At 52.1% G+C, this 141,016-nt stretch overlaps 2 protein-coding genes across 7 annotated transcripts in view; one reads left to right on the top strand and one right to left on the bottom strand.

The window, feature by feature from the left end:
• Window positions 1–60,729, top strand: part of ARHGAP26 (Rho GTPase activating protein 26) — a 101,729-nt gene extending 41,000 nt beyond the window's left edge. Inside the window, exons 12-24 of one of the 5 annotated variants that reach the window (XM_064388100.1) lie at window positions 9,404–9,440; window positions 14,285–14,350; window positions 15,067–15,141; window positions 15,250–15,303; window positions 19,513–19,600; window positions 20,670–20,728; window positions 21,398–21,503; window positions 33,538–33,697; window positions 35,067–35,205; window positions 38,784–38,937; window positions 55,293–55,403; window positions 57,501–57,592; window positions 59,382–60,729. In XM_064388100.1, the coding sequence (XP_064244170.1) occupies window positions 9,404–9,440; window positions 14,285–14,350; window positions 15,067–15,141; window positions 15,250–15,303; window positions 19,513–19,600; window positions 20,670–20,728; window positions 21,398–21,503; window positions 33,538–33,697; window positions 35,067–35,205; window positions 38,784–38,937; window positions 55,293–55,403; window positions 57,501–57,592; window positions 59,382–59,470 (1,230 nt within the window). In that variant the 3' untranslated portion in view covers window positions 59,471–60,729. Of the gene's footprint in view, window positions 1–9,403; window positions 9,441–14,284; window positions 14,351–15,066; window positions 15,142–15,249; window positions 15,304–19,512; window positions 19,601–20,669; window positions 20,729–21,397; window positions 21,504–33,537; window positions 33,698–35,066; window positions 35,206–38,783; window positions 38,938–52,602; window positions 54,217–55,292; window positions 55,404–57,500; window positions 57,593–59,381 lie in introns of those variants that run through there. The other 4 variants (XM_064388101.1, XM_064388102.1, XM_064388103.1 and 1 more) reach the window with 4 other exon arrangements.
• Window positions 60,730–67,899: 7,170 nt separating this feature from the next.
• Window positions 67,900–133,254, bottom strand: NR3C1 (nuclear receptor subfamily 3 group C member 1). 2 transcript variants are annotated; one of them, XM_064388108.1, is made up of 9 exons: window positions 132,962–133,254; window positions 130,023–131,211; window positions 95,478–95,641; window positions 91,454–91,570; window positions 85,733–86,011; window positions 83,121–83,265; window positions 75,973–76,103; window positions 72,903–73,060; window positions 67,900–72,046 (listed from the first exon to the last, which is right to left on the bottom strand). In XM_064388108.1, exons 2-9 carry the CDS (start codon window positions 131,195–131,197, stop codon window positions 71,894–71,896), a joined length of 2,322 nt encoding a protein of 773 aa, XP_064244178.1. In that variant the 5' UTR covers window positions 131,198–131,211; window positions 132,962–133,254; the 3' UTR covers window positions 67,900–71,893. The 2 variants fall into 2 exon arrangements, with proteins under 2 accessions (XP_064244178.1, XP_064244179.1); XM_064388109.1 differs by lacking the exon at window positions 132,962–133,254 and adding an exon at window positions 132,430–132,688.
• Window positions 133,255–141,016: the final 7,762 nt, after the last annotated feature.

Below are 141,016 nucleotides of genomic sequence, written 5' to 3'. Positions count from 1 at the left end.
TGTCTGTAATGCATTCCTGGCTCTTCCTTGGGGCCTGTGCTGCAGGAGTTGGCTGTGGAAGTTTGGCTTTGCCTGGACACTGGGCTGGCTGGTCCCAGGACACCGGTTGGGTTTTGCTCTCCCTTTGGGAGATGTTGCCTCTGGTGGGGACCCAGTGACAGCCATTTATCTCCTGTCACTGCTGATAACCCCAAGAGGAGCTCACAGGGCTCAGGCTGGGGATATGAGCGTGGGTCCAGGTCCACAGGACATGGCACAACACACATCTCCTACGTGGGACAGCCAGCAGCTCTGCTGCAGGTGTGTTCTTGGGTTTTGGGTTCAGGCTGGGGGGCAGCTGGTGCTGAGGGCTGGCTTGGGTCTGTGGGGTGCCTGGGCAATGGGGATAATCGAACCTGGATTGCAGCACAGGTGTGGAACAGGATGGAGCAGCTGCTTGCAGCAACTTGTTTGTGAGCCTGGGCCCAGAGAGGTGAACCAGCCCCAGGGCAGGGAGCAGGGTGCTTGCATCCAGGGATTTCGTGTCATGGTTTGGTGGGAACTTGCTGTCCACCTTCAGCCCTGCTGGCAGTCTCAGCAGGGAGGCACAGGCCCTCAGCTGGAGTGACAGACCAAAGAGAGCAGACTCACTTTCCTTTCCTCTCTTTATCACCTCTGCTTTGAGTCAGTTGATCAGGCAATTCAACAAACATGTAGAAATTCAGGGAATAGCTCCATGTTGGGAGAACAAATTTCCCTGCCAATTTAAATAGACTATTAGAGTATTGTTTCCTACTTTAAATTAAAAATTAAAGTAAATGGTTCATGCTTCAATGGCTCGCAAAGCCAGCCTCTTCCATTATTTCCTCCTTTATTTTAAGCAGTGATTTACTGTCCTGCTGCAGCCCCACCACCTTCCTGCACCCAGGGGTTTTTCTTCTCCCAGCTGCAGCCCCAGAAGAAGCTCTTTGGACTCTGTTGGTTTGATAATTTTATTTCTGTGTTCACTCTGGGTTTGTCATTCCTGGCAGAGCCGTGTGTGGAGCTGGGCTCTGCAGGAGCAGGAGCAGGATTGGGGTCAGGGGCAGGACTGGGGTCAGGGGCAGGACTGGGGTCAGGGGCAGGACTGGGACCAGGGGCAGGACTGGGACCAGGGGCAGGACTGGGACCAGGGGCAGGACTGGGATCAGGGGCAGGACTGGATCAGGAACAGGACTGGGGTCAGGAGCAGGCAGGCTGCAGGCTCAGGCCGTGGCAGGGTGGATGTGTCCCATGCTGTCTCTCAACCAGTGTTTGTTGGATGGTGGAAGTGGTGGTGGGGAGTGCTGGCAGCCCCTGGGGTGGGTGCAGGCAGGGCTGAGGGTTTCCCAGGGATGTTATGAGTGTTGTGGAATTTCAGGTTCCGTCTGGAGAGGGATAAATGTGCTGTGCTGCTGCAGTTTTGGAGAGGGACACCAGGAGCCTTTAAAGCCTCATTGGGCTGGCTCCCAAGGCCAGGAAGGAACCTTGTGCCACATCCCGGGATTGCTCCAAGAAACCTCTGAAGCCACCCTGGGCTTAGAGAAGTCTCTCTGGGAGAGGAGGGATGGGACTGTGTCCCCTTTCTGCTGCCTCAGGGTCTGTGCTGCCCCACACATGTCCCCAGGTGCAAAAGGGGGATTGAAAGGGGTCTCACCTCAGGGATGTCCCAGTCCTTAAAGCTCCAGGCAGTGGTGATTGAGCCAGTCCTGGCACAAAGCCACCACCCTTGTTCGGAGCACCCAGGCAGTGTCAAACCTCTTTCACAGAGGAGGAGTGCCAGGCACGGCTGTGTTACAGTTATTTTAAAAATAAAGATGACACTGTCATTTAAAATTAGGCTGGTTTTGATGTGTTGAGAGCCCGTGGTCGTCAGCAGACGTTGGGAGGAGGAAGGGCGTGTGTGCTGCCTGGGGCTGGCCGGGCTCCAGGCAGAGCTGCCGGAGGAGGATGTGCAAGCTGTTGCTCAAGCATCCTAGAAAACTTGGGGGAAGCTTAGAGCAGTAGAAGTTTTCACTTTTAATCAGTTATTTGAGTGATCCCAACATGTCTGCTTCGCTGGGCCTGCTTAAAAACTCAGCTCTGGGAAACTTTAGGCGCTTTAGTTATTCCAGAAATGTATTTTGTTGGAGCAGTTGACCTTTAGCTGTGTTGTTCCGAGGCTGCGCGTCTGACACGCTCTGCTCCCCTCGCTCCCACACAGCCCCCAGAGTGGCTGCTGCTGCATTCCCTGCTCTGGGTGAGCCCTGGGAAGCTGACAGTTTGACCCAGGTAATTTTTCCCCCAGTTCTGACCCAGGTGATTGTTTCCTTGGGTGACAAACACAGTTATATAACTGCGCTGAGCTAAGCAGCCCAGCTGGCTGGCGGGGAGCCCGGCTGGCCTCGGCTCCGGAGGCCCTTGGGAATGCCTGCACTTGTAATAAAATGTGGGCTTGTTTTTAATTACAACCATCCTTCAGCTCGGCTACAGGAGAGAGACAGAAGAGCAAGACCCATCTAGGGGATTCAAGCCCCCCAGGTGCTTCATTTTTGATAGATTTTTCTGTCTTCTGATCAGGGTGTAAGTTTGAAGCTGAAATTTATGTTGGAAGGAAGGAGCAGGAGAGAGAAAGGGGGACACGAGGTGGGAGATGACTCCGACTGCGATGAGCAGTAGGTTGGGAGGAAAGGAAGGAAGGAAGGAAGGAAGGAGCTGCCAGGGTCCCTGGCCACCCTCTTCCAAATGAACAGCTTCGTCTGCATGACATAAACCAGCATTTCACAGTGGGTTTCTGCTGCCCTGCCAAGTTCTCCACTTGGGGAAGTAAGGCATAATTTTCCCTCCCCTCCTGCTGCAGAGAGGTTTGCAGGGATGTGGGCTGGGAGAGATCATACTCCTATCTATATCCTTCTGGCTCCCAGAGCAGGGAAGGTTATTTCTAACCACAACACAGTGTAGTCTAGCTCTGAAAATCCTGCTTGTAGTACAAAAACCTGGCTCTCAGACAGAAATAGAACAGGGTTGATAAGGCAGAGCCAGAAACAAGAGCTGATTTCATCAAGGTTGCCAGGTGTCCTGCTTTTAACAAGGAAATAGGCTTTTTGTACATGAGCTTTGCTGGGATGCTGCTCCAGGGCTGTGTCCCAGAGAAGCAGCTCCGCAGTGCTGAGCTCAGGGGCACGTCTGGAGGGTCCACCTCCCTCTTCTCTTCTTCCTTCTCTCCATTCTTGCTCTGACCCCTTCCCTCTTGCTGCAGGGACAGGGTGCAGGGTGCCCTCCCTGCCCCAGGCTTGTGCCATCTCTGGGATCTGTGGGTGCCAGAGCTCCAGCCCCTCTCTGGCCATCCCTGTGCCCATGGAAGGCCCTGCAGGACAGGCTGGGGACTGTGGGGACACAACCAGGCACATCCCTGGTGTCCTGGTGAGGAAGGCATCAAGAGGAAAGGCTTGTTCCTTCTGTTGCAGGGCAGTTGAGGTGTGGAGAGGGGTGTGTGGGATCCCCAGCCTTCCCTGCTCGGGCAGGGCTCTCTGTGAGCTCTGGGGTGCTGGGGGTGCTGCAGGCACCCAGCAGCAGCTGAGTCAGTCAGGGTGGCTGGACTCCAGCTGGAGCACTGCTCGTCAGCCCATTTGCCCTTATAAAAGGGTTGCAAAACACTCATGTGGAATGTCTGTGCTCCTCCTGCCCATGGCTCCCCAGGCCGTCCCAGCGTGGCTGGGAAGCCACTTGGGCTACCAGTTCTGAGGGAATGTCATATCTATTTATACCCCTTGGGCTTGTGCATCTCTTGAGCTGAAAGTTGAAAGACTCATTCCTGGCTGTTTTGAGGATTTCTGAATATGAATCACAAGGAAATTGCATAACACTGCAGCATTTCCTCCCATTGCTCTGGACCTTGCAAACACCCCGCTCCCCCAGGGAGACCAGGGAACTCTGGCAGGACTGGCCCATTCTGAGAGTCCAAATGGAAAATCTGGCTTGGAGGGGAGGTCCCAGCACCAGTGAAGGGAGTGTGAGGTGGAATCTTCCACGCCAGGGCATGGAGTTGAAATCCTCCTTCGATGGAGATCCCCTCTCTGCTGCTGGCTGCTGGCTCCTGTCTCCAGTGCTTTCCTTAAATCCCTCTTTGCTCTGAGCAGCTGGGCAATCCTTTCCTCTAGATTTTAGCCATTGGGCAGAATTTCATGGCAGTGTTGGAGTTTGAAGGATTTTGGGAACTGTGCTGAACGCTGTGCAGCCTCCAAGGGGTGCAGCTTAGGTTGGGCCATTTTGGATTTTAAACTTGAAAGGAAAGTGAATGAAACTTAAAATGAAGCAAGTGCCATAGGAAATCATAGCCCATGTCTTGTGAGGTTAATGGGCAACAGCCTGACCCCTGAAATGAGGAAATAAAAATGAAATTACTCAACATCATCTTTTTGTAGTTCCCCTTCCAACCCCCAGCTACTTCCTTTTCCTTTTCTTTTCCCACAGCCCATTGTCATCCCAAACCACTCACGGGTGTTTGCTCTTTTCACATCATGTGTGCAGTTTGTTTAGGGTCAGGTTGGAAAACTGATGGGTGGAATTCTTCCTGATTTATCTGTGCACGAGCAGAAAGTGCATCAGATGATGAAGAGTGGCTGTGGGACTCTTTTAGGCTCTGGATGGTGTGTGAGGGGTGTTTCAGGCTCTGGATGGTGGCTGAGGGGTGCTTCAGGCTCTGGATGGTGGCTGAGGGGTGTTCCAGGCTCTGGATGGTGTCTGAGGGGTGTTTCAGGCTCTGGATGGTGTCTGAGGGGTGTTTCAGGCTCTGGATGGTGTCTGAGGGGTGTTTCAGGCTCTGGATGGTGGCTCTTGGTGGCTCTGGGACTATTTTAGGCTCTCAATGATGGCCATCAGTGCTTGTGGAGGTGGTTTAGGCTCCAGATGGTGGCTGTCAGTGGCTGTAGGAGTATTTGAAGCTCCAGATGGTGTCTTTCAAAGGATTTCTGATGAGGAAAATCCACAGCTGACGTTTGCACGGTCCACAGCTCCAGTGTGGGGTGTGTGGTAGTGGCAGGACTGAATTTAGAGGGGGCAGGAGCAGGTGCAGCACCTGCATTGCTGCTCTGCCCAGCCTTTGGTCCATGAGCAGCTGGGGACACGGGTCCAGGGGCAAACACTGGGTGTGGGGGAGTGACCCCCAGCTCATCCCTGGGCTCCAGGGGAGCAGGGAGCTGCCTCCTGGGCTGTGTGTTCCTCTACCACACCCTCGAACATCTCAGAGCTCTTAATCATCCCTATAAAACCATTTCCTCTGCAAAACAAAGCATGTATTTGGTGAAATGTCTCAGCAAAGGAAATAACTGGTTCTTTGATGAATTATCTTAAATATCAAGTTCGTAATTGAGCATAGTGCAAGTGTCAAAGTAGTCATGAGTTGTAACTGCTCTCATAAAATTTATCTTTCTGGATTACTTACAGATGCATCTTGGAATTTTTCAATAATAGCTTGCAAAGGCCTTCTTTAAGCTTCCAGAGAGCAATTATCCTGCAGGAATGAAGCAGCAGCAGCTCCTGCTAAAAAAATTATACAATCTGGTTTTGTTCAGGATATTTTACCATCTACAGTAGGAGTTTAGAAAACTAAATACAAGACATCAAGGTCTGTAAGTTTTGTACTCTCTCAATGTATATTTTTTCTATACACATCACTTCTGAAGCTGCCTGGGAGGATATTTTGGCTCTGGAAATACAATCAAATGGGAATAATTAGTGAGAGCGAGATGTAAAAGCATGGCAGTGCTGCAGGGCAGGGATTTGTCTCCACGTTAGTCACTATCCCAATTCTGGGAGTTTTATAACCCAGCCTGTTCCCACACGTGTCCATGGGCCACAGGCCCTTCACCTCCCAGCAACGTTTCTTCCCTCTGATTTCCCACCCTTTGTCAGTGACTAATACTGCAAAGTGAAAGAAGCTTTTTATTTCACGAGAAACTCTCTGGGTTTAGGGCTGTTTTCTCCAGAGTGTGTTAACAGCAGGAAAAACAGCGTGTGGGCATCAAAATACCCTCACTGAATGGTGTTGTATTGTCTGGCCCGTGCTGGGCGATGTGTGTGTCTGCAGAGCTCCTGCCTGCCTGTCCTGGGCACAGCTCCTGCCTGTCCTGGGCACAGCTCCTGCCTGCCTGTCCCGGGCACAGCTCCTGCCTGTCCTGGGCACAGCTCCTGCCTGTCCCGGGCACAGCTCCTGCCTGTCCTGTCCTGGGCACAGCTCCTGCCTGTCCTGGGCACAGCTCCTGCCTGTCCTGTCCTGGGCACAGCTCCTGCCTGTCCTGGGCACAGCTCCTGCCTGTCCTGTCCTGGGCACAGCTCCTGCCTGTCCTGGGCACAGCTCCTGCCTGTCCCGGGCACAGCTCCTGCCTGCCCTGTCCCAGGCACAGCCCCCACGGGCTGTGTGCTGGATGCTGTCTCCCTGGGAGGTGGCACTGTGCTGTCCCTTGGTGTCCCCTGGCCCAGGGCTGTGTGTGAGGCAGCCCCAGCCAGCCTGGGCATGGCAGTGCTGCAGATACAGCTGAGAGAGAGGGTGAGGGTGGGGGAAATCAAACCCAGCACTTGGCAGTTGTGTGGAAGAGGGGTCAGAAGAGCTTTTCCAAGGTGCTCCCAGGCCATGTCTCCTGGGACAGAGGTGCTGCAGCCCTGGGCTCAGTGCCATGTGTGTGGTGTGGGGAACAGCAAGAACCTCTGTAAAGTTCTGCCCCCTTTCCCAGGGGAGGTTGGTCCATGAGCTGACTCATGTGTATGAGGCTTAATCTTCAAGTGCATCTTCTGCTTTAAGCCCTGCCTGTTACCAGAGCTCTTCTGGAAGGAGTGGAATATCAATATATCATGCCTAGGGCCAGGCTGGGCAGGAGCAGCCTTTGCCAAGGCACGAGCCCAAGGGTTGCCAGCAGAGCAGGGGTGACCCTTGGGCCACTGCAGGAGCCTCGCTCCTGGACCTCTTACACAGCAGCCCTTTCCTCAAACTTGGAAAGGTTCTCTTACCCAGAGAAATCTCCCTCTAAAAGATTTGAGGCAGAATAGGAGAAGTATTTCTTGGAAAAGGAAGGGATATTGCAGACTTGGGGCTTGGCTGAAACCCTTCTGGTGTAGAGTTGTGTTAGTGGATTAACACAGACAATGGATGAAAGGTTTGTCCTTGATGACATGGGTGTAGGGTGGCAGTGTCTCTGTGTTTTATGGTTGCTGTTGACCTTTTTGTGAAACTTCCCTCTTGCTGTGTGCACACTTTGCAATTAATGGCAAAGGCATATTGTGTTTCCTTGTCTGCCCTTTTCCCTTGTTTTAAGAGCAGCCTCTGGTGATAACAAGCTCTGTTGTTTCATGGATCCAGACTGGAAGAGCAAAAGTGCAGGCAGAGGATGTCCCTGGAGCCGCTGTGCTAGGAGTTGGAATGGCTTTGGTTGGAAGGACCTTAAAACTCATCCCATTCTACCCTGCCATGGGCAGGGACACCTCCCACTATCCCAGGGTGCTCCCAGCCTGGTCCTGTGCTGTGTTTAGTGTTACCTGTGCGTGGGGGTCAGCCAGGGCACGAAATCTGTGTGTGATCCCAAGGAAGGGCCGTGTGTCTCCAGGCCTCTGAGTAACAGCTGAGGCCCCAGCCCCTGCAGTGAGCCCTCAACAGAGGCACTGCAGTTGGAGGGGAACTTCCTTAGGGAAGGCTGCCTGTGGTGGGGCACTGCTGTCAGGGGAGCCTGCGGCTGTTTTCCTTCCCCCTTTCCACTTATTTAATTTTCTTGATATCAACACTGTTCCTAGAGGAAAACTCACTTGCTGACAGCAGCTGCTTTTGCTGCTGAATCATCCCCCACTTGCCAGATGTGCCTGATGGATTTTCTCTGCAAACAACCATCTCTGCTTGGTCTCGTGCTACACAGCCAGGTGTCCTGGGAGGGGGAGAGGGAAGGTGCTCCTGGCAGGGCTCAGTGCCTGCCCACAGCCCAGTTTTGAGCTGCTCCACTGCATTTGTGCCCCCTGAGCACGTGCTGGGTGTGGAGCTGATCCAAGGTGTCCTGCCGTGCTCCGGCTGGTGCCCAGCTCAGGGATGGCCTGTGTTTGGGTGACCTCCAGGGAAGGGATGTGTTTATGTGCCCTGCTGGTGGCATGCCCTGTGGCACACAGCCTTGCTGGGTGTTTTTGCTAGTGGTGGCTGTTGGGGCAGCACGGTGAGCTCTGCTGGGCCTGGCTCTGATCCTGAGAGCATCACAGGCAGCTTCCCAGCCTCTCCCTGCAGCTGGAGCTCCTGGGCACAGCACAGAGCACCCGGGCTCCCTGCTGCTGCCAGGGGCTGGGGTGCCTGCAGCAGAGCCCTGCCTGCAGCCTCTCCCCCGTTGCTGGGGCTGTTGCTATCAACATGGCCTTTGGAAGCTCGCCCTGCCCGCTGGCTATTTCGGGAGGCAGCATGTGATGCTGCAGGCAGCTCCCCTTGCGAGGGCTCCCAGCCCTGTTCCCCACTGCTCCTCCAGCCTCGTGTCCTGCTCGGTGGAGGGTGACCCCTCAGTCACAGCCAGGATGCTGCTGGGATGTGTGTGTGTGTGTGCTCCTGGTGGCACTCTGTATTTCTCCAGCTCAAGAGGGTAAAATGGTTTAGAATAATCCTTCAGTGCTCAACCTGTCTGAGGGCTGATCTTCTTACAGCTGCTGTTGGTATTATCCTGGGCTTTTAAAGTGCCCTCACATCGTGATTAAAACCTTCTGCCAGTGTTTTCCCTTTTTGTTGTATCCGCTGAAATGTCACTTTACTCTCCAGCAGCCAAGCAGTGGTGGGGTGGTGGTTGGGGTGGGAGGAGGAGGGTGGGTGTTGGAAGGCTGGAGAGGCCTGGGATGGATCCTGGAGGTGGCTGTGCTGTGAGCAGTGCTGGATGCATCCAGTGCCTCATCCTGCTGCATTCTTGTGCTCCCTAAATCGGTGACATTTCTTTTCCTCTGCTCCTCTTTGCCTGACTCGTTTGCTCAGGCTGTACCTGAGGAGGGTGGTAGCTGCTCCCTGCCCCAGCTGCACCTGCCAGAGGTTCCTGCAATGCCCATAAGGGAATTGCCTGCTTTGCTCTAAGTTTATACCCTCTGGATGTGTCTGTCAGGAGAGGAGTCAGAATCATGGAACAGTTTGGGTTGGAAGGGACCTTTAAAAATCATCTAGTCCAACCCCACCTTCACTTTGTTTAGAAACCTCTAATTTCTGTTTGTACTTGGTCCATCCCATTCTTTCATTTTAAGAGCTGTCCTAGTCAGAATTTTAACACAACTGCAGAGCTGGGCCAGCCCCACATTTGTGTGCAGGAGGTCGTGGTGGTGTTTGGGGACTTGGGGAGGTCCTGGCAGCAGACACACTGGTGGCACCAGCTGTGCCAGCAGCCCCAGCTGGAGCCAGGGTTTCATAAGGCTTTGTGCTTGTGTTTTCCAGGTGTACAACTCGAACAAGGACAGCCAGAGTGAAGGCAGTGAGTATTTCTTGTCAAGCCTGACCCCTGAGGGGTGGCTGAGCTGTGGGAGGGGTCAGCAGGAGATGCTGGTGACCCTGGGCTGGGGGGTGACAGGGCCCAGTGTGGGGACCCCAGGGAGGCCCCAGGGAGAGCTGAGTGTGGCACCCAGCAGGGCATGGGGCAGAAACCTGCTGGTGGGAGCTGGGGCTGTGGAGGGCAGTGCCAGGCAGTCCCTGCATCCCTCAGGGTGTGTCCCCTCCTGCCCACACCGTGTCCCCACCCCAGTGGCACTGCAGGGGTCTGGTGGCCTCAGGACCTGCTCCTGAGGTTCAGCAGAGGGATCAGGTGACACCTGGGACCAGCTCTTCTCTCTGAGCCAGAATGTGCAGGGTGAATGTGTCTTTCCAAAGGGGAATTGGAATAGAAATACAGGAGTCAGGAGGTCCTGCCTTGTGAAGATTGTCAACAAGAGCCCTTAAAAATAAAAATCTTTTTATTGTAGTTCAGGCAATCAAAGCCCTGGGTCAAGAAAGCACTTGTTTTTCTTCCTAGAGGAGCAGTTGCACCTGGTCCTGCCTCTTATGTCCTGTGTTTTAAAACCCCTAATTGAGCCATTTCCCAGCAGGTTGGATTTGCCATAATTGCAATAGTCCAGCCCCAGTCCCTTCCCTGCTTCCCTCAGAGGCAGGGTCAGGCAGGGCCAGGCCTGGCTTGGTGCTCAGTGCTTGGTTCCTTTTGGTGCTGCCTCAGCCACGACATTTTCATCTGCAGCCCGAGCATTTTTCTCTCAGTAATTGGTATAATTTGCAGCTAATGTTCTTCACACCCATTTCAGCCCTTGCACAAAGCAGTCTCTTCCCCCTCTGTGGTTTCTCCTTCCCTTTGATCCTCTCTGGCAGTGGCTGCACATCCATCTTTTCCTGTGTGTATCACCTGGCTCTGCCTCCCAGGTGATCCCAGCAGAGCTCAGCTGTGCTGAGCTGGGCAGGGCAGCGTGGCCAGTGCCCCTGGGCAGGAGCCCTGCTGGAGCAGCTCCTCTGGTCTCTTTTTCCCAGAGGGCAGAAGGAGTTTGTGGGGTGCAGAGCCCGGGGCGGCTCAGCTCCGTGCTGCCCAGCCATGAGCTGTCAGTGCTCCGTGTCCTGCACACAGCCCTGCCAGCTCTGAGCCTGCTGGTTTGGCTCAGCAGACCATTTTGATGGTCTCTCTTAAAGAGGAGAATGGTCCTCCCTGTCTGTCCCTGTCTGTCCTTCCTGTTCTGGGAGCAGGCTGGGACCCCTGCCTGAAGCTGCTTCTGAGCCCTCTGCTTGGGCTGGGGCTGCTGCTGCTGTGGGCAGAGGGCTGGCTGCTTCAGCCCCATTAAATCCGTGTTTCAGAGCTCTGCCTGCCTCCCCAGGCTCCCTAAAATCGATTCAGCAACTGGCTGGCTGCCAGCAGCCCTTGGTCCAGGGCCTTCCTATAACGCCTGCAAGGAGTGTGGTGATGGAGTGGGTCTGGATGCAGCTCCTGGCCCCGGGGCTCTCTCTGCTCTGCTTCCTGCCTGCACTCCTGGGAGGCTGGAGGCACCTCCCAGTGCTGTGGTGGCACTTTCAGGACGCTGTAATTCTGCAGAGCTGCTGGGTTTTCTGTCCTGCTGTGTGGCCAGATGGCCGTGGGGCTGTGGGTGATTTATCTTGGTGTGCTTGCAGGGGGAGGAGGCTGAGCAGAGGGGCTGAGTGGTGTCACTGAGCCATGAGAGCCAGGGGAATTTTGATGCTCTAGTTTGCTAACCAGAAGGACTTGCCCTGCTCCATGGAAACAAATCCTCCAGGCCATTTGTGCTTATTGCATGGAACAGCACAAAATTCCTCCTTTCCCTTCCTTCCCACCATTTCACTCTCCATCTTCCACTTCCACTCTTGAGTCCCTTTGGCTGCCCTGTCTGCTGTGCCCTTTTCTGGGTGCTCTGGCCCTTCCCAGCAGTCACAGTCATGGAATCACAGAATATTTTGGGTTGGAAGGGCTTTAAAGCTCCTCTCTTCCCCTCCCTGCCATGGCAGGGACACCTTCCACTGTGCCAGGCTGCTCCAAGCCCTGTCCAGCCTGGCCTTGGGCACTGCCAGGGATCCAGCCCCAGCTGCTCTGGGCACCTGTGCCAGGGCCTGCCCACCCTCACTGTAAAAACCTCTTCCATTTCTCTAACCTAATCTGACCCCCAATCTTGGCAGCTCACTGGTAGTTAGAGCCCTGAAAACTCATTTCTGGTAAGACTTGAAAGCTCATTCCTCTGGTCTCTGCCTCATGATTTCCCCCCTCCCCAGTGGTTCTTATTTCCAAAATGCCTTTGGAGGAATTCGAGCCAGAGATGGCTGCATGGCACAGGAACGTGTGCTGGGGAGGCACAGGAGCTGCTGTGACCTTGCAGTGCCCTGCCACACAGCTGGAGCCAGGCAGGCTGGCAGGGCTGGTCAGCCCCCTGCCCCCTTCCCTTGGCACTGGTATGTCACATCAGTGTAAAGGGAGGGAATTAATGGATTAAATAGGAATAATCTGCCAGGCAAGAATAGAAGGGGATGAGAGCAATTCAGCAGCACTTGGAATGTGATGCTGTTGAAGGTCAGATGCGTGTGGGGTTGGGCAGCAGCTCTGTCCAGGTGCTGTGTGTCCCCTGTGCTGGTGTGAGATGCTCCTGGATGGATCCCAGGCTGGGCATGCAGCTCCTTGGGCACTGGTGCTGCTGCTGGAGGTGGTGGCCTGGAGCTGAGCCTCACACCCTGCCCTGAGCAGGGAGGGCCTCAAGGGAGGCTCTTCCACTTGGCCTCAGCCAGGCAGGGACAGTTCAGAGTGGAAGTGAGGGAGAATTTACTCTCTGGAAGGGCTGTCCAGCCTTGGCACAGCTGCCCAGGGCAGGGTCCCCATTCCTGGAGGGGTTTCACAGCCATGTGGATGTGGCTCTTGGGGACCTTGGCAGTGCTGGGGGAATGGTTGGACTTGATCACCCTGGGGGGCTTTTCAAAGCCAGATGATTCCATGGATCTGTCATCTGGACAGCAGCAGATCCAGATCTGCCTTTGATCTGCACCATGGCTGAGCTGAATCATGGTAAAGGACTGAGATGAAGAGCAGATGCTCTGAGAGAGGGGAAATCAAGCTTTTACAATGCTCGTTAGAAGTTAAGTTTAAGGATGAATAAAGGCACTTTGGAAATTTAATCAGCTATTATTTCTGGATATAACTACTGCAAATAAATCCCCGGCCTTTCCTGATCCAGAGCTTGACAGTGAGTGGAAGAGCTTGTTCATCTGCTTAGGGGGATTATGCCAGGTCACTTCATGCAGAGGCACTGCTGGGTCTCCTCCTGCTGCAGGGAGGTGGGATCCCAGCCTGCCTGGCCGTGGGGTGCTGGGCCCTGCAGGGTTGTGGAATCATGGAATTATGGAACAGGTTGGGCTGGAAAGGGCCTTAAAGCTGATCCAGTTCCACCCCCTGCTGTGGGCAGGGACATCTTCCACTGTCCCAGGTTGCTCCCAGCCCTGTCCAACCTGGCCATGGGGGCCCCAAACATGCAGGGGGCTAAGGGAATGGTCTGTGGATGGGTTGGCACCTCCAGTGGGAGGCAGAGAGCCTGAAGCAGTGATCAGCACCACACAGGGATGCCCACAGGTCAGGGTCACACCGTGCCAAGGCTGGTCAGACCTGCTGAACTGGGTTTGCTGCAGTAAAGAGTTTCCACACTGTGGTTTTGAGCTTCTCAGATGCCCTTGTGTTTATCAGTGGCTGGGAATGGCAGCTGTGCCCTGCTGCTGATGGCACCTTGGGTTTATGCTGAATCCATGCTGGGAGCCCTGAGGGTGCCCAGCAAAGGGCCCTACAGCTTCTGGATTGTCCTCACGTCCTGTGGCACAGGCATCCTGCAGCTCGTGTGCTTGTGTTGGCTCAGCACTTGGGCCTGCTTGCCCAGAAAAACATAATGGAGCTGTTTTCCTTTGCACTGCTGTGGGTCCTCGTGCCATTCCCCAGACAAAGCCCACCCCCAGCAGAGGACTCAAAGCAAGGGATTAGGCAGGGCTGGGAGCTGGCACTGCCCAGGGAGCAGGGGAATGCAAAGGAGGGGAGCTGCACGTGCCTTGCAGAGGGCACTGCCAGCCCTGCCTGCCCTGCCCTGCACGAGCTGTGTGTCTCACATCACGGCATTCCCTGGGGCCTGGAGCCCAGGCTGGCTTTGCCCACCCTTCCCCGAGGGGCTCCTGCCCTGTGGAAGGTTTTCCAAACCTTTCTCGAGGGAGGAACTAATTTTCCATAACAGATATCTGGCTCTGGGCTGTGTTTTCCAGGCAGTGGTGGCAAGCTCTCTGTGGGGTGAATTTTTCCAGCAGGTGTTGGGGTCCCTTTATTAGTAATTCCCTGAACCTGGAAGTGAAAACCTGCATTGGCACAGGTGAATTGAGTTGTACATCCCATTAACTCTCATGTTTTAGCTCTCACTCCCGGGCAGAGGCAAGACACCTTGTGTGCCATTTTCAGGGATTTGTTGTGTTAAAACGTCCAATTTAATTTCTTTCCAAGCAACCCATTGTCAGCTTTCCAGAAAAATTTGGGTTATCTCACCTTGATCCTAAATGAATTTTGTCCATCTGCATGGGTAGATTCCTGGCAGAGCCCAGGGCAGGCCTGGTTCACAGGGATGTGGAGGCTGGAATGATGATCAGTGCCTGGCTTACAGCTGGTGCCAACTGCTGCACTTGTGTTTTTCTACCTCATTTATCTCCTCCTGGGCTGGGCAGCGGTGCAATGCTGGGGTGGCAGAGATTCAGGAGGAGCCTGGTGCCCCCTGAGAGGGCCTGTCCTGGCAGCTGCTCACCCTGCTCTCTGCCCTTCCCCTGCAGCTGCCCAGCTGGACAGCATCGGCTTCAGCATCATCAAGAAGTGCATCCACGCCGTGGAAACGAGAGGTAGGGCAGCCTGGGGCTGGGGCTGGGCCTGCTCTGGGGCAGCTGTTGGCAGTGCAGCAGTTGCTTTGCTGCCCTTTTCATGGGCAGAATGATTCATGAGCCCTCAGACCCACATCAGATGAGCCCATAACGTGCTGGGGCCGATGTGAGGAGCGTTTGCCCCACGGCTGGGCCAGCAGGGACTCAGACATGGGGCAGGGTTAGCCAGTAACCCTGGGTGTGCAAGGGGGGACAGGACCCAAGGGGGTGTTCACTTCAGCATCCTTCCTGCAGGAGTGCTGCCAAGCACAGCCTCTCCTGTGGGGTTCTGTCCCCAAAAGCTCTTGTGAGTCTCCTTGTGCACAGGTGGGATTGTCCCAGCCCTGCAGGGGAGGTCAGGTGCAAAAGGCTCAGACCTCAGCCTGAAGAACTTGAGACAGTAAAATTTTCCCAGATTGTCCTGGTTAAGTGCAGATCATGCATGGGGCTGCCATGGCTGTGGGAAGGAGGAAAAGTGTCCTTAGATCCTTGTTCCTGAGCTAAGCGGGGGTAACACTTCTAATGAAATAGGACAGGATATGTGAAAACCTTGATATCACCCCCAAATTTTACCATCTTCTATGGCTTTGTATTTGATAGGTGAGAAGGTTTGCTTTGCTATTTGAGAAGGCAAAGAAGTGAAAGAAATCTTAGCAGCTCTTGTGGCCTCCTGCTAACGAGTTCCTTGTTCTCCCCAGGGATCAATGAGCAGGGGCTGTACCGCATCGTGGGGGTGAACTCCAGGGTTCAGAAGCTGCTCAGCATATTGATGGGTGAGTCTGGAGTTCTGCTCAGAAAGTACACCGTGCTGCTTTGAAGCCTTGCCAGGCAGGAGCAGAGGCTCTTGCTGGGGTCCCTAATGGTGGTGACTGTGCCCTTAGGACCATGTGCTGGCCGAGGCTGGGAGGCCCTGGGCCCCGTGGGCAGGTCTGAAGGTAGGACTGGCTTCACCAGGTCCTGCTGCAGTCACTGCTGTCCTGCTCACACATGCTCTGAGCTCTGGCAGCCTTCCCAAACGCAAACCAAAATCTTCAAAGAAATAGCTGAAAGCTTTGGCTTTTCATCTCCTACGTGCCCCCTTGTTCCCAGCACCCTTTGAAATGATTTTCTCCTGGATGTTGCATGATGCTGCCTGTGGCTGTTCTTGCTTTCCCCACAGACTTTCTTGTGCCTGTTTATCTCAGTCTTGCCCAGAGTTTTCCAGCATGTTTCCCTTGTGACTGAGGCATTGGATCCTGCAGTTCTGGGTGCTCCGAGCTGCTGGGTCTTGGCACAGCAGAGGTTTGCTCTGGCTGGGGGGACAGAACCATTTCAGCCCTGACCTCACAGGCAGCATTTCCATCCCACAGCTGCAGCCCTGGACCAGTCTGTCCATCTGTCCAGACATGCCTGAGACACAACAGAGGGAGAGAGAGCAGAGCTGGGCTGGAGCAGGGCAGCTGCCCTTGGCCAGGCCTGTGTGATGCTGCTCAGGCTTGGCAAAACCACAGCTGAAATAGCTGTAGGAACAGGGAAACAAATGCTTACTAATTTGTTAGTGCTGTGTTGAATGTGTTTGTTACTCCTTGGGAAAATGCGTGGCATTTCTGGTCATCTTCTTTCCCTTCACTTACTATCTTTCCTTTCCTACAGGATTTCCTTTTCCTTGTCCTCACAAAACTCCAGTGCTCTTTTCTCTGCATATTTCTTCTTGCAAAAGGTTTTCATCTGTTGTGTTTCAACATCTTTTCCTCCTCCTATTCCAATTCCTCCTTCTTTTCCCACCATTAAGGTGCTCAGTGAGCAAGGCCCACGTGGCTGTTGGAGCTGTCAGTGTTAACCTGTGGAAAACAGATAACCCAGGTGACTGGAGTAGAAGGGCACAGCTCCAAAGCGGGTGCAGGGCACCTCTTTGCTGTGGCCTTTGCAAAGTTCACTGCAGTCACGAGATGGGGCTGGGGCTGTTATTAGAGGAGTTTGGCACGGGCTGGGATGTGAAGGTGCCCTGAGGTCCCAGGGCTGTGGGCAGCCAGCACTGTCCTGTGGCACACTCGGTGGGCACGGGGACAGCGCCGGTCCAGGAGCACTGCTGATACCAACAGGCTGGCTTGCTGCCCTGGGGCAGGTCCTGGTGCTCCACAGCCAGGCCTTTGGGTGCTCTCCTCACCACAGCCCACAGGTGGCAGGGCCACAGACCCCGTTCTGTCACAGAGGTGTCAGTGCTGCTGTCAGTCCCCAGGCTGTGACAGATGGCAGAACTGGCCTGGGTGAAGAGCTCTGTGGAGCTGGGAGGGATTCATTCTTGGACAGCATCCAGCATCCATTATCTCCCCAGCCACTGAAGCCACTCAGCTGTCGCCCTGTGTCTCATAAGGAGGTGATAAATGGCTGGTGCTTTTCCTTTGTCCTGGTGTGTCCTCCTTGGGTGGTGGTGCTGGAAGCCCTGCAGGAGGCGAGGCAGGGCTGCAGTGGGGCCCCTTTTGGGAATCCCCCATGCTGTCCATCCTTGGGGTGCTTTGCAAACCCGTGACTCTGTAACTTCCCCAAATAGTGGGGGATTAAATCTCCATCACCCGCGGTGTTCGGGCTGTGTGTGAAGTCAGTGTCCCACCAAACGTGTCCCTTGTCAAACCCATCTGTTCTCGCTGCCCTCGGGCTCCTGCTGAATGGAGGAGCCAAACTGTGCTCCCACTGTCAGGTTTCCCTTATATTTAGAAATGAATGTGGGCAGCGTTACTGCTTCACATACAGTTGAAATGGCAAAAAGATCGAGTTTCCCTGAGCTGCTGTCAGAGGCACTGCTGGGGAGGGCTTTGGCAGGGTGTCCTGCAGGAGGTGGTGCCCAGGGCACTGGCAGCAGGCTGGGGGGCAGCCCCAGCCCCTGGGGTGGGCTTCAGGGCAGATCTTGTTGGGGGTGAAGCAGTGAGGGGTGCTCCCAGGGCTGCTGGGGGGCACATCATCTCCCCAGCATTCACTGGTACCGTGTGCCATCCAAATGAGGACAAAACCCAACAGATAACCAAGCTCTCATCAGTGGGAGCTCCCACGAGAGGGTTTATTGTGGCACTGGGGCCCCAGCAGGTGTGAACCCTGCAGAAGGTGAGTTACAGCATCTGGTCTGCTCTTTGCCCTGTGGGCCATAAGGGCTGGGAGTGGGGCTCCTTCCAGCCACCCCTGCCACCCCTGAGGCTGTTTGGGAAGTCTCTCCATGATAACCACCCTGGGGTGGTGAGCTGCTTCCCCGTGTTCTTCCCCTCACCCTGGAGAGATTTGTGAGAGAAGTCAGATGAGGGACTGGCAGCAAAAAGCAGCTCAGGGTTAGTGCTGTGGCTGTGGGAGCTCTTCCAGCCCTGGTTCCTGTGGAAGTGTGTCCTTGTGGGAGGCAGGGCTGGCACAGCACTGCTGCCTGGGGGGACAGATGCTGCAGCTGCAAGCCAAGGCAGCAGCTTCTTGCAGACTCATAAATGTGAAGGTCAAGGGGAGCTGATTAACTGCTCTGAGCCTTTTCATGGGACTGACTGTGGAATTTCACCTCCTGTTCCATGATCCTGCCTGGAAACTGCTGGGTGAGCCTTTGCAAAGACACACCCTCTGGTGCTGGTTGTTCTACTTTGGTTTAAAAGTTTCTTGTCAAAAAAAGATGGAACTTCTGGGAGGTTTTGTTAACTTTGTTTTTTTTTTTTACTATGCCAAACTTATCTTGACTCCTTATCTTAAAATTCTCTCCTTGTAAAGGCAGTGCTGTAGGAAGTTTCCTGGGCATTGAGTCAGGAGGATGGAGGTCATTTGTGTGATTGCTGGGACACACATGATCTTTGTGTGAATATGCATTTCTTATGTATTTACTTTTCCAAGCGCCTCTTGATGTTTTTTTTTAAATTAAAATAAACCCTTTGCCCTGAGGGAAAGCTGAACTCTATTCACAGCATTCTTTTAAGTAGGTTAAAATTGCCTAATGCTTACATGGGGCTTTAAAACTCAAAAATGCATTAATTGTTGCTGTGAAGAGGCAAAAATCCCCTGAGCTGAGCAGTGGGAGCAGATGGTGTTAGCAGCTGTGTCACCCTGGCCTTGGGGACAGTGGGAGCCCTGGCAGCCAGGCTCCCCAGGGACACTTGGCACTGGTGGGACTCACACCAGGGACCCCCACAGGGGCTTCCCGGGGTTCTGCTGGGAGCAGGAGCCTGGCCGAGTTTCCAGGATGGAGTTAGCAATTGGAGCAGCATCCAGGCAGGAGTGATCAGCACAGGGGGCACTTCCATGCTGGGCTTTCTGTGGCCTCGGTTGGGTGCTCCTGGCCTCAGTTGGGTGCTCCTGGCCTCAGTTGGGTGCTCCTGGCCTCGGTTTGGTGTTCCTGGCCTTGGATGGGTTCTTCTGGCCTTGTTTGGGTGCTCCTGGCCTTGTTTGGGTGCTCCTGGCCTTGGTTTGGTGCTCCTGGCCTGGGTTGGGTGCTCTTGGACTGGGTTTGATGTTCCTGGCCTTGGTTTGATGTTCCTGGCCTCAGTTTGTGTTCCTGGCCTTGTCTGGGTGCTCCTGGCCTCAGTTGGGTGCTCCTGGCCTTTGGTTTGGTGTTCCTGGCCTTGTCTGGGTGCTCCTGGCCTTTGGTTTGGTGTTCCTGGCCTTGTCTGGGTGCTCCTGGCCTCAGTGTGGTGTTCCTGGCCCCAGCTTGGAGCTGTCACCATCTGGGTCTGAGTGGGGTGCCTGAGCCCACTTCCATGGCCTGGTGGTGGCTCTGCAGGGACTCTGCAGGTGGCTCTGCAGGTGGCTCTGCAGGTGGCTGTGGCTGTGATTCCCAGCCAGGGGCTGCATGGGGAGGTGGCTGCAGGATGATGATGATGATGATGATGCTGGCCATGGTGGGGAGGAGGGTCCCTGGGCCCTTGTGTCCTGCCTGGCTGTCACTGCTGTCACTGAGCACCTCGGGCTGCTGTCCTGGCATGCTCCAAGCCACACTGCCCTGTCCTTGCTCGGGATGGAGGGTTCCCTTTTCCTTCCCTTGTCCCATGCCACTGAGTGTGGCCTGTCCTGGGTGATGAGCCCCACACCCCTGCAGACGTGTCCTGAGCTGGGAATAGCAAATAAAATGGGCTGTGATGGTCTCCCCACAGCTGAGCTGGAATTGTCTTCATTTCCTCCAGTTACTGGTTTTTTGTCTTTTTCCATAGATCCCAAGACAGCCACAGAGACAGAGACAGAGATCTGTGCAGAGTGGGAGATCAAGACCATTACTAGTGCACTGAAAACATACCTGAGGTAAGGAGAAAAGCCTCACCTGCCTTCAGGAGGGGTTTGGTGCTGGCCTGGGATTTTACTGCCTGTTACTGCAGACCTTAACAACAGCTCTTTTATAGAAACAGAGCAGAAACTGCTCTTAGGGAATTTATTCTGGCTTTCCCCTGGCTTTCCAGTATGATTGAGTAGGATCTGGGGAACACACTCAGCTCTGACAGATGCACATATTATACAGACATGATTTTAAAAGCTCTCGCTTGCATCCCCTGCCTTGATTTAAGCTTTTCCCTGAGCTTTTCCCGGTGGACTTCCACCTTCTGGGCACGTGGCAGAAGGGGAGGGCAGTGCTGTGTGAGGGCAGGGGCTGAAGAGCTTTCCCAGACCTGGTGCTGAGCTTTATTGCAGTTCTGATTTCTGTGTGTCAGGTGAGCCAGTATCATCCTGGGGATTTTCCCAACAGGACTGGGTGTTGGCAGCCAGCAGCATCTCATTATCCACAACGTGCTCCTACCTGTTGTGACCACAGCTCCTTGCTGTCAGAGGCTGTTGTGTGCTGGGTTGTGTTTGAGGGAGCACAAGAGAGAGCCTAAATCCAATTAGGGTGATAAGTGTAATTAGCCTGGTGGATCTCAGCCTAGAAAATCACAGAATTTTGCATGATTGGCAACCTTTGCTCCAGAGTCTGAACTGTTGGCTAAGCAAAGAGGAATGTGGGCAGCACCAGTGTGTCCCTCTGAAGGGATGCAGCAGTGGGAGGGGACAAAGGGAATGGGGATTGGGAAAGTTTTACAACCAGGCTTGTTTATCTTTTCAATTTATTTTCAAACTTACTTGGAAATCGTGGGCTCAGCAATGCACTGAAGCTGCGTTACTGAAGGAATGCTAAAATTAAAGATTAATTTAGCGGTGAATAAATCAAAGGTCCTTGCATAGATCTTACTCCTTCTGATGGGGGGAATTAATTAGAGTTGGTGTTGCTTAATTCTGCCCTTTTCAAAATGGAGCTGAGTTTGTTGTAGGGGCAAAGCTTTCTCAGTGTGGATTGTGTTCCTCAGATGTGTTTTGTGCCTGTTTCCTTTTCATCTTCCAGAATGCTCCCAGGGCCCCTGATGATGTACCAGTTTCAAAGGAGCTTCATCAAAGCAGCGAGTGAGTTTGTTGGTGTTCATGGCCCTGCTCCCCCAGAGGAGCCTCACTGCCCGTGGCTGCATTCCCCCTGCCCAGCACTGGGCTGTGTCCTGGCCAGCAGAGCAGGGCTGGAGCGGGGCAGGATGGGGCTGGGAGGTGCCCAGAGGAGGAGGGGGTCAGCTCCTGTATGGGACCACGGGCTGCTGCTGAACTGCACCACGGTGTTTGAGGGGCTCCCTGCTGCTTCACACGTCTGGGCTGTGTTTCCTTCACTGCCCAGGGGAAGGGGCTTTGCTGGGAGCAGGGGATTTTCTGTTGGCAGCCGTGCAGCCTGTGGGTATGGGAGTGGGATGTCAGGGGGCCCTGCGTCCCACGGCCATGGCAGTGCTGGCCTCCTCCAGCAGCTCCCACTTAGCACCATGAACCCAAGCAGCCTGTGGAGCACCAGCCTGGCCTGCACTGGGCACACTGACCATGGAATGTGCCCACATTCCCATCCCTGGCATCGCTCTGGCTGCAGCCAGCCCTGCCCTGCTCACCGTGCTGTTCAGTGGCGTCTGCTCTCAGCTCACTGCAGTGCCTGCTGTGGCATGGAGCAGCTCCCTGGGATGTCTGTCAGGGACAGCGTTAGGCCTCTTCCCATAACAACGCCCTAATGGGGAGATAAATCATCTTCTATTCCCCATGCAGAGCTGGAGAATCAGGAGTCCAGGGTGTCGGAGATCCACAGCCTCGTTCATCGGCTCCCGGAGAAAAACAGGCAGATGCTGCACTTGCTCATGAACCATTTGGCAAAGTACGTTTATGACTGATGTGTTTTTCTCTCCTTTTTCCATTTCCTCTCAAAGTTAATAGTGGTGGAAAAGTTTCCTTGTGTGTGTGTGTGGTGTTGAGTCATTTCTGGTTGGCAACTGGAAACGCGTGTGAGTGAACCGAGGGCCGAGAGAGCGAGGGGGCTGAGGGAGGGAGGGATGAGCAGGGGAGGGATGAGGGAGGGAGGGATGAGAAGGGGAGGGATGAGGAGGGGAGGGATGAGGAGGGGAGGGATGAGGGAGGGAGGGATGGATGAGGGACAGGAGCTGCCCAACCAGCCCCAGCCCCTCAGCAGCACCAGGAGCCCATTCACTCCTGGGAACCTTGTGTTGCTTTTGATGGCCTGGAATGGGTTTGGCTGTCCAGGCTGTCCAGGAGGCAGAGCAGGGGTGAAGCTCCTCACATGATTTCAGAGCAAACCTGCCACTGAAGGACTAAAAGTGATTTCTTTGCGCAACAAATGGCTGCTCTGGGGCGTATTTTCTGCCTTTATGCACCCTGATGAATCAATATTTTTGTGTTGCCTTGAAACTTTGCGAGGGCGAAGGAATGGGATAATTTTTTTTCTTTTGGTGGTAGAGCTGACCTGTAATTTCCCATCTTCTTCCTGCTCCTGCAGGTTCCCATGGAAACCTTTGATTAGTGTTTTAGAAGTGAAAGCATCATCAGGTGTTTGTGGCAGCCTCAAGGCTGCAGCGTTGGACCTGCCCTTGCTGTTTGCACCAGGAGCAGCAGGGCTGAGGCAGGACTGGGAAAGCTGGGGAATGACTTAATGGGATAACTGCTTAGGAGGAGATCTGGAAGAATCCAAGTTATCTGTTTAAAAGGAAAAATAACAGATGAGACTTGAAATAGGCTTAAACACAACTCCAGATGCTTTCTTGTCGCCAGGTCATGTGTCTGCTCCACGGGGTCCCTGGCAAGGCTGTTAGAAACCAAGTGGCTGGTTTAGCTCTTGGTTTCAAACCTTCTGCATTTACAGCCTGAAGCCAGGGCCCTGTGGTTCCAGGTGCACCCATCAGCCAGATGGGATTGCCCAGAGAAGCTGTGTCTGCCCCTGGATCCCTGGAAGTGTCTGAGGCCAGGATGAATGGGGCTTGGAGCACCCTGGGATAGTGGGAGGTGTCCCTGTCCATGGCAAAGAGTGGAACTGGGTGAGCTTTAAGGTCCCTTCCCACCCAAAGTATTCGGGGATTCTGTGATTTCATACGTGCAGGGAATCTGTAATTGTTTCAGTGTTTTCCATCTAAAGGAAAAACCTGGTGATGGAGTAGAGATGTGGAGTCAGGTTTGCAGTGGGGTTTGTGCTGCTTTAGTGGGGAAGGAATTCAAACAAAACAAACAGTGTGTGTGGTGGTGTGTGCTATTTTAAGAAGAGAAACAGCTCATAGTGTTATTTAATAGGAAAAAAATTATCTCAGAGAAGGGCAGGAAGCTGAGGAGCGAGAGGCTGCTGAGCTCTCCAGCCCTGGTGCCATTCCTGGGGGAGATCCTGAGGCACAGCCAGCCCCAGGTGAGGGCTCACAGCATCCCTGTGGGGCTGGCCCTGCAGCTCCTGCTCTGATCAGGAGCAGCATTCTGACCCAGGAGCATTGCCCTGATCCAGGAGCAGTGCCCAGTGCCCTGACCCAGGAGCAGTGCCCAGTGCCCTGACCCAGGAGCAGTGCCCTGACCCAGAAGCAGTGCCCAGTGCCCTGACCCAGGAGCAGTGCCCTGACCCAGAAGCAGTGCCCAGTGCCCTGATCCAGGAGCAGTGCCCAGTGCCCTGACCCAGGAGCAGTGCCCTGACCCAGAAGCAGTGCCCAGTGCCCTGACCCAGGAGCAGTGCCCAGTGCCCTGATCCAGGAGCAGTGCCCAGTGCCCTGACCCAGGAGCAGTGCCCTGACCCAGGAGCAGTGCCCAGTGCCCTGACCCAGGAGCAGTGCCCTGACCCAGGAGCAGTGCCCAGTGCCCTAACCCAGGAGCAGTGCCCATTGCCCTGACCCAGGAGCAGTGCCCAGTGCCCTGACCCAGGAGCAGTGCCCAGTGCCCTGACCCAGGAGCAGTGCCCAATGCCCTGACCCAGGAGCAGTGCCCATTGCCCTGACCCAGGAGCAGTGCCCATTGCCCTGACCCAGGAGCAGTGCCCAGTGCCCTGACCCAGGAGCAGTGCCCAGTGCCCTGATCCCACGAGGCGTGCCCACGGAGCAGCCAGGCCAGGCCTTGTGTCCATCACTCTCTAAAAGAGCTGCTTGAGGCTGCAGTGCCACTGAGCCAGATGAAAGACAAGAGTGGAGAGAAGCCTTCACATCTGCAGCAGATGTTTGGAGGGAGGGCCTGGCTGCCCCGGGGGGATGCTGCAGACGGGTGGGACCAGCTGGTCTGGTGCTGCTGAGGGCAGGGCACCACAGCCAGCAGGGGCAAAGCCAAGGGCCTCTGGCTGCCCTGCCAAGCTGGGCTGCACTGCTTGGAGGGCTTTGTCTCATCTGTTTCTGTCTGGGTTTTTTATTTTAAGTAACGTATGAATAATCAAGATTTGCATGTTTATCAGATGAGCTAAAAAAGTATTTCTCACAGTCTTGCTGTGGAGATTTCTGACAGTAAAACCAGAACTTGGGCTGAGTCGGTCAAGTAGAGAAAGAGCCTGTTTTGGGTGGTTTCTGATCTGTGTTTTTGGGGTGTACGTGCTCTGCTGCACTGATGAGGGATGTGGGGCTCCTCATGTGATGAAGCTGCAGTTTTTATTGGCAGTAATAAAACTGGTAAGAAAGCTGAAATGTTCAAAACCAGCAATTATTGACCCCAGTATCAGGCAGGATACGTGCCTTGGAGGTGGCTCAGCAGTGCCCTTCCCCATGTGGTGGGTCCCATGGCAGCTGGGGGCCACAGAACTGGGGTGCAGTGAGAGGGGCACAGAGGAGGGACAGGACAAATCTAGGAACAGGCACAGACAGGGTAGAGGGCAAGGAGCATTTTGACAGACAATTATCTCAATTTCTCCCTCTTACTGCCTCTCCAAGCCCATTTGTGCTGCCTTCTGCCTCATGTCCACATGTCTGGGCAGTTGTTCACTGTGGCCCAGAGAGCAGGAGCTGTCCCCATCCCTGTTTGTTGTAGCCTTCCAGCCTGAACCACTCTGGGATTCTGTGATTAAACCCATTTGTTTTAATGCCAAATAAGTCAAAGTGAAACAAGGTGCCTGTGGTGCTGCTGGGCTGTTGGTTGCTGTGCCAGGGAGTGCTGCTGGAGTGGAGCTGCTTGCAGAAAATTGCCATTTTTGTTGGAGGTGCTGCAATATCATCCCTGTCTCCTTCTTTTGCAATGTACTTTCTCACCCAGGAGTCAATGCTGTGGAGGTGCAGAGCAGGGGGATTTCACTCTGATTATATTTCAAGCATTTAGGGAATTATTTTTCATGCATGGCCATAATTTGACACCTGAGCTTTGCTCTGTTCTTGTGGCAGCGAGTCCAGGATCTCCAGCACAGATGGTGCCAGGCTCACACCCCTTCTGTGGGGCTCCCAGACCCTTCTGTGGGTTGGCATCAGTGCCCCACACCAGCCCTGATCCCCTGCCCTTGTGCCAAGGCCAGGCCGTGGAGGGGCTGCACTGAGCTCCGTGTACGTGTGTTTAGCAGAATTAATTATCTCTAATCACTCCCAGCTGTGGCCTGGCCACCACGGGCTGGTTCCCCTTGGTTTTGCTGTGGCGGTGTTTTCTAGTTTACGTGTTTTAACCGAGATGACAGCGATTGTTATCTCCTGCATCAATTGTTTGCTGTTTATCAGGGCCATGGTTTCCACGGGCTCTGCAGGGCAGCTGCTCATGGGGATCCAGCAAAACCCTCGCTGGGGCAGGGGCTGGACACAGAGCCTGGCACGTCCCAGAGGGCTCTCTGCTCAACCAGGGATTGCTGGCAAAGCAGGAGAAGAAAAAATTCCTCCAGGTCTTCTGCCTAAAAATACAGCCAGGCTCGTTCTGCTCGGCGTGGGGCAGCTCCGCGCCGTGCCCGGGCCCACGGAGCCCTGCAGGAGCTGCTGTGGAGCTCAGCACGCTGCCCCTGTGCCCAGCAGCTCCAGGACCCCACCGGCACCTGTGCAGGGCCAGGGGTGGCAGCTCCCCCAGGAATGTGCTTTTCCTGGCGTTGTTCTGCCGGTTTCCCCCGAAGGTGCAGCCGGCAAGGAGGCTGACGCCTCTTGGCACAGCAGGGCTGATTTCATCCCCGTGGCAGCTGTTTATGCTGCTGTCTGGTAACTATTCATTTGCTTGATTTATGTATTGCTTCCAGTAAGTCATTCTTGTCCAGGACATTCTGGAAATTTCCACTAGCCACTGAGGCCTCTGAGGTGCCCCGCTCCCGTGTGCTGCTCGCCTGATTTGGCTGCCAGGAGCAAACGGGGAGCTGCTGTGGCTGGGCCAGGCAATGGTCCTCCTTGCTGCCTTTGGGAATGCCATTTTTATGCCCAGTGCCTGTTTCTGCTCCTTTTGGGTCATGGCGGTGCTGGATCCAGGCAAAGCCTGGAGTTCAAGTGACCCAAAGGATCTGGGTGCTGCTATGGGTAGTAAAAGGGAGGTGACATGGAAGGAGACTCCCTGCAGGCACATGCTGCCTTGCAGGACAGGGAGAATCCTGCCTGGGGCTTGCCTGTCCTGGGTCAGGTTCATGCTGTGCTCTTTTACCCCTTTTCCTTTTTCCCTGGCTGTCATGAGTTGGGTAAGGTCCCTTCCAACCCAACCCATTCTGTTGTTGCATGATTCCATGATTTGTGCTCTGGAGCTGGAGGTACCAGAGCCTTGTGGGGAGCAGCAGCACCTTTGGTTTCCCCTTTGCTCTCCTCTCCCTCAGGTGTTTTGGTGGAGGAGCCAGTGATGCTTCCGCAGAGGCGAGACAGCCCTGCAGGACTCTGTGCCTGCCCTTGCCAGCTCCCTCTCACTCCTCTGCTTTTGTTTTTAATATAAGATTCTGCAGAATTATAAACCACCACAAAAAGCCCTGTAGGTGTACGCTGGGTTTTTTGGGCTTGGCTTCCTGTAATGTGTAAATTAGCTAAAGGTTTTGTTCTGCTTCTGCAAGTGAACTTTTAACCCGCTGTGTCTGGATTGTCCCTGGAGCAGCTGTGTGGGTGCTGGTAGCTTTTCCTTCCATGCTTCTCTGAAAGCTCCTTATATTTCATGCAGGCTCTGCAGTTTTTAGCTGGAGGGGAATGTGCCCCAGAGCCTGCAGTCCCTTGTCAGGGTCTTTTGCACCCACATCCTGCACCAGGCTGGAGTCTGGAGGTAGGATAATGGGGTCTTGCACTAAAGCTGGCATCACCGACCTGGCATGATGATTCAGCAGCTCGTAACAAAGCACCTGCTGGGCTTGCTGGGGAGTTTCTGTGGTTGAACATCTCTGCTGAGCTCCTCCTGGATCTCCAGGAGCAGCACTAGGCATTTTGCATTTCTCAAGTGTGAATTCTTGTGGGCTTGTGTCTGAACTTGGTGTTGTTGGGTAGAGGTTGTTGATAGCACATAATATCTAAACTGTTTATCACGGTGAAACTGAAACTGGATATGGAAAGAGATTGAATTGAGAGTGAGCAAAGATTTCCAATAACTGATTGGAGTCTCCCTGGTGGTGTCTGCACCGTCCCTGCAGACAGAGTGGGATGGAGATGCTTCATGAGCACATCCCTTGATCACTCAGTATGAACAGACCCAGCACTGAACCAAACTCAGATAGAGACATTTTAGTCAGACAGTCTTTCAGCAGAAGAAAGGAGACTGGAAATCACCATTGCCAAGATAACTTTGAGCTGCAGTTTTTGCCAGGATGCTTGAGTGATCCCTGGCCTGCAGAACCACAGAAAGGTTGGGGTTAGGAGGGACATTTAAAGGCCATCTCGTTCAGCCCATGTGTGTGTGGCAGGGGACTCAGCACTGGGGCAGTGAGGGCTGTTTCCAGTCACTGGGCAAAACCTTGTCCCACTAGCAAAGGTGAGAGAAGCATTTTTCCTGCTGTTGTTCACATCCTTAATTCTGAAAGCTCCTTGTTCCTTTATTCCCTTTCTTCCAACATTAGCTTCTAGCAATTCAGTATTTTGGAGGGATGGGCTCCAGCCTTGCGTTTGTGATGTGAAAGAGCTCCAAAATACCTGTAAGGGAAAACAAAGGTCAACCCCCCTCTGCTCTTCCCTTGGCCGCTGCACTCGTGTGCAGGTGTGGGTGTGCACCGGGCACCTCCTGCACGTGGCCCTGTGAGCTGGCTCCAGCTCGGAGTGGTTCCCTGTGGGGATGTGGGAGCTGCTCTTGCTCCCCCCAGTGCCTTGCTGCCGGGAGGCTCTCTGGGAGCCCGTTTACTTTGGCTCTTTTCCATGCAGCAGGTTGTAGACTCCGGCGCGGCGCTTGCCGTGGCGGCGGAGCTTTCAAAGGGCTCCTTGTTCACCCAGACCTGCTGTGTCAGGCTCTGCTTGCCCTGCTGGCCAGGGGCTTTGTTGTTGCAGTGTGGCAGCACCAGTGAGGGCTGGGTTTGCAGGAGGACCTGTCCTGCAGCAGGGCTTTGCCGAGGCTCTGGGGCTGGCACTGGGGTGCCGGTGGCACGGTCTGCAGCCATGGCAGGCCCTGCTCCAGCCCCATCCCCAGGGGTGTTTGAGCGTGAGGCCCCTTTGCTGGCTGTGTTTGTGCAGGTGGAAACCATGGTGACATTTCACATCAGCTCTGGCCGTGCCTGTGGTTTTCTCCAGGGTGTCAGTGGAAACCTGCAGTGCTGCCATGCCGGGCACAGGGAATTGCCAGCCCGGTGCCACTCAGCCCTGGGCTGAGGGTTGGTGAGCAGGGCTGGGGTCGCTCTGAGATCCCCCCTCAAGCTCAGCTTGCCCAAAGCCGCAGAGGATGGCTTTGGAAAGCCCTGTGGCTCAGTCTGGAAGCTGAGCTGCAGCAGCGTTGAGCTCCCTGCGTGTTTCCCTGCAAGTCGCAGCACGTTTGGTATTCACGCTGATCTGGCTCACTGATACTGAACCTCACATTTGGCCTCGGTGCCTTCACAGTGCAACATGAGCCCTTTTTTTTTTCCCTGGGAGCGAACCCAAGCATCCAGCTGTGGCCAGATCCACCCAGGAGAAAAAGCAAGTCTTGTTGGAGCAAGTCAGAGCGGCCGGAATCAGTGCAGGCACAGGTCTGGTCCCAGCTGAGCAGGGAACCCGAGAGCAGCACGGCTTTTGCATTCAGCAAGTTTCCCCTTGTCTTCTCTGGGAGGTTTGTCATTCCCTGGTTATCTGTCCTCCTGGATCTGCTGGCCTCCATGTGCACTGCTCAGGCTTGGCTCTCCTCTCTGGAGCAGCAGGGCTGGGAGGCTGCGGAGCTGTGAGCCCACAGCCAGCAGGGTTTGTCTGTGTTCCCCATGTTCCCAACTCCCACTGGCTGAGCCCAGCTTGCTCCTGCTGCTCTGGACTCCTCTGGCCCTTGCAGGGCTCCCTGCATCCAGAGCAGCCTGAGGAAGGCAGGATGTCCAGATGAGCAGGCAGGGTGAAGGGATGGTGGTGAGGTGTGGGAGTGTGGTGCCTCTGTGCATGTGTGCTCCAGCTTGGGAATCATGCAGCCTTTAAAGTTGGAAAAACCCACTGAGATCTTCATCACCAGCCATCCCTCAGCACTGCCAAGGCCACCACTAGCCCATGTCCCCGGGTGCCACATCCACATGGCTTTTGAACACAAGATGAAGCCGAGCTGGGTGTGCTTGCCTGCTTCTCCATGGCTGTGTGCCAGCAGCCTCTGCAGACCAGTGTCCCTGCCACCTCCTCCCATGCACATGTGCCTTTTAGGAACGATTTAGGAATGTGTGATTGACTGATCTAGCTGCCTGGCACACCAGTGGGTGCTGCTGCAGCTGGAATTGCATCACTGGTGTCACCAGCTCCGTGCTGTGTGCCAGTCACAACATTCCTGCCATAAACACCTGCTGCACTCCCAGCCATCAGACACATTCCCGAGGCTGGGAAACCCACCACGGGTTTGATGAGAAGTGAGTAATCCCCAGGGAGCTGCAGGGCTGCCATCTCTGGGGACAGGCTGCACCAGCCCCTTGGACAGAGGGCCAGCTGAGCAGTGGCCAGCCCGGCCCCTCTGCCCTCTCCACCTCTGTGCCCATCCTGAACAGCCCAATTAGACTCACTGATGTGCAGGGATGACTTAAATGCACCCAGGAACGTTTCCCAGAACTCTCCAGCCACTGTGCTGCCTCTACTCCCTCTGCTCTTTACCTTCCCTGTATGTCCAGAGTCAAAGATGTTCAATTTCCATCAAACTACCCAGAGCAGCCTAGATAATTTTGGGGATAATTTTTTTTTTGCTGGCCTCTGTGTGGTTGGCTTTTCACATTAAACAGAAGCTCTAGTGGTGGTGGCAGACAGGGGATGGATTTTCACCTGTAGCAGGAGGAATGAGCTGCATTATTTTCTATCCTATGAGGATTTGCTAGGCCAGCCACTACAAGCACTTTGACTGCAAATGGTTGTCCCAGGCATGGAAATAGAAACACTCCAGACTTTCCTTTTGTTCCCTTCAGATGGTTGTTTGCTCAGGGGTTTTGTTCTGAATCAGGGAAGATATTTGAACTAATAATGGCACTTTTGGCTGAGATTCAGATACATGCATTCTATATATAAAAGATGTGCTTATATATAAAATAAACACACCGTAGTTTATACATACATATAAATACATATATAAAATACATGTAGGAAGCAATTCCAGACACAGGAGGCAGGAGTTCTGTGGGAGCAGAGCCAGGAGCCCCTGTGGCACCCACTGGAGCTGTGACCACACTGGAATATTTACTGTTCCCTGCTTCCCCTGCCCTGAACCTTGGCTACCAATTACCCTGTATTAAATTGTGTTTGGTCGTGCCAGTGATTATACAGTATCCAGGCAACCCGGGCATAATACAATTTAACACCCAACATGGATTTACTCCGCTGCTGTTCTCCTTTGTTTTGCTGGAAGGGAGTGAGAAGTGAGTGGTGTCCAGGGACACCCTGGGAGTGGCCTGGGGGACACTGCTCCCTGGGCTGGGCTGTCCCCAGAAAAAGGACCAGCCCAGAGTGCCAAAGCCACTGACAGCCTGGCCCAGTGTGAGCAGGAGTGAAGAGAAGAGGTTCTGCACATTCCTCCGTTAGTTGGTGCTTTCTCCTGTGCTGGAAGTGGCTCCTGTAGAGTGGGGAGCAGAAAAAGCACCCATAGAAATCCCAAAGCCACTGACAGCCTGGCCCAGTGTGAGCAGGAGTGAAGTGGTTCTGCACATTCCTCTGTTAGTTGGTGCTTTCTCCTGTGCTGGAAGTGGCTCCTGTAGAGCGGGGAGCAGAAAAAGCACCCATAGAAATCAGTGGCAGTGCAGTTCTCTCAGAGTGCATCAAGGGCCAGAAAGAAACAGCAGGTTAAAAGGAAAATCCACTGACTGCTTGGAAAACTTCTAAAGAGCAGCTCAGGAATGGCACTGACAGTCCCTGCAGAACAGCCCCAGCATTAAGCCCACTTTGGGCTGAGAACACCCGTCTTTAGAAACCGCGGCGTTATTTCCTCGTACAAAGGATGATGAAGAGGTGTAATTTAGAGTGAATTATCCTGCGGGTAATGGATGGGGAATTTGAAGGATGTGAAAGGTGAATCATGTTTTGGAGCACGGCTGTGGTGACCTGGTACAGGGATGGCTATTGCTGGAAAAGTACCCGGGGTGCAGAGCAGGAGTTCGTGTGGCCCTGAGGTTTATTGCAGAAGGGAGCTGGATTGCACAGCTGGATTGCACAGCTGGATTGCACACTGCAGCACAGCTCCCACGCTTCCAGAGGCAGGGCAAGCACCCCCAGCAGGGTGTGGTGGTGGAGCTGAGGCTGGGTGAGTGGGCAGTGCCTGGGCAGGCCCCTGGCTGCTGCTGTGGCACCATGTCCTGCCTGGGAAGCCATTAATAGCCCAGTCTGAAATAATTGCCAGGACCACGCTCAGCTGCCTCCCTGTAATGAGCTGATGACAGTGCAATTTATTAGAGTGATGTAGGACATGGTAACGGTAATGAGAAATGGAGGCACCTAATTTTGTGCGACTTAGATCAATTCAGTTGTTTTTTTATAAATGAACATTGTTTTACTAACCACAGAAGATCATTAAAATTATTATTTTATTAACGCTTCTGAAATCCATTTGGACTGCAGCTGCGTTTTTCCATATCCAATTAGGAGCATGTGAATGTGTGTCTGAAATGCAATTTTGCAATGCAAAAATGTCATTGGGATTTGTGAGTGATGTGGGTGGGGGGTGGGTTTGAATCCCCATGTAAGTATTATTTAGTATATAAGTATTATTTAGTATATAAGTATTATTTAGTATATATTGTTTCTTACTGGACCTGTTCTGCCTTGCTTGCTGCTCCATGAGGTTGTGACTCCCTAAGGAGAGTTTGTGTCCCCTCCCAACTCCGTGGTGCTGGCATGGCCATGAGCAGCTCGGCGAGCTCTTGGCTGTGGTGAGGATGAGGATGGGGATGGAGAGGTGCCCAGGCAGTGAGTAGGGCTGATGCTGCTGCTGGGGCCCTGAGTCCCTGAGCCCCACCTGTGATGCACTCCTGTCTGCTGCCTGAGGAGCTGTGTGTAGGGATGAGCTCTTTGCTGGTTCAGGTGAGATTTGGATGGAAAAGGATGGAAAGCATCTTTTCTTTTTGGCCAGCCTGGGCTTGCAGAGTGCTGAGATATGCTGAGCTTGCACACGAATGCCTTGGCCCCAAGGTCAATGGTAGAAACAGCAATATAATGTAAGGGTCAGTCCAGCAAGTGAGGCTGAGCCTCACTGCATGCTGGCCTGCTGCGTTTGTCCAGGGAAGCAGGAGAGAAAGTGAAGGAAAAGACACTAAAACTCCCTCAGGCTAAACTGAGTGAGCACACAGCCTGCAGCCGCCGCATTTCCTGGTTGAAGAGGTCAGGAGCAAACCACAAGAAAGACTCCTGGGGCTGCAGGGCTGCACTGCAGGTCACGGGCAACACGGGCACACACGTGTCCCCGTGTGACTCAGCAGTGTCCCCGTGTGACTCAGCAGTGTCCCTGTGTGACTCAGCAGTGCCCAGGGGCACACAGGTGTCCCCGTGTCACTCAGCAATGTCCCAGGTGTCCCCATGTGTCCCAGCAGTGCCCAGGGGGCACACAGGTGTCCCTGTGTGTCCCAGCAGTGCCCAGGGTGCCCAGTGAGCTCTGTCCCTCCTGGAGAGCTGGGCACCTGCAGCCAGCGTGGCCGAGGGGTGCTGCCTGTGTCCCTGCTGCTGTGTCCCCTCGGGGGGAGACAGAGCAGGGGACATGTCCCGTTAGGGCTGCTGGGGCTTTGCTCCTCTCAGACCAGGTGCCAGCTGGAGCTGCTCCAGGGTAACCCCTCAAACACCATAAGCAGGGTGCCACCTCCTCAGCGTGAGCTGCTTCACTTTGCTGAGCTGCTCTGTGCCCTCTTGGGAGCTGAAGGAGATGGAGGTGGTGAGGAGGAAGGCTTGGGTGTCCCTGGGTCCCCATTTGTGGGGGTCCCTGTGCCATGGAGAAGGGAGCACATGGGGATCAGGGGGCAAAGCCCCATCTTGGCCTCCCAGGCAGCCTGGCTGGGCCACATGGGGCTGACCTCTGGTGCTGGAATGGCTGGGAAGGAATTGGCCTTTGGAACATATGAGGTCACTCATTGAGTTGGAGAGCAGCATGTGTCAGAGGTCCAACAATTTGTTTTCAGAAGGGTTTGAAGCATTAATGATTCAAGATGTTTTCCTGGGAGTGGTTTGCAGCGTGAGGCTCAGTGGCTGGCGCGGGGTTGAGGTTTTATGGGATTAGTCAGTTCATGGAGGCTGAAAGGTCCCCAGGAACACAACAGTTAAATTTGTACTTTTCCACATGGCTGAGCCTTCAAGGAGCTCACCAGGAGCGTGAAAAATGTAAACAGCATTGTAAGCCTTGTGCCAGCCACGAGGCAGGGAAGGCAGGGAGGGGGTTCCCTGTGGATTAGTTCCATCACCTACTTCATTTTCTTTCTCTTTTTTTCCCAGGGTTGCAGATAATCACAAGCAGAACCTGATGACTGTTGCTAATCTGGGTGTGGTGTTTGGGCCGACGCTGCTTCGACCTCAGGAGGAAACGGTGGCTGCCATCATGGACATCAAATTCCAGAACATTGTGATTGAAATTTTAATAGAGAACCACGAGAAGGTAATGGCTTCCCTTGCTTCTTTCATGTCAGTGCTTTATGGAAAGGATTTGGTCTCTGTTTGCCCGTGGCAGCCCCCTCTCCATGGCCAGTGGCACCACCATGGTGGGGCTGTGCTGGGCAGGGGGCAGCTGGCACCTCGTTCTTGGGCCGTGGCTGTGTGACCAGTGCTGCTGGTGGCCAGCCTTGTTTATGGCCATCCCAGTGTGTCAGCATGGCCGTGTCTCCATCACAGAAATTCTCTTTCTCTCCCTTCCCACTGTTCAGTGGGAATTTGTCCCTGGTTTCAAGGGAGATGAGGGCTAAAGCAAACCAGTGAGATGCACACCTCGGCTGGCTCCTGCTTTGCTGACTAAATCCAGGTTTATCCAAGTACTGGCTTTATCCACAGTGTTGATCTGAATCCTGATGTATTTGTGTTTGTTGGCCATGGATTTTGGGGTCTGCCATTGCAGCAGTGGTGGCTTGGTGGGACCGAGGTCCTGGCCATCCTTCCCTGGCTGCATGTGCTTTTTAAAAAATACCATTTCCTTCTAAATGCAGCCAGTTCCCTGATTATGATCTTTTGTTACTCTGATTTTGATTGGAAAGGAGTAACGGATTTGTGCATTTGGGCAGCAAAGGCAGAACTAGAAAGCAGCTTGCCCTGGCTGGGGGGGCATCATGGCTCTGAGTCCACATCCAGCTCTGTCTTGAGCAGAGAGCTGTGCCAGCGTGTGCTTTTCCTGTTGGGAAAGCCTGGCTGTGCCAGTTGTCTGTCTGGCAGGGGCAGGAGAGCAGGAAGGACACTGAGGAATGGGTTTAATGGACTCTCAGCAATGGGGAGGGACTTTGAGAGAGATGGTCTGGAGGGGTCACTGCCCTTCTCTGAGCCTGTGGGGTCTGGAAGAGGAGCAGTACACAACCAAATATCAGCAACCAGCAAGGCTGCTGCCCTTTGGGCTCATGCAGTTTTAAAATTTCATCCCCTTGAGAAAAATGTGATTACTCAGTTTTCTGACAGCTGTAGCTGGAAGTTGCAAAGCCTTTCCCAAGCTGGTCTGCAGCCGTGGGAGCGTGGGCGCTGGGGTCACGCCGTGGGGGCACAGGGGGACACTGCTGGGCTGCATCATCACCTGCACCCCCAGAAAGTCAGCAGAGTGCCAGAGCGTCAGGCTTCTTCACAGCCTGCAGTGCCTCTTGGGTGACAAAAAGAGGAGTGCAGGCAGAGAGGAGACGTGGGATTCAGGAATCTGCCCCCGGAACACTGCCCTGTTGAGTGCACGCCTTGCTCAGAGGCTGCGCTGGGGAGCGGTGCAGCCCAGGCAGGTGGGCAGCTGTCCTGTTGCGCGGGGTGATGCCAGAGAACGAGTTGTTTATTGTTTCTTACAGATATTCAACACGGTGCCAGAGGCGCCGGCGCCGAACTCGCAGCTGCTGCTATCGCGCAAGAAGAGCGCGGAGTCGAAGCCTCCCTCGTGCAGCGAGCGGCCGCTGACGCTCTTCCACACGGCCCAGCCCAGCGAGAGGCGTGAGTGCCCTCCAGCCCCAGCTGCGCCCCAGCCCTGCCTCTCAGACTGCCATTCCCCTGCCATTCCCGTGCCATTCCCCTGCCATTCCCCTGCCATTCCCGTGCCATTCCCGTGCGGGTTTCCTGCTCTCAGTGGAAGGGATGTTCCATAGCAGGGTCAGGCTTCGGTTTCCTCTGCTGTCGCGTTGGTGGGACTGGAATCTCTGCTGGCATCCAAGCCCTTAAGTGGGGCTCGACATGAGGCTGCCTTAGCACGGGATAAAGTGTTGCCGTCCCCTCCCCACCTGGCGGGCCCCTGCGTGTCCCCTTCTCATGTTCCTGGGCCCGTCATCGCTGCCATCAGCTGCCACACCTGTGGCAAGGGCGGCCACCACGGGCTGGCCCTTCTGGGATGCCCTCGGGCACTTTGCCTTTTACAGACAGGAAAACTCGGCCAGGAGGTTTGGCATTTTCCTGAGGATTATGTACCATGGCAGTTTAAAAATGTTGGAGCTCATCTTTCCATTTCTGTCACTAATTGATGCTCCAGATATTTGGGTGAAAGAGCCAAGGCCCCAGCCCTGCTCATGGGGTGGCAGAAATGTGTCTGCTCAGGCTGTTGTTTCATGTTACAGGGTAAACCCAGCTCCCAGCTCTCTGGTTCTCCCTGCCCATGTGCTCCTGGAGCCAGCTGCACACAGGGAGCTCTCCCAGTTTGGTAAAAAAGCAGGAGAGGCTCCTGGTGAGCAGGACAGCACAAGTGGAGCGAGGAGCAGGGGAGGGCTGGGGACAGCCAGCTCCCCAGGGTGCACAGAGTGGCTGCTGTGGACTTTGCTGACTCCCAAAACACGTGGGTCTGTCTGATTAGGTTACTGTTAAGTAGCAGGCAGTCTCCTCTCGGAGGCGTCGGAGGGATCCGCGTGGGTTTGAGGAAGCAGGGGTGGCCCAGAGCGTGCTCTGGAAATGCTGTGGGACGGCTCTCGCTGAAGCCTCAAATATCAAACGCTGCTTTTGAAAACTTTCAGCCCCACTAATTTGTCTGCTGCTAACTAAGCAGTGGCTTGTCAGCCTCCAGGCTCTCCAGGCTCCGTGTCCACCCTCCCCGTGCCTGGGAGAGGAACTGAGCTCCTTTCTTTATTTCTGCATTTATTTATTCCCATGTGAAGCAACATTTTCTTGGTGTTCCTCCTGACAGTCTATAACCTCCTGTGTCTTTGGGAAACCACTGCTGTTTTATTTGCCTTCCCTGCTGCTCATCATGAGAAGTATGTGAGGTTTCCTTTCTTCTTTTTTAATTCTTCCTTTCCTTTCTTACTGGTCTGGAGGCAGACCAAGGCTCTGAAGTCAGGGTGAAGCACAAGGGCTTAGGCAGCAGCTCAAGCCCAGTTGAGCAGCACAGAAATTGAAAGTTGAAATTGAAGCTAGAAATGTTCTAAATGGGAGCAGGGTGCACATTGTTTAAGACTAGGAGCAGTTTGACATGAAAAGAGGTGGAATAGAACAGTGGATTTTCCATCACTTGAAACCTGTTCATCAAAGTCCAATATCTTTCTAACTTTTTCACTAGCATTCATCGCACCAAGCTGTGTCTAAGTCAAAAATTATCATGTTCAAGACACAGGAAGCAGGTTAGATAATCATGATTAATCTATGATTATAGTGATTATTTTGTTGTTAAACATTTACATTTTTATCCACATCTGACCCAGGGAGCAGCTCTTGTGACACAAGTGTCACCAGCACAGCAAACAGCATTTTGTTCCTTATCAGCTCTTTTGTCATCCCCTCTCTGGTCCCTGGGGTCACTGTCACCAAAGTGCCCTGGATCAGCTACCAGGGTTCCTGGAGACAAAGGCTCTGGTGAGGCTCCAGTGGCTCTGCCTGCCTGACTTCCCACCAGAGAAAGGAAGTTTGGGTAAGGGCTGAAAGGCTCTTTTCTCTGCATGCTGGAAACGCTCTTGAGCTGATGGGCAGCTCTGCTCCTGCTGAGCTGTAAAATCAAATCTCCCAGCAAAGAATCCTTCACGTGAGCTTTCAAAAACATGAAGTTTCAGCCTTTTAAAAAGGAAGAAATAAAAAGAAGCAGGAGTTTCAGATTCTGCCATTGAGCCCTGCTCCCCCTGAGCTGAGGCACTTCCAGTTCTGTGGCTGACAGGGACTCCACTCTTGGCTTGTGGCTGCTGAGGAGATTAGAGGGACAATCCACGCTGAGCTGCCAAGCTTATGGAGCTTATTCCCAGCCTTCAGCCTTGGGCAGAAGTTTGCAGATGATAAGCTGGTGTCGGTCCCTGCTCCAGGGGCTCAGGCCAGCTCCTCAGGGCTCAGCACAGGCAGTCCCTGGACCTGGCCAGCTCTGTACAGGTGGCCTCTCGTGGGCTGCCTAAAACTTGCTCTGGCAGATGCTAAACCAGAGGGATTTGAGGGTTTTAGGTCCTTAGACAGCTTAATTTCTTTATTTTTTCATCTGCTGGCTGTCACATCTGCCTGTCAGTATTTGTGGAGGTCAGTACTCTGCCTTTCTTCACTTTTCCCTCTTTGTCTTCTGCATGGATCATCTTTTTCATCCCGAGGTGCTGGTGCCCTGAGGGTTGAACATTTGCAGGGCTGGGGACAAAGAAATGTCTGTGCTGCTGGTTCCCATGGTGGCTCATTGCAGATGAGGATTAATGAAATCCAGTCTCAGGAGCACGTTGACATGTTTCAGCATCTCACATCCTTGGAAGATCAGCTCACCCTGAGCTAAACCAAGGCCTGTCCTGCTGCCCTGCAGGTGCTGATTCTGCCCAGGTGCCTGGGAATGCAGCAGCTCCAGAGCTGATGTGGCATTTCCCTTTGGAGTGGTGGCAGAGCTGCACCAACACCCCAAGACTACCCTCCTGCCAGGCTGTTTCACAGGCAGTTCCTTCTGCTGTGTGCTCAGGATTAACCTTCCACACAACCCAGGAGTTCCTCTTGCACTCTTTTACCCCCCTTTACATGTGCACAGGATACAAATTAATATTGCACGTTCTCCTCACTCAAAAAGAGGTGGAATTGAAAGGGATTGAGAGCAAGGGTCCCCTGTCACTACATGCTTTTGGGTTGTAGTTTGACCGTGTTATTGTGCACTGGAAAAATAATTTTGGAAAGAGGTGTCCTTGCAGTAGGACTCTGTGTTTTCCAGCTGGTGCCTGCCTTTCAGGAAAGCAGCATCCCAGAAACAGCCACTCTCTGCCCAGGGCTGCTCTCGTGCCATCAGCGTTGCTAATTGCTTCTCACAACTGCAATTACTGCTCCAAGGGCAAAGGCACCTCCTGGAAATGAGTTAATGGGATTTTGGGTGGCCTGGCAGAGCTGAGGAGGGGCCTGTGCTGTGGTGGCTCTTTGAGATGCACAGTGTTGCCATGCTCACTGCATCTGAAACCCAAAAGAGCCAAAGAGTACGTGGGATTTCTTGTGGTTTAATGTATGATGTGTCTGTGACTGCCTGAGCTCTGGGGAGATGTTCCTGTTTGCACTGGCCCAGGCTTTCCTGGGAATGCTCAATGCCTTCACAGCCATTTGCTCTTCACTTTGTCTGCACTGGCAGCTGATGATTCTTGGGTTTTGGTGTTTTTTAGAGGAGAACAGGAACAGCATCATCAACTCCAGCCTGGAATCCGTCGTCTCTTCAAATGTAAACAGCTTCCTCAACTCCAACAGTGCTCCCCAGCCCAGCCTGAACTCGAGTGATCTTGAACTAGAAGTAATTAAGCCAAACAGGCCAAATTCCCTGTAAGTACAATGGTAATTAGTGTTTTATAGACTCTCCATCCTTAATCCTTAATCAGAATAGTTTCTTATTCTCAACCTCAGCAGTCTGCTGAAGAATACAATGTAGCATTTTAATTTTTAATGGGCACCAAACATTTGCCTCCATTTTTAACTCGGTCTAAGCAGTGGGATTAGTTGCTGTGGGTTACATCTGCCATGGGTTCCGTCTGATGGCTTTGCCCATGTGGAATATTTTTGAGCAGAGCTCCCCAGTGCTGCCCGGCCCATCTGGTGATAACTCAACACACACAAAGGACTTTTCTTCTGAGTTCAATCCTGTGACTGTTGTCAGTACAGTTGATCTCCGGCCAAATCTGTGCTGTTGCTTCTGCTATTGCTTCCTTCATCTGGAAAGTTCAAGGGAAAAAGCAGTGACCTTAGCCGTGCCTCCCTGGGGACGGCCGGGTTATTTATGAAGTCCCTGAGCTTGTGGAGCCCTGGCCCTGGCGGCTCCGCTGGGGGAATTTCCTTCCTGCCAGCCCGGCCAGCCCCGCAGCACTTTCCCACAGAGCCTCCCCTCCCCACCACGTGAGCATCTGCTCAGATCTGCAGGAGATGCAGCCCCTTCCCTGGAGCTCCGGGCATGCCCTGCACATCCCTGGGGTGGGTGGTGGGAGCACTGCTCCCTTCCCAGAGCAGGGACACTGTCCCTGTCACCTGTCCCAGAGCAGGGACACCGTCCTTGTCACCCCTCCCAGGGCAGGGACACTGTCCTTGTCACCCTTCCCAGAGCAGGGACACCGTCCTTGTCACCCCTCCCAGAGCAGGGACACTGTCCTTGTCACCTGTCCCAGAGCAGGGACACCGTCCTTGTCACCCCTCCCAGAGCAGGGACACTGTCCTTGTCACCCCTCCCAGAGCAGGGACACTGTCCTTGTCACCCCTCCCAGAGCAGGGACACTGTCCTTGTCACCTGTCCCAGAGCAGGGACACCGTCCTTGTCACCCCTCCCAGAGCAGGGACACCGTCCTTGTCACCCGTCCCAGAGCAGGGACACTGTCCTTGTCACCTGTCCCAGAGCAGGGACACTGTCCTTGTCACCTTTCCCAGAGCAGGGACACCGTCCCTGTCACCCCTCCCAGAGCAGGGACACCGTCCTTGCCACCCCTCCCAGAGCAGGGACACCGTCCTTGTCACCCCTCCCAGAGCAGGGACACCGTCCTTGTCACCCCTCCCAGAGCAGGGACACCATCCTTGTCACCCCTCCCAGAGCAGGGACACTGTCCTTGTCACCCCTCCCATGGCCCCTGTCACTCCCAGACCCCGCTGGGCCCTGGTGAGCTGTTGCCTTGGGGCTGGTTTGGGTTTGAGGTGCAGCTCTCACTCTGGCATTCGGGATGGCTCCAGGCCCTGCTGGGCTCTCCCAGGCAGGAAGGTAAGTGTGGAACAGACACGGCCTTCATCCAGCTTCACCATCTGCTCTGCTTCCATCATCCTCCTCCTGCCACTGAACCCCGAGCTGCAGCAGCCCCACAGCAGCCTCTCCTCGTGGGCAAGGTTGGGACACCCAGCCCTGCTCCATGGGGAACATCCCACAGCAGGAGAGCCCTGGGGGCAGGACAGACCACCCAAAGGTAGGACACCTCCAAATCAAGGCTGTGCTGTACTTGTGCTACATGCAGAGTAAGGATGCTTCTCTCTCTCGTGCCTGGCTGGAGCTCTGGAGTCAGTCACATCCCATTCCCCAGCAGGATGGCTTTTTTTTATCCTTCAAGAGGGAAAAAATGGTGTGTCTTACCACAGAATGAGGTTTGTGAGCCTGGGTCTTGCTGAGACTTTACAAGGATTGGTTGCCAAATTCACACTTTTTAGATTCCAAGAGTTGCCTCTTCCTGATGATTTCTTTCTCAACGGGGGTTGCAGAGGAGTTCAGCAGAATGACTGAGTTGAAGCTGTGTGGGGCTCTGGGGAGCGGAGGCACCGTGCTGCTCCCGAGGGATTCGGTGAGCTGGCTGGCTCTGAACCAGCTGCTTGTGCCAGTTACAGAGCCTTTATTTGTGAGGTGAAACAGGGCTGAGCACGACAGCACTGGCAGCTCGTGGCTCTGACAGTGCTGGTGGCATTTGGTGCTTTTCCACGAGCCCAGTGATGATGAGATAATTTCTGCACGTGCAGGAGCATACAGGGTTTTGGTCTGTGTTGAGCTGAAGTTTGAAATGTGGTTCCTAAGGGGGCTAATACCACAGGGCAAATATTCCATGTGACCCCAAATATTTAAATCAAATGTCTTTAATCCAAGAAGTGAAGCAGCTAAGTTGATTTTATCCTAAGTGTGCATGGCTGTCACTCCCTTGGCTTGCCCTGGAGCAGTGCCTGTGTGTTTGAGAGCTCCATGGCGTTCTGCCCTTGGTGCTTTGGGTTGGCCGTGGTGAGGATGAGGAGGGTGAGCAGTGCCCTGCCCTGTGCACAGGCTGGGCTGGGGCAGGGTGTGTGAATGGTGCCAGTGTCCGGCGGCTCCGCGGGGCTGCCCAAATCGTGGCTCCATAAAGACACTTCTGTTTGTGCAGGCAGCTGAGAAATGTGGGCTCTGCAGGCAGCCACGCTCTCTGCCCCAGGCTGGGGCAGCTGGTGCTGCCTTGCTGGGCTTCTGGGGCTCCCCTGGAATTACCTGCCCACATTTAGGATCTGTGGCCATGGGAGGGTCTGGAGGTGCCTTGGGGTTCGTGCTCCTTCAAACGCTGCCAGATCCTCTGCTGGTCCTGTGGCACCTATCCCTGAGTTCTGCTTCAGGGCTTTGGGGTTTTTCTTGTGTTCTTCACAATTTTGTGTAATTTGTAGCTGTGGACCAGGGCTGCTGTGCTGGGGAGCTGTTCAGGAGGGGCTGTCTCCTGGCAAACCCCACGAGCCCATCGGGAGCCTGTGCTCGCCCAAACTGGGAAGCTGCAGGGAAAGGAGCTGGGTCATTCTGAGGATATTTTGATTCAGAATATCCTGCTGATATTGCTGTGGAAATAACTCCTGTGGATTTCAGAGGGAGGCTCCTTGGAGTGCAGACATTGAGGCCTGCAGGCCTGGGGTGTTCCTTGTGTCCCATTTGCAGCCGTGAGCACCGATGTGTCCAAGGTGGCCTTTAAAAGTGCCAGCTGTAAATTGTGAGCACCATCTGTGAAATGAGAGATGTTTGTTTGAGCTTCTGTTTACAAAAGCCCTTGGCTCCCTGCTAAATGCTCGTGTATCCCCCAGGTCTGCTGTGCCAGGAGCTGTGCCAGTTCCTAAATGCCCCTGGTGAGCGAGTGTCGCTCCCTCCCAGCTGCTGCAGCACTGCCTGTGCTGGGCTGGGGTCCCTCCACCTCGGTGCTGCTGCCCCTGTCCCCCTCCCCAGGGAAATGGGCTCCTTCTGATGTGCTTTCCCTGGAGCACAGTCCAAGTCTCCAATCCAGAGGGAAATGGCTTTGCTGCCGGGCTCAGGCTCTTCCTTCCCAGCCACCAATCGGGCTTTTACGATGGGAATGCATTTATTTATTAGGGCTGGGTTTATTTTTATGGAAAAACTGCTCTGGGCAGGAGTTGTACTGGGTGAGTCAGCAGGACTGCTGTCCCGTGCCAGGAGCTGTGGCTGCCCAGGCACCAGGGCCACCAGGGCAGGGATGGTGCCCAGAGCAGTGCTGGTTTCTGAGTCCCAGCAGGTTTCTGTGTCCCCTTGGTCTGTGTGTCCTGCTGGGTGTCTTTATCTGCCCCTGCAGAAAGCATCTTCCTTAGAAAACAGCCAAGCATGGAGCAGGAAGCCGTGCCTCTGGCAGAGATGTGTCCTTCAGCTGGGGAAGGGGAAGGACAAGGGAATGGCTGCATACTGGTAGGAGAGGCTAGATGGGGTACTGGGGGGGATTGCTCCCTGGCAGGGTGGGCAGCCCTGGCACAGGGTGGCTGCCTCATCCCTGAGAGTGTCCAGGGCTGGACAGGGCTTGGGGTGACCTGGGCAGTGGGAGCTGTCCCTGCCTGTGTCAGGGAGCACTGGGTGCTTCCAGCCGAGGAGACAGAACCAGTTTAGCACCCCTCCCATGTTCATCTGTGCCTCCAGGCCTGCCAGTGTTCCCAGTGCTGGTGCCCATCCCAGCCTCAGGCCCAGGGCACTGGGGGAGATGGAGCCAGGCTGAGCCCCCCACACTGCCAGCCCTGGCCCAGGCTGATGCTGCCCCTCCTTCACCCTAGGGACTTGGCATTTAGAGAAATAATAACCTTGGGAAACTCAGATTTAGTCAGTGCATGTCTATTTGCATTTAATTTCATTTTCTCACTGACCAAGTATGGCTATTTCTTGCCCTCTGTGGGTATGGAAAGAAATGAGGAGCAGATCTAAGGTCTGGTGGTCATGAAAAAATAACCCAGTTGCTCCAAGGAAGAGTGGTTATTCCCACATAAATAAATCTTCATTAGGCATCCCAGTTAAAATTGAACATTTCTCTTTCCATGCCTGAAAATGAGAGAAATTTCAACTCTAACTTTCTCTATCAGGGACTTGTCCAAGTGGCTGGGAGGAGCTGTGGGGCACGGGGACAGGGGACAGTGCACCAGAGCCGTGGGGCTGGGGTGATGCTGCACCTTCCTCCCACTGCTCTGCTCCTGAAGGCCCTCCCCATCCCAAATCCAAGGGCAGCATCCCAGAATCATGGAAGCACTGCTTTGGCTTGGAGTGACCTTCGAGCTCCTTCATCCCACGGGCAGGGACACCTTCCACTGTCCCAGTTTGCTCCAACCCTGCCCAGCCTGGCCTTGGGCACTGCCAGGGATGGGACAGCAGATCAAACAGGACAGGGTAGGATTTCTTTGGAAAAATGTTCTCTTAAAAATGCAGGTGACTTTGGCAGTTATCAGCTGGGACACATGAAGGCAAAAGCACGTGAGGTGAAGCAAACAGACCTTTGCCTGCTGCTGGTGCCTGTCCTGGGGAGCTGGGCAGAGCTGCAGGAGAGCCCGGGCTGTGCCTGCCCATCTGCCCTCACACAGGGGCTGTGCTGAGCCAGAAATGAGTCCTTAACCTGCCTGACCTGCAGTTCCTGTCCCTGTGCTCCCAGGCCCTCGTTCTGCTGCGCTTTCATGGCTCTCTGCTCCGTGGCTCCTGTTGTTTATATTCCTGAAGAATAATGGCAATTAGAGGTGCAGAGGCACAGGAGCAGGTCCCACCCTCATCCTGCCTTCCCGGCAGCCACTTTGGGAATGTCCCTCTCAAACGGCATCTCTGGGACTTCTGTTTAAGAAATTTACTCATAAATCAGCTGCTGCTGTCCCTGAGGAGCCTGGATTCTCACCCGCTCTCCTCCCACCCTGATATTCAGCCCCACTTTAATTTGGAAAAGGGCCAGGAAAATGCACTGGTGTTTTGTTTTGCTGTGTGTCGGTATAAAAACAGTGACTTGTGCCCAGAGGAGTCCAAATCAGGAGGAATTTCCCCATGGAAAGGGTGCTCAGGCACTGGAACTGCCCAGGGAGGGTTGGATCCCCATCCCTGGAGTGTCCCAGGAAGGGCTGGAGGTGGCACTGGGGCTCTGGGCTGGGGACAGGGTGGGGAAGGGGCACAGCTGGGACTTGATGCTCTTGGAGGTCACTTCCAGCCTAAATGATCTGGGATTCTGTGTGCTCCTCCTGGGTGGGAGAGCTGGTGCCCAGAGGGTGCCAGGGGTGTTGTGGCAGGATGGAGCTGCCAGCCTGCTCCAGAGGCTCCCGGCTTGCACTGGACCCTCAGGGCCCCGAGTGCTTCTCGCTGTAGCAAGGACATTTCTATTTCTCACTGATCCCATTTTCTGCTTCTCTGTTCAGGTGAAATTGCCAGGCTGTGCTGGCACAGGGGCTGTGCCAGGGCTGGGAGCTGCTGGGGTGGGGAGCGTGGAACTGCGAGGAAATAGGAACTGATTAATGGCGAGGCTTTGGGCAAAACAAAGCTGTTTCTTCTTCCTTCCACTGCATTGTGGCCGCCTGGCCGGGAGCCACCCCGGCCCTGGAGCAAGCCAAGAGCTGGGAGAGGCGAGCTGGGGCCAGCAGAGCAGGGCTGGGCTCCCTGGGGACCCTCTGCTGCCGTGTCCCCTGCTGTCCTTCCTTGGGGGGCTGGCCCCAGCACCCCGTGTGTGCTGGGCACCCGTGGGTGCCTGCAGGGAATTGGGAATAGCCCTGCAGGGAGCCCAGCTGGAAACTGGGGCTGGGGGAAGTGTCTCCCTCCATCTGCTCCCTGCAGCCACTCACGGCTCAGCCCAGACCCCAAAACTCTGCTCCTCTGCCTGATCTGGGTTTGGATGGCCAAGGCCAGCCCCGAGGGGCGGATCTGCGGGCTGCCAAACAATAAATGGCATTTTTGGGGGATTAGGTAAAATCTTGTAATCAGAGCAGCTCCAGAGCAGCCTTATCTGAATGGCTCTTTAGGAGGAGCAGAGCAGTTCCCAGCTGTGGTCCCAGGCTGGCACAGGGGGTCTTACACCCAGTGTCTGTGGCTCCAGCACAGTGGGCTGGTGCAAGAGGTGCCCTGGGTGGCCCCAGCCCTGATCCCCAACCCAGGCTTTTGCTGGCTTTTCCATGCAGAAACAGGCTACTCCTTTATTTCATCTCCCCTCCCCTCAATACCTCCTCGTGTGGCTGCTCAGGGTTTGCATCTTCTGTGCCTCAGACCGGGTTGGTTGTGCTCAGGAGGAGCAGATTGCTGCCAGGCTAGAACAGAACCCGCCTATCTCCCAGTCCTCTGACTTGAGAAAAGCTCCTAAAATTCCCAGTCTGCTGCTTGGCTGATTCCAGATGACATAACTTTCAAACTATCTTGTGACTTATTTATTTTTTTTGGTGCAGACTGTTGTGAGGGTGTCTCTGTGTTTGTTTCTTTTAGAGCAGTTTTAGCTTGGGAGTCCTAGATCATGCCTGTGGTGAGAAAGCTCCATAAACCAGAGTGATTCAGGGCTCTGGCAAATGTCCCTAAACCTGGCTCATGGAAAACACAAGCAGCAAACTCTGTAGACTCCACAGATAAATATACTTGAGGCTTAGCTGCTGATGGCCATATAATCTTTAAATTTATATCTGTGTCTCTATATATACATGTATATGTACAGATTCCATAGAGAAGGTTGAACTTTATGATCTTGGAGGTCTTTTCCAACCTTAATGATTCCGTGAATTCCTTCCCTTGTTGTGCTTCAGTAACCCAGGGTTTCTTTTCTGAGCATCTGTATCCTTCCAGGAGGAGTTTTAGGACGTGTGGGAAGGAGGGATGCAGGAGCAGGGCTGCGTCTGGGCAGGGCAGAGGGAGGGGGGGATTTCCCTGGGAGGTGGGATGTTTCAGGCTCTTTGGGTAAGAGGAGCCCCCAGCAGTGGGATCCTGCCTGCCCCACGTGTCTGTGCTGGCAGGGAAAGGTGGGATGTGTTCTCCTGCTGTGTGGGCTTCCCAGGGCCTGGAGTTTGGCACAACAGCTCTGCAAGGCTTTAGCTCCTTCGCTTTTCAGTCAGCTCTTGGGCTAGAAACTTTCCACAAATTGAACTTGAAAGTGAAGGCAAATATTGTCATCAAAGGAGTCTCCAGGCCTGTGGCAGCCCGTGTGAGCCAGTGGCATGTGTCAGGGCATTTCCTCCTCTCACACAAAGGGGATTTGTCAGGCTCAGAGCTCTGCTAAGGGAGCAGGAACGAGCTCTGAATCCTCTGCCTTGCCTGCCCAGGGCTGCTCTGGGCTCTGGTGGCACAGGGGGGTGTGGGTGGCTGCAGATGGGCAGGCAGGTGGACAGACAGAGGGACAGATGAACGGCTCTGTGCTCCAGGCCTCCTGCAGCTCCTGCAGCCTGACTCCCACCACCCCCAGCTCTCCCAGGGCTGCCCCTCAGGAGACTCTCAGATGTTTCTGCCTTTGCAGAGCACTGTTCTGTTTGGGTGATGCTCTGGGAACATCTAAGGGTGCTTCTCACAAGCTGAATTAATTTAGACTTCCTTGCAAGAGTTCTAAAAATGCACCTTAAACTTCAGCAGCGCATGATGCGTAAGAGGCAGCTTTCTGGAAAGCCTTGGGAAAAAAAGAGATCTTGCACTTGCTTTCCTAATTCCTGTAATTAGTGTGGAGATGGCTGCATAGCAGCATCTTCTTCAAAGAAACTGCCTCAGACAAATATTGGCTAATGGAAATTTTACTTTCAAATGGAGCAGGATTTGAAATCCATCCCAGTCACTGTGGGGGATGGATGCAGGAATCAAAGATGCTCCACCAAAGCCTTCCTGGGGCAGTCACAGGCACTCTGTGTGCTGAGCTGCTGTGTGGAGCTCAGGCTCATCATCCTGCTGGCCAGGCTCTCTTTTTTCTCTTTCTCCTCCCCTGCCTGCCTTCCCCCCTTTGCTTTTGGGGTCCCAGCTTGCTCAGCCCCCACGTCCAGCTCTGCTGCCAGCCCCTCTGCTCAGTCAGTGTCTGAGTTTGCTTTGGGCAGGATCTCAAGTGTGAGCCCAGCCAAGCCTTCCACTGAGCCTGCTGAAAGCAGAGTGATGGTGCATTAGGTCTTCCTGCCACCTATAAATGTCACCTCAGGTGAAATATAGCAGAGAAACGGCCAAGTGCCTTCTTTGCTTCCTCTTTTTGCAGGGAGATTGAGTTCAGAACCAGGGACGTGGCCCAGATGTCCCTTGCAAAGGTCTTTGCCAGCTCTGGGGGTGTTTTTGAGGCAGTGCTGGGCTCCAGCCCCACCACACAGTGCTGGCAGTGCTGAAAGCATCCCAGAGCTCCCCCGTGGCCCAGCAGCTCCAGCTGCCAGCCCTGGAGGGAGCAGGGTGGCACAGGGGACGTGAGCAGGGTTCAGATGGAGACCACCCCTCCCACTTCCCAGCACCAGGCTGACAGTTCCCCCCAGCAGCGAGCAGAGCAGGGCTGCTGCTCACAGAGACATCGCGTCTCCTCTGAAAGGAGATCCCTGTGCCTAATTAATCTCCTCAATTAGCTGGAGCTGGCAGGCCTCTGCTTTCCCCTCACCTGGGGGTAACCCGATCCCCCGGCGGCTGTGCAGACTCTGGTGACAGGGCAGTGCTAAGCTGGGACATTGTCAGCAGCCCCAGAGCTGTCCCCAGCCCCCGGCCTGTCCCCAGTGCTGGCACTGTGCCTGGGGTGAGGATGCTCAGGGAGGGAGCCCTGGCTGGGCCCTGGGGAGGAACTGCTGGGACAAAGGAGCACAAATCCATCTCGTGGTGTTGGTGCTCCTGCACTTGGGAAAACCTGAGTGCCAGCAGCTGTGGAAGGAGAACTGGAGAAGGAGTTTGGCCAAAGCTCTGGAGTGACAGTGGGGATGGCCCCCACTGCCAGAGGGCAGGGCTGGATGGGATATTGGGAAGAAATCCTTCCCTGGCAGGGTGTGAGGCCCTGGCACAGCTGGGGCTGCCCCTGGATCCCTGGCAGTGCCAAAGCCAGGCTGGATGAGGCTTGGAGCAGCCTGGGACAGTGGAAGGTGTTGGTTGGTTGCTCTTTAAGGTCCTTTCCAGCCCCTGCTCGAGCAGGAGGTTGGGTTGGAAGTGCTGGGTGGACAGCACAGCAGAGGGTGCAGCACAGGGAGGTTTGGGAAGGCACGCAGAAAAAGAAGTGGAAAAATACTCAACCAGAAAAAAGTCAATTGAATGTATTAATCTTTGCTGTATTTGATTACTGGGAAGGGTTCTCCAAGGCTACATGTCCAGCTTGATGGCAGAGAGAGAAATTGAGGCTGGGCCAGTAAAGTGGGAGGGTTGTGGTGCTCACACCTCCCAGCTGTGCAATTGCAGGAGGAGAGGTTTGCTGGTTAGAGCTGCTGAGGCAAAAATGTTATTACAAAGTATGGTGGTTTTAAGTGAAAAAAAAAAGATGGAAGAAGAAAGAACAGAACTAACACGGTGTTTCTTTTGATAAATATGATCAAGTTGGATTGTGTCAGTGTTGTGGTCTGCAGGGTTTGCAGTGAAATGCTCTGATCTGCTCTTGTAACTGGTGTTTGCAGAATGCTGCAGAGCACAAGGCCAAATGGACAAAACAAAATCAGGAAAAACAAGAAAATGCAGAAAATTATGATGCAGTGCCTTTCCTGATCCATTACTCTTAAATCAGCTTCTCAGGCCCAAGCAGTCCCCATTGTTTTTCCCACTGCGTGTGTTCTCCGTGGGCAGTGCTGGCTCCTCGTGCAGGGAGGAGATTTACACACTGAAAAATGAGAGTTTGAGCCCGTGGTGCTAATGAGGCTCAGAGGAACTGCCTTTGTTTTCTGTTAGGATCTGAGCCTGGAAGTGGCCTCCTGTCAAGTTATGTTGGGAATATTCCTTAGCCAGGAATGAGTTTTTCACGGTGGGGAATAACTGTTCTGGTCTTTTCCAGAAACAGCTTGAAGAGTGAAAGGAGCCTCTCTCCTTTGGAGAGCTGGCAGTGCCAGCTCCTGGGGGAGCTGCTGAAGTCTGTGCCCTCCTTGGGTGGTGGCAGGGCACTGTTTCTCTGTTTTCCCCCCCGGAGCAGTGGGGCAGGGCAGGGGATCCCCATCTCCTGCCGGGGCCATCGGGGTGTCCCCCCTGGCTCCTGCAGCTCTGGCAGCCCGAGGAGGGCTCAGCTGGGGAAATGAGGACCAGATGCCCTCACTTTGCCCCAAAGGCAGGCTCCCAGGGCGTGGGGCAGCACGGGTGGGTGCTGCAGGGCTGGACCACCAGAGCCCTGGGCAGGTGGCAGTGGCTGGCAGCAAGGACAGCGTCCTTCAGTGTCCCTCAGCTTCCTGCAGCTCTGGGCTCCCAAAAGGAGGTCACCCTCAGGCACACAGCTCGGGTTGAGCTGCTCCTGGCTGGCAGTGGCAGCTCAGCAGCACCGTGGGCACAGGATGTGTTTAGCTCAAATATTTGATCCTCCCAAACCTCCCCCCCCCAGCTGGGCTGGGAGCTGTGATCCCACAGGGACTTTAATTTCCTTCATTTTCCAAGGATCCCATATGGTTGTTGGGGTGGCAGATGGGAGAGTTTTCTTTTCAGGGGGATGTAAGATTGCAGTGCATTGAATGCCAGAGAGGAGTGAGATTTCTGGAGGGCTGTTGAGTTCTGCTTAATTGCAAACAGAATTTGTTGGTGACTAATGCACCCAGCCTTGCAGCATTATCTCATGTTAGAAGCTGTGGCACGATGGAGAAGCCATGACTAAGACACTGGCTCCTGATTTACCAACACTTCCCTCCTAAACTGCTGCTTTGGCTCCCTGCTGCCACATTACAACTTTTCTATTAATAATTAAGAGCTTTAACACAGTTTGAAAGCACTCGGTTCAACATAAAACCTTCCAGCCTGATTTGAGTCTGCTGAGAGCCTTTTGGGCAGAGAGGAGGAGGGAGGGGGTATTGATGGAGCAGAAAATGCAGCTGCTGAGCAAAAGCTGGAGTGAGATATTGGGAAGAAATCCTTCCCTGGCAGGGTGGCAGGCCCTGGCACAGGGTGCCCAGAGCAGCTGGGGCTGCCCCTGGATCCCTGGCAGTGCCCAAGGCCAGGCTGGGCAGGGCTGGAGCAGCCTGGCACAGTGGCAGGTTGGGGTGGCACTGGATGGGTTTTAGGTCCCTTCCAGCCCCAGGCCATTCTGTGGCTCCAGGTGCTGTCCAGGCTGGGAGCTGTGGCTGCCCCCACTCCCTGCCCTGCCCCATCTCCCTGCCTGTCCCAGAGCTGGCACTGTGTGGAGCAGTCCCTGCTGGGTCTGAAGCTGGTGGTGCTGGTAATTCTCTGGTTCAGACAAGCTGTTACTGAGGTGCTGTTCCCTGTTAGGATGTCACAGTGTCCACCACCTGGAGCTCACCTGGCAGGAGGACACCTGTGCTGGCAGCAGGCTGGTCCTGCAGCTCCCCTCCCGCCGTGCCTGCAGCGCTTGCTCTGCTGAGAGCTCTCCCATTGCTGATCTCTGCTTGCTCCCTCGCTGGCTGCAGCTCCTCAGCAGGCTCTGAGCTCCGTGCCAGCATCCTGCACCTGCCACCTCCTCCCTCTGCACCACGGAGCTCCATCCGTCTGCGCCTGCAATGGGAGTGGGACAGCAGCTCCAGCTCTCCTCCCGCAGCCACAGCCCATCCTGCCTCTCTTGTTCGAGTGGAAAAGCTTCTGGATGGGTTAGGAAATGACTAAAGCAGGGAAGTATTCCCACACATGGGAAATCAGCCAAGCAGCAAAGTGACAAGACAAGCCCATGTGCTGGGTGTCATCAGGATTACAGAGGGACACGTCCGTGTTGTTGGAAAGAAGATCCTGAAATCTGTGCTGATGGAGATGGGGAACTGGTAAATGGAGATGTGGGGAAGGTCTGCACTGAAGAATTTGAGATTTTTTGGACCATTTTGGTCAAGTGATGCTGACCACAGGCCATTCCAGCTGCTTATTTCTTTAAATTTCTTTAATTTTTCTCCACCCAAGCGAGCATGCAGCAACATTACTTCTGAGAGACTAACACTGCAGAGAGTTTAACATCATTTTTCTTGCATTAAAGTACCAAGCAGGAAGAGCCCTGCCTGACTGGAGCCCTGTGAGCTGGTGGTCAGGTCTGGAGTGGTGCTGCCAGTGCCCAGGAGCTGCTTCCCAGAGCCCATCCATCACTGCAAGCTTTGCTAGGACCTGCTGCACTGCTTGAGCTCCAAGAGCTTCCCAAAGTCAGGCTGCCTCCCATTTCATTTAGGCAACAGAGCCATGGCTGCTGGTGAGCTGCAGTCTTGTCCTTGTTTCAGCAGAGCTGAAGTGCGCTGGCATTACATAAAGCTGTAATTTTCTTTTTTCTTGTTACCTTTGAGGAGAACCTTATGTTCTGCAGCTTTGTTCTATAGGAATAGATCAGGGAGCAAAGGGCTGGGTGGTCCTTGATGTGTTTTTCTGCAGTCAGGTACTGATCATGTCAGAATGGGAATATTGTTGTTTATTCCTGAGGTGATTTCATGAAAGGGCTGGAATGCATCAGTGGGCTCTGCCCGTCCGTAGCTCTGAGATGTTCTGTGGCAGAAATAGCCCCGAGTTCCACAAAAATAAACAAGTTGTAAACATGTTTGAAGTGGAGCCGATGTCCTCTCGGCCAGGAGATGAAAGCAGCAGAAGTTGTCTGGAGACCTGCTGAGAGGGGCTCTGAGAGCTGCACACGCCCGGGGCCTGAGCTCGAGGCAGCCTGGGTGGAGGGGCACGAATGAAAGAGGCAGGTTAGGAGAAGGGAGCACAAGTTTTATTTTTTTTTATCTCCAGCAACTCCAGCAGAGTCTTGAAACAAGAGTTGCTGCTTTTTTTCACGTGTTTGGGCAGCAAACTAAACATCTGCCTGGGAAAGGCAGCGTGTACGGCCAGCACGGGAAGCAGGGAGGAGGATTTAGCTCCTAGATTCATTTCCAAGTCCTGTGTTGGCTGGAAGAGTGGGATTGCCAGAGGGACACACGGAGTGGGAGGTGCAGGTGCCCCTGCAGGTGCTGTGGCTCAGTGCCCTCCCTGCCCTGCCCGTGCCCAGCCATGCTCCCTCCCTGTGGGATCACAGCCATTGCTTCTAAGGACCAGCAGGAAGGGCAAGAGCCTCAGGATGCCTTGGGCTACGGACTTGTGGAGTGCCCCCAGCTGCTTCTGCTGGGGAAAGGTCCATTCTCGCCTTGGAAGACTCTAATTTGAGCCACGTCTTTGTTTCCTGCTTCTGATGGTTTTGGTTCTTAGCACTTTTCTCTGTTTTGTTTCCACTGTGCACCCAACAGGAAGAGCCCCTCGCAAAGCCCTCCTGAGTAAGAAGAAGGAAAAAAAAGTCCAGCTGACATTTGCTGCCTGCAGGCAGCTGCCAGAACTTCCCTGCAGCCTCTCACCATCTCTGCTCTTTTTGTGAGAAACAAAGGAATTTGGACCCTACAAGAAAACTGTTCTCAAAACGCCAGAGACCTTGGGATAGCCCGTTCCCTCATGTGCCCTGACATCTCCAGCGAGGCAGGACTTGGGTCTGCCAGTCACATAAGCTCAGGAAGGTGAAACTCAACAGCAGCTTGGAAATAAATACCTGTATTTCATGGGAGGGAGGTGAACCCTTCATAGCCATCATCCCCCAGGTCTGTCGGTGCTGGGCAGCAGCTCACTGAGCTATCCATGGGCTCTTCTTGAGGAAATGTTCTGGAAGGACTTGCAGAGCAGCTCAGTCACCGTAGGACTGTGTTCATCTCCTCTGTGAGCACCTGATGGGCACGGGGTGCTCTGCCCACCCCAGTGCACCCACTGTGATCAGTGACCGCTCTCTCCGTGGCTTTCTGGGCACAGAGTGTTTCTGTGACACCAAGGATCAAAGGCACCAAAACCCTGCTCCAAATTAGGGATAACTTCTCAGGCAGAGGCTGGCCCGAGTGTTGGTTCTTTCAGGCTTTTTTTCCTGGTAACTGTGGGATCCTGCTGGGTGCATTCCCTGCTGCCAGGCGCGGAGCGGGCGCGCGGGTCTGGAGCGATGCCAGCGCCTTGAGGAGAAATGGGAGCTGCATTCTTCTGCCATGACTGCATCTCCAAAAGTGCAGCAGCAATTCCAGTCCTGGAGCCCTGTGGCACGGGATTGTCCTTCCTTTGTGCACGGAGAGGACCAGGGCTGGTGGCAGACATGGTGGCCATCCCACACTGGCACAGCAATTCCATGTCCCAGTGCCCATCCCAGGCTGGCACAGCAGTGCCATGTCCCAGTGCCCATCCCTCACTGGCACAGCAGTGCCATGTCCCAGTGCCCATCCCAGGCTGGCACACCAGTGCCACGTCCCAGTGCCCATCCCCAGTGCCATGTCCCAGTGCCCATCCCACACTGGCACACCAGTGCCATGGCCTCTTGCACTCGAGCCTGCAGGCACAGTGCTGGGTGGGCTGCTGGGTGTTGGTGGCCACTCTCAGCAGGACAGGCTCAGCACATTTTGGTCACAGGTCATTGCCCCTCCAAGTCCCACCTTGGCCAGGCTCCTCGTGGGGAAGGGAACTGCTAGGCCATCTCTTTGAAAGAACTGGTGCTTAAAGGGTTAATTTTGGCAGTTTGGGGTGACTTGGTGACCTTGGTAACACCCTGTTTGGGGTGGGAATAGAAGGAGTATCTGGTAAGTACCAATGGCTGTCAGGTTTGGTAAAGACCAAGGAAAACTCATTTTTCATAAGATGGACAGTTTTGATGATAGAAATGCTAAAGGATTGTGTTTAAATAGTGATGATTATTAGCAGAACATGTTGAGGATCTCGTTGAATGCCTGCCTGACAGCATTCCCTGTTTTCCAGCCTCTGGTGAAGTCATGCTGCACTCACTGCTGTATCCATTTCTCTATCTGTGTAATCTTCTGACACAATAAAGGTGTTGCCTGTAATTTCAGAGGGAATTAATCAGTGTCTGTTGAAGCCAGTGACACAGCTCCTGCAAGGAGTCCAGCCAAGAGTTTGGCCTTAAGCAGAGATGGTCCAATTTCCAAGGGGAAAGCATCCATGTCATAAATATCCCCCTGTGGTGGCAGCCAGGGGACACTGGGAAGGTTAAACGTTGGTCTGAGCTCCTGCAGGGCTGAGGTTCCCCACGTGCTCTGGAGCCACCATTCCCTGAATCCCTCCACCCCAGGAGCTCCCAGCTGAGGGATGGGGACATCCTGGGGGTTGTGCCCTGTCCCCACCTCATCACATTGAGGTACTGATCAGTGGTACTGTTCTTCTCTCAAAGAGAAAACATAAGTCATGATGCTTTACAAAACTTCTTGTTTTTACAGAGGCATTTGCAGTGTGGAGAGATTTCTGGTGTTTTATCAGGGATGGGGTTTCTAATCTGAATTGGATAGGGAATACCGATGAGTGCTAAGCAGAGAAGCAGTAAATTAACCAAGCTGGTATGTTGGTACAATAATTGCTTTTTGGTGAACTTGAGAGTGACCTGAATCAAACAGTTTGGAAGGACCCAAAAACTTGTGTGTGCAATTACCAGTTCAGTAACTCGATTCAGCTCCAGTTGACAGCTGTGGCTTCAGGAATCAGCACGAGGGGGGAAAGGGAAGTAAAACATGGAAAACAAAATCAATGACGTTTTTATGCACTGAATGTATGAGCACCACAAGTGACAGACAGAGGGGTGGAGGCTGCTCGCAGGCACCATTAACATCCAGAGTTCCAGCAGCTCTTTTGGGAGCTCTGGGAAGCACAGGCAGGTAAGTGGCACACGGGGTGCCAGGTCGGGGCAATGCAGTGGGGTTCGACTGGAAGATCCAGCTCTTGTTGTCCAGACAAATGCAGACCCAGCCTTGAAGCACTTGCCAAGGCCTTGGCCCTTCATCCTGCAGCTGTGTCTCCCGCTGGGGATGCTCCCAAGGCGCTCGCTGTCGTGGGCTGCTGTCCGTGTGTCTCTGGGTTGCTGTTTGTGCTGTGCTTGCACCTTGATAAGGTCTCTGGTTATGTCTTGCAGCCCTCAGAATCCAAGCCCAACGTCACCCCTGTCACCGTCCTGGCCCATGTTCTCTGCGCCATCAAGTCCTATGCCCACCTCCTCTACGTCCAGCGACTCATCCCCCATCAGGTCTGTGGCACAATTCGCTTGGCTTTTTGTTGCTCTTTCCTATTTCTGTTGAGTTTCCCCGGTTTCCCCCACTTCACTTCCCTTTCCCTTGGCATCCTGCTTGAACCCTCCCAACGCAGCTGTGTGCACTCAGCAAGGGGGGAGCTTCCAAAGCCTCCTGGCCCAGGAGAGCCCCTTGGAACACCCCGAGCCAGGCTGGAGCCTGCAGCCCCAGGTGAGGGACAGGGGAGCAGGAGCTGTGCTCGGTGTCACTGTGGGCTCAGCTCAGCTCACTGCTGCGCTGGCCCTGCTCTGCAACAGGTAAGAAGTGTACTGCAAGGAGCAAAGAGCCTTTGGAAGGCTCTGCCACCCCTGGTTTTGTGGCCACGGCCTCGTCTGGGATCCCAGGAGGGTGATGGGCACGGGGTAGCACAGGCTGCTCCCAGGCTAAAGGTCCTTGGGCATCGCTGGGGCAAACCCTTCCTGGAAGCTGCAGATGAACAGGACAGGATTCCCAGCAGGTCTGGGAGCTGTGTGCCAGCCCCTGGGGTCCCCCTGTGCACTGCCCGGGGTCCTGTGCCCTTGGCACCAGTGATGCCATCGTGCCCTGAGTGCACTGTGAGCCTGGAAATCCCTTTTGCTTTCCACCTGGTGGTCTCAAGCACTCCACATGAGCGGTGCCTCCTGCAGTGAAGGACCCTCTGGAGTGGGAGGATTGTTTGCCCATCCTGGTTTTTGAGTGTTTGGGAGCTGCTCGTGTCAGGCAGCTGGAATTTGGAGAAGAGAGATCTCATTTTGGGGCTCTCTTTGCAAAGCCAAAGCCATTCCCAGCTCCTGGGCTTGGAGTTTGGTGTGAAGGGCAGCTGCTCTTGCCATGAACCTTGCTGCTTCCCTGGGCTCACCCGAGGAGCTCAGGGGAACTTCAAGTCTTGGAAAGATAAAAATTGGTAAAAGCACTGATGTGAGAACGGTGACACCCCAGCAGCTCCTGGGGCACTCCGCGCTTCCCTTGGCCATGTCACAGCTGAGCAGCAGTGCTGGATGTGTCTGGCTGCCCCAATGGCCAGGGCCTGGCTGGGCTGGCACTGGCACTGCAGCCTGGCAGTGCCCCAGCTTTCCTCCAGCCCAAAGCTGGGAAGGATGGGTGGGGATTCCAGGTGCAGGGACAGCTCTGTGTGCCTGTGCTGTGCCTCAGCAGCCCTGAGGTCCCTCATTTTCTGCTCTCTGCCAGCAGTTTGCTCCATTCCTGGCTCTCCCTGCTCCAATTCCCTCCCCTGCAGCGTGGGCACGCTGACACTTCCAGCAAAATCTAATGGCTTTTAAATCTTTTTTACCTTCAGGTACAGGCTCTAAAGAAGTGCAGCAAATTCTTCACAGACCTGCTTGTCTTTCTGTTTTGAAATAACCTTCCCCAAGTGCTAATTCTTCCTTGTGAAATTCTCCTTGTGGCTGCAGCTGCACTTGGATGGGTTTGGCAGAGGGGCCAGGGCAGTGGGTCACTGCCAGCACCTGCTGCCACCTTTGCTCTGTGCCAGCCTCTGGGCAGTGGTGGCCCCTCAGGCACAGAACACTCCAGCCTAGAGGAGCTGAGGGCACCCCTGGCTTGGGCTGGTGCTGTTTGGGCACCAGTGTGGGCTCCAGTCCAGCTGGGCTCAGGCTGGGATTTGCACTGGGGTGAAATGTGGCTCATCCCTGAGGGCCTTCAGCCTCTGCTGGTGTCTCCCTCCCTCGGGGCAGGGTATCTGAGGTGCCAGCAGAGCAGCAACCCAGCAGAGTGGCACTGTGAGGGCTGTGGTGGGTGTGTGGCTGTCCCTGTGCCCACGGTGTGTGTGTCCCTGTGCCCATGGTGTTTGTGTCCCTTTGCCCACTGTGCCCTGTGCCCATGGTGTTTGTGTCCCCATGCCCACGGTATGTGTGTCCCCATCCCACGGTGCCCTGTGCCCATGGTGTGTGTGTCTCTGTGCCCACAGTGTGGCTGTCCCTGTGCCCATGGTGCCCATGCCCACAGTGTGTGGCTGTCCCTGTGCCCACAGTGTGTGTGTCTCCATGCCCACGGTGCCCTGTGCCCATGTTTTGTGGCTGTCCCCGTGCCCACGGTGCCCGTGCCCTCTCTTGCAGCTCCCCCCTGCGCAAGGCCCGCGCTCTCTACGCCTGCAAAGCCGAGCACGACTCCGAGCTCTCCTTCACGGCCGGCACCGTGTTCGACAGCGGTGAGTGCTGCTCCCCAGGCACGGCCGTGTGCTGCAGCCTGCCCTGCCCTGTCCTGTCCCTGTGCCTGCCCCTGTCCTGCCCCTGCCCCTGCCCCTGTCCCTCTCCCCGTCCCCATCCCCATCCCTGTCCCCATCCCTGTCCCTGTCCCCATCCCCATCTCTGTCCCTGCCCCTGTCCCTGTCCCTGTCCCTGTCCCTCTCCCCGTCCCCATCCCTGTCCCTGTCCCTGTCCCTGCACACCCCTGGCCCGCACACCCTCCTGTGAGCTCAGGGCAGGCCCTGGTGGCCCTGGTGCCTGCCCGGCCTTTGCCATTCCCAGAGCTGTTCATGCAGGGCAGATTAGAGCCCGGATATCAGCACCAGAGGTGCTCCGGGGGGCTGCTGGAGTGGTTTGTGCAGGAGATGGGAAAGCCACGTGTGCTTTTTCCCTGAGGATCCGAGCGCTGGAGCGGGGGGCTGTGCTCGCTCAGACCCCCCTGATGAGCACGGGTTTGGTGCTTGCTGCACCAGGAGTTTGTGCCCCACGGAGCTGAGCAGCTCTGGCTTAGTCATAATCCCAGCGTAACCAAAAGACTTTTTACTACTTTCCAAGTCATTCTTGGCTTTCAAATGTTAAGCATTGTCATTTGGGAAGCTGCTACCACATGCACTGTTTTTGCCCTGGGATATGGAGGCGAATGCAGCAGAAAGGGGAGGAGAATGAATACATGTGAATTAAAGACAATCCTTCTCCGAAGCAGCTCCATAGTCATCTTATAAATAAACATGGTCTCCCCTCTGAGGGCCCGTGGGAATCGGAGCAGCCAGGAGGGGAACAAGTTTGAATTAAATACATTATGTTTGCTGATAAAAATCAATGGATTATTCAAGGGAAAAAGTACACAGCGTGTTCCAGTCACTCAGCAGCACAGCCGGGCTTCACGTTGGCTGGGGGGTGTGAGGTAGGACCAGCCTGCCTTGCTGGGAGCCTTGCTGTGATCCAGGGCCTTTACACACCCCAGCCAAGGGGTCTTGGCAGTACCTGGAGCCAGGTTTGGGTTTCTGTGTGGCTGCACGTGGCTGATCCAGCTGAGGTTTGGGGCTGCTGCTGCCCACTGGGAGCAGCACCCACGTGGGCACAGTGGCACCTTGAGAGCTGCAGTCCCACTGGCCCAGACACGAGTGAGGGGGTGAGGGCAGACCTGCAGAGTCACAGGAGCCCCGGGAGCTGCAGGAGCTCTGGAGCACCATGACTGTGGGAGGGGGATGTTCCTCTCCTGCAGGCGTAACCCTGGCCTGCCTCCTGCAAAATCAGCAAATTTTTGGGAGCTGATTGAATAAAGAAAGGCTTTTGAGGACTGATCAGGTTTCTGGTTGCACACAGTCAGGTTGCAGGGTTTGCTTTCCCGCTGGGATTGTTCCCTAATGCAACTTCCCTCCCAGCCTGGGCCCAGGCCAAGGCGGGATGTGCACTTACCCTGTGATGGAGCTAACCATGCTCTCTCCGACTTCCAAGGGATCTTAGCTCAACAGGAGGAAGTTTTGAACCTGGTTTTTATCCCAAATGCTTCACTTCCCTCAGCCCAGCAGCCCCAGGGAGTATGTGGAGGCTGCAGCTCACTTGGGCAAGGAAAGGCCAAGGAGTCCCAACAGGGAGCAGGCAGGGACAGAGCCCCTTGTGTGTTCACACAATCATGGCATGGTTTGGGTCAGAAGGGACCTTGAAGATCACCTTTAACTCTGTTAGTTCCCTTTCTTAAAAAGGTTAAAAAGGTTACAGGTGTGCCCTGCCCTTCCCCTGTCTCTGCAGTTCACCCATCCCAGGAGCCCGGCTGGCTGGAGGGGACCCTCAACGGCAAGACAGGACTGATCCCCGAGAACTACGTGGAGTTCCTATAACTGTGGGGTGCACAGAGCCACTGCTGAGCATTCCATGGTATCCATGGCGAGTCCTGCAGGCCCCTGTGCCACCGTGTGACCGGGTGGGGACACCCCTGTGCCCGCTGCTGGATGTTTGTGTGCATCAGACGTCGCCGCTCCTCCTGCTGGGCTGCAGGGATGCTCCTGGGGACATGCAGAGACTCCCCCAGCCCCACTGGGGGTGCTTCGAGCCCAGCGATGGAAAACCAGCCAAGGGACAGCCGAGGGGCCGAGCTGCAGGCTGGGAATGCCCCGGGGGGTTCCCTGCAGGGGGACATTCCCTGGCTGGCACGGAGCCCCCAGGGTCCCACCCAGGAGAGTGCTGTGCTCCCTGTGCTTCCTGCTGCCCCAGCACAGCTCTGGGGAGCACCCCGAGGTGTGGGGCAGGGGAAGGCTGGGGGCTGAGCCCCGTGGTGGCCCTGGCTCTGTCCCCTCCCCGTGGCACTGCACTCTGGCTCTTGCGGGCGAGGGCGAGCCCCGGGTGGGCTCTGCAGGCCCCGGGGCTGCCAGGGCTCAGCAGGCTCCTGCTCCGTGGAGAGAGGATGTTCCGGACCAAACCCCTCAAACTGTGCTTTTTTATTTCCAGGGTCTGGGTGTTGTGGGTGCCCTGGGTCTGTGCGAGGGGAGCAGCCTGTGCTGCCCTCCTGCTGCAGCCAGCCCCAGGCAAACCCCACTGCTGTTGTTGGGCTGTCTGGTGCCTCCCTTCCCAAATCCCTCTGTACAGACACAGCCGTGCTCCCACCAGGCCCTGCTGGAGCTGCCTCTGCCCCTCTCCAGCGTTGCTTCCCAGGCCTCCCCTTGCTTGCAGCTCGTCCGTGCCAAGTCTGTGCAGTGCTGGTTGTGCCAGGTGAATTATTTCCACCCTCGAGGGCCGTTTGCTGCTGCTGTGGCCAAGGTGGGGCTGTGGAGAGCCAGGAGGAGCCCCTGGGCTGCCCCAGCCCGGCTCCTGCCCCCATGGACACGCCACAGGGCTGGCAGGGCAGGCAAACCCCTCATGGCTCCAGGTCGTTCTGAAGGGGGAGGATCGGGGCAGAGCCCTGTCTGGCTGCAGAGCCGGGATTTTGAGAGCTGGAATCATATTTTATAACAAGGAAGTCTCAAGCCCCAGGCCGTGGCGCTGGGGATGGGCGTCGTGGCTTTTGTAACAGTTTTAAAGACTCTGAGTGACTGAATTGCTCTATGTGTCACTTTTTATTTTTGAAAGGATTAATGTATAAATAGAGTATCTTAAAATATTATGAGGAAAAGATCTATATTTGATATTTTTAGAAGAGCTGTAAGGAGAGAAGCAAAGGACATTTAAAACTGGTCACCAAGAGGCTCCAAAGCCCCCGACCCCAGCCTGGAGCTGCTGCTCCTTCCCTCCCTGGTGTCACTTAGAGAGAAGAGCTGAAATTTCAGCCCTCTTCACGTTTTTGTCCTCAGTAATTAAACTTCCTGGGCTTTTGTCTTGGGGAAGAAAAGAGTGAAAAGGCAATAATTTTTTTCCTGCTTTCCAGGGTGGGTGGCACGGCTCATTCCCATGGGATCACCCCCTCTCCATGGCACTCTGACCCCTTGGGGAGCACTCTGGACCCCTCACAGGCTGGTTTGGGCAGGGCTGAGGTCCCCACCCTGCCTCGTGGTCTCTGCTCTGAGGTGTTGGATGAAGAGGGCCAGGGTTTGTAGGGATAAAATCCGGAGTTTCCCCAGCACGCTGCTGGTCCATCTCCATCCTTGGGTTTTATAGCCAACTTCTGTGCTGTTTCTTGGCTTTCCTGAGGCCAAGGATGAGGCCAGGCTTTATCCAGCCCTGGCATCAGAAGGGGCTGGGCTGCATCCAGCCTTGGCTTAGGCTGAGGCCAGGCTTTATCCAGCCCCAGCATTGCTCTGTGGCTGCTGCTGGAGCTGGGGCTGTGTGAGAGCCCCTCCTGGGGCTGGGGCAGGGATGGGGAGGGCATGGAAGGGATTTAAAAAACCCTTAATACTTCCTCTGTCAGGGCTATTTGTGTTTGTGGCTGTCCTGTGCTCCTCCTGCCTTCCTGGGGTGCTGCTGGAGCACAGCGGGTGCTGGGGAGGAATGGGACCTGCAAACCTGCCAGGAGCCCTCTGTTACTTGGGCATTGTTTGGGGACAGGGCATTTGGGGACCTGCTTAGCAATGCAGTGTGAGCAGCAGCACCACGCTGCTCCCGCCGTGTCCCCACAAAACCTTTCCATGTGGGTCCCCCTTCGGCTCCTTGGATACTCCAGTTACTCTGAGACCAGAGTAAATTCCTTTTCAGAGGCACTTGGGAGCTCTTGGATGTGCTACCTAGAGAGTTTCTGGGAACAAAAGTCCCACACACATGTATTTACGAGATGTCTCCTGGAGGAAAGGAAATCAAACCGAGGCAGAAGTTATTGCTCTTACAGGAGAGCCAGTGGAATATTTTTTTTTAATTAAAATTTTCCAAAAAGAAAAACTTGTCTGGAACGCTTACTAAATGTTCCCATTTTGGGCCAGCTTTAATACTGTAGTAAACACTGGTTTATTCCAAGAGAAATTAAAGGTAGGAAATATTTTTTTAAACCAGCCTGACACAGCATTTGATGGTTAATATTAAACTCGTCAGTAAAAATGAAATGAAAGCTAGGTGGTGACACTGCCAGTGGGCAGAGCCTCTCCCGAGGCCCCTGGTCAATCAAAAAAAAGAGATGGTGCAGTGATGGCTGTGGGAGCTGACCTCAGAAGGGTCTCTTGGTGCAGCCCTGCCCTGTTCCACGTCAATGGCTGATGCTCCACAAACACGCTGTGAGTTTGGGTTGGGTTTGGTGGCATTTGGATTAATTGGGCTGGGCTGGATTTGGGTTTGAGCTGGGTTTGGCATTGGGTTGGGCTGGGTTTGGTGTTTGGATATGGCTGGATTTGGGTTTGCTCTGGGAGTGTGTTGGGTTGTTGGATTAGTTGGGTTGGGTTGGGTGTGGGCTGGGTTCAGTGTTGGGTTGTGGTTGGATTAGTTGGGTTGGGTTTGGCATTGGGTTGGGTTTGGTGTTGGGTTGTGGCTGAATTTGGTTTGTTGGATTAGTTGGGTTGGGTTGGGTGTTGGGTTGTGGTTGGATTGGATTGGTTGCGTTGGGTTCAGTGTTGGGTTGTAGTTGGATTAGTTGGGTTGGGTTGGGTGTGGGCTGGGTTCAGTGTTGGGTTGTGGTTGGATTGGTTGCGTTGGGTTCAGTGTTGGGTTGGGTTCAGTGTTGGGTTGTGGTTGGATTAGTTGGGTTGGGTTCAGTGTTAGGTTGTGGTTGGATTAGTTGGGTTGGGTTGGGTTCAGTGTTGGGTTGGGTTCAGTGTTGGGTTGTGGTTGGATTAGTTGGGTTGGGTTCAGTGTTGGGTTGGGTTGGGTGTTGGGTTGTGGTTGGATTGGTTGCGTTGGGTTCAGTGTTGGGTTGTGGTTGGATTAGTTGGGTTGGGTTCAGTGTTGGGTTGTGGTTGGATTAGTTGGGTTGGGTTGGGTTCAGTGTTGGGTTGGGTTGGGTGTTGGGTTGTGGTTGGATTGGTTGCGTTGGGTTCAGTGTTGGGTTGTGGTTGGATTAGTTGGGTTGGGTGGGTGTGGGCTGGGTTCAGTGTTGGGTTGTGGTTGGATTCGTTGCGTTGGGTTCAGTGTTGGGTTGGGTTCAGTGTTGGGTTGTGGTTGGATTAGTTGGGTTGGGTTCAGTGTTAGGTTGTGGTTGGATTAGTTGGGTTGGGTTGGGTTCAGTGTTGGGTTGGGTTCAGTGTTGGGTTGTGGTTGGATTAGTTGGGTTGGGTTCAGTGTTGGGTTGTGGTTGGATTAGTTGGGTTGGGTTGGGTTCAGTGTTGGGTTGGGTTCAGTGTTGGGTTGTGGTTGGATTGGTTGCGTTGGGTTCAGTGTTGGGTTGTGGTTGGATTAGTTGGGTTGGGTGGGTGTGGGCTGGGTTCAGTGTTGGGTTGTGGTTGGATTCGTTGCGTTGGGTTTGCAGTTGGACTGGGGTTGGCTGGGATGCTGCAGGCCATCTCCTCCTGTCCTGTCCCTGGTGTCCTGGAGAAGAGGCCACAGCCCTGGTTCATGGCCCCAGTGGAGCACAGGATGGATCTGGGGCAGCTGAAGGGGAAATCACCTGCACAGAGCCAGAGCCCGGGGCTGGACAGATGTGTTAGTGAGTGTGTGGTGCTTTAATACTCCTAACGAGCCAGAAACCTCAAAGCAGTTATAGTTTGTACATTTGCTAATTCAGATTTTCAGCTTTTGGGAAATAACGATTAAAAGCAGAGGTTTTAGAGAAATAGCTGTTTAAAGCTCTGTTCTCTGGGTGAGGAGCTGATTGTTTGCAGGTAATTTAGCACGAGGCTGACAGCTCACAAGGTAGCACCTACCTATTACTTATTGTAAATCCTCCCTCCTGCTAATGAAGCTCATTCTGCTTCTAAACCTCAGACAAAAGGGTCTAGAAAATCACACCTGGGCTCTAAACTCACTGACGCACACAGGAAGGGAAAAATCGGCAGGAGCCGGGTGCCCCGGAGACCAGCCTGGCTTGGATTAGGTGGGGATGGCAGAGCAGGGGCTGGAGCTGGGGCTGGGGGCAGTTGGAGCAATCCCATCTCCACAGGGGGATTTCTGTGTCCCTGCCTTGTCCCCATCCCTCTGGGAGCCCCCCACAGCCCCATCAGCTGCTCCCCCAGGCCTGCCCTGCCCTGCAATCAGATAATTCAATATCTGCAGAGTGCTCAGAGTTTTCTCTCACAGCCAGCTGTGGTGAAGAGCAGAGCAGGAGGGACAGGGGATGGGAGAGCTCTGGGGATGAGCCCCAGATGGGCTGGAACGTGGCTGGCAGTGAAGGTACCACTGGGGTGAGCATCTGCCTGGCTGGAAAGGGCTTAGAGCCCATCCAGTGCCACCCTGCCATGGCAGGGACCCCTCCCACTGTCCCAGGGACCCCTCCCACTGTCCCAGGGACCCCTCCCACTGTCCCAGGCTGCTCCCAGCCCTGTCCAGCCTGGCCTTGGCACTGCCAGGGATCCAGGGGCAGCCACAGCTGCTCTGGGCACCCTGTGCCAGGGCTGCCCACCCTGCCAGGGAACAATTCCCAGTTCCCAATCTCCCATCCATCCCTGCCCTCTGGCAGGGGGAGCCATTCCCTGTGTCCTGTCCCTCCATGCCTTGTCCAAAGCCCCTCTCCAGTGCCCACTTCCAGCCGATGGCACCGTGTCCCTGCTGTCCTGGCAGCCAGCAGGGAGCTTTTCCCAGGGCTGCCCCAGCCCTTGAGCAAACCATCTCGTTGTGCCCCGGTGCCTCAGCCAGCCCAGCCGCGGTGGCACTGCAGTGACACCTCGGTGACACCGGGCTGGGACAGTGCCACCTCTGCTGGCCCCATGGGTGAGAGGACAGGGGTGGGACAGCCCCATCTGCCCCATGCCCAGCTGCCCTCCCTTCCCACTCCAGAGATCCTGGAGGTGCTTTGTTCCTTTTTAAAGCTCATTAATTTAGCTGCAGCCATTATCATTAATATTTCTGAGTCTGGGAGATGCACGTGCTGCTTTTCCCTCTGTTTTACTGCTGGTTATTTTTTGCCACGTTTGGGTTTGACTGGGATTTTTTTTTTTCAGCCACTCTTGTTGTTGGTTTTGCTGAGTTTTTGCTGAGTTCTGTTGCCCTGTGTGGTACCCGGAGCTCTGCGGCCCCAGCCCGAGCAGAGCCAATGACATCCCCATCACGCTGCTGTTTATTATTTATTTCCCCAGCAACGGGGATATATTTAGCCCGAGAGCTTTGAGCTGTTTCAGCCCCATTATGCTGAGCACACCCAGCAGAGAGCAGTGGCCGAGGGGCAGCAGGAGCCCCCGGGACCCCAGCAGGGACCCCCGGGCTGTCCTGGCCCGGGCAGGGGCTGCAGGAGGGGAGGGTGTCAGAGCCACATCCGAGGGCTCCCGAGGGCTGGGCTGGCCTGGGTGGATTTTTCACAATTATTTTTAGTAGTTGCTGTGTTTGGGGCTGGCAGGCCAGCGCTGTGTTTGTTTGGGGTGGGAGCACGTGCAGCTCGGTGCAGCCAGCTGGAGGAACTCTGCCTGCAGCCAAAAAGGGGGAAAAGGAAAAGGCTAGGGGAGAAATGAGGAATTAAAAACGCTGGCTTTTGATTCTGGGTTTATTCTTGCAGGAGCCAGATGGGTGAGTGCTGGGGCTGGGACAGGAGCCCAGGGTGACAGGGTGGCAGAGCAGCCCCCCTGCCCCGTGTCACTGCCTGTCCCCCTGTTTGCCCTCAGGGATGCAGCTCCCCGTGTCCAGCCCCTGGAGATCCTGTCCCCTCCATGCTCTGCTCCTTGGGACTCATCCCCCAGGCCACCTTCCTCAGCAGGACGTGTCACCCCATCTCCTGCTCAGGAGCACAGTCAGTGCCCACATCTGGTGCTGCCTCAGCACTTCTGCCCCAGCCTTTTGATGTGGTTTGATCTCAAATCAACAGATCCCGTAATTAGCAGTATTCACTTAGCTGTTATTTTTTTAACCTAAGGTTCCCTGCTGTGACCTCAGAGAATATCCTTCATTGTGCTCTGGAGCTGTGCCAGGCCTGTGATGGATTGGATAAGGCTATTTACTGCCACCCCCCCTCCAGGCTGGATTTTATCAGCTGACCCCTGGGCTGAGGCACTGGACATCAGTGCACTCCCTTCTGATGGTGCTGCTCCTCCAGCCAGACTTTGACAAGTTCAATATTTACACTTTTTGTTTTATTTTGAAATGTCCATGTACTATATATTATATATTTATATAATGTATTTTCAGGATCACCAATAATTGAAGTTATCAGTAGCCCTGCTAAGGAAATGCACCAAACTTGCTGGAGCCTGGCAGGAGCTTGGCGAGAGCACTGAGAGCATCTGGGAGCCCCTTTGGGATAGGCAGTAATATACAGCCAAGGAGTGTTTTATTCTGTAAAAGCCCAGGATCTGTGCCTGACACGGAACAGCTCCGTGTGCCCAGAGCTCCACACAGCTCACGCTGCAGAGGGGACAAGCCAGGGACAAACCAGCCCACTGGGGACCATCCGGGGCAAACACGGACTCCAAAGCTCAAATCCTAAATGTCAGAGCTGTAAAAATGGCATTTAATGGCATCTTTTCCTAAGCAGCCTGAAATGCCATCATTTGACTGGGATAATGTGAACGCAGCAGAAATCGTGAATTGCAAGCACATGCTGGGCTTCATCCGAGTTTCTTGGGAGCTGAGGATGGAGCCCAAGACAGCAAACCACAGCAGAACAGGGTGGCAGGTGAGGGAGGGCACAGCCGTGTCCCAGCCCTGGCTCCTGCCAGGCTCCAGCAGGTTTGGTGCATTTCCTTAGCAGGGTTACTGATATCTTCAGTTATCGGTGATCCTGAAAATATATAAATATATAATATATAATATATAGTACATGGACATTTCAAAATTTAAAAAAGTGTAAATATTGAAGGCCCATGGAGCACGGCAGGGTGCAGAGGGAAGGGGCAGAAATCCCACAGGGAATCGGATCCTGGCCACAGATGCTTCTGCTATCAATGCTTTTGTAAATTGAATGGGACAAAAGGGGGTTTTGGGTGGAATGTGACCACGCTGAGGGCTTGATGCACTCACCATGAGGCTGGAGCCCGTGAGGCTCTGAGCAGCTCTTTATCTGAGTGCCTGATGGCTCTCCTTAAAGCATCTTTCCATAACTGCAGCCTGAATAAACGTGGTTATCGTAAATCCCATCCTTGCCTTGCCTCTGACCCCATCTGCAGCCATCCAGCTTGGGAATTACCGAAGGGAAATTTATGTAAGCTTTGTTTTAATTGCAAACAATTCAAAGAAATCGTTCCCTGCTGGGAACTCGGCCTTTTCTGCTGCAGTTAAATGAGATTTTATTACAGCAGGCTCGCTCCGTGGCGCGGGGAAGGCTGAGCTGTGCTGGGGGAAAACCGCGGCGGTTTGAGGGGCTGGAGACACCCAAAACTCCAGCAGGGCAGGGAAGGAGCTCCAGGGCAGCATCTTCTGCTCCAGCCTGAGGCCTCCTGAGCCCGAGTGCAGCATCCTCACAGCCAGAGGCTCCTTTCAGCCCTGCTGATCGACCAAGTCCTTTTTCCTGGGCTCAATTCTGTCCCTGCACAGGAGCCAGGGCAGCTCAGCCCCAGCACCCACCCCCTGCCCTGTCCCCCAGGCTTTCAGTGCATTTTATTTCCCTCCATCACTAATGTTTGGCAGCTGGCACCTGCCTTGGGAGGCAGCTTTTATCACATTCTGATGAGTATCAGACAGCTGGGAACCACTGCAGTGGCAAAATACATTTAAAATCATAGAATTAAGGAGGGATTGAGGTTGGAAGGGACCATAAACTCCCAGAGTCCCTCCCCTGCCATGTCAGACCCAACCCTCTCCAAGACCACAACAAAAACTCCACAAAAGCATTTTGGAGCCATTTAATGAAAAAAGCAGAATTTTATTATATGGTTTCTGTCCATTATTCGGCATTGCTGTAAATGGCTCACATTTACTGCAACTTCTGTACAGATGTGTGGCTTTGTATTACCAGAACAGCAAATTTAAATGAAAAAATAAATGTTCAACAATTCCACACAAGCTTTTACAGTCCAACATTTCACTGAGTAGGTGAAAACTACAGACTTGTTACTACAGAATTATTCAGCATGAATAAAAAACTACAACTTTTATTTTTAAACAGGAGTCACTGGTTTAATTTCTTTTTAATGCTGTTTAAAATTGCTGTGATAAAAATAATGATTTTTTTTTTTTAATAATGCCATACACTGGTATGATATAGGATTTGTCCCCAGTATATATCTTTTTGTTTAATATACAAAATAGAGTAATGACCCATCGCTGCCTCTGCTGTGGGCAGGGGGTTGGAGGTGGGGCGTTCCCAACCCTCCCAGCCTTCCCTCGGACACGAGGGCTGGAGAGGCCCTCGACCTTCATGGAAAATTTGGTTCCTATGAGACATCGACGGCTCAGCGAGCCCTGGCTGCAGACTGGGATGGGGCAGGGCGTGCCTGGTCTGGGACCATGGAACCCCAGCCTGGACTGGGTGGGAAGGGACCCTACAGCTCCTCTGCTCCCCCCTGCCACGGGCAGGGCCACCTCCCACCAGAGCAGGCTGCTCCAGCCCCCAACACTCGCAGGGATATAGGAATACAATCTTTATAAAATCCCACTCTGCGTCATGTCCCTGAAGTCCTCCCTCTCTGAGGTCGGCCACGGGGTGCTCCCCACGGCCCACGTTCATCCAGGCACTTCCTCCTGCCCTGCCTTTCCCCGTGGGAATGGCGAGGTCACTTCGGCATCGATTGGCACCGGTCCCCAGCCCCCCGCCCCCCGTGCCCCGTCCCTGTCCCCGTGTCCCCCTAAGGCCATTGCGAGTCCTGAGCTGCCCCCGCCGCGCCGGCGGACCCGTGCACTTTGTGATAAGGCACTGAAGGGCCAAGGCCGAGTTCTCCCTGCTTTATCCAGAGTGCAGGGACTCCCCACTGCTACACGGACCACGGATGACAGGACACGGACTGCTCACTGCTGGCTACAGCACTACGGAGTCTCACTGGTGAAGTGTGAACTGAACAGCACGCACAGGACGACTCTTCCTCGAACATCACAGTTTCCTCTGTTTTTCCTTAAATCCAGAGACTAAAAATGAATATACAGGCAAACAGACACAAGGGGCAGAGAGCCTCTCCTCCTATGTGACCGGTTCTCTCGCGGGGGAACCAAAGAACCCCAGAATTTGGGTTGGAAGGGATCTTAAAGCTCATCCAGTTCCAACCCCCAACTCCACCACCTGCTGGAGTTCACTGCAGTTGCTTTTGCTGGCAAAAATGACAATTTGGGGTCCCTGCACCCCGACCCGCACACGCTGTCCCCAGGCTCTGGGGATGCAAGTTTATAAAACATTCTCCAAAGAAAGAGCAGGCTTCCCCTACCCCAGGACCCCCAACCCCACCAGCACAAACTCCTATCTGTATCGCAAACGGGCGCGGAGGATTCCCAACGACTTGGGCTGGAAGTTGTAATTAAAATCCTGACCTTTACCTATTACAAAATGTACATATTCCTTACAGATCGAAGAAGAGAGTGATTATTTTCTTTTATTAAAGATGCTATTTTACTCCAAAGTACTGAATATAGGATCTTTTTTTAATAGGTATAACATTCAAAAAGAGCTTTAAGAAAGGATGAGAATTGAGTTTCCTATTTCAGTTGGAAACCAAGGTCTGCTCAATGTAGAAATGTGCTGTGAACACCCCACGCTCTGTATTTACATATTGCTGGCACCTGGATGTGGATTATTGCCCAATTTCTAAGCTGTTTTTGCTGTCAGAGCTGTGACAGTTTTTGCAGCGGGGTCTGCTTCAGCCGTGCCTCGGGAGCGGCTCCCGACCATACAGATAGGAGTATCCCCCCCAAAACCAACGGGAATTGTACACAGTGATTCAATGAACACAAGCCCACCCACAAACACCCAGGAGCACAGGTTTCCCCTCTGAACAGAGCACTTCTTTGGATACCAACACCAACAGCCCTGGTGCTGCCTCCGGCCCAACCACGCGCAACGGTTTCCACTCAGCGTATCTGTGACCCCTACAAAAAATATAATTACATGTATCATGATAAAGCAATCTGTCATCTAAAAATCATCCTTATTATACACTATACAAGCTATTTTACAATCATTTAATAAATTGCTTTTAAAGCTGCAGTAGCCCTTCCCTTTTTTTCTTGGATCAGCGAATATACCGATTATACATATTTGAAACTATAACTAAATATAAAAATATATTAGGTTTTGTATTTTCTCAGACGATCTTTCTCATTTCTATTACACAAACGATCTGGCCACTTCGAGTAAAAATCAAATTTTAGAGTGGCATAGTAAATATTTCAGTTTTGAGATACAGAAAATTGTTAAGGTGCACGTAGAAAAGGCTACTACAGCTTCTAAATGTCGAAAATATCCTCATCAATGGCAACAAGGAGAAATCCACAAGGCCTACGGGAATTTATGGCACGCCAGGAATTCAATGTGAAGGGCTGCAGCCTTACAAAGACAGAAAGTTTGACGGACAACTCTAAGACCACGAACTCAGTAGCGGAGCTCTCCAGGAAAGAGGATGGAGCAGTCAGTGAAGGGTGGAGATGCGGAATTGGGTCTCTAACCAGGCGAGTTCAGAGCTGGGAGATCCAGTCCCAGCTGCGTGGACAAGTCCCCGGGGAGGGGGATCCTGGACTCCTGCAGGAGAGCAGCCCCAGCCGCGCTCGCCCGTCCTCCCCCGTCCGTGGGGTCTCCAGAATATTTGTGTGATGGCAGCTTGAAGTGTACAGAAAACGGAGTTTCTCCACACAGAAGTAAACTTTTCTGAAGCTATGCATATTTTCCTGAAAATTTCCTGATGGGCAGTCAGGACTGATCTTCTTGGCATCAATGCAGCCCGTGACTCTTTGCGTTATGGCTGTTGCATCATATGCAAAAATCAGGCTTCTTTTTTTTTTTTTTAAATATATAAAATAACCTGCTCATTTACATCCAGTTAGGACTGGGCTAATTTTCTATGAATCTGCATATCCAACACTTTTGCAATGTACCAAAAGGATTTGTTTCATCTGGATCTACTGAAATGAGATTTGAGAGTGTTCTCCCACCCACCCGGGCCCTTAGAAAAAACCCAATTTTTATGGCCACTTTGCCGGTTGAAAGCATTAGGTTAGAAAAGCCCAACCCAGTTTCACATGAATCTACGTGAGTACTTACTGTCTAGAGGTCATTTAGGAAAGCTACGAGCTGCCCCACCTTAAAAAACCAGCTGTACAATAGGCAATCTTGAAGTATTACAAAAAAATTATGTAAGAAAAAATGAACAAGCCGAGTTCACGGTATATAAAGTTAAAGGAAATTGCTAAAACCAGACAGTAATAGCTATAAAAGGCACAACTTCCCTTTTCTGATATACACTTGTAAACTTTCTTCAGGTTACATGCATAAACCAAAATACTACCTTAACTTTAAAAAAAAAAATCCAAAACACTTTACTAAAATAAAAAAAAAAGCCTAAAAAATTGTCTCCAGCCAACTGCAGCAATTAATTAATTAATTAGCAGAATGTTCGTAACAGCCTCAGAGCTTGTCACTGGTGGTTTGATGCATCCAGGGATGGTGCACGAGGGGAGAGAAAATTTCTGCCAAAACCACAATTTCTTTTCCTTTCCTTTCTCCCCAATCCTTTCCCCAACGCGAGAAATCCGCTGCTTCTCCAGCCTAACTCTTGGCCCTCTGTAAACCACATGTAGTGCATAATTACAAAAGAAACACCTGCGAGGACAAAAGGAACAAGTTCTGTAGGTTTTCTCTTTACAAAACAAAGCTATCGTGTGACGGTTTCTTAAGGCAACCCTTTGTGTTAAGGCAGTCACTTCTGATGAAACAAGAGCTTCTTGATATTTCCATTGGAATATTTTGGTATCTGATTGCTGATGATTTCTGCCAACATTTCTGGGAACTCAATACTCATGGATTTATCCAAAAATGTCTGGAAGCAAAAGCTCAGAAGATTTTCAACCACCTACGAGTGACAAGACAAAGAATTACTTGCAGATGAAGACGTTCAGAGAACATCCATCCACCTCCCTCCTCCCCAGCTCCTGCCCACAGGATGGGGCTCAGGCAGGACGTGCACAGGAATCCTCATTTAGTTCATTAATTATTGTCAGTGGCACTCTGATATAAACCAGCCAAACAGACTGTGCAAGGCTTCACAAACACTGAGGAGATTCGGTACCAATTCCCATTCCAGCAGATAAATAACACACACATGGATAAGCTAAATGAGATCCTTCCAGGTGCTTGCTAGAGTAACAAGAAAAAACCAGTAATTCTGAGGTCTCAAAGTTACCCTTGTCTTAAACACTGCTTTGTGCTACATGTGTAATTAGAATTAAACTGCCAAAGGAGACGGTCTGAATTGGAAATTCCTTCAAAATTAGATCATTGCTAACACCACACATACTGCTGAGGCATTGTTTTAATGGAATTTCAAACTATTCCATAAACTCCTTACTCCTTGGGCTCTGAGATAAGACTGGTTTAAATGCCACATTTCTGCTTTACTGCAAAGTCAGTTACAGAGCCTGAGCTCCTCCTTTTTAAAGCAACGTAACTTTAAAAAACTACAGAGACTGAAAATGAGATTAATTATACAATTAATTGCTGTGGATTGCACTGCAGAGGCAGCCTGAGAGGACTATGGTCAAGGCTCTCAATTTGCCTTTCGTGAGACAGCAAGGGAGCATGACCTCCTCCTCCTCTCCTCCTCCTCCTCCCGATATTCTCCCTTTAAATAAAAAGAGCAGGAGGAGCTCGCCGTCCCCGCCCCAAACGTATTTCTCTGGAATGCCTGCAGCATTCCTGTCAGGACTTACATCATGCATAGAGTCCAGCAGTTTAGTCAGTTGATAAAATCGCTGCCAGTTCTGGCTGGAGTTCCCTTCCCTCTTGACGATGGCCTTGCCCAGCTCCTTGATGTACGTCATGCGGATCTCCTCAAACAGGGACTGGCTCTTCAGGCCCTCCTTGGGAACTGCAACATGGACACCAGCCTTAAAGCACTGCCAAGCTGAGCTGGGACATGATTTAAGTTCTCTTACATTAGTTACACGGAGAGGGAATCTTCCTCAGGAGCTGTAGACAGGACAAGGAGCAGGAGGGGAAGTTCAGGGAAAAATATGGAATTCTTCCCTGTGAGGGTGGGCAGGCACTGGCACAGGGTGCCCAGAGCAGCTGGGGCTGCCCCTGGATCCCTGGAAGTGTTTAAGGCCAGGTTGGAATAAGATGAGCTTTAAGGTCCCTTCCAACCCAAACCATTCAGTGCTTCTGTGAAAATGAGCAAAAGAAAAAGGACTTGGACTGACTGAAATGACAGCAGAGAGACAAGGAGAGAGCAGGATGGGACAGTGACCAGCTGCCAAAGTGACCAGCTGAACACAAAGCACAGGCTTGCTGCAAAATGGAAAAAAAAATAAATCTCCAAAGGTATTCCACCAAGAAACAGCAGGAAGGGAACTGGACCATGGAGGCAGCTTGATGGAGAAGCACCAGGGATGGAGCTCCTGTGTCCTCCAGCCCTGGACAAATGTGTGACATTAGGAAGGTTCCTTAAAAATTCCGTGTGCCCAGGGAAGAGCAAGGGCAGGATCACAGGATGGCTTGGCTTGGAAAGGATCTTGAAAGATCATCTGGTCCTGAGCCTCCTGACATGGATCAAGTAACGGGTCCAGGCGAGGCATGACAGCCTGGACAACAAACAGACTGCACCAGCCATGGGAAACTGGGCATGCACACAGCTTGTTTGGGACAGGGAGGGACATCCAGACAGGGCTGGGCAGGGGAGCAGCTGGGGACAGAAGCCCTGAGCTGGGGATCCAAAGCCAGGTGAAGTGCCTGTGCCATCTCCTCCTCTGGGGATGGTCCTTCCCAGGCCAAGGACCAACCTGGACTAATGGGGACCCCAGAGGTCCTTCAGGTGCTTCCTTTGAGGCCTCTGATCACCTCAGGGAAGTGAAAGAGTTGAAGACAGAGTAGAGAAAGAGCTGAGATAAAGGTGACCAAAAGCATGACAGGAGGACAGAGGCCACAGAGCACATTCCCTTCCTCAGGAAATCCAACCTTCCCTGCACTGTCAGCATCTGAGAGATTCTGGAATGAAGTCTCTTGTCTGTCTTGCCCACACGGAGATGAAACCTGTCAACTGTTTCAGTGCTTCACATGGAAAAGGTCTCTGAGCTACGTCTGTGTGTGAGCTACAAGTCTAGACCTGTGTGGGATTCCTGTTTTACTCCTCCTCCTCTTCTCTTGGAAAACTTAACACAGAAACACAATAAACAAACTCAAATTGTCCAAGAGCTATAGAAATTTCAGCTATTGAATTGCAGAAGTTCCCCGATGTACCACTCACACAATGTATGTTCTTAGCAAAATGAAGATGAATTGTGTCCCTCTGGAGATGAGTGGAGAGGCCTCTCTGGGCACTGCCAGCCCCTGCCAGCCCTGCCAGTGCTGCCTCCTCACCACTTCTGCCATGCAGATTCCCCCGTGGAAATTTCCAGCTCCTGTGAGGAAAGCTGGCCTCCACCACACCCGAAACACTTGAGGAATTTTTGGGAGAGATTTCAGAATCAAACAGGAACTGTTTGAAATCTGCAGTTTCAGGGAAGTTTTAAGTTCCTACAAAGCCCACGGCCGTGAGAGGCTGAAAGTTTCCTCTGAAAAGAGCCCTTGTCCCAGCTCTGGGCTTGGCAGCGAGGCAGGGCTGGGCACTGCCAGGCTGGTGGGGCACTGGGGGAACTGGCCATGGCACCCTCACACTGCCCACACCCCTCACCCCTGCCCTGACCTGGGAGCAGTGCTGGGGTTCCCAATCCTGCTGGTCCTATCCAGAAAAAGCCCAAGGTGAACAAATTCTCCTTTCTGTATGAGAATCAATGCTATTATTCACTGGAAACATTAAAGATAAGGAATGTTTACACCTTCAGTGTAATAAACTTAATAATATTTACTTTCCATCACATTTCAGGTCCCTTCCAAGCCAAGGCACCTGCTGAGGATGGTGCACGAGTACCAAAGTGTGTTGACAAACCTGCACTTGCTCTGCTGCTACCTTCCAAACACGCTGGCACCTCTGCCAGTGCTCTGAACCAAACCCCTCGTGCCAGGCAGGAGCAGGAATGTGTCAGTCAGGCAGGAGCAGGAATGTGTCAGTCAGGCAGGAGCAGGAATGTGTCAGTCCCTGCCCGAGCAGCTCCCTCGGGATCCCGTGAGCGTGGGATGGGATGGGATAATGGGATAATGGGATGGGATGGGGTGGGATGGGATGGGATGGGGTGGGATGGGATGGGGTGGGATGGAGATGGGATGGGATGGGATGGGATGGGATGGGATGGGATGGGATGGGATGGGATGGGATGGGATGGGATGGGATGGGATGGGATGGGATGGGATGGGGTTTCCCAGGACACAGAGGCTGTGCTGGAGCGAGGTGCCTGGCTCACACCCACCCCTGCACACTCACACACACTCACACCCACTCACACACTCTTCCTCTCCCTCTCTCTTTGCTCTGGGAGTCCCTGGACTGCAGCTGAGCTCAGACCCTCAGGCAGCTCCAGCCCCATGGAGCAGGGGAGAACAAGGCACTGGCTACCAATGCTGTCAACAGAGGGGAAAAACAACACTGTAGAAGGTATTTACACATAATCACTTATACTAAGTTAGTTTATTTCTGTCTATTCTAAAAGGACTCTTTTTGACACTGCACTTTGAACTTTCATGCAGTACAGACAGAATTTACTAAGCTGTGACTTAACTCCAGCACATCCTACCTAAAGATAAAACCAGCACGTAGCATATTGTACAAATCTATCTCACAATATCTACTGCAAATCCACCACACACTTCTGCAGAAGCAAAGAGCTTGGTATTGAGCTGTTCACCTACTTGTAGAGAGGAGAAGCAACGTCTTCATGCAGAGATACTCCTCGTAGGAGACTTGGAGCCGGGACAGCTCTCGGGCCACCATGAGCATGTGTTTGCATTGTTCATACATACACGGGAGGTTCATCCTCTGCCTGAGGAACAAAGCACAGGGATTAGTGCAACGCCTGCCTATCTGCACGCTCTGGATCATGTTTTCCCACGTGCAGATGAGGAGCTGTACGTGAGCCATGGCACAGCAGAGGCTCCATTTCCCCGTTTGCCCCTGGGGTGACTGCCTTGGTGGCACGGGTAAAGCTGGCCCTGAGGGCAGGAGGAGCCCTGGGACATCCTGAGCCCACAGCCTGTCTGCACCAAGGGCTCAGCAGCACGCCCTGCTCTCGGCAGCCCCAGCACCAACGTGACACAGAAATCAAGCTCAGTCCGAGCTCCCCTCTCAACTCCCAGGAAAACATGATGGAGTGCCACACTAGAGCTGGGATTTCTCTAATTCTTTCAATGCCTTTGAGAAGTGCACCTAATTTAATGCATATTTATATACTCAGGAGTATCTTCCTGTAACTCCTCAGTTTTCCAAGTGACTTTAGACTTGTGCTCATCTACGTTCCTGAAGCAATGACCAGCACTGCAATTAAACATCATTATCTCTGTACTGTGATAAACTGGTTTCTAACCAAAAATGGAAAGTCATGTTGACAAGCAAAGGCAAATCTTGGAATCAGAATAACAAACGTTATGTTTTTGTATTTTTTTTCCTATTTCGATGAAGCCCTGCATCAAGACAGGAACTGCTTTTATCTAATACCTCATCTGACACAACAATCTTGCTTATCTGTGCTCTTAGAACTGGTTACTGTGAATACTGCAGAATTAGTTTTTGATGGGAAATGAAGACCTGACTAATTCTGAAGAGTGTAAGACAGATTTATGATTTTCTATGGGTTTTCTTCTGCAGAGAAGAAGACAAGCAAAGTAACTCCATGCAATGAGTGTACCATCTCTCTGCAGTGATGCCAGCACCCCATTTTTCATTAATAACGTGTCACCTTTCCTTGGTATCACCTATACAGCATTGTAATCCATGCAGACAACCTGGGATCCCTGTGGGAGTTACGAGTAAGATTTGGTTATGAAACAACAACTCCTCCAAAGCCAATCACTTTTCCATTCTCTCTCCCTAGACCTCAGGGAGGATTGTACAATGTTCCCTCACAATCACCCTGGGAAGCCCTGAGTGGAAACAGGGAACAGCCCGTTCTCAGGTGCAAAAACCAGGGGAATCCTGATGGCTTTTGAAAGACAGGAGCACACACTACTGAAACTGCATTAAAACTGTATTATTGTTACACCAAGCACCAGGGTAAAACCCCAGCATTCCCAAACACAGCTGCTGGACAATTCCTTCCCCGTGGAAGTGGGCCCTGCGTGGCACTGCCCACACCTGCAGCCCCAGCTGTGCACTCAGAGCAGCCCCAGCACCCGGCCCCAGCTCAGCATCCCACCGCCAGGAGCACAGCAGGTGATGCTGCACAGCAGCAGGGGAAATGCTGGGCTGTGGCACGTGTCTCAGGGCACCTGGCACAAAGCCACCACTCGGCCAGCTGGCAAACGCCGTCCTGGCCCCTCTGGGCAGGACCACAGGGCATCTCACACATTTCAGACTGAGTAATTCAAACCCATTCTCTGCCAGGGCTCAGCAGTCTTCCTCATGTAAAACTGTGCCCACTTCTGGGCAGAAGGTTAAAATAAACATTCGGAAAGGGGTCAGCCTGCTGTTTGTTTGTGCCTGCTGGGAATGCAGCCCCGTCCGGGAGGCTGAGGATGAGGAGGAAGGCACAGAGCTTGGGCAGGGCCAAGGCTACACAAGCTGCAGCTGCGAGAGCAGCCACGGCCCTGAGCTCAGGCGGGCTCTGCCCCGTGTCAGGGCACCAGGAGGCTGATCCCCCACCCTGTGCCAGCCCCAGCGCTGGCACGGCTCTGGAACAGCTCCCAGCCAGGCCCTCCTGGCCAGGGCACATCAGATGATCTCAGCTGGCACAGGGAGCTGTCCTGGGGACACAGCCGGGACAAGGGCAGCGCTCAGGGCTCTGCCTGCTGGGGATGCCAGCTGCCCTCCCGGCACGGGGCATTCCCCACCCACGGACCCGCTCAGCCCCACGCGGAGCACTGGGACACACAGGGAGCAGTGGGACACACACGGAGCTCATGGGACACACACAGAGCTCATGGGACACACACAGAGCTCATGGGACACACACGGAGCTCATGGGACACACAGAGCTCATGGGACACACACGGAGCTCATGGGACACACACGGAGCTCATGGGACACACAGAGCTCATGGGACACACACGGAGCTCATGGGACACACACAGAGCTCATGGGAAACACACAGAGCTCATGGGACACACACGGAGCTCATGGGACACACAGAGCTCATGGGACACACACGGAGCTCATGGGACACACACAGAGCTCATGGGACACACACAGATCTCATGGGACACACAGGGAGCAGTGGGACACAGGGAGCAGTGGGACACACACGGAGCTCATGGGACACACACGGAGCAGTGGGACACACACGGAGCTCATGGGACACACATGGAGCTCATGGGACACACACGGAGCTCATGGGAAACACATGGAGCAGTGGGACACACACGGAGCTCATGGGAAACACACGGAGCAGTGGGACACACACAGAGCTCATGGGACACACACGGAGCTCATGGGACACACAGAGCTCATGGGACACACGGAGCTCATGGGACACACAGAGCTCATGGGACACACAGAGCTCATGGGACACACGCAGAGCAGTGGGACACACAGAGCTCATGGGACACACACGGAGCTCATGGGACACACATGGAGCACTGGGACACACACGGAGCTCATGGGACACACATGGAGCTCATGGGACACACACGGAGCTCATGGGAAACACACGGAGCAGTGGGACACACACGGAGCTCATGGGACACACATGGAGCTCATGGGACACACACGGAGCTCATGGGACACACAGGGAGCTCATGGGACACACACGGAGCTCATGGGACACACTCGGAGCTCATGGGACACACACGGAGCTCATGGGACACACACGGAGCTCATGGGACACACACGGAGCTCATGGGAAACACACGGAGCTCATGGGACACACACGGAGCTCATGGGAAACACACGGAGCTCATGGGACACACACGGAGCTCATGGGACACACATGGAGCACTGGGACACACATGGAGCTCATGGGACACACATGGAGCAGTGGGACACACACGGAGCTCATGGGACACACACGGAGCTCATGGGACACACACGGAGCTCATGGGACACACACGGAGCTCATGGGACACACACGGAGCTCATGGGAAACACACGGAGCTCATGGGACACACGCAGAGCTCATGGGACACACACGGAGCTCATGGGACACACACGGAGCTCATGGGAAACACACGGAGCTCATGGGACACACACGGAGCTCATGGGACACACATGGAGCTCATGGGACACACATGGAGCAGTGGGACACACACGGAGCTCATGGGACACACACGGAGCTCATGGGACACACACGGAGCACTGGGACACACATGGAGCAGTGGGACACACACGGAGCTCATGGGACACACACGGAGCTCATGGGACACACACGGAGCTCATGGGACACACACGGAGCAGTGGGACACACACGGAGCTCATGGGACACACACGGAGCTCATGGGACACACACGGAGCAGTGGGACACATATGGAGCTCATGGGACACACACGGAGCTCATGGGACACACAGAGCTCATGGGACACACATGGAGCAGTGGGACACACACAGAGCTCATGGGAAACACACAGAGCTCATGGGACACACACAGAGCTCATGGGACACACACAGAGCTCATGGGACACACAGAGCTCATGGGACACACACGGAGCTCATGGGACACACACAGAGCTCATGGGACACACGCAGAGCTCATGGGACACACGCAGAGCTCATGGGACACACGCAGAGCTCATGGGGACAGCACACAGCGGCCTCCCCAGGCACCCCCACTGAGCAGGCTGCTGCAGCTGCCCCCTCCCTGTGCCCTCAGCACCCACCCTGCGCCCCAGGCCTGGCAGGACAGGGCACAGGGAACAGGGATGGACAGGGGGATGGACACGGGGATGGACAGGGGGATGGACACGGGGATGGACAGGGGGATGGACAGGGGGATGGACAGGGGGATGGACACGGGGATGGACACAAGGATGGACACGGGGATGGACACAGGGATGGGCACAGGGATGGGCACGGGGATGGACACAGGGATGGGCACGGGGATGGACACAAGGATGGACACAGGGATGGACACAAGGAGGTACAAGGGGATGGACACAGCAATGGGCACAGCAATGGGCACAGCAATGGGCACAGCAATGGGCACAGCAATGGGCACATGGGCGAGGGAAGCACCCAGGGCAGGGTTTTTGCACTGCTCTGAGTCTCCCAGCTCAGCAGAGCTGCCAGCACCAAACCCCAGCAAACAAGAGGCTGCTGCTCTGAAAACCAGATGGCACCGACTCCAGAGAAGGAGTTACAAAAGAATGCTGGGGAGAAACTTCGGGGAAAAAGGCCACTGCCACAGCACTGCTTACAAAAGTGACCTCACTTGTTGTTTTGCTATCCCCAGGCAGCAGCACAGCCACCCTGCATGGCACACGAGATCAGCAGGACAAACGCGTGACCTCAGCCCTCCCAGCAAGCACTACAGCCACCAGCACGGACCAGAGACAGAATCCTGGGGCCCAGCACTTCCAGGAACTTCTGTCCCCAGCTGGACAGCAATTAAATGGCATCTGCTACTCGAAGAACACCACTGTGCTCCGTCACTGTGCTCACTGTAATTTTGGGCACCCTGTGACATACCCAGAGGACGAAAGCTGAGACACAGCCAGTGCCAGCTCCAGCAGGGCATGTTTTCAATCACAAACTGGGGAAACAGTTATACAATACTGCAAAATCACAGGTTTAAACCCTTTCCAAGTACTAAATAATGGCCTAAAGCCCAAGATTTATTCAGCTGCCAAACTTTTCAACAGCTTGAATCAAGTTTCATGTGTATGTGTATAAAAACACGTATGATATATATAAAATTGCCAGCTAGTATAGACATACCTCCATAAAAATAAATAAATTATAGGAGTACAGACATAAAAGTGGAATATTCAATAAATATTAAATTTTTAGGAGAAGACTGAGCAAATGACGAATATGCCAGTTTGAAACGTAAGAAGAGAATTTAATCCTCTTTCCTACCACAGACTCTGAGCTACTGGATGTTGCTACTCCGTGTGAGCAGCAGTAAACACACAGGAGCACAGTGGACAGGGCTGGCACGAGGATAAACGCATGAAGGACTGATGCTGCCCAGATGCATGAGGCTAAAGAAAGTCGAATGAATCCCATAAAGAAATCCATCAATAACTGCAGCCATGTCCAACTGAACCACCAAGCCTTGGAGAGATGGAGTTCCCTTTGTGAAGCTGAACTGCACTGAACATGAGGGTGAGTGCTGCAAGCTCAGAACAGAATAAATGGTGTCTAACCCCCTGCAAAACCCCAAGGGAATTACCCAGGAGCAGCTGCCCCTCTCTGTGGCATGGCAGTGACCCCTGCCCAGCCCTCAGCTCAGCTCCCACGTGGACACAGCTATCACCCCAAGCCAAGGGTGGTGATTTTTGTCTGCCTGCCCAGCAGGTCGCTCCTGCAGGGCTCTCACGTCTCCCCTGGTGCTTGTCAGGTCCTACCCCGAGGTGGCTCTGTTTTATTGAGGGATGGGACATAAAAAGTTACGAGCAGAGAGTTTTATGGAGGACCTGTAGCTCCCTGGAAGGAGCTGCAGTGCTCTCAGTCAGCTCAGTGTTTTATTGAAAACAAATGTCACCGTGATCTACGATTCACCCAGCTGTAGCTGGAAGGAATTTGGGAATTACTGCTTGCTGTAACAGCATTACCCTTTCATTTCTGGGGGTTTTCAAGAGTTCCAACACCTAGCAGTGAAGCTCTGTGGTTTTGACCCACTGATAAAACAGCAGGAGACCTCTGACTTACAGCAAATCAGATGTTATTGCACTTAGTGACACCATCAATTATTTCAATTCCACCATACAGAGACTATTCTCCTCCAGGGACACATTCTTAGCACTTTAATAAACATAAAGATACAGATGGGCCCTCACCTGCCATCTCCTTCTCAGTCTTTTAAAAAAATTATTACTATGAGGCAATGATTACAGTTTATAAAAGCCTGGATAAATATTTACAATGAGAAAAAAAAAAGCAAGGGAATAAATAAACATGAACTATAAATCACTGATCCCACAGAAAATGCAACAATTATTATATTTTTTTAAAACACAGAAAATATTTGGGAGATCTGATTTTGAAGTGAAATAGGACCAAAAATATTAAACTGTGCCAAAGCAGGCTAAAAGTACTGCCTCCATATCACAACCAGAAAAGAAACACACAAGTAAGATCCAACCACCTCAAGAATCTCAAATTCCCTCTTCTACAGCACAGAATTACTGCACAACAAAACCTGGAAAAATACAAGGAAAACTACGTGTGGTGCAAGGAAATACATGTTCAAACATTCCACCAAATTCAACTTTGCTTGAAAGTCGACAACAAAGTTCAACAAGAAAATATGAATCAGGCAGGTCGTTCCATCTTTAGCCTTGTCTTTTCAGCCCTAATTTCATCAGATCAGACAGAAATGTTTCACTCTGGCAAACTCGCAGGGCCATACTGCCACTTTGATACACTAAACAGACAGAACATTATGCAATTTGCCAAACTTTTCTCTCCATCCCAGGCATATTTTTAGCTGTGACTGTGTTGGCTCTGATAAAATGAATGATTCCAGTGAATGGCGCAGGAACAGTCACAATATGGAATGTTAAAGCACAAACACCTCCCACAAAAACTTCTGGATATAAATACACTTAATATCTCAATTACCTTCCGTTTGACTTAGTGGAAAATGCTAAGCAAGCTGCTGGGGAGAAACAAGTGGGGAGGGAGAGGTGCTGTGGGATTTCTGGGAGGACTGAGCAGCCCCAGGCACCCCCCAGCCCCGGCAGCTCCCACTCACTCATTAATGATCAGGTCTGGAGCAAAGCACAGCAGGTTGCCGTTGGACTGCTTGTAGGACCTCCAGCCTAGAGCAAAAGCCATCAGGAACATCCAGGAGTACTGCAGAAGGGTCATTTGGTCATCCAGGTGCAAATTTCGGAAACCTGAGAAATAAAAACGGAGGGGGGACGGCATCAGTTGCAAAAAGGCAACAAAGGACAAAAAAGCTGCATGGCTTGGGAAAGGAGCAGGGTGATGAGCAGCAGAAGTGCTGTGTTATCAGTGCACAGGTACCACAGGGAGTGAAAGAGATGCAATATTACAAAATCCCAGTAGATATGTGTGTGGTTATGTGGAGCTGATGGTCAGTCAGATACATCACGAAAGGCAACAATTACAGTTCACATACACTGTAATTCACTGGGCTGCCTTCCAAAAATAACAGGGTTAGCTCCTTTTCACAAGAGCAGCCTGCTAGACAATAAATGATTTAATATCAAATGTTCTTATTCAACAACAATTGCACACTGAACCTACAAAGTAAGTAGTGCACTAGTTACCAGCATGAACTGCTTCTAATCTCACATGTAGCATGAACAGAGCCAACTGAAGAGGGAGGAAATGAGTAAAAGCTGGCAACTGGTCCCCCAAAGAGTCTGAAAATGCCATCAGCTTTGGATTTGCAGCACCAGCTCATATCAGATGCAGCCTACACTTACCAAGAAACCATCGTGCCATACGGAGCCATTATTAGAGCCTGAATACAAGTTGATTTTATCTATTTTTATTAAGCATCTGACATCTAAAGAGCTCATAACATCTGAAGAGCTGCTTCCTGAGGCTGTGCCAGCACAGCCAGCCAGTGGATGTAACAAACTTGGTGGGTCTAAACACAGCCCCTGGCTTTGGAGCCACCAGGAGGGACCAGCTTCTGCCTCTAAATTACAAAGAAAGGGTTTCAAAGTGATTCCAGTCTTTCTGGGTCAAACCTTGAAATCTGTGCTCAAACCCTCCCCAGGAAAAGGTTATTTTGAAATCCCAGCTAAAGGGTTTGGCAAGGAATGCTGGCGTGCTGTCAGCATGGCTGATGGGCTACAACAGGAGCAGGATATACAAATTAAACACTCATGAGGAACCACCTCAGCAAACAAAAGAAAGGAGATAAAAATGATAAGAATAGTTGCCATTAATGTAGCTATTAAAGAGGAGATTGGCATTTTCATTGAGAGCATAAGCTCTAACCTGAAGGGTTTGGCTAATTACAAACATCTCTGCTCAGCAGAGATGATGAACAGAGAAGTGTTTTATAAAATGGAATCTAAATCTGGATCTGGGAATAGCAGATGGTCTCCCAAAAACCTGTCCCAGAAGGAAGTGTGTGCATGTGAGCCTCTCCTCGAGCAGACTGAGCTAATTCAGCACAAGTGCCCAGTGCAAACAGCCCTGACACAGAATGCCAGAATCACTGAGGTTGGAAAAGCTCCCCAAGATCACCGAGTCCAACTGGTCCAACCTGTCCCACCTTGTCAACCAGACCCCACACAAACCCTGCAGTCACATCTCTGCTGGACACAGATGGATTTGAGTTTTCCAGCCTTTCCTTCCCACTGTTAATTTATTTCCCTTGCTCAAAGAGACACAGTTATGACTCATAAATCTCATTATCAGGCTTTTTTCTTTTTTTTTTTGGCAGACCTGTTCTGTGATGTTATTTTTGGGCAACCTATGCGTCATGGAGGTGTTTTTGCCAGGGATTCTGAGAACAGGTAGTGAACAGCACTGACAGGGGTGAGAGGGAGATAAACACTGGGCTTTGTTCTGTGGGAACAAACATCTTCAGCTCCTCTTGGCCCTGGCCTCTCCAAGACAGATGCCACGTGTCACGTCCAAGGCTGAGATCTGGCATCACTTCTTCTGTGCCTCTCTGTGTCTTTAGGTGGGAGCCAGAACAGCAGCAAACCTGCCCAGGTAAGAGTCACTTTGAGCAGAGCTGGAGAGAAAATAACACCTTGACTTCCACCGTGGAGCTGGACAGTGAGGGGGAGTCAGGAAACATCCACCCATGAACGCAGACCCAATGAGCCAGCACAGAGATGTTGGGCTGCAGAAGTCAGGAGAACCTCATTGCTAAGAGTGTTCAAGAAATAATTGTTTACTGCCCAGAGCAGCTCTGGCTGCCTCCGGATTCCTGGAAGTTCCAAGGCCAGGCTGGACACCTGGGACAGTACAAGATGTCCCTGCCATGGCAGGGGTGGGACCGAGTGGGCTCTAAGGTCCTTCCAACCCAAACCATTCTGGCATTCTGTGAATCTGAGGTGGAGACAGAGCTAATACAAATAGTTCTCTGCAATACTTTTCCAACAAATACCCATTTAAATAAGATTTTCAATATTCAATGGTCAAAGTGCTCAAATAAAATGACCTAATTTGTGGCAAATAAATGTTTGCATCTGTCATTTTTTCCGCTCTTCTGCTCCGGAAGTACCGGAGCCGTGAAGAAGCCCTGATTCTACCAACACCTCATGTGCACAGCTTTGAAGGAGAAGAGGCAGGTGTGGGCTCAGCAGGAAGCCTGCAGGATCCAGGTCCAGCAGGAAGCCTGCAGGCAGCACCCCCGTGCCCGTGCCCTACCTGGGATTGCCTTTGCCCACTTGACAGCAGCGACCACCTGGCGGCCGCCCAGCATGTTGAGCGTGGAGAGGATCCTCCAGCTGGAGTCGGGCAGGGAGCTGTCGTAGCCCGAGTAGAGCACCTCGGGCTCGATGACCTCGAGCAGGGACACCAGGGTGGGCGTCAGCTGTGGCAGCGAGGCGGGCACGATGCTCTTGCTGCCAGCTGCCTCCGGAGCCTCGCGCGCGCCCGCCGCGCCGCCCTGCTGCAGCCCCTTGATCTTCTTCTTGGTCTTCCGGGCTGCAAAGGGTGGGGAAAGGAGCACAGGTGAGGGCTGGAAATGGCCACGCAGAGATAAACACAGCGCAGGAAACGCTGCTCTGCTCCCCTGCAGCGGAACCTGCACAGCACTGCTCGGCAAAGCCGGGAATTCCGCACTCCTTCCAAGCAAACTTCCACTGAAAATAATGCCTTGCATTTTAATAGGAGTCACATTTATGCCAATGCTTCAAAGAGTTCAGCAATGTCTGCAGGTACCTTACGAGGCTGAAAAAATCCAAGGCTGACCCTAAAATATAAGGCTGAAAAATCCTAAAATCCAAAGCCAATGCTAAAAGACAAGGCTCAAAAATCCTAAATTCCAAAGCCATCTCTAAAAGACAAGGCTCAAAAATCCTAAATTCCAAAGCCAACCCTAAAATACAAGGCTGAAAAAATCCTAAAATCCAAAGCCAACCCTAAAATACAAGGTTCAAAAATCCTAAAATCCAAAGCCAACCCTAAAATACAAGGCTCAAAAATCCTAAAATCCAAAGCCCACCCTAAAATACAAGGTTCAAAAATCCTAAAATCCAAAGCCGACCTAAAATACAAGGCTCAAAAATCCTTAAATCCAAAGCCAACCCTAAAATACAAGGCTGAAAAAATCCTAAAATCCAAAGCCCACCCTAAAATACAAGGCTGAAAAATCCTAAAATCCAAAGCCAACCCTAAAATACAAGGCTGAAAAATCCTAAAATCCAAAGCCAACCCTAAAATACAAGGCTCAATTCCACCACTGGAAATATCTGCAGGACTGCACACTTTAAAAGTTCCTTTAAATAGCAAACACAAAAACTAGGCAAAAGAAAGGGAAAAAATATATTTAATGGGTAAAAAGTTACTGGATCTCTCAAGCCAGGGAAAGCTTCTTTTTTTTAAAAAATGCTGGGCAGGAGAAACTTTTTCTCCTGCCAGCTCTCTTGCATATAAATCACTGCTGCGTAATTAAACCATAAAACTCATTCGCCAAATAAATAAAACACCACACAGAGATGTTAACTGTAAACTACAAAAAGCTGGAGCACCAGTTTTATTAGCATCTTGTCCCTAATGGAGTCTCCTGCTTGGCTGTGGCTCTGCTGCATGCAGCGGCCACACGGAAGGAACTCGCTGCTTAAGGGGGAAAGGAGCCCAGCTCCTGCCCTGGGTGCCTTGGCTCATGGAGTGATTTGTGCTCTGGAACTCCCGAGATCAGGCTGTAGCCTGTAAAATACCACAAAATGTGGCTGTGCATTCCAAGTCCCTCCTGGCCTGTCCAGAACCCCTGAGCACCCAGACTGCCCCAGCCTGCAGTGCCAGCACACCAGCCCCTCCTGGACCCGCTCCTGCCAGAAATCAGCTGCCACAGACAAGGGATCCTCCTCAGACCTCGTACAAACTGCATGTTCCCAAAGTTTTCTAGACTGGCCACACGTGCCAAGCCTGCCGTGAGGGAATAGCAAGAGTTGTTTCCTTGGAGCAAAGAGCTTCTTGTTGTTCTCGTCTCAATTTTGAAATGGTTGCTTCAAAATCCTTTCATATTCTGGTTTTTTTTTGCCCCATTATCCGTGTTCTGAAGAGCAAATGAACTGCTTTGACTTAAATTTAGAAGCACATGCCTTCAGCTTCCTGCAGACACCTGGATGGAGTATTTCCAGCCCAGAAAGCCTGATAAAATTATAATCAAAATAAACAGATCTGATAAGACAAATTATTATGCAAGAATTTTTATCAGGCTGCTACCAGTCCTGACTTAGATATATAACTGTACCTCACAAAGAAAGAAGAAGGTTGAGATAATGTATTTCTTTGCAATTAATTTTTAAATAATAATAAAGACCACTAATTTAAAGCCAGCTCCTTAGGGCACGTTACAGGAGATAACCCCCACAGATAAACCCAGCATGGAGAGAAAAGCATCCAAGATTTTCTGTTCAAAACAAACCAAAGCCCCGAGCCCCAGCCTCCTGCAGTCTGGCATCCACCAGGCTGCAGAGGCTTCCTCCTCCCTGCCTGGGGGCAGATGGCCCCAGCACCTGGGCCAGGTGGGCGAGGGACCTGCCCCCACCCCGGCGGCCACTGCCCTCCTCAAGGGGAACCAGAACCAGCCCACTGCGGGCACGGCAGGGCAAAGCACCACAACTAAAGATTCCTCAAAAAAATGAAATAAATTCCAAGTGAAGACTGCAGAAAAAACTAATTAATTGCCAAGTTTAAATGTAAAATGCAGCATGAAAAGCCAAAAAAATGATGAGACCGTTTTTTAGAGGCATAAAACCTAACAATAAATCTTTTCTTCCAGCACATCACAAAGAGAGAGGGTGCCAAGGAACACCAATTAACGGTGGGAGCGGAAATGAGAACTCAAGGAAATAAAGGCTGGAGTACAAAATATCATCTTTGTGCTCTGTAAATCTCTGGTACCTGCAGCTTGACAGTTTGATGTTTTTCCAGTCCCCTACGCCCCCAAAAATATGCAATAGAGAGAATAAAGTTCCAGAAAAGGATGATATGCAGGGCCAAAAGGATGACTGATGGACCTGAGGTCTTCTCCAACCTTAATGATTTTATGGTAAAAAAGGCTAACAGAAAATTATCAAGTGACTAGAAAGAGCCACTTTTAACTCAGGACAAGAATGGGTCAATTAAAATACTGCATGACAGAATGAATGCATTAATTAATTTAAAAATAAATTCATTTTCTACCCAATACCTAACAGTGAAATCCACTGTAGGTACCAGAAAGTGAGAAACCCAAAACAGGGCAGGCTCCTGGGAAAAGCCCAGCAGGAAGTCAGGAGAGGGCAAGGGGCCCAGGGACTGAAGGGCTGGACACTGGGGTCTCTTCTGACCATTCACTGGTTTGCTACAACCATTGTTTATGCACTGAGGATGCAGCTGGGGACTTTTCAAAAAGAAATTACTGTCTAAAAAACATGCAAATTTAATTCTTTTTTGAACAACAGTCATTCCTGAACTGTGAGCCTCAAATAGACAAGATAAACTGGATATTGGTCTCTTCTGCACTTTTTGCTGCCTCCCAGTTTGCTTTTCTGCATGACCACTTCTCCATCTGCTCAGATCTGTCCCAAAAATCCTTGTTTTCAGGGCATTTTTCACCCTTTCACACAACTCTGGGTTCTTCCATTTTGTGCTCCTGAGTTTTTAGATTCCTTTTCCCTCTCAGCCATAAAAGCTTCCCTCTCCCCACCTTCTCCAACAACTTATATAACAAAATCCACCCTCCAAAACCTCACTCTTCTCTAGGATTCTCTGTGCCAGAATTCAGACAAACCACTCTGGAAGGGCTCCAGCCTACATGAGGAGAAGTGACAGGAGCCCAACGTCATCACCCTGAAGCTTCTCAGGAGGGAAAAGCCCACAGTGAGAGCCCAAAACCTGAGTGTTAGAGAACTGTTCCTTACTATGAGAGCACTTATTCACATAGTGAATGGCACAGATGTATTTTGAAAACAACTATGAAGAGAATAAATAGAAATCAACCTTAACCAAAATGCATTCTTTCCCACCTCAAAACCACACCTGTGGGGTTTGGCATTATTTAAGCTGCCTTAGGCTCTGCTGTTGGGTGTCCTTGCCCCCAGCCACTGGCAGGGCAGTGACCTGCCCCATGGACCAGGCAAAAGGCCTGTCCTGCTCTGACCCCTGAAGGATGAGGTCCAGCCCACTGGGAGTGTCCAAACCCCAAATCCAGCTCCTGGGAGACACTCACTGCCCATCCACAGCCTTTAGGGGTTTATTTCAGAACCCACTACTGTAGGTTTTGGCTGTGACCTCCCCTCCTGCACACAGATCATGACAACAGCTCAAGAAAGGGAGCAGCAGCATCCCACCCACCCCGAGGAGGGGATGAGCCTGGAAGGGCAGGTCCAGTCCCCTGCAGCCCAGGAGAAGCCCAGGAGAAGCCCAGGAGAAGCCCAGGAGAAGCCCAGGAGAAGCCCAGGAGAAGCCCAGGAGAAGTGGTGCTGTGTCCCCCGAGGGAGGTTGGGAGCACAAGAGGAAGGATGTGCTAACACAGACACCAGGCTGTGCTTCATTGATCTCTTTAACTTATCACTTACACCTCACCAAGGATGTTAGCACTGAAATGAAATTCTGCTCATCCTTGGAGCTGACAAATACATCTTTGACATTTTTATTTTATCTGACAACTCTGATTATACACGGACCACCAGGATAACTGCACTAGTAAGTGCTGCGTTAATCTCTGCTGCTCAGGGAAAAATAGCAAACATAAAGTGAAGCTGACACCAATAAAAGTGTTTTATGCCATTTTACAACTGCTGCTAAATCTCTGGTTGATGTAGCCTTCAGATTCTCAGGAGTCATTCAGGACTCAGCAGAGAACAATGTTGTGGTGGTATGTTCAATTCAACCAACACTTTCTAGAGAAATTCTGTCAGATATTTAAGAAGTATCCACAGCATGAACAAAAGCACTTCAACTTTCCTCAGCTGGAAGACGTAACCCCCACTCCCACCCCTGGTCTCAGTCAGGTCACTCAGCACACCCTCCCACAGGTGTTACACCTCCCTCCAGGTGCTCTCCAAGCTCTGCTGTCCCACATCCCACGGAAAAGCCCCGTGATGTACGTGCTGAGAGGGATGAAGAACAGCCCCTGTTTGTGTGCGTGCCTCAGCCTCACTTGTGCTGAGCACACCGAGCCAGCAATGAGCACACCAGGAGAAGGCTCAGCACAAGCCCTGCTGCGTCTCCTTACAATGCCCACGGAATGCAGCACGGACTGAAGCTGCCCCCAGCAGCTGCCCTGGCAGTTGCCCTGACAGTTTCCCTGGCAGTTGCCCCAGCAGCTGCCCTGGCAGTTTCTCTGGCAGTTTCCCTACCAGTTGCCCCAGCAGTTTCCCCAGCAGTTGCCCTGGTAGTTTTCCTGGCAGTTTCCCTGAGAGTTGCCCCGGCAGTTGCCCTGACAGTTTCCCTAGCAGTTGCCCCAGCAGTTGCCCTGGTAGTTTCCCTGACAGTTACCCCAGCAGTTACCCCAGCAGTTGCCCCAGCAGCAGCCCCAGCAGTTTCCCCAGCAGTTGCCCTGACAGTTGCCCTGGCAGCTTCCCTGGCAGTTGCCCCAGCAGTTTCCCCAGCAGTTGCCCTGACAGTTGCCCTACCAGTTGCCCCAGCAGTTTCCCCAGCAGTTGCCCTGGTAGTTTCCCTAGCAGTTGCCCCAGCTGTAGCCCCACCAGTTGCCCCAGCAGCAGCCCCAGAAGTTCTCCAGCAGTTTCCCAGCAGTTCCTCAGCAGCAGCCCCACCAGTTTCCCCAGCAGCAGCCCCAGGCAGCCCCAGCAGTTCCCCACCAGTTCCCCAGCAGCTCCCCAGCAGCTCCCCAGCAGCTCCCCAGCAGCAGCCCCACCAGCTCCCCAGCAGCTCCCCAGCAGCAGCCCAGGCAGCCCGGGCAGGCAGTGCTGTTACCTTCCAGGTTCATGCCCGCCTGCAGACACTTGCGGTAGCGGCACGCGGGGCAGTTCTTCCTGCGGATCTTGTCGATGATGCAGTCGTTCCTGCCGGCACACAGGTAGTTGTGCTGCCCTGCCACAAACACAGACGGACAAACATCAGCTCCCCACGGCACAGCCCTGCCTCAGGGACAGCAAGGACCACAGAAAACCTTCCCTTGCTGCGCTGCCTGCCTTGCAAAAACATCGGCACCCACCCGGTTTCACACACCCAAACCCATTCCTCATGTTTACATCTCAAAGCCAATACATTTAGGTAAAAAACATTATTTTCTATTTGTTAACACCAGGCAACTTCTATTTTTAAAACTATTTCCCCCTGCATTTACCAAAGCCACCTTCTACAGCAGGTTTCCCATTTCTCTAAATAGTTTGACATGAGACATAAATAATGTGCACAAACACATTCTGAGAAAACACTTGTAAACATTTCTACAGAGCACAGACACAGCTTCATCAGCTGGACAGCCATGAAACCTTCCTGTAACTTACAGCCTGACCTGGACAAACCAAATTCTCTGACATTTTTATGGATTCACAGATTCATAACAAAACTGGCCCTGCAAACACAAGTCGAAGTACATAAATTAAAATAACTCTACTTCTTAGCTGCTTAGAGCAGGGCAACAGAAGTATCTATACTTAATTATATGAGTTATGTGAATGAATGTCTGAAAGTAACTTATTTAGGGAAAGGTATTACCAAAGAATAGATCCTTCTCCCAGACAGGGGTCAAGGAGCATGTTTTTCCAGAGGGCAGAAAGCTGCAGCCTGGGCTTTTACTCTGTATTGCAAAGTACTGACAGTACAATATTGTGAGAAACAAACACAGATTTTCCGAATACTGAATTATTCACAACAAAGTCCAAGAGTTTTCTCACAGGAAAACAGCTTGGAGAAGGAATTTCTTACAAGTCAGCTGTGAAAATTATGGGCATGCAGAGTTCATTCCTATGGCTTTGGCCAAACTTCTCCAGTGAAGCGCCTCAAGCTGATATTCCAAAGAATGTTTTTCTGAATGACCCCCCCACCTCTTGCACTCAGGGAAGAGGAGCCTTCCTGACCCTTGTGCCAGCTTTGTGTGTGATGAATTCAGACAACAGATCCTGCACCCACCGATCTGGTTGCCATTAGCATCCTAACACACAGAAACACACAGAGCATGAGCTGATGCCCAGCACTGCAGTGGAGCAGGGACCACAGCTCCACGTCCCTCCACGCTGTCTGGTGAGACCAGTTTCACCCCTCAATACAGGCACTTCAGGGGAGGATGCTCCTGAGCTGCTCCCTTCTGTTCCTAACAAAGAGCTTCCTCTCCACGAATCCTTGGCTCCTTGTGTTTACTGCTCACCAGCTCTTGCCTTTTCTAGGACCAAGCTACACGTTTTCTTTGTGTTATGCTGCAGCAAAGCCTCTTGTCACAAGACCATTTTGGGGGAGAATGAAGGGAACTTGGTCCTCCTGCTGCCCAGGGCTGTGCCAGCAGCAAAAGGAACATGCTCCAGTTCTCTTTGCTGCTCAAACACAGACACTCCCCAAATACTCTGCTAAAAACCAGGAGTGAGCCAAGGCAGGAGTTTCCAGGGGGATCTGGGGCACACAGGGACGTTTCTCAGAGGCTGGCCAATCCCACCCCCATTCCCATCCCCAATCCCATCCCATCCCATCCCATCCCCAATCCCATCCCATCCCATCCCATCCCCGTGCTGCCCACAGCCCCGCTGGCACCGCGGCTCTGACGCAGCGTGGCACCAACAGCCCTGTGCCCATGTGAGCACAGCAGCCTAAAAAAGGTTGGGAATTGCAGACAAGGGACTTGGGGAGATGGAAGGGAAACTGCTGACGAAGAAGGCTGATCTGGAGCAGAGCAGGAGGGAGAGGTGCTGGGGAGGCTGCAGGGAGGGAGGCGTGAGGAGCTGGGAGCATCCAGGTTGGTACATGGGTGAAGGGCTGGGAGCTGAGCAGGGCTGGGGCTGGAGAAACTCCCTCATGAGGGCTCTGGGCTCTGGAACACCACAAGATCAGAACTAGAAAATGCTATCTGTGGCCAGCCTGGGCTTCTGAAGAAAGGCTGTCTGCCTGAAGCACTGCACATACATCGAGAGCTGCTGTCCCACCTTCACCCTTCCTCTTCTCCTCTGCTTCTACTCTTTGCTGAAAAGATGCACTTTATACTGACTTCCTAGACACTGACACTTCCAGATTCTGTGACTATTTCTGTCACAGTACACAGGCCTGGAGGCAAAGGTGGAAAGAAGGGCTTTGGCTAAAGGCCGGATAATGAGTGTGCAGAGTCAGCTTGATCCGAGCACTAACAGGTGCCTGGCAGCCACTAATAGAAAGGATATTGCAGAAACAAATTCTTTTTACATATGTTCCTAATAAGAAAAATGCCTATAAAAGACAAAACCAAATTATTTGTTCCTTAAAGTGAGGACTAGGACTAAGAGATCCTGGAAGCAGTCCTGCAAACATCCATGTCATAGGATGGAAGGGTTCAGGGTGCTCAGTCCTTGGTGCTGGGGCCCAGCTGACAGGGTGGTGATCGATCAAAGGCTCAACTTCATGAACTGGGAGGTCTTTTCCAACCTCAGTGATTCTGGGATTCTGTGAGAAGTGGGATAATTTGTGGCACAGTCAAAATGGAAGCAGAGGTGAGCCTCGAGGAACTGATTGCCACAAGCCTGCTTACATTTTTAATCTCAAGACAGTTGATTTCTGGTGTATCAAACCCAAAAGGAATCACTGGGGTGATTCCTTCCTGTATCAATACTTTGGTGATTTATTTAAGCTTGAGAGCAGGCAAACCCATGGCTATGGCACCTGTCCAGCTGCCTTATAAACTGTCTCCTGAGGGATCTCTGGTGACCATGTTTTAATCAAAGGTACAGATGATTATTTGCTTTGCACTTGAGCTCATACTGCCTTGTTGTACTTCAGCTGCCACAGAGCCAACACCCCTTTGTGACCAGCAGAAAGCACAATGTGAACCTGACTTTCCTGATCCCTCCGAGGGGCTCTGCCCTTCCATGGAGCTCCCATGGCCCCTGGTGAGCCAGGAACAGGGGAAAGTTCTGCTTCTGAGCACTGAATGGTGGCTTGTCTCTGTCAAAGAGCCTCCCCCTCCTCCAGTGACCCCAGTGTGCACAAAAGTCAGCAGAAAGAGCCTGGTTCAGAGGGGCTGCACGAGGAAGGCACAAGACAGGAAACCCCGAGGGCCAGAACTAAGAACAGTGTTCTTCAGACCTGAGGAATCACCATCTTCCCAGAAACACTGGGAATGTGCTCCAGTTTTCCTGCATGTGATACTGAAGCTCGGTCAGATCTTGAGGTACAACCTAGTCCCTCACAAAATGGCTACTGATGCACCCAAAAATCACACTGTCCTTATTCACATTAGTTTTCCATCATCTCTGCTTTCCAGAATGGTTTTCTGTAATCACAACTAGACAGAAATCCCAGTGACCCAATCCCACACACGTCCCTGGTACCCAGTGTCCCTGCAAATAACACCCAGGGACATGGATGCAATTCAACCAGCATTGTTTACAGGAAAATGACAATAACCTCACACACAACAGATTTACCAAGTTCCATGTAAGTTTTCTACACAAACCAACTAACCATAAATTGAAAAATCACACACTTTACAAATCTATTGCACACAGACAAATATCTGTATAAAAATGTGACAAATAAACAAAAACAACAGTGAAAGAAAATGAAAGGGACAAAAGCCAAAACAACAATAAATTCTTTTACCCAGAGTGAATGGGAGCATTTCATCAATGTGAATGGAATCCATGCTTTGCATAATGCACCATTATCAATGTGATTTACTATGACAAGATCACTGATCTAACGCATGGGCTGTTCAGTAGGATTCTGGAAAAACCACGGCTGCTGGGTTTGAAAACGCATGATGTGCGTGGGGATCCTCCATTTACAAGCAGCTAACTGCAGTCCAAGCAGGTCCTACCTTCCACCGCCCTCTTGAAGAACACTTTGCAGCTGCCACACGTCAGGACGCCGTAGTGGCACCCGGAGGCCTCGTCGGAGCACACCAGGCAGAGCTTGGGAGGTGGTCCCGTAGTTGCTGAGGTTGTGGATGGAGAAGAGCTTACATCTGACCTCATTCCAGGGCTGAAACAAAGCAGAAAAACACCTTTAATTGGGAGAGAGGCTCGTAGCTGCCAGGAACAGCTGCCCTCGGTGGGGCAGTTCTGCACACAGAGCGCACAGAAAGAGTTAAACAGGGACTCCTGTAAAACCCCAGAAAAGCTGTATGGATTCTTCACGGCCTATTTGGCTGCCTCAAGATTCCTTCCCTTACACGTTTCTGAAGCCAAGTTTCTTGCACAATTATCCCAGCCTTTAAAATTGACTCTTTAAACACGCTCTTACTCCATATTGTTTCCATTACTGCCACATTCCCTGCAGTCTGCACAAGGGCTCCCTTCCCAGCACCACCACTGCCTGCTCTACTGGGATACTCTTATGCAAGAAGCTGTGCAAATTGGGCCATATAGCAACAAATATTCGCAGTAACAAGTGATCGTTTCACCCCTGCAGTTCAGGAGAAGAGTGAGAAATATCCCTCATTTCAGGATCTGGATGTAAACACCCAGCCCAGCTACAAATGAAGGACTGGTTTGTTAAGGAAAAGAACCCAAATCCCTCTTAGAACAACAAGCAATCCATCCTAATCACCTTGGAGCTGCTCCTGATCCTCAGGGCTGACCCAGCAGTGCTGGCCCAGAGCTCAGGGGCTGGTCTGATGGTGGCTTATCTTCTCTGGTATGAAGAGAGCTGCATGGCACCCTTATGGACCAACCATGATCCTACAGACCAGCCATGATCCCACAGACCTACCCTGGTCTACAGACCAACCAGGCACTGCCCCAGAGCCCTGGAAAGGCCCAGCTGCTGAGTTCATCCGCCTCCACACCAGGAAAACCTCCTTCCATGGAGGGTGGCAGGCACTGAACAGCTGCCCAGGAGGTCACGGAGTGTCCCTCTCTGGCCACATCCCAAACCCACCTGGACACGCTCCTGTGTCCCCTGCTCAGGGTGACCTTGCCTTGGCAGCAGGTTGGACTGGATGATCTCCAGAGGTCCCTTCCAACCCCAGCTATTCTGTGATTTCCAACTAAGTTTGAAACTCCTACAACATGATTTCTCTACTGCCTGCTTCACTTGAAGCTGATTTTCACAGAAAATCCTGTTCGCCAGGGTTCCAGCCACTCTCCAGATGAAGCTAGAAAAATGACACTTTTATTTAAGGTTTTGGTGCCTCTCCTTGGAAACTCTCCAGACCATCCACGTTCCCTGATGTGGGCTTAGCATTTGTATGTGGGATGGCTTGTGCATGGAAAATTCCTTTCCCCCTCCTCAAGGAAGTCTGACCAGATTTGGTCGCACATTTAGAAAAACCCACAGCTCCAACACGCTCACGCAAACCTTAAAATTCCATCCCAAATGAAGCCATTCCAACACCTGGGAGCTCTGCTTTTGCACAGGTCCATGTGTCCCATCCCCAGAGAGCACCTGAGAAATGGCCCATCCAGTGATCCAAAGGACTTTGCCATCCTGTTTGGCCTTTCCTGCAGGGATCGGGGCAATCAAAAGACAAGGAGCAGGATCCTCCCACTCAAACACAGAGGGATCAAAGTCAAACCACAATAAATGTGTCAATGAAGTTCTCACTTTGGCAAAAATAGAACCAGAAGGCAGAGAGAAGTGAAAATGACTTGTGTTAGGGGGAAAAATGAGACAGCACAGGCAGGCAAAGAGCTAAGGGATGTGCAGACCCCCTGAAACCCGTGTCTGAGGTGGGGAGAGGCTGAGCTGTGTCTCAGAGCAGAGAGGGCTGGGCAGAAAACACCACAAACACAGCCACAGCTTCAACGTGCTGCAAGAGCAGTGGGAAGAGGAGAGCAGAGCAAGACCAGAACAAGGGTGCTGCAAAGCCCTCAGCGGAAAGGCTGGCAGCAGGAATGGAGCAGAATGAGTCAAACTTGAGGAAAAAGGGAAGAAAAAGGCCCCTCTTTTCCCAAAGGAAGAATGCTTCTTTCCAGAACTTGGAAAAGAACTCGAATCTGTCACATCGCTCCTCTGCGTTCAGAAGCATCTGTGGAATGTTCAAGAGATCTCCTTGGTCTGCCACGAGGCTGCCAGCCCCACAGCGTGTCTGTCAGCTGGAGCACTCATCCTGCTCACCAGCATGGCACGGCTCTCCTGCCTTTCCCAATTAATCACTCTTCCTTTAAGGAGCAGCGAGCTCTGACCAACCCCTCTGGCTGCACAAGGCGGGCTCAGCGCCCGAGCCAGGGCAGGATGCAACCCAAGCCAGCCCCACCGACCCCGTGTCTGCAGGAACACACATCTTTAATTCCAGCTCACCCTGCTCCTGCCCTGCCCAGCAGGCCTGCCTTCCTCAAGGGCACAGAGCCCCAGGAGCAGCTCGGAAGGATGGGGGCACTGCCCCGTGCCCCCTGAGCCTGGCACTGCCCGGCTGAGCTGGCACCTGTGGCACTGCTGACACCGCCTGGGCAATCTCAGCAGCTGAGATTCACCTCCACTCCTGCTCTGCTGGCTCTGGCCAGGTTCTGCTGCTCCACGGAGCTCTCACCAGGAGCCCAGAGACAACACGAGAACCTCAGGCTTGAGAGCTGCCCCTGGTTCTCTGCTCTCTCACAGCTTTCCTGTCTGGTCATCAGACAAGTAACTCTGACCTCAAAGCTTTGCTTCCTTTCATGTGATGCTCATATTACTTTATCCTTTTGCTTTTTGGGGTTTTTTTCTTCTCTCCCCAGCTTACTGATGCATTTGGAAAAAGAAATTTGTTTCTCTACTTGTAGACTGTCATATGCAAAAAAACCCAAATGAAAAACCCAACACTTACCTCAAAACCAAGCAATACCCCTTCTACAAGCAGCAGCCACTGTCTGGCTACTCTAAAATGCCTTATTTTCTCTAAAGGTTTAGGCCAAATAGCTCCTTTTCTAAGACTAAGTATCTCAGGTTAAACACTGAAGTACAGGCTAGGAGCTTTGAATTTAAATAAGGAATATATAACTAGAGAACTTTGCTTCATTAAAATTATTAAAAAGATGGAAATATCTTTCTATGTATAGTTTTGAAGAGAGCTAATTTAAATAAAACTCTTTATACCTCTCAAATTTCTGACAAAAGCATTTTTAAGGAAACATTCATCAGCTGTCAGGGAAACCATGACAGTGCCAAACATATTCCACTGAAACTTTTCAGTCACCTTTAATTTTTAAACAGGGCTCATTTTCTCTACCAGCACCACAGAAAATGTAATATGAGAAAGAAAACAGATGATATGACTTCTAAAACTAAAAATAAATGATTACATTGATTAATACAGCAGTAGCCAGCAATCTAATCCGGGCTGCAGGCATATCTTGCCAGGCTGGCTGTATCAGATAAGGGCAATATTTACTAACGGTGTGGAGAGCTGCCAGACAGTGGAGCAGCACCAGGAGGGACTGCAGGGCAGCAGGGCTCCTGCAGGAGCCGGCCTGACATCCAGTGTGCATCCCTCACCTGTACAGCGAGACAGTAAAAGGCACATGTCCTCTTCCTAAGGCAGGGAAATTGCACTCTGAGATAAATAATGATGGAATACCTTTCAGTATTTACAAAATTGCTTTCAACTCGACAAACCCTAATAAACTATGAGTCCTATCTAGATAAAAACTAAAAATCAAGCAGCATAGACAAGAGAGGAAAAAACCTCCCAATTTTCAGGGTTCCAAATGTGCACAAACTTCAATTAAATTTCATTTTGGGAGGCAAGGTATTGGTACGGGGTACTAAACTCAGTACATTCCCATGCATTTTTCAGAAATTATTCATATACAATCTGATTTTATTTATTTGTACAGACATGTTTACGATTTCCAGTCAATGGAACACATGGGGGGGGCAAAATGGGAAACCTTAACGAAGGGGCTGAAATGGGAAATTTTAATGGAGCGGGAAAATGGAAAGGCTTAACGAAGGTGCTGGCCCGGTAAGGAGCCCTGCAGAAATGGAGTGTTTAACTAAAGGCTGCAGGTTAATCATTCACAGAGACTTCAACCCCGGCTCAAGGGTCACTGCAGCACCGCCGGGTGCGGCCACGGCTCGGGGAGGGGGGTCCTGCTGGGGCATGGACAGCACACCTGGACAGCAGGACACACGGACACAGGGACACAGACAGGACACAGGGACAGGGACAGGGACACAGGGACACACAGACATGGACACATGGACACCGAAACACAGACAGGGACACACAGACACAGGACACACGGACACAGGGACACATGGACACAGACACATGGACAGGGACACATGGACAGGGACACAAACACGGACACAGGGACAGGGACACATGGACACAGACACAGATGTGGACACACAGACAGGGACACACGGACAGGGACACACAGGAACACACAGACACACAGACACACGGACACACAGACGGGGACGCACAGACACAAAGACATGGACACACAGACAGGGACACATGGACACAGGGACACAGACAGGAAACGGACACACGGACACGGACACAGAAACACAGACAGGGGCACACGGACAGGGACACACGGACACAGACATATGGACACAGACAGGGACACATGGACACACAGACACACGGACACACAGATGGAGACGCACAGACACAGAGACACGGACACACGGACAGGGACACACGGACAGGGACACACAGACAGGGACACACAAGGACATGGACACATGAACACAGACACACAAACAGGGACACGTGGACAGGGACACACGGACAGGGACACGGACACACGGACAGGGACATGGACACACGGACAGGGACACACGGACAGGGAGCAGCGGGCTCTGGCCCTGCCCCAGCCAGGGACACGGAGCAGACGCCGGGCAGGAGGGACTCACCCTGGAGAGCTGCCCCCTGCCAGGGCAGCACTGCCTGCTCCCCTTTGCTCTCTGCTGTGAAGAACACAAACCCCCGAGGCACAGCACGGGCACGGCCCCACGGGCTGAGCCCACTGAAATATAATTTAAAAACACACCGCCCTCCTGTTCCTCTGCATCACTAAATGAAAATCACAACAGTACTGGACTTTCAAGAGTAGGTTTGGATTAGACTTGGGAAGAAATTCTCCCTGTGAGGTTGGAGCCCTGGCACAGGTGCCCAGAGCAGCTGGGGCTGCCCCTGGATCCCTGGCAGTGCCCAAGGCCAGGCTGGATGGGCTGGAGGCACCTGGGGCAGGGGAAGGTGTCCCTGGGACAGTGGAAGGTGTCCCTGGGGCAGTGGAAGGTGTCCCTGGGACAGTGGAAGGTGTCCCTGCCATGGCAGGGGTGGCACTGGATGATCCTCAAGGTCCCTCCCTACCCAAACCATTGCACGATTCTCTGATCCTATGGAAAACAACTCTAGTGAGACAATGGCAAGGGGAACACTGTCAGGAACCAAAATTACTGACCCTCTCCAGCCTGCACCCCTTTTCACCAGTGCCTGAAAGGGCTGGTCAGCCTGGATCACATCCTGTCCCAACAGGACACCCCCAAAACATGGCTCACCACACATCCTGGCTCTGCAACAGAACCAACCACTGGGAATGGATTCCTTAAAGCAAGTTACTTACTGGTGCAAGTGGTATCCCCAAACTAAGAGTAAAGAAACCATTTTCAATGTCATTGCCATCTGGGCCTCCTCCTTATCTTCCAGCAATGAGAACAATGTAAACACTAGGCTGTGGACACTGCCTGATTACATTTTTTGAATTGTTTATTTATTTCTTCATTAACTAGAGAAACTATTAATTATTTTTATATCCTCTCAGGCAGGGAAGTAGTTTTGAGTTCAAGCAGGAAGAAATTTCAGTCCAAGGCTGTTGACACTAGACTTGTCATGACTATTAAAATAGAAGTGTGTTTGCCAACTGGAAATAATTCCAGAAAGGCATTTTGCTGAGAACCTGAACCGTTGGCTTCTTCTGTCTCTTGAAATGTTTTCACTTCATTCTGAAGAGACTGAAAATTGGTAAGAACCCAGGTTTTCCTCTCAGGCTGCCTGAACTCTGCAGACACAGAGCCAGCCCTGGCTGGCTGGGTGCCACCGAGGGGGCACAGAGCCACAGCAGAGGCACAAACTGCCATGGTGACAGACCCCAAGCCAAGGTGTCCTGGGGTGCTGACTGCTCACAAACCCTCCCTCCACATAACTTCCTTGCACGCCCATCCCTTCTTCAGCTCTCTTTCCTATTTTCTGTTTAAAATGGAGGCCTGGATGGTTTTGGTAGGAGTGCAGGTCTTGACAACAAGCATGTCCCCAATGACGCCGTAACAAACGAAAAATCTACCCTGGAGTATTTAACCAAAGCCTGTGAGTAAAAGCCCCCAGCGTTTCTGGTTTCCAGCTGCTCTGAGAACCAGGACGATTAACACGGTTTCCTTTATGGCACAGCCAGATAAACACTGTATTAAAAACCCCCGATAAGCCAGGAAATCAGATTCTGAGCTAACGGTCTCGTTTCGTGCAGCATGTCTATGACACGGCCAAGATAATGGCACCGAGAGGGATGTGTCACTCCCAAGGCCAGCCCAATTCACTGCCACGGCCAGAAACTCATGGCAGAGCAGCTCCTGGTGTGCAGTGAGAGGGGCAGGAACTGTCCCTGCCACAGTCTAGGGGACTGCCACGGTTCTAACAGAAAAATTTAAAACACGAGAGATCCCTCAAGCAGCACAGTCTCGGGATCATCCCCCACCTGCAGAACGCACCTTTTGCCATCCCTCACACAACAGAAGCTGGCTGCAGGATTGGTGGGCTTGTGCAGCCAGACAAACAGTGCTGGCAGATGCCAACAGCAGAGCGGAACGCGCAGATCGCCAACACAACGCGGAGCACAGGCACTGCGGCAGCCGGGGCTCCAGCCCTCCCCAAACCCCGAGGAGCACCCGCCAGGGACCCCGAGCTCCCTGGGAGCTCCCAGGAGGGGCTGGCAGCTCCAGAGGCACTGGCCCCGAGGCCAGCCCCGGCCCTGCTGTGAAATGGCGCCCGCTCCCATCTTGGCATCACCGGGAGCGCCGCCGGAGCTGGAGCCGCTCCAGAGCGTCAAGGTTTCAAGGGCAAAGCTTTCTTGGAATGGATAAATGGTAATTGATGTTGCAGCTGCAACCTCAGCCAGAGCTCTTGGGATTTCAAATGTACTACAGACCTAAAGCATTTATGGCCAGAATATGATAATTAAATTATATGTTCTAAACTTTTATATTTATTACAGTGCTCCAGTAAAGCAGCCAAAAAGTCTTACCTTCAAGGGTAGAATTCATTTCTATATGAATCAATTTAGGCATACTTTTCCAAAGCTTTGTGCTGCTTTTTAAATTTCAATGTTCACCCTTCCTTCTCTAAATAAAGAGCCAGCAATAAAAGAGACCCAGACAGAAGCCAGTACCTCTTTTCTTAAATACAAACTTTACATAAAAATATTAAATCAAATTATCCTGGGCCATACCAATTGTTTATGCTTTGCTGGATGACAAAACAGCCATTTGATCTACCTGTCTTTAGAGCCTGTGGATCATCTCCAACCTGCAGGCACAGGGACACGCTCCGTGCTCACAACTGAGGTGAGCCAGGACCAGGACAGCTGCAAAATAATGCACTCTACAATAGAGTGCAAAAGTCTCAGTAGAAGTAGATTTTAAAAAAAAATTTCAGTGCATCCCAAGAAACATCTCAGCCTGGAGCAAAGGAGGCTCAGGGGGCCCTTGTGGCTCTGCACAGCTCCTGCCAGGAGGGGACAGCCGGGTGGGATTTGGTATCTGCGCCAGGGAACAGGGACAGGAGCAGAGGGAACGGCCTCAGGCTGGGCCAGGGCAGGCTCAGGGTGGGCACAGCAGGAATTTCCCCATGGAAAGGGGGCTCAGGCACTGGAACTGCCCAGGGAGGGTTGGATCCCCATCCCTGGAGTGTCCCAAGAAGGGCTGGAGGTGGCACTGGGGCTCTGGGGACAAGGTGGGGATGGGGCACAGCTTGGATTTCATAACATTAAAAGTCTTTTCCAGCTTCTGTTGACTCTGGGGTTCTGTTTTAGATCTCAGCAGCCTCAGAGCTGCTCTACCTTTCTTGGAAGAGGGTTTTTAGTTTTCTGAACCTTGCAAACTAACCAAGAGCCAAACTTAACTGCCCAAAAATGTATTGTCTTAACACTGACCCTTTAACACACCAGTTCCACGGGCCAGCACTTGGAATTCAACAGCAGCAGAACTGCACTGAGACATTCTGCAGTGATCACAGGAGATTCATGAGCTCAGAGCAGCCACAGCATTTTGGCTCTTCCTCCACAGTCAGCATAGATCGGATCTGACCCCTTATTCCAGCACACATTAACGTTGTACCAGAGGAACTGAACTTAAAATATTAAACACGACTTGTTCCATTAATGACCTCAGCATGAGCCGTGTCCAGTGCTCGTGTCAATCACAGGACTGTGTGCAGGCTGCCAAAATGATGCTGTAGGAAAGGAGAGAGACATCTGGAAAGCTGATTCTAACATACATGGAAAAATATTAACGATACAGAAAGAAAGGCAGTAAAAGATTAAAGTGAACTGCAGTAGAATCATAGAATCCCAGAATGGTCTGGATTGGAAAGGATCTTAAAGATCCCCTGCCATGGCAGGGACACCTTCCACTGTCCCAGGTTGCTCCAAGCCCTGTCCAGCCTGGCCTTGGGCACTGCCAGGGATCCAGGGGCAGCCCCAGCTGCTCTGGGCACCTCTGCCAGGGTCTCCCCACCCTCAATATCCCATCTAGCCCTGCTCCCTGGCAGTGGGAAGCCATTCCCCCTTGTCCAAGGTCCCTCTCCAGCTCTTGGAGCCCCTTTAGGCACTGGAAGGGGTTTCAAGGTCCCTTGGAGCCTTCTCTTTTGCAGGCTGAAAAGCCTCAGAGCTGCAGTACAGTCCTTCCACAGTCAAATAACCATCAAGACATAAATAAATTTAGAGCTGTAATTAGGAAGTTCATTTCTTCTATTCTGAAAAAAACACAATAAAATCAAGACTCTCCTGCTGCCAGTGGAACATTCAACAGTGGCCTGGACCTGGAGTTGTATCAATGTGTACACACAGACTCATTCACCAGCTCATGATTGAGCTGCACTGCAGAGCCAACTCCTGCTTTACAACAAATATCAGGAGAAGTATCAAGAAAGAAACTAAAAGTAATGCAACACAAATACAGAGCAGAAATAGCACCGTAACTCTGAGCAGGAAGAAGACGAGGAGAAGGGAAAGATGAAGAGAGGGCAAGAGAAGCAGAAAGGAATGTTTTTCCTTCATTCCTTCTCCAGCCCTTCCAGGAAGCTGTGTTTGAGGGGAAGCGGTACTGAAGCCAGCGAGGCTGCTGAACTCCTGGGAGCACAACCCCATTTCCCCGTGTCCCTGCTCCCTGTGCCTCTGCAGGGAGCCCTGCAGACTCCAGGTCCTCCCTGGCACGGGCTCCCAATGCCAGGCACACACTCACACGTGCACTCTTCATTATGGAATATTAACCAACGTGTTGCACTCCGGGCTCTGCTTCAGTGCAGATCTATGGAGAAGAAGGATGGGGACCCGTGCCAACTTCAGGTTTTGGCCTTGGTCCATTTGGTGCAGGGCCAGGATGACTTGGTTGACTGTTGAGTCATCGGTTGGTTCAATTGACATTATTTTACATTTGACTGGTTATTGTTCTTTAAACTTTGAACAGGAGTCCAGAAGCTCAAAAAACACCAGTGGACCAAAAAGAAAGCAGCCAAAACAGAGGTTAAACAAGGCATGTAAGCAAGGAAAATACTCTCCTTAAATGAGGTTTGCTTTTAGCAGAAACTACTGAAAAATCAAAATCCACCTTGTGGTTTAAAACGTGTCTGTTATATTCCCAATACGTGCAGGAAGGCAAGCAAGCTTTTCCCCCCAAAATAAATTAACCAGCGAATGAGAACTGTATTTTTAACAGAAGTATATTGCTGAAATTTTGGATGGGTAATGTGCACGCTGGTCATTTGCTTCAGCCCGTGCTCAACCTACAATTGAAAAGATTTAACCCCCAGAAGTTACTGCTCCAGTACAGAAGACACCCTTCTGCCTGGCAGAAGAGCTGCCCATAACCTGTAGTGGTTTGTTTCCATGAAATGAACTCGTTACACAGATAATCTGTATTTACCAACAGGAATTTGTACTGAAGGTTCACTCCTGCTGTTTCCAAACTGTTTACTAAACTCAGTGTGTTTCCACGCTAATTTCGGGTATGTATTCAGTATGTTTTGATCCCCCGAGAGGGAAATTCATTGTTATATCCACTTATTTTCATCATCAGCTAAAGCAACAGGGGAGGAGGAGCTTGAGCTGGCTCTAATGAGAGGAGCAGCGGGAAGGGAGACTGGGCTTTGCTGCAACAAACCTGCCAGGACGGGATCAGCTTTTGTGACGGCTTCCAAGAGCATGAAAAACAAACAAAGCCCAATGAAAACATCATATCCTGGGTCCTTTGCTGGCAGACAAAAATACTTGTGATGATTTTGCGATCTTAGTCACGGGGATGACGACGGCAAGCGGCTGTCAGCGCCACGGCCCGAGCCGAGGATCGCCAGCTCGCGTGGATTATGCTCCCCATTCAGTCATGAGCACTAACGTCACTTGAAAGGGTAGAGATTCTTTTTTGCCATCTTACAGAGGGAACAGGAATTCCTGCAGGAAAGACAAGGAGCAAATTCGAAGTTCCTGGAGACTTAAAAATCAGAGAGCTGCTGACGGACGAGCACGGTGACGGCTCAGGCCCTGAGGGAGAGGCCGAGGTCTCCCCCCAACCCCACAAAAAGCTTTTCTTTCCTCTTTCACATTTAGTTCTTGGTGCATTTTACCTTTCATATCCAGATCTGCGTGTCTACATAACAGAGCTTAAAACTGAGTGCATCTGTTCAAAAAGCATTTCCCAAACTCTTACAATCACTTTTAGCACCCTTCAGAACACAATCTCCCTTCACTTTAACTGGCCCCTGACACAGTGGATGCAAAGAACAAATATGAAACCACTCTTCCCCGCATGAACAGGAAGAAAAGCACGTCCTAAGTTTGTTTATTGACACGAAATCAGCCACAGAAACTTGTGTAATATTCTCAGAAGGCCAAGCAAGGAGTAGCGCCCCAGACCTGTATGACGTGTATATTGTATGTAATTTCCAAGGCACTTTTAAGTCAACTTTATTGAATTATCCAGAAGAGTGCTGTAATTACTTCTGTCAACACTGTTAAGCAATTACAGATACGATTTCTGCTATAACATGCACACATAGTAGGTTATTACCTGCTTTTATTTCCACTTGGCAACCATGTCACACACTCAAGACTATAAAGATGTTTCACCACATCCCTCCTGCTGCCCACACCCGGCCTTTACAGGCAATTCTCACCTTGGGGCTTTGGGCTCCTTTGTGGTGTGCTTTTTCCCCCCATGAGACTTTTAGCTCTTGCCCTGTCTCCCTCTCCTGGGCTTCTGGTATTTTTTATCCACTTTGCTCTGTCCTCTCCCCTCCCTGCCAGCTGAAGGAAGCTCTATTCCTTCCTCGCGCTGTTTCCTGGCCACATTGTTCGTCTCTGCCTCTTTGTGTATTTTCTCTTCCTGAGCAGCACTGGGAACCCCTCCCAATTAAACTCCATCTGTAAACTTCATTAATGGGCTGTTTACCTCCCTCACACAGCCACCACCACAGGGACAGACAGACAGACAGACCCCAGATCCTCCCCACCATCCCTCCCCTCTGAGAGCACCTCCCGCATCCTTGGGGCTGAATTTACTGCACGTGCCCAACAGCAGCAATCCCAACAATCCTTCTGAAAAGTATCAAGAACTTTCCTGCTGGGAAGCTCTTTTCTTTTCCTGAATTAGAACATGTCACGACAGCTCAGATCAAACATTTGAACTACGGCCATTACTCGAGATTTACTCAATGGAGTATGTATTCCATTCACAGCTGCAACAGGTTTTGAAGACACCTGAAGACTGCTGCAGTAAGAGAGCCACAGTACTCCTCATGGAAAAATGAGTGGGTGTTTACCACTGAAATGTGGGAAAGGCAGAATTCACTGCATGCTGGGTTTGGGAGGTGAGCTCACTCTGCTCGGCACCTGAAGAGAACAGGTGCTTAATTCAGTTTTAAGACTATGTATTAGTCCCTTATATCCTTACATAAGCATAATTACACAGGAGGTGACAGAACAGGTATGGCAACCAGCTTCCCATATTATTGATGAAATCAAACAATATAAAAATACCAAAAAATGCTTTTTGAGCTGCAGCTAGGAAAGGTTTCAAAGCTATGGGCACCTGAAAAGAAAGAGTGTATCAGAGAAAAAAATCTGACAAAGCCAGACGCAGGATAGGGTAGGAAAAAATGAAAGTTCATCAGCCAATTCTTTCAACCCATCACATGATCAGTCAATCCAACAATCCCTCCTTTAAAAATATTAACGTAAAGCAAAGGAGAAAAAAAAAAGATCCATTTCAATCAGACATTACTGAGTTGTACTCACTGGAGTACAACTTCATTTACCTCAGCCTCAGCTTTATAATCAGCTTTTTCAGCAAGTACCAGAGAAACAAACCAAAGCAGCATTGGAACCCCCAGGGTGCAGACCCCATACAGGTGCAATCACACACACCAAACAAGCTTTTAACTCCAAATAACAGGGGATGCTGACATTCACAAAGCCTTCAGTTTTCAAATGAAAAGCACATGGAGGTGCTTTTATCTAAAACACAACATCCTGGTTTCAACAAGCATTTCTGCATTGCTTTAACTGTACAATAACTTCAACTGCTACTGCATCTTTGGGAGACACTGATCCAATGGCTCAGCCAACCCCAGTGCTGGGATGAGGTTCCTCAGAAAAACAGCTTTTCTACCCTTGGAAAGCTTCTCTCAGACTCCTGGGGCTTTGGAGAAATTAACCCCAAAACAAACCACCTCTGGGAAAGAGCAAAGTGGTTAATCTTTCCTTGTTTTCACCCCGAAACAAACCACCTTTAGGAAAGAGCAAAGTGGCTAATCTTTCCTTGTTTTCACCCCGAAACAAACCACCTTTAGGAAAGAGCAAAGTGGTTTATCTTTCCTTGTTTTCACCCCAAAACAAACCACCTCTGGGAAAGAGCAAAGTGGTTAATCTTTCCTTGTTTTCACCCCGAAACAAACCACCTTTAGGAAAGAGCAAAGTGGTTAATCTTTCCTTGTTTTCACCCCGAAACAAACCACCTTTAGGAAAGAGCAAAGTGGTTTATCTTTCCTTGTTTTCACCCCAAAACAAACCACCTCTGGGAAAGAGCAAAGTGGTTAATCTTTCCTTGTTTTCACCCCAAAACAAACCACCTCTGGGAAAGAGCAAAGTGGTTAATCTTTCCTTGTTTTCACCCCGAAACAAACCACCTTTAGGAAAGAGCAAAGTGGCTAATCTTTCCTTGTTTTCACCCCGAAACAAACCACCTTTAGGAAAGAGCAAAGTGGCTAATCTTTCCTTGTTTTCACCCTGAAACAAACCACCTTTAGGAAAGAGCAAAGTGGTTAATCTTTCCTTGTTTTTAACAGTGGTTTGGGTGAAGCAGCAGTGAGACTCCGGACACATCAGCACAGCCAGGGCTCCAAGAACAGAGGCTGGGACCAGCCTGGCTCCCCAGCTCCCACCAGGCTCTCAACAGCCCCAGAAGGTGCAGCTACCCCAGGAGGATGTTCAAGGTGCAATAAATACATGTGTGACCAAAGCCTCGCTGCATTTCCAGGCTACATTCCCTCCGACCACGTCTAACTGCTCTTATGTCACTGGCATGCTCTGTGTGAGAAACATTAAACAAAGGTCACACTGGCAAACATGTCTGCAACAGGAACAAACCCAGCTCGACTGCACACTTAACTCTTTGTGAGGGGAGGGCTCTGCAGGTAAAGCCTTGTTGGGACAGGGATTCACCTGGCACAGTGCAGGGCTGCCAGCAGGACCCGCGGGGTGTCAGAGGGGTCTGCTGTGCTGGCCCTTCCTGGGGAGAAGGAGCTCTGGGTGCTACGGAGCCATCCCACTGATTCCCAGGAGAACAGGAGCTCCTGGTTTTTGTGGAGCCATCCCACTGATTCCCAGAAGAACAAGAGCTCCTGGTTTTTGTGGAGCCATCCCACCACACACAGGGCTTTTCCTTTCCACCCTGCCCAGGGAAGCTTCCACTTCCACAAGGTAACAAAGGACCTGGCTGAGAGACAAACCAGGTTAAAAGTTAAGACAACATCTGGATCATGCAGGATGGATACAGTCATAACATTCAGTGTCTCAATGTCCAATCTGTAAAGTATAATTAAGATTATCAACAAGTAAACCACCACCACAGAAAATGAAAAATAAAAGAACTAACACATCCTAAGAACAAAATATTTTTTAAAAAATCTAGGGTCAATTTTCCCCCCCAAATTAATTTCATCTCACTCCAGGAACCAAAAGAGGTACTAATTTGAGAAGTATGGCTATAATGAACACTCACCTGGCAATACAGAGAAACACTGAAGAGCCAAGAACAATCCAAGCCTGTTTCTCCTCCCCACTGCCTCATGGAGAAAACTGAACTATAGATAATTATGCTCTTAAATTTGAGTCCTCAGCACGTCTGAATTTAGACGAGATTAACCAACGCCTGAATATAAATTATCATCAAAGTGACAGGAAGAAATGCTTTAAGTTTTGTATTTTTATTCATGATGCTGAACACGCCATCATCATCTGCAGCTTTTCCTACCTGTAACACAGATCTTCTCCTACCCTGTTCTGTATGTGCAACCTGCAGCTGCTCCTGGAGGAAAAACCCAGCAAGCACCAGGAGAGAAATACAGTAAATGACAACACGACAAGAGCAGACACAGCTCCCATTACTGCTGCTGCTTCTCAGTATTTCAGAAGCTGTGGTGCTTCAAAAAGCTTGGAAAGGTCATGAGTTAACCCCATCTTCCCCTGCACCAATCCATATTTCCTTATGGATTCAGGCAAAAGGCATCTCAGCTGGAGATGAGCAGGTCGGCCTTTCCAGGGAGACAATGGTGTCTTCCCTGGACTGATTATTCTTGCAACTTTCATCACAAATCCTGCAGCATCTGGCACGTCTCCTTCAGCTTCACTTAAGGGCTGACAATTAAGAGAATCTGTCTTTTCTCAGAAAATCTGTTCTGGGCTGAGAAATGTGCGTGCAGAAGAGCTAAAGAACAAAGCAGCACTTCTGATTTCAGCCAGGGAGAGAAAATGGGCTTGAAGTGCTGCACAAAGAAAAGAAAAAGCAAACCTTATTGCTCCCAGCTCCTGGATTCCTCAGCCTGGGATAAGGGATGGGCAGGTTGGGAAGGGGCTGCCCAGGGAGGGTTGGAGTGCCCATCCCTGGAGGTGCCAGGGGATTCCTGGAGGTGGCACTCAGTGCTCTGGGCTGGGGACAAGGTGGGGATCAGGCACAGCTGGGACTTGCTGCTGTTGGGGGCTTTTCCCACCTCAGTGATCGTGGGATTCTGTGATCTGCACGACCTTTTCTCAAAGACCTCAAAAGCTTCCTTCCAAATTGCCCAAGCCCCAGTATCTGAGAAGCTCTTTCCCTGATTTTAATATTTAGGCCAGGAAAGCAATTTAATTGGAGGGAAAAAGTTTAACTTTTTGTATTTGAAAGGAAATTACCAAGTAAAACTCACTATTAGCCTGAGCCTCCAACCATGATCTGGTACTGTTTCTCAGGTTTGTAAGAAAAACTTGAAATATTTTATGGACTTTGATGAAGCAAGGACCAAACTCCAGGGCTCAGTGCTAACAGCAGGTGACAAATGCCAGCTCCACAGGCAGCCCACGGCTCCCAGGGGGCAGGAGGGGAAGGACCAGCCCCGAGGGGAGCCCCAGGTGTGCAGGCATTTCCCAGAAATTCAGTGTATGATGGCAGTGGAAGGTGCTGAGAAGCCCTGCAGGGACTGCACATGGCAGCCTGGCAGAGGACTCGTCGCAGCCTCAGCTGCAGGCAGGAATGTGCTCCCGAGGCTGGGAATAAACCACGGTTACTGCTCCCTGCTCAGAACCAGCCTCCTCCTTCCCCCAGCGAGAGCCACCCCCGAGTGCTGCAAAGGCAGAAATAACCAAATTCATTCCTCCCAGATTCACTTTTTCTGCTCGGCATTTTTTAATAACACCACCAAGTAAAAAAACAGTTTTATAAATACCACAGGGACTGTCATTTACAGAAAGCAAGGCCTTGAGAAGATCAGAGAAACCACCAAGTAATCTCAATGTGATCATGGAGACGGGAAATGGACTTGATAGGCTTCAAAGTGCTCAAATGGAAATTAATAATGAAGAAAACGATTCAAAATACTCAAAACCAGTTTCCACTAAGTATTATTGATTTCAAAACCAGCCTTTAAATTCAGTCCTGAATTACAATATGAAAAGAAAGTTTTTACACACTTTTTAAAGGCAAGCTCCCTCACAGCCTTGGTGTGTAAAATAAGCATTTTATTTGACATTTATTGGAGGGAGCTGGAAAAGAAGGTGGCTCCTATCATCAGCCCTCATTCTCCCAAAAGCCTTTGCTGTTTTGATTCCCCAAGATACAGAATGCTGGGTCTCTCCTCAGAGTTCCTCCAGCCTCTCCAGAAGCTCAGAAGACACATCCATATGTTCCTCCTCAGCCCTGACCACGAGCAGGGGCAGCTGTGGCTCTGTGGAGGCAGCTCTGCCACCCCAAGGAGGCAAAACCAGCCCAGGAGTTGCCAGAAATGCAACTGCTATTGCAAAACAGCATTACGTGGACAGAGGCAACAGATCAGAGGAAGAGATAAAAGTAAGTTGGGAATAGTGCTCTGTGGAATAAGTAAATTAACCCCAAGATCACCTGTGCTGCTGTTTCCATCCCATTCCAAGGCACCCTCTGATTTCTTTTTCATCCCAAACTAGAGCCAAGAAGAGAGGTGATATCTAAGACTGCTGTGTAAGAAATGATTACTGTGAAGCTCCCTGCAAAGGCAGATTTATTCCAACATCCAAGGAAAACTCCTTGGTGTATGTAACACTGGGGAAAGGATGCCATCAAAACCACAGAATCATTTAAACTGGAGGAGACCTCCAAGGTCATCGAGTCCAGGCTGTGCCCTGTCCCCATCCCAGAGCCCCAGTGCCACCTCCAGCCCTTGCTGGGACACTCCAGGGATGGGGATCCAAACCTCCCTGGGCAGCTCTTTCCAAACCTGCCCATACATTATCCCAGGAGCCATGAGCTGGAGGGAATAATGCACACATTGTGTTGGTGCCCTTGAAAAAATCCTCCTCTGGTGAAAGAGGGAGCACAGCCACGAGCCCCGATTCACGTGCTGAGGCTTTCCCAGCAGAGGGATTTTGGTTTGGACTTTCTGAGCACATTTTGAGGGGAGAAGGAAAGGGATGCGGGAAAGGAAGCAAATTTCCTGGCAGGTCTTTAGTACAATAACCAGCAAAAAGATCAATTACAGGCATGCATTCAGCCTAATTATTCTCCAGATTACAACACAGACATTTTAAACTCCACATGGCAGAAATGAGATCACTCTAATATTGGATGAAAACTAGTCAGAGTGGTGCAAAACACCAGGGTGCTGTGGCCAGGTATGTCCCAGGGTGCTTCAGGTCCTGTTCTGAGTTGTCTTCCCCAGCCTGGAGTTCAAAACCTGCAGAAAACACCCTCGTGGAAGGGGATTTTCCAAGCAGAGGAAAATCTCAGCCTCAGGGACACAGCCCATGGCCAGGGCACTGTCCCTCGAGGGCTCTGTGTGCCCCAGCACCTCTCTGGGGACAAGCACAGCTGCACAGTCAGTGCAGGCCTCAGCAGGGAGAGAAAGCCACTGTTGAACTCCACAAAAAAGGGGGAAAAGGATGGATTTCAAGGCTGGTCACTTCCCAGCCCGTGACTGCTTCTCAAGGGCTTCTGTGCAAACTCACAAGTTTCCTCCCAGATTGCCCAAGCCCCAATATCTGAAGAGCTCTCTCCCTAATTTCAATATTTAGGCCAGGAAAGCAATTTAATTGGAGGAAAAAAAGTTTTATTTTTTGTATTTGAAAGGAAAGGAAATGACCAAGCAAACAGGCATTCTTCTGGGGCTGAAAGCAAGTCCCGAGCTGCCGGCTGCCAGGGCCAGCTGGCCAGCAGCCCATGTACAGTACGTGTTTACTTGTTGTCTAACCACTGATAACTCCAGAGTGCATCCACGCATCCTAAAGAGCACCGAGTTTTCTGGTCAGAGAGGAAGGAAGAACAAAGCAGACAACAGTAAAAATATTCACTGCTGATGGCTACTGCACTCACTTCTGAATATATGCAGCGATTAAAGAATCCAGTGTCAAATTAAAACTCTTATGTGTCAAACCAGCAAGAGCACTCAGATACAAGCAGGAATTATATCATTATAGAGGAATAATGAAATAATGCTGCTGTGTACGTGCCCCCCATGTAGAACTGCAGCTCTCAGGATTCCCTGCTCCTCCGGCAGGCACAGAGCACATGCAGACCTGAAGCAGACACACAACACAGATGTTTGCTTCCTTCCAAGAGCTCTCAGTTATTTAAGACTAAGCTTAATCTTGTGATTCAAGTGAAAAACCCTGCTGATAGGTGCTGGCAAACATTCCACAAGCCAAGTACACAAAACACTGCCACGGCACCTTCATTTGGGAGTCACAGTGCTGGTGGCCAGCTCCCAGCCTCACCAGCCGTGTGCCAGGAGAGCCGGAGCCTTGGCATGGCTTTGGCAAGTGCCTCTGACCCTCACAACCAGGGAGCAGCGGCTTTTCCAAGCACTCCCTCCTCCCTGGCAGCCAAACAGGGAGAGGGGCCTGATCCCAAACAGGGAGAGGGGCCTGATCCCAAACAGGGAGAGGGGCCTGATCCCAGACAGGGAGAGGGTTCCTGATCCCAAAGAGAGAGAGGTGTGTGATCCCAAACAGGGAGAGGGGCCTGAATCCAAACAGGGAGAGGGGTCTGAGCCCAAACAGGGAGAGGTGTGTGATCCCAGACAGGGAGAGGGTTCCTGACCCCAGACAGGGAGAGGGGCCTGATCCCAAACAGGGAGAGGATTCCTGATCCCAAACAGGGAGAGGGGCCTGATCCCAAACAGGGAGAGGATTCCTGATCCCAAACAGGGAGAGGATTCCTGATCCCAAACAGGGAGAGGATTCCTGATCCCAAACAGGGAGAGGGGTCTGAGCCCAAACAGGGAGAGGTGTGTGATCCCAGACAGGGAGAGGGTTCCTGACCCCAGACAGGGAGAGGGGCCTGATCCCAAACAGGGAGAGGATTCCTGATCCCAAACAGGGAGAGGGGCCTGATCCCAAACAGGGAGAGGATTCCTGATCCCAAACAGGGAGAGGGCTCCTGACCCCAGACAGGGAGAGGGGCCTGAGCCAGGTGCTGCAGGGCCGGCTCTGCGGCTGCAGCCAGCCCCAGCTAATCCTGCTCTGTGATTCCAGAGGCACAGGCTGCAGCAGGGCTGATAAGGAGCTGGTGGGGGACACGGCTGAGCTCCCCCTGCCTTTACGTGGACAGTTACAAACCCGTGGTTTGTTAAGAAGAAGACTTGGGCCTCGACCATCTCTCACTAGCAGACACTCTAATCTGGTCCCACAGGCTGGACTGACCAACAGCCCTCAGAGCTGCGACTCAAAGTGTTTGTCTGACATTTGCATGTCTACCCCAGACACAACCAGCATGCTACTTCTCTAAAAATATTAAACATCAAATATAGACCTTCCACGTGTGCCTCCTAATCTAAGCAGATATCTAAGTAAATACAAGTTTCATACCAGAAAATTTAGAATGTACTTGCATACGGTAAGAGATATAATCACAGCTGGCAATTGAACAGAAAAAGGCATCACTAGGGTGAAGAAGCAGTTTTCAGTGGGCAAATTCACCAAGTGAATTCCAGTATGCCTGTCCTGTCAAATGCAAAGCCAGACACTGCTTATTTATCAAAGGCAATTGCAAAACCCAGACTGGCTGGCCTGAAAACTCAAATTTGGACTGGCAAAAGGTTACTTAGAAGGAGACAAAAGGCACTTTCCTTTTTTACACAGGCCTGGGGAGAGGCTTTAAACGGACAGGGGGAAGGGTTAGCTGGGATTTTGGGTGAGGCCCTGGCACAGAGTGCCCACAGCAGCTGTGGCTGCCCCTGGCAGTGGCCAAGGCCAGGCTGGACAGGGCTGGAGCAGCCTGGGAGAGTGGAAGGTGTCCCTGCCTTGGCAGGGGTGGCACTGGATGGGCTTTAAGGTCCTTTCCAACCCAGGCCATTCTGTGATCCTGCCTTCACCGTGCCAGCAGTAATAAAAACAAAAGTAGAGACTTCACCAACTCAGGGGTCCAGAATAAAAGGTGATCGTGTCAGTGCTGGAGTGCTACAAAATTATCATCAAATGCTTGACTCCACTGTTGAGATGAAGGATGGTAACAGACACAGCCCTCCCCAGACAGCAGCAGCCTGATGAGCGTGATGCTGCAAAGGCATTAATAAGGGCAGGTGACAGCTCAGACACCTGCAGAAAGAGGAAAGCAATAACGTTCTGCAGATCGCCCGTGAATGGAAAATAACAGCAACAAACCAACAGGTTTGGTTAGAACAGGTCCAAAGAGCCCAAAGAAGCTCAAGGGCTCAGCCAGGAGACGGGCTGTGAGTGAGAGAGGGGAACAGCTCTTCCCTGAGAGGCTGCTCGAGGTGCAGAGACACAGCTCTGCTCAGACAGGCTGTGAGTGAGGGAGGGGAACAGCTCAAGGTGCAGAGACACAGCTCTGCTCAGACAGGCTGTGAGTGAGAGAGGGGAACAGCTCTTCCCTGAGAAGCTGCTCGAGGTGCAGAGACACAGCTCTGCTCTTCCCCCTCTGTGCACCCACTGTGGCATCCTACAGCAAGGACAGCGCTGCCCAAAGACGGACTTAAACAAAAAAATACTGCTTTGGAAGTGATCTGAAAGGCTGACTGAGCTCCAGAAGTAAGAGCAGAGCAACGTGCCCTGGAGCAGAGCAGCAGCCCTGGAGGATGGAGCCATCAGCTGCTCCCAGCCTGGTCGCACTCATGGGCACAAAAAGGTCCCCAAAACTCGGGCTGGAGCAGGCCGTGATTGTCACTTCAACACAACGCCTCCCAGGGCCAGCTTGTTTGTATTACTGTTAATTTTCACATGTTGTGCGAGGCTAAGTCCAAGCAATTAATGCTCTGCAGTATCTGCACGATGACTTTCTAGTGGAAAGAATTAGAAACCCCCTCAGGGCAGAAACACGCCAAGGATTCCCAACACCATTCCCCGCTCCGCAGCTTTATTCACTAAAACTATAATTCTGGGAAAACTGGAGACTCATCAGCACCCTGGGAAACGCAGAGCAGAAACACAATGTACTGCACACACGGAGTGCCTGAGAGGGAGCTGCACCCCAGCCCTCCAAACACCAGAGCACAGCCAGCTCCCCCAGCCCCCTCCCACCTTGGAGACCCCAATTTATTGCACCCTCAAAACAAAGTACCACAGCACACTGTTACCACTGCAGCAGCAAACACAACCACCTTCCCTGCGAGAGGATGATTAGAGAGGGGAGAGCACCGAGTTCTACCCTTGGCAGTGAGAAAATGAAGAAAAAGAAACTACTGGAGTGGCTAGAACATGGGCAAGTTCTCGTCTTTCTTGAGCAATTAAAGCTTTTTCTTGCTTTGTTTGTAGAAAATAAAGTTCACATTTCAGTTATAAATTCCTATTAATTCGATATTCATATTATCCACTACAATCTCCCTGCAGTTAAACTAGCAGGGAGATTGTGGTGGATAATAAAAAAAAAATTGATTTTTGCCAAACTGGAGTATGGCTGCTTCTGGTAGCACATCCATGGCAGCAGCACAGGAAGGAAAAGAACATTCCTCAGTGCTGCTACAGCAATCCAAAGTGTGTGGGGACAGCAGGGACAGCCAGGGAAACTACTGATGCTAATATGCGTGACAGAGTAACCCATCTTTATAATAGAAGATTTTAATTTCCTAGATGTCTCTGGAACGATGACTACAGTGTGGAAGAAGTGAAGGATGTCTTTCAAGCTCTTAGGAATTTTCCCAGGCAGCATCTGGCAGGGCCTGTTTCCTATAATCACCTTGATTTATTTGAAATTTTAAAGACAAAATGAAGTATGGAAGTTAACACGTGGGGTGGGGGGAATACACAAACATGTGAATATCCCAGTGTCAGAAACGAGGAAAGGAAGAAGTGCTGTGCAGGAAGACATCACCACATGTGCCCCCACCATTTCAGCTGCTTATCTGGTGGCACCTGGGGACAGTTCCTTAAGCACTGGAGCCAAACCCATCCAGAGAAGGGCTCTGGGAGCCCGTCGGGAGCTGGCAGTGGGGACGGGGCAGCCACAGCTGCTCCTCCCTGGTGACAAACACCCTCACCCACCTGCACACTGAGCTAAGGGTGTCCCAAGGGGCGCAGTGACACCCCAAAGCCCTTCCCAGCCCCATCCTGTGCAAGCAATGCACAGACAGCACTCCCGAGGCTCACAGCCTGCATTTCCAGCTGCAGCTGCCTCTGCTCGGCCCTGTGCCCACAGAGCTTCCCAGCCTGGCACTCAGCACAGCTCAGGATCAGCTACCCAGACCCCTCTGTGCACGCTCCCTCCCCAGCCCAGCGCTGACTGAGCTCAGCAGGCACCCCCAGTCCTGCCCCACTGCCCAGCCTGCCCGGCTCTCCAGCCCATGCAGAACTGCTCTTCCAGTTCCCTGACAGCCTGGTAGGGTTGTTGGCTTGGATCTTTCCTTTGAAATGGCCTCTGGCAAGGGATCGTGTCAAAGTCTTAAAGGAAGGAGAAAAAGCAATTGCAGTCGGTTCAGGGGGACTGGGTTTCCAGCTCATCCACACCCTCAGAGAAGCCCAGGACACTGGTGAGGGGATGTGTTCCTTCCAGGAGCAAGGACAGCTCTTTCGCAAGAGCCTCCACGTGCTCAGTGACCTTACAGGTTTACAGCCTGCCCCTGTGCCAGGGGCCAGAGCTGGGCTCCCACCCCACACTGCTCGAGGTCCTGGGCAGCTGCAGGAGCCCCACCACGGTGCTGGCTCACTGCAGACAGCATCTCTGAGGGCTGGCAGCTCCTCCGGGTCTGCTGGGCACTGCACTGATGGCACAGAGCTCTCCTGCCCAGGCTGAAGGGGCCCAGGCCGTGTGCCAGCAGCCCCACTGGGCACCAGCCATCCCTTCCTCCCACCTCCCACCCCACCTGGGCTTGCAGAGCTGCCTGCCAGGTAAAAATAGGATGGCTTGGGTGTTTTTGATAAAATCTGGAATGGCAAGTTTCGCTATTTCCATGGATTTTAGGGCTTCCCTTGGCACCCTGTTTCATTCTGAAATTAGGGCAGTTTGAAGACGTCCACGCCTTGAAACGCCGCATGCAGGAAGCCAGTGCTGGTAGCACTTATGAATACTTGGAAAGATTCAGAGAGCTGAATGCTGCATTTCCTTTAAAGCTCTTCCTCGGTTCCGAGGCTGGGGTCAGCCAGGAATAGAAACCCAGTCACTTCCTCCTCCCCACTGGTATGCCTGCAACTCAGGCGGGCTTTGATCTGCCACACGGAACGAGCTCAGCCCCTGAAAGAAGTGGACTTAGAAACCTCCAGATTGTTACTTAATAAAATATCAGATGTCCCAACCTTTAACGTGTTAAAAGAGTCTTTAAAGATTTATCTTTAAAGTGATAAAATAAGTCCAAGCTCATTTGTCAAACCAGTTGCTCTGGTTGGAAAGGAGCTGTCAAGTATCTCGATGACTCAGGATGTTGTCGTGCAGGCATCCTAATATTAACTGCTCCCTTCAATAAGAGCTGAAAAAGGAATGCTCTGCTACTCCTAATACAGAATTCCAAGCACTCAGGTTCTTACAACACTTACATTTTAGATGAGGGAGTTTCAGCACTAGATTTTTTTATCAAATCATGCACAGAACTTGCAAATCACCTGGCACCGCATGAGAACAGACTTGTCTTCTCCAGCTACGGAAACCAAGTCAGCACAGAACTCGTTAGATGGGTTTTGTTAAAAAAGAAGGTGTCAGAGAAGCTTCCTTTTCAGTTCAGAAAATGGCAGATGTGCGGGGCTCAGCAGAAACACGTGTCCAGGAAGGGCAGCACTCCTACAGCGACACGAAAATGAAACCAAGGGAGCTCACAGCAGAGCAGGACCCGGACCCTGCCCCAGAGAGCTCCCCCCACAGCCAGGGCGCCCAGGGCACCTCTCAAAGGCCTGGGCTGGGCCAAAGTAGGGCAGAGAAAAGCCTTGGTGAAATATGGATTAAAGCAGCAGTGCTGCTCCAGCTGGGAGAGCCTGTCTGTGCTCCAGGCCACACTTGGTGCTGCTCCACACAACAGCCAAATTGAACCTTCTGCTCCCTTTTAAACCTGAGGCTCATCAGGATTGTTTGGTCAAAGCAAATAACCCAGAAGCATTACAAGTCTTCCTTTTCCCCCAAATGGGATTACATAATTTTTCAATCAAAAGGCAAAGATGTAAGATCATTCTACACAAACTAATTTTAATTCATGTCTGGAAACCCCAGCAAGGTACAGAAAACAGCCTGGACGTGGCACTCAGTGCTCTGGGCCAAGGGGGGACTGGGCACAGCTGGGACTCAATGCTCCAGGGGGGCTTTTCCAACCAAAGTGATTCTGTTTGGAAACGACTTTTTAACAAAAGCCAGGTCTGGGAAACCCCAAAGGTGCCTCCAGTGCCATCACTGGGGTCACTGCCAACCCTTACCACCAGTACATCCCCCAGTATGCTGTTATTTCAATAAACATGTGATAAATGTGTATTATCTTACTAAAATTAAGGTGTGACGTGAAATGAAATTCCACACATCTTCAGCATCCAAAAACTATTCCACAAACCAAGTTCAAGATTTTTAATTTTTAAAGCTGTTTTAAAAGTCTGTTTCCAGCTAGGACTGTTTTTCTCATATTGGCTTATGTTCTCATCTCGTCCATGTTTTAAGAGAACCAAGATGCAGAGTCCTTTATAAAAAAAAGTCTCATTATACCTACATCGCCCTCATAAGGGGACAGCACAATTGATTTGGGAGCAATTCATACGGAACACAAGATTAACAGAAATTCAACTGGGAAAATAAACCATCAAAGGCCCTGGTAGCAAAAGTAACCCACAAAAAAATACAAGAGAGAAAACAACAGCCGGGTAGTAGGAAATTGAAATCTACATGCAAACTGAAATCCACATGAAACTATCAAGTCTGCCAGTTCTTTTCTTGATTTAGTTTTGGTTTTTGTTTTTGAAGTTAACAAGCCTGAACTGCATTCTTGCACAACAAATCCACACATGTGCATGCAGAACGTGCAGGTTTTCAGCATGGATTTATTCAAAACCTCGCTGATGGCTTTAGGAAGTTATTGCTTCAGAAAGGTAACAGAAACTCTTGGGGGAGGGAAAAAAATAAGCAAGAGACAAAAATATATGGGTACACAGCAATGGACAGCGTGCCTGTGGAGGGGTGTGCTGCTTTAAAACACATCACTCTGAATTTACAGCATCTGACCCACTGAAAAGCTCCAAAATCACAAACAAAACGCCGAGTTCAATCCATCACAGCTGTGTTCACACCCCCCTCATCTGTGAGTGCTGGGGGGACCCCCCAGCCCTGCCCTGGCAGCACATCCCTCGGAACACGGCCCCTCCTGCCCAGCCAGGCTGCAGCTGAGCTCTGCCCAGAGCCCCCGGGCATCAGCGAGGAGCTGGGCACAGCAGCAGCAGCGTGGCACAGCCCCCTGCCCAGCACAGAGACCCCTGCCCAGCCCAGAGACCCCCGAGCCCAGCACAGAACAGAGCCCCCTGAGCCCAGCACAGAGCCCCCTGAGCCCAGCCCAGAGCCCGAGAGGCTCCCCAGCCCCCTCTGCCCACCCCAGCCCCCCAAGAGGCTCCCCAGGTCCCCAGGAGGCTCCTGCAGCTCCCCCTGCCCACCCCAGGTCCCCCTACTCATCCGGTCCAGCTCCCTCTGCCCACCCAGATCCTAGGAGACTCCCCAGCTCCCTCTGCCCACCCCAGCTCCCCCTACCCATCCATTCCAGCTCTCTCTGCCCACCCCAGCCCCCCAAAAGCCCCCCAACTCCCCCTGCCCAGCCTGCTGGCACTGCGGTGTCGGGCGCTCCGGCAGCCTGGCCCTGGCACAGCTCTGGCAGCCTGGCACAGCTCTGGCAGCCTGGCCCTGGCACAGCTCTGGCAGCCCGGCACAGCTCCGGCAGCCCGGCCCTGGCACAGCTCTGGCAGCCTGGCACAGCTCTGGCAGCCCGGCCCCGGCACAGCTCTGGCAGCCCAGCCCTGGCACAGCTCTGGCAGCCTGGCACAGCTCCGGCAGCCCGGCCCTGGCACAGCTCTGGCAGCCTGGCACAGCTCCGGCAGCCCGGCCCTGGCACAGCTCCGGCAGCCTGGCACAGCTCTGGCAGCCCGGCCCTGGCACAGCTCTGGCAGCCCGGCCCTGGCACAGCTCCGGCAGCCTGGCACAGCTCTGGCAGCCCGGCCCTGGCACAGCTCTGGCAGCCTGGCACAGCTCTGGCAGCCCGGCCCTGGCACAGCTCTGGCAGCCCGGCCCTGGCACAGCTCCGGCAGCCTGGCACAGCTCTGGCAGCCCGGCCCTGGCACAGCTCTGGCAGCCCGGCCCTGGCACAGCTCTGGCAGCCCGGCCCTGGCACAGCTCTGGCAGCCCGGCCCTGGCACAGCTCTGGCAGCCCGGCCCTGGCACAGCTCCCCGGCCACGCCGAGCCCTCCCAGACCCTGTTCTGCATCCCCACACCTCGGGGCAGGCTCTCCGAGCCCTGGCAGCAGAAATGAACCACATCAGCTGCCCAATTCTGTCACAGATTCCGGGCTCCTGGCTCGGGGCAGAGGGAGCTGCTGGAGCTTGGCAATAAAACCCCTGAGAAGCCCAAACCCCAGAGTGGGGCTCTCAAAGCAGGCTGTGAGGGCAGGGGCGGGCACGGGGACACCACACAGGCTGAAGCCCAAAGCAAGGCCAGGGGCACACACAGCACAAGCAGCCCTGCCCTTCCCAGTGCCAGGGGAAGGAGGAGATCCATGGAAACCCTCCCCGTCATACCCAGCTCACACAGCTGGAAAGGAGCTGTGCAAGGCCTGGAGATGCTCATCCAAACCCAGAACCTCATTCTGTAATAATCTCACAATGTCTAACCTGGGGTACCCTGTTTTCACATCCCTCTCACCAGGGAGACGCAGCCAAGCTCTGCCCGCTTGTGAGCAGAGGTCACCCACCTTCCACCCCTCTGCCCTGAGAGCTGCCAGCAGAACAGGGCTCAAACACTCACACCAAAAACAGGAACACACACCAAAACAGCCCAAAAACCACCCCTGCCTGCAAAGTTTCTAGTAAGAAAAGACTGAAGTCCCTGCTGCACCCAGAAGTGCACCACAAGGGATCTTCTGGGTAAGGACAATGACAGGACCTTTTCCAGGTTTCTTGGAAAAAAGAAAACCAAGCCAGGGAGCGATGAAATCACTTCCATTATTTGTTGCTAGAATAGATGACAGATTTCAATGATACTTCATGATTTGCTCCTCCTTGACTCTACAACGCATTTCTGAGTTTCTCAAGTAGTATTTTGAGTCAAACTACTCATTTGTGCCCTCATTTCCTTATTAAAAGTCCCATCCCGAGCAATACTTGCTAACTTTTAACTCAGCTACACAAATAAAAGTAATGAGAAATAAGAAGTGTCTGAATGAAGCACACAAGAGTAAATGGCGCCCCGCTGCTCACAAGTTTCATATTAAATCTTGTGTGACCGTGGTGCAGAAATTTGATGATCTCCAGCTGCTTTCTGACACACAGTAACTGTACAAACATATTACAAATAGTATGAAGAATGTATTACTGTAAAATCCAATATGAAACTCGTTTTCTTTACCAAATTACAGTAGCAGTGAACTGCATTCAAGAAAGACATGAGCATTATTTTAGAATCCCTTCCCCAACAGTACTTTTGCATTTGCAACATCATGAAACCCAAGATATTTGATCAAAAAGGGGAAGTTGTTATGATATTGCATCCCCACAGCAAAGTATCAGCAGCCTGTGGGATATTAATTTCCAAAATACATCAGGACTGTGATTTTCTAGTGAGATTTAGCATGGACTGGGAACTCCACAGGTAGAGCTGGAGGTTCACTGGTGCCCCACTGGCACTGGCTGGATTAAAACAGAAACATTCTCCACACACTTCTGAAGAGCACAGAGCTTCCTCCAGAAATGCAGACAATTGTGGTGATTATTGATTTAAGGCACCAGGATTATAGAACTCTACATGATATCCTGGGTAAGTAACACCATGTCCTGGAGGCTGAACTCGCCTTCCACCCAGGAGCAGGGAGAAAACCTGACCTCATCTCCATCCCTGCATTCCAAAGCCCAGCTCCAGGCTCTCGGCTCCCTGAGCCACAGGAGCTGCAGCTGCTCCTCCTGCTCCTGCCACACACCTCGGGGACACGGAGGCGACACAGCCAGGCCACGGGACAGGGAGCAGAACCCTCTGTCAGGTGTTCTCTAGTTCTGTTTCAAGCCATAGAGGCATGGCTCGAGCACAGGGAGACACTGCCTCAGCCAGGGATGGAATCCCAGCAGGAAACACCAGGGCAGGGGTCTGTGGGAGCTGGGATGGGGGAGCACAGGCACAACACCTTCTCTGGAGTGAAGGCGAGGTAAGGAGGAAAACCCCCAGAGAGGCACAGAAACTGTGCTGAGCTGTCCTCCCAGGCCAGCCCAGCCCTTCTGGGACACAGCTACACCCCAGTAAGGACCGGGTGCTGGACTGGTGACACATGGGGACAACCCACACCTGCTGCTCCTCCTGCCCACAGGCAGCAAGAGCTGCACGGCCAGAGCCTCCCAGCTGCCCCCAGGTGTGTGGTACCAAGGGCTCCAGCCCATGGAAGGAGCTCACTCCGTGCAGGTGACCCTCTGCAGGTGACAGCAATGCCACGGCCACAGCTGGTCACACCCTCACAAAGGGGCACAGAAACCGGCCATTCTGTGTTTTGGTTTTTTCCCACAGATAGCCCAAAAGAGCTGCTCTGGAGTCAGAGCCAAGACAATGAGATGAAATTATTCTTTTTTTGCGTGTGTCATCTGTTCCAGCTGTACTGGTTCACTCCTGTCCCAGGGGGACGAGGCCATCCACTGACAGCATCTGACCAGTATTTCCAGAACCAGCACTGAGAACAGGATTAACTCCTGCTCTGCGAGGCCCGGGCTATTTAACAAAGGCTGTGCTTAGAAGGGCACCAGTGGCTCTCACACGACCGTGGCTGTTACAAATGGTTATCAATGGATCTCCCACTGCACTGAATCAGCCGGAAAATCCCTGCGATGAGAACAATCATCTCTACATGCAACAGTGCCACACATTAATTCTTCAGTAAATAAGATTAAAATCTGTGTATACTTGAGACTCTGGGAGACAAAGGCTGTGAAACCAAAGAGAGCTTAACCCAAAGTCCCTGGCTCTGGAGCACAGCACTGAGCACATCCAAGTGTTCTGCCCAGGAATCCCCCTGCTGCACACACATGTGCTCTGTGCTCCTGAGCTCCAGGCTGATCAGTGCACAAAGGCTCTCCCAAGTTCATTTCCCTACACCAGAGGTGACACTCAGTTATTTCAACAACACAAACCCACTGTAGGTAATTGTACCTACAGCTCTACAAAGCTTTTCCCATCGCCTGTCACTTGGATTGAAAACAGGATTTCATTGGGATGTTGTTTTCCCCCAGACTGAAGCCATGGGGACTGTTTGTAGAACGCATACACGACACTACAACAGCACCTCAGGGTGGAATAGCAGCTCAGGCTGGCTTCAACCACCCCAAAAATGAATGCCAGTCCAAAGAGGACGTGGGAACCTTTTAAAGTGCAGACATAATTCCAGTTTGCAGTTACACAAACACACAGAATATGCACCACTTGTTCATTTCCAGAATGAGCAGCAATAATCAAAGGAAGAAGGGAAATTTGCTTCCCCCAAGATGAATTGCTCTCACTGTAAAAGTAATCTTTAGCATGGTAAATATACAATGTAGGAGTTGGATAATTCCTGTATTTCACAGTGCTGGGAAGATTCGTGAGTAGGACTCATTCAACCACAGCTCTGCCTTCACTGGCAGCAGGAGAGGACAAGGGGTTTAACCGTGGAAATAAATTAGAAAAAAATATTGTATGGACAACAAAAATAAGGTTGTTTTATAAGTCAGAATTAAATTTAAAATACAGATCATTGTCAGAAGAAATAAATTTGCAGAAGTTGACCATTTGGACTGGATTTACAGCAACCTCCTTGGCTATGAACTCCATGGAAGGATCAGCCTAAACTGGGAAAAGTGGATTACATCTCACGTGATCTCACATTTCTGTAGTTACCTTTCCACAGCACCTTAGAGCACATTCTGCAGGACATTCCTGATTCACCCCTCTCTGCCAAAACAACTGGGTTCTTTGCCATGCACTCCCAGAGCCAAGCCCCCCAGTGCAGTTTTACATGAAGCTGACAAATCACAACACAGGCTTCTGGAACCCCGAGCACTCCAACCACCACGCCTGGGTTTCATATCAAAACAGAATGATTAAAAAAGCCCCGATTGCGGATGTCCCATCCATTATACTCTGCTGAGTCAGGCAGCACTGAAAGCTCTGCAGCCAGCCCTGCCAAGCCACCGGCCTTGGCCAGCAGCCGAGGGAAACAAAGCGGCAAGACAAACGGACAACTGACCTTTACCACTGCTGGCAAACAACCCTTTCTTCCCCTTCCTTCTCACGGCACCTGAGCCCAACAAGAATCCCAGTTAAGAGTCAAGGGTGGAAGGGCAGAAGGGTGACTTTTGGAAGCAAGGCTTTGGACTGGGACCGACCAGAGAAGCTTTTCCTCCTTCCAAACTCTCCTCCTCTTTAATGGCTTCTCTCAGCTCTTGCCCTTTCTTAAACTTCCTTAATGATCCTTATCCCCCACAAGCTTAAGTACTAGGAATGATTTCAACGGTAATAAGAGAAGCCATAACACTGCCAGTGGGGCCCAGTTTCTGTGAATTCTGGCTGTGGGAGCAAACCCTGCATTGCTGGGCTGGTTCTCAGCATCCTTCACTCCCCCCACAACAAGCCACATCTCCAGGAAGTCAGAGCAACAGGAGCTGAGCGAAGGATTTAATGTATATACCATGCAAGAGCCCCACGAGTGTGTTGCTAAAACCATTTCCTTGAAATGGAACGGTTTTCCCTGGGTTTGTGTAATAAATCCCAGCAACATCCCATCGCAGCAGACGCCAGCAGACCCTCCAGCCCTCCAGTGAAGCACTGCAGCTCCATTTGCTCCTCTTCCAGCTGCTGTCTCACTGCACTGAGGACAATCTAAGGTAAGATGTCTGTTAGCCTACTTTTTCCTCCCTTTTATTCTGCCCATCCTCTTCATGGACTCGAAGGGAGACCCGGAGCAATCCCAGACAAAGCTGTCCTGCCAGCCAGAGCCTCCCCACTGCTCAGATCTGCAGCCTGAGGAGCTGCAGCTCAGGGCTTCAGCAGCTCAGCACCAGCACCAGCTGGCTCTTCCACCACCAGCAGCTTATTGATTATTGCCAGTTCATTCCCATTCATCAAATTCCTGAAGTTTGCGTTCTGCTTGTTGACTTCCGGATCCCTCCCGCCGTTCACTGCAAATTGATTGGTTTTCTTGGGCCTGATTATCACTTGTCTCATTAGAGCCAGCATGCTGGGCTACCTGGAGGGGCAAAACCACTCAGAAATGGCATGACATCAATTCCAGCCTGAGTGGATAGAAAGGGACATTCCAGGTTTCCCATTAAACAAACACAGCCTGAACACCAGGGCTGAACTGCAGCTTTTCTTCCCCTATGTTCAGGCTACAACTAATATGTTTTTAGTAGACAAATAATTCTACAAACACCAAAAAGTATTTCCTCCTGGAAACTGAAGCTTCTCAAAATCCCAGCCTCCACCTCTCACATTTAGTACCTAAAAAAAACCAGACCACGGGAACCTGGCAAGGGAGTCCTTCCTTTGTTTCTAAAACAAATGCCAATTTTGTTAAGTCTTCTGCAAGAAAAACAAACAAATCCACAATACATCACCTTAAACTAACCCAGTTTAGACCAAATATTTCTGGCAAGGTTCAAGAAGAAAAAAAAATCCTGCTTCAAACCCAGGGTTCATTAATACCTCAGACACTGTAAAAGGAAGATGAACTTGCCTGAATGTTATAGAATAAAACTAATAAAGCAAACCCAAACAATGCTGTTTTTAGAACTGGACTTTGTAGTTGAAGTGTATAAAAATCCTTGGGAAGTAAGAACAGCTTCCACAAACTTGTGAATAATGCATTTTTATGCAAAGCTCAACTAGGAGCCACCTCGAAATTCTTTACACATTCCATAAAGGAAAAAAAAAACTAACATTATCTTACAGCAAAAAGGAAGCAATAAAATGTAAGATGACCTTGCAGGAAGCAAGAACGTCAACGCTGAAGCCCCGGGGTGGATAACCCTGGGCAGGGGAGGAGGCAGCTGGGGCGGGGATGCTGCGGGACAGTCCCTGCGCTGCCCCGGGCACTGCCACCCTGCCCCAGGCTGCCCAAAAACCCTGCCCCAGACTGCCCAAGACACCTCCCCCTGCTCGGGACAGCTCTGCCACCCTCAGAGCCCAGAGGAGCTGCCCATCCCTCCAGGATCACACAGGACACCCACCGTGTCTGGCCTCCCCAGGGCTGGGCATCGCCTCCTCCCCACCCGAGTGCGTGGGGCTCTGCCTGCCCAGCTCTGCCCAGCTCTGCCCCTCCTCGGAATTACCCTCAAATGTGACATTTCCCTTACCTCGGGGGAATCTGCTTATTGAAACTGTCCCTGAAAGCCTCCTCCCCAGTGCAGAAACATTCTTGCTCTGACACAAAGTTTATGATTATCATTAAAGATACAGTGAGAACAGAGGAAATAAACTAAAAAAAAAACCCACGAAACAAACTGAACACAACACGGAATTGGACGAATTATGCAAAAGGTTAGCACAAAGCATTTCTGGTCTGTCGAAATAAATGGTAAGACACGCTGAATATTCACGTATCAAGGTGGAATCTAGCCACAGATTTTGATTCTCTTTTCTGGATCTCCTACACTACAAATCGTTTTGAACACTTCAAAGAAAAAAAACAAAAAACAAAAACATTTACAACAGAAATCAAAATCCATGAAAGGAACTGAGAATGAAAGCAAGCTAAAAGTTGTCTTCCTGAAACAAAGAAGGAATCCTCGCACACTTCATTCCAGCCAGGGGAAAATGGAGCAAATATCGCGCAGGGAGAGCCCGGGACTGGCGGGAACACCCTGGGGATGCAATTGTCAGCAGAGCAACAAAACCCAGAACGTTAAAGCAGATTCTTCATTAAAAGCCTACAAATGCCAGGTTTCTGTAGAGGCACTTGCAGGGCCAATTTCTGACAGACTCCACAAACCCCCCTCTGTGGAGGCCACACGCTGCTCGTGCAAGGAGTTGCTGAACACGGAGCAGCTGAGGGAGACACACGGCTAGGTGTTCCCCTGGAACCAGAGCCATTCCAGCAGCACAGCCGAGCACACCTACCCCAGAGCTGTCCCAGAACTGTCCCAGAGCTGCTCCTCCAGCTGCAGCACCTCTGCGTTACTCCAGGAAACAACCACCAAGGCACGGGCCCCAGGCAGGACCCAGCTCCCCACACCCCCTCCTGCCCTTCTACTCGGAGTTAAATTCCAGGTATGTTTAAGCCCGACTGCAAATACTCTTATCTCTTCACAGGCATTATTGAACAAGCTGCTGAGTGTTTCCCACTCGGAATCTTCTTGTCCATGTAAGGTAAATGTGATACCGAGCACAGCGAAAACTCGAGTTCAGCTTAAATGTAATTCTAGAAATTTACCCAGCAACCAAGTTATTTTTGTGCATAACATTTAAGTAATGCTAGGAAGGAAAAAAAGCCCACAGTGATTGATCCTCTAACCCCTGGGAACGAAGGAGCTTTTTGTATACACTTAAATACTTCCTTCCATACTGCCTGTGTATGGATCCTGCTACCACATACTCGATTTTCCTTCTAGGCTGTATATTGGAAGTTTTATTTTTATTTATTTACTTTTTAGACCATGCCAGCTCCGCTCAAGTTTTCTTCCCTTTAATACCAATAAATTGAGTAGTTGTTTAAAGCTGATGTTGTACTGTGGGATAAACACTCCCCAGTGATGTCTGATCAGCCACACATACCAAATGGAAAAGGAAAACAAAAAGGAAAAAAAACCCAAGCAACAAACCAGCATGCATGGAGCTGTGCTAAACACACTTGCAGCATTTTAATAAAGAGCAACACAAACTAATTACCTTGAATAGCCATTAGAGAAAGCAGGTCTGCCAGAGAGGTTGAGCGATCCCAGCGGAGCCAATGCCTCGTCCCCCGACCCCTGGCACCTATTCCAATTTTCTGACCCGGCAGGAAGAGATGGAATGATATTAAAAATTGGTTTCTGATCCTGCTGCTGAGAGAGCGACGCAGTATTTAGATCATAGTGGTACATCTGTCCCCCAGAGGTGCTGACACCGTGGATGGAGATGGCCGAGACTTTCGTACCCAGCAGGTTCGACCCGGAGAAGTTGGCCTGGCAGTAAAGCGGGCCCATGTTTTCCTGCTTGATGCCGGGAGTACACAGTTCAATGAAGTCTTCCTTTTCTGTTTTCACTTGAGGCATTGGCATTTTGGAACTGGGTAAAAGGTCACCACGGTCATTAATTTTAGGTTTAGTGTCAGATAAAAGAGGAGGCTTGCAGTCTTCGCCGAGACTTCCTTCCAGGAGAAAGGCGTCGTCCGCGGATATGGGGGAGAGCAAGCCACCGTCATCGAGCAACGGGTCCAGCCGCCACGGGCTCCCGTTGGGCTCCTTGCCCGGCGACACCGGCGGCAATTCCAAATCCTGGAGGATATCCAGGGTGCTTTGGTCTTCAGAAAACAACTTCAAGTTGCCACCATTCGAGCCCACCTGGCTTTGGACCGCAGCGCCCGACTCCGCGGGGACGCTGCGCCCGGCCATGCCTGGGAAATCCGGCTCGAGCGGCACCTCGGAGGATGCGGTTCCCTTGGCGTCCTCGGCCAGGCTCGAGGACTTGTTCAAGCTCGCAATACTTTCCTCCAGGAGCCTGAAGTCCGTGTCTCCGGAAGAGATGCCGATTTGGCCCTGGTGCGAAAATCCAAGGTCGTTTCCCATCACTTTTGCGTCTGTTTCACCCATGTACAGTCCCATCGAGAGCGACACTGCCTTGGAAAGGTCTGGCTGAGGCACATTGTTTCCTAATCCTTTTGGAAAGTCAGCCAAAGCAGGTTGCTGACTGGAATCTGACTGAGAAGATGCAGGGAGAGGAGATGTAGACACAGGGGCTTGGACAGTAGCTCCACCCCTGAAGGGTGGATGGAAGTCCATCACGATCCCTCCTTTGGTACTGATGAGTGCATTTTTCCTGGTTTCGTCTTGATCCAACGGGTTAAGCAATTCTTTGGAATCCATTACTTTACCATTAACTATAAAAAGATGAGAAGCAGTCAAAGTCAGCACAACAAGGACACGTTAACAACAGCTTTAAAATGAAAAGTGAATCCCTCGCCTGGCGAAGCTGGCTCAGCTGCTCTGAGAGCGAAGGCACGGCACACCACGCTCTGGGCTGACACGTGCCACGTCTCAGACACACTGCACTTGTTTTCAGGGGGTTTTAGGTTTTGGTTTCTGTCTGGTGAGGAGGAACTATGCATTTTAAAGCTTTGCTAAACCTGGATGAAGGGGTAAGTCTGCCTGCGCACAACTCGGAATCAAGCTACAGCACGTGATATCTGTACACGCACTCTCCAGCTCTGTCACCCATCCCCACACTAAGGAAATGTAAGAATTGTTCAAGGACCCAGTTTACAAGTTTTGCCAGGTAAATTTCCCCGGTATTTAACTACACCTTGAGCAGGGGAAAAGCATATTTCCACCTTTCCAAGTCAGCTCTCCCCTTGCAGAGCAGGTCTGGAGCTCCCGGGGGCGGCACCTCCGTGGTTTGGCATTCCCCGGGACTCGACCTCCCCACCACAAAACACAGCGTTTGCCACCTTCAGTCTTAAAATGCAACCCACCCACCTCGCAGTAAACCCCGCATAATTCTTTAAATACATCTGAAATTTATAAATAAAATGTAGCCAAAAATAAAGCAGGATTTTTATTAGCGTCCAGCACTCTACCCGTTCACGGCTACTCTCCAAACACACCCGACACTGAAAACAAACCTCGTAAGTTTCAGATGTTTGTATTTGCTACATGGTTTCTCTTTTTTTTTCGGCAGAGAGCATAAACATTTGGAGAAACACTGTAAATTCTTCGGCAAACTTCCGACACGGTGTCCGGCCTTGCCCCGGCAGCGCCCAGCCCGCACTGCCGCAGTCCGGGGGGCACTGCCAGCCTGTCCCCGCCCGGGCACGGGGGCACGGCCCCGCAGCCCGGCCCGCCGCTATTCCCGTGCGCAAAGTTGGGGCTGCGAGCGACAAAAAGGCCCCACGTGTAAAACCTTAAGGTGGCCCGGGCGAGCTGGCGGCGGGCGGGAGCGCTCAGCGCCAGGAGCTCCGGGCGGCCCCCGGGGGTCCCGTCCGCGCTGCCCGGGGAGCGGAGCCCGGAGCCGCAGCCCCGAGCGGGGCACCCCGAACCGCTGCGCGGCTTAAGGTGGACACCGCCGGCGACCGGAAAAAATACAGAAAACACACGAATACCTCCAGCGCTGCCTTCTTCCTTTTCAACATGAAGGGGAGGGAGAAGGTAGTTGTTTCATTTGACAATTCCCCCAACGCCCAAAAAAACCCAAGACAGCGAATCATCCAGCGTAGGAAACGTGTCAAAAATCAGCTGCGAGAGTCTGCCCAAGGGCGGAAAACGCTGCAAATACTTAAAACCGCCGGATTGCAATAAAATCGCCTTTGCAAAGTACAGTTTTCAGAGAAATGTGTCGGGACCTGTTGAGCCGTCTCCTGGCACACCCACTGGAGCAGCAGCAGCCCCGCGCGGGGCTCGGCCGCGCTCCCCGCCCGCGCCCCCCGCTCCCCCGGGACGCGGACACCGGGGGCCCGCCCGGGGGTCCCCGCGCCCCGCCGGGGCGGCCCCGCCGCCGCTCCCGCCCCGGGCTCCTCCGGGGGCGGCTCGGCTCGGCTCCCCCCGCCCCGGGCATTCCTGCGGGGACCGCCGCACCCCCCTCCGGCAACTTCCCGGGGGGAAGCGCAGCCCCCGCGGGACCCCCGCCGCCCTTACCTCGTCCGGGGGAGGGCGCTGGGGCTCCTTCAGCCGCCCACGGCCATGGCTCCCCGCGGCGGGGGCGGCAGCGGGCTGCGGGGGTCAACAGCCGCCCCTCGGGGCCGCGGCGGCGGCAGCACCGCTCCCCGCGCCGCCGCCGGTGCTGCTCCGGCCGCTGCCGCTGCTCCTCCCGCGGGCCCCAGACCCTGACCCGTCCCCGCCCGCCGCCGCGGCGCCCCCTCCGTTAATTAGCGCTAATTGCCTCCGCGGACCTCGCCCCCCCGCGCTCCCCGCCCCGTCCCTCCGCCGGGCAGCGCCGCGCTCGGCGGTTCTGCCCCCGCCACAAAATGGAGGACGGCGGCGGCCGCCTCCTCCTCTTCCCCTCCCTCTCTCCCTCCCTCCCTCCGCCTCCCCGACGTGGAGAGGGAGTGGAGACAGCCGGCTCGGCGAGGGGCGGCCGCGGCCGGAGCTGCTCCGCGCCCCGGCTCGCCTCGCTCGGCTGTGCCGTGCCCGGCCCGGCCCCGCCGCGCCCGGCTCCGGGGGCAGCCCCAGCCGAGGGGGAACGGTGCGACCTGTTGGCCGAGACGGGAAAGTGCAGCCGGGCACGGGCCAGGGCTGGGCAGGGCTGGGCAGACTGGACAGGGCTGGGCAGGACGGGCAGAGTGGATAGAGCAGAGCGGGGCAGGCAGGGCAGAGTGGACAGGGCAGGACGGGCAGGGCTGGGCAGCACGGGCAGAGTGGACAGGATGGACAGGGTTGGGCAGAGCAGGGCAGAGCTGGGCAGGGCAGAGTGGACAGAGAAGGGCAGAGTGCGCTGGGCAGAGCAGGGTAGAGTGCACAGAGCAGAGCAGGGCAGGGGAGAGTGCACAGGACTGGACAGGGCAGAGCAGGACAGGGCAGAGTGCAAAGGGCTGGGCAGAGCTGGGCAGGGCAGGGCAGAGTGGACAGGGGAGAGTGCACAGGGCTGGGCAGGGCAGAGTGGACAGGGCAGAGCAGGGCAGGGGAGATGCTCCCGCCCGGCCCTGGTGGGAGCATCTGTCCAGCTCTGGGCTCTGCTCTACGGGCGACACAAGGAGCGACTGGCAATGTCCAGCAGAGGCCACGAAGATGTTGAGGGGTCTGGAGCATCTTCCTGGTGGAGGAGGGACTGTGGGAGCTGGGCTGGGTTGGCAGAGGATGGTGCCAGGCCCTGCTCAGTGGTGCCAGTGACAGGACAAGCAGCAATAAACTCAAACACAATGAGTTCCACCTCAAGACAAAGCAGCACTTCCTTCCATGGAGGGTGGCAGGCACTGGAAGGGCTGCCCAGGGAGGAGCTGGAGTTTCCCCTCTAAAGACATCCCAAACCCACCTGGACACGTTCCTGTGTCACCTCCAGGTGACCATGCCTTGGCAGAGGCTTGGACAAGATTGAGATTTTACAGCACAATTATATGCCCTCTTGTTTTTTTAAATTATACTTTTTTTTTTCAGACCACATTGACTTTTGGAAGCTGTTGTTTTACTTTTAAAATGCAAAACACATGCACACAACGTTATATTAACATTATTTTTTCCTCCACAAGTTATGAAAAATGGTTCTAAAAATTATATCTCTTCCCCATTTTTGAAAGATGTGTTTAAGGCAGCCCTCAGAGCTGTCTTGTGGTGCATTTTGAATGATGCAATGGATTTACAGCTCTCAGGAAATGCTTCTTCCCATGCGAGGGAACTGGAATAGCAGAAGTCAGAGTGCTCACAGAGGCTGTGAAACCTCTGTCACCAGTGCAGGGCTGTTGCAGAGGTCCTGGCTGTTCAATAAAGGCAGTGACGTCTGTCAAAGCATGAAATCCTACAGTGCAGCTGGGACTACACCTCAGAAATTGGCACTCTTGCTCTGTGAATGTCCTGCTGCAGAAACCGTCCTGCATTTGGGGACGCCTCTTACCCCTGCAATTTGGGGAACTCTAACATTAGGGTGGGAGAATATCAGCCTGGAGGAGAGCTCTAGCTCCTTCTGTAGTCTGGGGAAACTGGAATAACAAAGCTGTTTATTTCTAAGACATTTAGATGAGAACATCTGCTTACAAACACCCGTTCAGATGCTTAATTACAGCTGGGTTTGTGCAGTAATGGCGAGGACACTCCTTCTCTAATGAATAATTCTTTATCTTAATGTCACCTTTGATCCAAAAGAACCCGATTTTAGTTGTTATACTGAATTTTACTGTACCCTGTGAGGGTGGGCAGGCCCTGGCCCAGGTGCCCAGAGCAGCTGGGGCTGCCCCTGGATCCCTGGCAGTGCCCAAGGCCAGGCTGGACAGGGCTGGGAGCAGCTGGCACAGTGGGAGGGGTCCCTGCCATGGCAGGGGTGGGACGAGGGGACTTTTGTGTCCTTCCCAAGCCTTGCCGTGCTGTGCCTGTGAATTCACCCAGCCGGGGCTCAGAGCGGTGCCGGGAGCCGCGGGCACGTCCAGCTCCAGCTCTGCTGCGGGAGTTGGGGCAGGGGCTGTGTGCAGGGGGCTCTGCCCGGGCCCCAGCGGTCGCCCTCTCTCCCGAGGGCTGTTTCTCCTCGGTGCTGGCTGCAGCAGCGCTCGGTGACCCTTTTGTCACCCTTCTGGTGACACTCCCGTGTGTCCCCGCAGCTCCGTTCGCGCTCTGTTCGCGCTGCGGCCGCGCCGGCTCGGCCCCGGATCCTGTCCCCGAATCTGCTCCCTTTAAAGGGTTTTGTGTTGAATGGAGCAGATGAAAAAATATCAGCTGTTTTCTGCCTCTCTCTGAAACTGGGAAAAGGAGGGCACAGACTCGCCCTGCCCCAGGCGCTGCCGGGAGCGCCCCGCGGGGCAGTGCCCGGGGATGCTCCTCGCCCCAGGCTGCCCTGGAGCTGCACAGACCCTTCTCGCACAGCCCTCCGGGGCTGGACCTCCCAACAAACCACCTCCCCTCGCTCTCCTTCAGACAGAAGTGCTCCCCAGGACGCTACACTGGAGCAATAAATGCAATGCAAAAGCTGATAAGCCGCGTGCTCTGGCTGTTCTATCACATTAACCTGTATCCAATACAGAACAACTTCAAATGTGTTATGTGATGATGGTTGGAGTTAAATACAACTCATCTTCGCTGGTTTGTACAAATGCAAGGAGTAAGTTAAGCTTTAAAAAGCTTGTGATTTTTTTTTCAAGTAAGTGCAGGTCTGGTGGGAGCCCAGAGCCCCAGGAATTTTGGGGAGCCGCAGGGAGAGTGGTGCCAATTGTCATACTACAGATTTCAAAAATCTATAAATGGCTGCACATTCCTATGCCACAATGTAATAATACTGCAGAGATAATGAGCCTTGACCTTAACAAACACTAAATATAGACTTTAAAATATAGAAGTGGAGAATATTATTAAGTCATTAAAACATAATTATGGCTCTCATTGAGGAGATCAGGCAATTCATGGAAGCAGGAGCCACTTTGAGCTTTGTGTGGAGCGTTCCAAAGGTCAGAAAGAACATCTGAAGGGAACTCCTTTGGCTGCCAGATGCTGCCATAAATCTGCCTGGGGTCAGCACAGACAATGGGGGCACCTGAGATAAGCAGATCCTGTCACATCTGACAGAAGGGAGCGTGCAGAACGTGGGCCACAGGAAGCATCTCGGTGTGGAGAAAGATCAGAGTCTGCACTCAGGGAATGAAGGCTGTATGGACTCCACACACAGCAACTCCTAAAGTTCTTAAGCCTACTTGGAAGTACTTGAAAAGTAAGGGCTGTGTTGCCTTTTCCTGTGAAATGCCAGTTCTGTGGCTGTGCCTCAGCCAGCTCATGTAAAGCAGAGTTTTAGAGCTCCACACTGCTCCTCCCTCTGCAATCTGCTCTCTCCCAAAGGAGCAGTGACATGCCCAGTGTCTAAGGCTCTTCCCAAGCCCAAATCTTTTAAGATCTTGGTTGCCTTGTAAGGAGCTGCGTTTTGTTTCCTATCAGCTTGGGAGTAATTCAGTTTAATTCTTGAACATAGATCAAAGTCGCTCAGGCAGTGCCTGCAGCCTGTCAATAGCTCTGCAGGGAAGCCACAGTGGGATAAGGATGTTCCCCAGCTGTGGCTCCCACGGCTCAGGAGCTGCTGCTTTACCAGTGGGACATCACAGCATCCTCCACGTGTTGTCAGGGGAGGCTCCTGGCTCCGAGCTCACTCCAAGTGTGCTTTTGCCATTAGCTGTGGTCAGACACAGAGGGGTGGGCCATGCCCTCCTAACTCCTCCTCACATCAATGACTCCTGGTATTTTTCCTATTTTTATGATGTTTTTTCCTGTATTTCCCAGGGTAGCCCTTGTCTCTAGTGGTCTGTTTTGTGCTTTGATTTTCCACCAGGTCCTTCGCTTCTACATGAACCACTCTGTAGTTCTCCCTCTGTGACATTCTCCTTCCCAGCTCCTTCCTCTTTTCATGTATGGATCTGCTTCATCCTGAATCCCTTTGTTCCTTCCCCTAAAGGATCATGGAATGGCCTGGGTAGAAAGGGACCTTGAACTCAATCCATTCCTGTGGGATCTGAGACGGAGGGCTGAAACTCCAAGGTGCTGGGACAGACAGACAGAGAAATGCAGTGGTCAGAAATGGAGGGGAGAATTGGAGAGGAATTAATTGGGTTAATTGATGAGAAGGAGGAGGAGGAGCACTTTGTGACAGGCATGGGGTGAAGTCATGTGCAAGTACACACAAACAACTTTGTTGTTCTGAAGCTTTGCAGAAACATCTGGCAACAACATGCAAGGAAAAGGAAACCTTTGGTTTATGCATCAAGACCTCTCTATGAAAAAAAGAAAACTTGAGCTAATTACAGGATGCCTGCAAGAAGAGAACCACCTTTGATTGCAGCCGTATTTTTTCCTGCAGCACAATGCCTGCTGAAATCCAGCAGCCAGTGGCACCCAGATTTGAGTGGAGCCTGGGCTCTGTGGCATTGCCAAGGCAGCCCCTCCACGGGCAGGGGGGTTCTAGGGGCTCCCTGTGTCACAGGGACCCGATGGCAGCTCCTGGGGCCACCTTGGCTCCGCTGGCCTTGGGGACAGGGAGAAGTTACCTGGCCAGGTGAAGGCCTGACCCAGCTCACCAGCTCCATGAGCTGCCACGTGCAGGGAGCCAGGCGAGCAGAAATGGTGAACAACAGTGCTGGGAGCGCCTTTGTTTGTTTTGGAATGTTGTGCTGCTGCTGCTGCAAAGGGGCAGTTTAACACACTGCCAAGGCAGCGCTGGAAGCAGAGTGGGCACAGCTGTGTATTCCCAGGGAACTGCATTCCCACGGGACTCCACCACGGCAGATCCATTGCACGAGTGCACCACACAGCAGGCTGACACCTATTTTGTTTTAAAGCAAGTCCTACTTCCCCATGCTGTGATTTCAAAGCACGTTCTGTAAATCCAGGCCCTGACAGCAATAAAGCAGAGTTATGTGCAGCTGGGCTCCCTAATGAAACAAATTCAGCTGTGACACTGGCAGAGTTTTCAGCTCGGACTCAGGAGTGAAATATGTAAGTAAAGGTACGAACAAAACAAAAATGTTACCACTAAAAGCATGTTTTATGAAATGCCACGTGCCTTTTAAAACATCTGCCTTTAGAGCAAGAGATATAGTACCTCTTCAAACCGAGCCCATAATTCCAAACTCTGCCATGTTTAGTACCCTGGATGGGTCCTAAATTAGAGCCTGAGGCACTCCCAGGGGCCAAGGGGAAGGATTCTTGGACTTGCAGTATGAGTGCCATATGAAGAAAGGATTTTTAAACCTTTTCCTAAATATCACAAACCCAAAATGGGAGAATTCAAAGGGAGTTAGGTAAGGAGCTGGGACATAAAAAATTAAAATGCTTTTTCTGGAGACAAGAAGGGAATATGGTAGAAATTAATTTGATGCAAGGTCTTGATCTTTTAATTTGTTATGGAAAAAGTGCTTAATTGTCCTTATCCTTTGAGCTCCATCCTCTTTATTCCCTGTGTTTTGTTGTTCCAATATTTACATGGATATAACTTTCCAAGCGCTGCTGTTTTAAATGGGTATTTTCTGTGATTTAGTTGGGAGATCTTATAAAAAACCAGAAGACTTAGCAAGGTATTCCCTCTGTGGGATTGTGATTGTCATCAGACTGACATCACAGAAATTGGTGCTGAAAAGAGAAAACAAATAAAAAGAAAATCATATTTTCTTATCTTATTTAAAGATGAGCTTAGAGACAGCCTAAACATTCTGGTAACACAAAGCTCTCCAGAACAGGTGGTTATTTTGCCACCTGAGAGTTTCTGTATTGCCAGCAGCACTGAAACCCAGACTTGCGAGTGGCTCTGAAGCACTTCAGTGTAAATAAGCAGCAGCTCTGGCAGAAACAGCCTCACTTAAAATATTTCAAGGAGCAGAGCCTCTCCCACTTTTTGTTCAGAAATAGCCTGGAGCCAGCCCCCCGCAGCTCCTGCTCTCCCCTGCAGCCTCGCTGGGGCTGGGCTCAGCTCTCCCAGGAGTGGGAGCAGAGGGGACGTGTGTCCCATGTCACACCTGGTGTCACAGGGCTCCCCGGGGCAGCTGCACAGTGACAGCAGCCTCATCCCTGGCCCCAGCACCACGGGATCCAGCAGGAGCGTGTGCTCTCCAACGCTGCTGTTCTGCCCTAACCCCATTTCTTGATCTTTTCTACACCTTTTAATTCTAGGATATACTTGCTGAGAGGGGCGACCAGAAGCACACACAGTACACAATAAATGGTCACACAAAACTCTTTTCTCTCCCTTCCCTCATCATTCGGAACATTCCAGCTGATTTTCCTGACAGCCAGAGGGGAGTTTGTTTCAGAAGAACTCCATATCTCCAGTGGCAATATCTAATTCACAGCTTGTCATGGCACACACTCACTTGTTTTTCTTGCTTTTCCTTGTGTGTGTTATAATCTTATAAATTCAGCCTGGCATTTGATCACCTGTTCACTCTCAGGTCGGACCCTGGTCAGGTACTTCTGCAGCTCTTTACAGTTAGATTTTGGATGTGAATAATTTATTTTCAGCAGACATCTTTGTCACTTCCTGCCACCTCCTGCCACCTCCTCTCCTTTTCCAAGTCATTTTTGAGTATCTGGAATGGCAGAGATCTCTGTGGGACTCCACTTAGCTGTGAAATGATCTACTTCTTCCTACCCTTTGCTTCCACGTTTTAACCACTTTTTTGACCCTTGAAAGGCTCCTCTCTGTTTCCCTGGGCAGCTCAATTTGTCAGCCATGAAAGCTGTCTTGAAGGGGCGAGAAAGCAGAGAACAAGCCTGACCTTTCATTAAAACCCCAGCAAAGAGAGATGAAGGCCCAGTTCTGTGGGTGTCAGCACAAGGAAATCAGAGATTCCTGCTGAGAGGAGCAAGAGCCTGACTCACCCTGCAGACAGAAACCCTCAGCTGCAGCAGCGAGGAGGAGCCAGGGCTTCTGCCCAAGCACAGACTCGCTGGCGGGATTTAAACTCCTCAGCTTGCAAACTTCTCCCCAGGAGAACATCAGCGAGGTTAATTGGCTTAGGGGCACTAATGAAGCTGCAGGTTTGGACTCTCGTGTATCAATGCAAAGCTTCCTGACAAAAAAAATGTTTATCCTGTGAAACAAGTCTTCTCTGGTTTTTCAGGTATGGTGTGGAACTCGTCGTTAATTTGCAGGTAAGAGCCAACCACACCCCTGCTGTCACAGCCGAAGGGGCTGCGTGATGGCAGAAGTCCTGCAGGTGGGATGATTTATAGGGTTTAGCAGAGATGAAGAGAACCTGAGGCTCAGCACTCGCTGGGAATTATTACCAAAGTTTCTCACGTCTCTCAGGAGCTGGGGCTCCCTGGGTGCTGTCAGCAGCCCAGTACTGAGCCTTGCAGCATCGTTTGTCTGCAGGAGAGGCTCTGCCATCACACGGGGGTTTGTGGTGTGCCAGCACCCCTGCCCTGCACCTGCATCCACGGGCACAGCCCCCAGGTCCAGGGGCACAGCCTCCTCAGGGCCTTCTGAGTGCATTTCTTTTTGGGAAAGCCAATAGAAATGTTTGGCAAATTAGGGAATCCCAGACTGGTTTGGGCTGGGAGGGCCAGTAAAGAAGATTT

This window comes from Passer domesticus, chromosome 13 (genome assembly GCF_036417665.1).
Source record: "Passer domesticus isolate bPasDom1 chromosome 13, bPasDom1.hap1, whole genome shotgun sequence".
In the NCBI taxonomy this organism is placed as follows: domain Eukaryota; kingdom Metazoa; phylum Chordata; class Aves; order Passeriformes; family Passeridae; genus Passer; species Passer domesticus.
This window is presented reverse-complemented; position numbering and strand designations above follow the sequence as displayed.

Bases quoted from the DNA above. Each gene is read 5' to 3' on its own strand.
- NR3C1 (XM_064388108.1), bottom strand. From the start codon at position 131,197: ATGGATTCCAAAGAATTGCTTAACCCGTTGGATCAAGACGAAACCAGG. The intron at 91,571-95,477 runs GTAGGACCTGCT...TGTTTGTGGCAG, and splicing joins CTTCAAGAGGGCGGTGGAAG to GGCAGCACAACTACCTGTGT. The intron at 86,012-91,453 runs GTAACAGCACTG...CACCCTTTGCAG, and splicing joins GGCGGGCATGAACCTGGAAG to CCCGGAAGACCAAGAAGAAG.